The following is a 144,179-nucleotide window of genomic DNA, read 5'->3' on the forward strand; positions in this document are numbered from 1 at the left end:
CTGATCTCATTGCACAAGTCAGAGAAGATTTCTTTTCCTAACCCACTTCCATGCTTCTCTTCTTAAGCAGTAGAGTCCCACAGTAGAAGGGGTCTGGCCAATTCTGTTTTCAGGAATGTAATGATATAATCCCCAAACTGAGCTTTTGTACAGTCTATCAGTTCAATAAGGTACTTTTACATACAGTGTTATATATTCTTCTAAATAACTATATGAGTTAGGTAAGAGAGGTATAATTGTTATAACCATCTCTATTTTGCCAAAGAAGAAACTCAGGACCAGAAGTTAAGTATGAATGTGTCATAAAGCTAGTCTATTCAGTAAATCTCTGGCAAAGCCAGGATTAGAAACCAGTTCTTCCATGCCCCATCGAGCACTTTTTCTTACCACCCCAACAGGTATCTAACCAGGTAACCAAACTCTTTGCCAGATTAGAGTGCCAACTCAGCATCCTAAAAGGGAAATTTATTTTCAGTGATTTCTGACAATAGGATGAGAGAAAAGGGAAGTTGAGGCAGTAGGAACTAGGCCCAGCTAGGGTGTAGGATAGCTGGAGAGCTGGAGGTTCAAGGAGCAACTGGTGAATCATTTCCATTTTTATACAGAATGAATTTCTAAAGTTTAACAAGGGACTCAAGGCTTTTTATTCCTCCTTTCTTCTCAACTTCTCAAAGTCAGTCTGATTCAAATGGGCCCTACTCTGGGAAGAAATTCTTAATCACCCAGTCAGAATTTATTACCCCCTCTGTGTGCTCATTCACATCTCCTATTAAAGAACCACGTTAGACATGCATGTCTCCCTAACTATGATTGCCCTAAGGGTGACTGAGCGTTCTCTGTGCACTCATTTAACTGAGATTGCAAGCACCTGCTCTATTAGACAATGCTAAAATCCAGTGGGTATAGAGGTGAACTTCCTCATCTGGCCGGTGAAATATACACACTCAGTAATTACAACATGACAAATGCTACAATAAAAGCATGTATGAAGTGGAGAGCACAGAAAAAGGGGTACCTAAACTACCTGGGAAGCAATTAAGAAAGGTGATTTCCAGGTACTGTCCTGAAAGATAAAAATTTGTCAAGTGTACAAAAGAAAAAGGACATCCCAGTCCCAGGACATAGCATGTACAAAGGTAGATGGAATAACAGCATGGCCAGTGAGAGAATTAGTAGTTTTGTATGAGCTGGAGTGAAGTTGGAAATGTATTAAGATCATAATAAAAAGGGCCTTGGACACCAAGGGAAAGCGTTTCTACTTTATGCTTTAGGTTGGTCCTTCCCAACCTCCAGACCACAGAGCTGTTTCAGTGTTTGTAATGTAGACTGAATACACCTGGAAGGTGTGTGTGTGTGTGTGTGTGTGTGTGTGTGTGTGTGTGTGTGTGTGTGTGTGTGTGTGTGTGTGTGTGTGTGTGTGTGTGTGTGTGTGTGTGTGTGTGTGTGTGTGTGTGTGTGTGTGTGTGTGTGTGTGTGTGTGTGTGTGTGTGTGTGTAAATGTTTGTAGACACTTTAATTATATATTCAAAGCTATGTATAAGTGGTATAGAGTTAACAGTAGCTTTTCATCATTATTTTTATCAATCAATAAACACTAAATATATAATTGCTATTATATGAGGGTCCAGAAGATTTTACTAATATCAAAAGGGGTCCTTAGAGTTAGTCATGAGAAGTCAGTGAAAGATATTTGTTTAAGAAAAAAAACTTTCAATGCTTTTTTTTTCATAAAACATGATACACTTTAAAACTTCAGAAAATACAGATAAACAAAATAAAAAACACTCAATAGTCCTAGTATCCAGAAATACCTAATGTTCATTATTTGTTATATAAACTTCCAGCTATATATGTGTATAATATACATATACACAAATGTTTTAGATTCTATTCATATTTAATTATAATCTCTTTTCACTTACAAACATCTTTTTGACATTTATTACATATATGCATCTGCATCATCATTTTAAATAGCCACATAGTATTCAATTAGATATTCCCTAACTTATCTCCTACTGTTGGATATTTAGGTTGTTTCTAATTTTTCCATTACAAATAGTAAAGAGATGAATATCTCTCTATGTGTATATATATCCACACTTGTCCAATTACTTCATTAGGATCTACCTCTGGAAGGGAGTCAAAGTATGCAAGCATTTTGAGGCTCTGATGCATATTCCAAATTACCTTCAGAAAGTCTGCACCCACTTTTACACCTACCACTTGTGCATTTGAGTGTTCATTCCCACACCTTTGTCAGGGTATAATAATAATTATTATTATTTTAGTATCTGACAAGTAGAAAGCATTTTAAATTACTTTTCTACTACTGAGGTTGAACTTTTTTTTCCCCTGTAACTGCTTCAAGGGATAATTTACACATCATGTAATTCAATCAATGTAAGTGTACAATTCAGTGATTTTAGTAATTATATAGTTGTGCAACTGTTACCATACATAGTTCACTTATAGAACACTTCTATATCACCCTAGAAAATCTTCCCCCATATCCATTTACAGCTAACCCTTGCTCCCTCCTCCAGTCTTAGGCAACTACTATTTTGCTTTCTACTCCTATAAATTTGCCTTTTCTAGATATTTCATATAAATGGAACCATACAATATGTTGCCTTTTGCATTTTAGCTTCTTTCACTTTCATAATGTTTTTGAGGTTTATCCATTAACACAAATCAGTATTTTGACCTTGAACTTTTTTTCTCTTCATGTTTATTTGCAGTTGTTTCTCTGAGAGCTGACTGTTACAAAGTCCCTTGCCCATTTTTCTACTGGGGCATTGAAGGATTTAACAGAGGGACATAATCAGTGTCATATTACATAAAGACAATTCTGGCAGCACTGTGGATGACTCTACACTTGCATTTCCACATCTAGGACAATCAGTACGTTTACTGCATTGAATTAGGCTTTATCCACCTACAATAAAGAACTATAATATGAACTACAAAATATATATATATATATTACCAAGGAGTAATTATTTGAGTCAATTTTAGTTTCCTCTCCTTAAGAAGTGTCGCAAATTTCTAATTTACTCTCTGAAAGATCTTCAAATTAATCCTTCAAAGCTGATTTTACTTTATTGTAGTAGAAATAGGTCCTTTCTGGAACAAGGTGAAGTCTAAATAATTAAGTGTTGCCTTACTCTAATGTTGCACTTGGTAGCTTGTTGTCTGCATCAACAGCTCTTTAAATGTTCCTAATAATATTCATCAAATAGCTATTTGACAATTAAACAGTATCTTCGACTTCTTTTATTATTTCTGTGAAGTTAAAAAAAATCCCCAAAAAACCACCTTGCAAAACGCCTTCCCAAATAAAAACTCTCTAGTCTAAAAAAGAAAAATGTCCTACTGTGATTCCAAATTAACCATTACTGAATACAAACTCATGCTATTTTTTGCTAAATACAATTAGACTCTTCTAGAAGAGCTCAAATCTGGTAGCAGACGCATTCAAAGCTGGACATATCAGAGTGCTGAAACTTTTTTCATATCTCCTTCAGTCTTTTATATACTGTCTCCATTGTGGTTTGTGGATGATTTACCTTAAAGCTAAAAAAAGCTAAAGCAAGGGCTCCTCATTTATATGGGCTCCTTCCTAATTCTGTAGGTTTTTCCTCAGGAGGGAACTCCAAATCATATACGCTTTAGGCCCCACAAAACCTGGATCTGCCCATGTAACCAATGATCTCTCTCCCCCATTCCATAGGTTCTTTGTAAGTTGGTCCTTTACTTCATGGGTTGAGTGTAGATATATTTCTACACGCCTTCTTTTTCACGATTTATAACAGATATTCTTTTAGAAAGTTTGTCATGTAAGTAATAAATTTAATAACATATATGACTCACCTAGAATCTCATCACTTCAACAGGTCACCCACGTTCATTCTTCGGTGATGCCTTCCAGTTTTTGTCCACATGTCTACACAACTTCATGTGATTATAATTAAAGTTTTATCTTGAAAAACATGCTTCACTTTACAAAGTTTCATTTATTGCACCACTATTCTATATTCATCTCTTCAAAACACATGCATGATTTGGCTACATCAGAGCATTCACAGGAGACAGGGCAGCAGGAAAGGGAGAAAACGACCAGCTCCCAGAGCTCAGGAAGGTGGGCAAAGGACACTGTCAGGGCCACATCCAGCTTGTTCCCCACTGGGTGCTCTGTGCTTAGCACAGGGTCCAGCATCCAGCTAGTACTTAAATATTGACTGAGGGACTAGTTCTGAACTTGACTAACCCAATTTTGATTTTTTTTTTTTTTTTGGTATGGGACTCCAAGTAGAAACAAAAAACTCTTAAAAAATAGCAATTAAATAGCAATTATTGTTTTCCATTAAAGGGGACTCCTGCCCCATTAATTAACTGATTGATTAAACAAGTGTATATTAAGTGCCTGTTATGGCCAAACACAACTGGATTACTTGGGGTTAAGAGAGAGCCAAAGGAGGAAAAATCTATAGTGTGTGCTCTTTCTAATCCCCATTCCAGTCCTGTACTTTATGGCCCAAGATGAGTAAGGAGAATGGAGAAAATTTTAATCTTTTAAAAAGACACAGCCTTATTTTATCTTTGCAGAGGAGTTGAAAAATACAGAAAAATGACATTGGGAAAAAAAAGGAAATTTACTTAAGGCAGAAAATTAGAGCTCTGTATTGCCTTAATGGCTCTGGAAGATTATGATACTAAGCTCTTTGCCAGAAACTGGGCTACACTTTTCTGAAGTGCCACATTCATTCCTAAATGCTTGTAGGAGTAGAAGTCACAACAGTTTATTGTCCAAAAGGGGACAATCATTTTAGGTTTCGGTAAACACAAAGTAGCATATAGCTTTTCCAGGATCAGAACACGAGGGAGGACTCCTTGTGGCTTGCCCTGAGACATGCATCCGTCACTTGAGTGACTTGATGTGATACAGGCAAAGTCCCTTGAGCAGTCTGACCCTGTAAAAGACAGACTCCAGCTTCTTTCTGCTGCGGGGTCAGTGCTACTAGGCAACAGCACTTCCTGGCAGAATTCAATTAAACAAAATCCCAGAGTTGTTTTCCCTAAAAATAATTTTGATTTAATTTCTTCTTCTATATAAAAAGTCAACAAATTACATTTCAGAGAATACTGTTTAGGTTATGAGGTTCCCATCAGGGCTGTTTTGCAATACGTGTTTACATAATCTGAAGCGAAGCCGGCAGTCGACTGTGAAACTGGGGCCAGCCAGGCCGTCTTGTGCGCATTTCGTTTTGGACAACAAGCTCATGTAGAATTCTATTGTTTAGGTGTCAGCTGGATTTGGATTTTGTTTTGGACCTTCAAACTGGGATGAGAAAACAAACCACCACCACCACCGATTCTAAAAAGCAATAGGTCAGTGCTTTGTAGAGAAGACAAGCAGCATCAGTATCTTCTGACTCTGATCAATGAGCTCAAACATTTGACATTTTGAATACTGGCATTTAAATGAGTCAAGGTTTTGGAGAGAAAATGTTACAGAACCTTCCTGTTCGTACTGCCCAACGTGCTTCTCATTATTTCCCCTCTTGGTCAATTGTACTTTATTGTTCAAGAGTCACAGAAGTGAACAATGCAATGTTAAAAATGCAAAGAGAATAAACAGTACACAGAAGCAGTTAAGTATGTCTCATAAAACTTAACATAGAGGGCAATTTGCCAAAATAAAAGCAGTTACACTTTACCAGATCCCACTTGATGATGAATGTATCAAATATCTAAAATTTTGGACAGTTATTAGAAGACTGAAAAAGAATCCTTGCATTTTTACCACTCAGCTTCCTTCCCCTGCCTTCCCTGAGGATCCCAACTGGCAGGGATCTGTTTCTCCTTGTCTAGTAGGCTCCTGGATTATAGTAACTACAGGCATAGTTCCTTTACCAGACTAAAAATTTCTTTAGGATATGAATGTTATCTTATATATATTTGCCTCCTCCAAAGCACTGAACATTGCAGCGTTGGGGCTCAGGGCAGGCTACCCCAAGATATGCCATAGTGGCATATTGATTATTCTGAATTAAAGTTACTGGAGAAATAGCTGGTGGGAAAAAACTGTATAAAAAACACCCTGATTCCCCTCTTTCCCCTAAAAGCAAGAAATATATCTCCCAGGTGAAGGTATCCTCCCAATACCAGGAAGATAGAAAGCATCCTTATCACCAGAGTTAGAGAATCCAAGGCTTAAAAAGCCATATAAACAAACTTTTTAACTTCTTCATTAGTTTGCTACCCAAGCACAAGTTAAATCTTCACAAATGTTTCTTTGTCTAAAAGTGATATATAAACAGCCTGCTTTGGCCACTTCGGGGGTCTCATTTCTATGAGAATTCCATGTGTGTGAATGAAATTTGTTTTTCCTCCTGTTAATCTGTCTTGGGTCAATTTAATTATTAGACCAGCCAAAAGAACTCAAGAGGGATTGGGAGGAAACTTCCTCCTCCCTAACAGTAGTTTATTCAACTATTTATGGAAATGAAAAAGTCAAAATACAGATAAAAAATTATCCTAATGAACTCCAAGTAGAAACAAAAACTCTTCGACCTCTCCATTTAGTAGCTGTATTGTATTTGCAAAATATATTCAATGTAAATAAAATGAAAATTTCCCTTTAATACAGTCCCTTTTTGTGGATAAATTTATTGTTTACTCAAATACATTTTCTGGGTGTGATGATGAAACTGATTTTGGATGATCATTCACAGGTGTTGAATGTCAAAGCATATTTCTTTGCCTTTCTGGCTTAGTGTTATCATACCACATATTCATCCAGAGCCTTTCCAAGGAAGAGCTCTTTAAACAAACCATTTTAAATTTTGTCACATCCTCAGTTGTGCATTAAATAAACTAAATTCAAAGAAACTAAGATTAACCATGTCAGAGCAAAAAGTAAAAGAAATTTAATTAGAAAATTCAAAGAGATGACAGTAGAGAAAGTATAAAGTTAACTGTAATGTGATCGGAATGAATTCTTATCTCATCATTCTAACGTGTGAGCCAGGAAACACACATTCAGAGTTTTCCAACCAAGCAAAATAACAGGCCAAAGGAGTTAGTTCTGTGAGAAGAAACCTAAGAAGGCAAAGTCATCATAAGTCTAACAGAGGATTCTAGAAGTTCTGAATTATCAAGTCTTTTAAAGAAAACAAAAAGCAATTATCCATGTTGCTTTTTAGTTTAATAAATAATACATTCATTGTCATACTCACTTTGATCATTAAACGGGCAAAAATATATGAAATCATTTTTCCATGTGTTAAAATATTCAAGTATATCATTGAAAAAAGGCAATGAAAATTCTGTCTCTGAAGCTTTTAAAGACACGGGAGGCAACTAGGGATAAACAGGGATTAAGCCTATACCATCTCTCAAGGTCTAGCTTTCGATTCCTGTATCTCTAACTGAACAAAACTCTCAAGTCATAAAGATTCAGAGGCCCCCAAGCACAGAGACACACCTTCTCCATGCTTATACTCCTGTTCTGAGAGGTTAACCCAGGAATCTGGACACCAAATGCAGAATTTTATAATTAACCAGCCACTTCTGCTAACAACAACAAAGAACTTCCAAGACTGTCTCTCTCAATAAACATAACTAAGTTCAAGAGGCTATTAGTACATATTAAGATTTGTACAGATGAAATGACATAATGTCCAAGACTGACTTCAAAATATTTCAGTGGAAAAGAAAAAAAGGGGGATAGGTGAGCAATGTGGCAAAGTCTCATAATTACTAAATCTAGGGGATGAATATGGGGGGTTTATTATATTATTTTCTCTATTTTTGTGTACGCTTGAGAATCTTCCTAGTGAGATTTAAAAAAAAAGAGCTTTAGGTAATAGAGTTCATCAAAAATAGGTATGGGTTTATGGACTAGACAGAAAGCTCTGCTAAAAGAAATATCTGCTGGTCCTGAATCTGTGGCACTTTACTAGGTTTGAAAACCATTTCACCTATCTTTCTCAAAGGAAGGAAATAACGCAAATATACACACTATCTTGGGATGTGTATTAACACAAGACACTGTTTAACATTAGCAGAAAATTAGAGAAATCTAACTTTTCCAGCTGAGCATGGAAGCTGTATTACATGGAAGACATGGATTTGGATTTTGGTGTGGCTTTTGGTTTGAAAGAAAAAGAGGAGAGTCTTAATTCCAAAAATTCTGATTCCCTAATCCTCTTCTCAGACTCAAGTAGTTTTTTTAATGGAGATTTAATCCTCTACCCTGCCAGTTATAGCAGTAAGCTAAGAGGGGTGTCCTTCTGGACATCATACTTCAGACAGAGTTAATCCTTTCTTGTGTTAAAGAAATCACTGTCACCCCCCAAAGAAGACACTGTAAAGGAGGCTTCACTCTTTCTGGCCCCTCTCCATTACCTGTAGGGCCTCAAACATCCCTCTCTGCCATGCTTCCTACACTCTTCTCCATTGGCCTGTTATCATATCCTATGCAATCCTCAGGGATCCAAGAAGCAAAAGAGCCCCGTGGGTCTAGGGGGACAATCATAATTGTTCCTATGCAAAATCTGGCTGGGGGAACTGGTACTGGATTAGAAACAAAAGAGGAGCCAGATAGCAACAGACTCTCCTAGTTCCTTTATTTTGTATAAATTTCATGACCATGGGGCCTATACTGACATTGCTTTTTCTTCTCTCTTTTAAAAATAGAGATTAAGGACTCACGTAAGAATTCACTTCACTAACACTGATGTCATGGATACTTCTGTTTTAAAATGAGGTATTTGGTTTACTGTTCCAAACAGTAAAGGTTTGGGCAAGCAGCAGAAATGCTCTAATAAGTAATAAAATGAAAGTGAATCATTGAAACATAGAACACAAATGGGATCTGGCAATACAGTTGCTGTGACACCCTGAGAATCCTTATTGTAGCCAAAATAGACCCACCTACCTCACATCTCTAAAAGCAAAACCCAGCATGATTTTTCCCTAGGGGCACGTATTTCTACTCAGAAAAGACAGTAAAATGAAGAGATCAGTGAATATGAAAAAAGTAAAGAGATTAAGATCACTCTTCCTACCCTTTCCCCACTCTAATAATAATTACCTATTAATGGGCCACTATTTCCCTTGTTTTTAAACTACCTTAGGAAACATTTAGAATTACAGCAACAACAGCATTTACAAGTGAATTTATGTGGAACTGTTGTCAAAGTTCAAAATACCATGAAAGCTCTTGAGACGACAGTTGAGTATTTCACATAAAAAACTGAATAATCAGGTTAGCCAGGCCTAAAATGATGATAAAAACGTGAAAGATTAACTTAGGCCATGTTAGACGCTCTTCTTGGTAGAGGGAAATTATATAGATGAGAGATGGATATATAAATACAAAGGCCAGGCCACAAGCTGCTCCTGAATATCTGCAAAATAAAAGTTTTGAGTTAATATTCATCTTTCATTCTTCTGATTTACAATTGTGGTAAATACAGTACAATTTAAACCTTTCTCAGTCTGATATTGCAACACAATTATTTTTGATTCAGTTGTTGTTGACATAAAGCATTTGAATTTAAAACTTATTTTACTTGCTAAGTTAATATGAAATATTATTTCCTGTTCATCTTTATAGCATCTGCTTGACAAGGAGTTTTTATTCATCTCTCAAATCTCCATAGTTCTCTGTATCTCAGTGATCATGGCTACTTCCTCAGAAACATCTGGAGACAGGCTTCCTACCTTTGATCTTTTATAAACTTAATTATACATCTTGAGTTTCTGAAGGACTGCTAACATCTGCTTAAGACTGAGAACAGATGAGTGCCTCCTTGGCATTCAGCATAATTATCAAGGATAATAAAAATACCTAAACACATAACTGACTGAGGAACCTGCACAAACAGCTTAATAGGAACTTGTAAATCCACTATATTCAATAAGCATCAGGCTGAGAGTCTCCCCTTTTATTTCTTGCTCCTTTCTTAGGTAAGGGTCTTCAGGAAAGTAACTCAGCCCTGCTTTCTACAGGTTAAGGAAGAGAAAGCAGATCATTCTAAATCTCAGTCTTCCATGAGAATCTGAGGTCACAATTTTATCCTCAATCTTCTCAACCTATCACAGTGTATTTAGAGAAAGGATATTAAGGAAAGAGCCATCTGGGATCTAAACTCTTACTTTCTCACTACAATTGACACTGAAATATGTTCTTGAGTAGAAATGGATTAAAAAAGTTAGGATGTAGTCTTGACATATAAGAGAACTCCCAGGTACCCCAAGAAGTTATATATTAAAAATAACTTTATTTCTGGGGCAGGTATAGTTCAGTGATAGAGTGCATGCTTAGCATGGACAAGGTCCTGGGTTCAATCCCTAGGACCTCCACTAAAAAAAAAAGAAAAAAAAAACCAAACAACTTTATTTTGGATAAACAGGAATACAGTAGAAAATTATGAGAAAAAGAATAAGAGAAAGGGAAAGGTGCCTAAGGCTAAGGGTTAACAGGGCTTCTGGAGTCAGGAATAAGCAGAAATGGAAGATAATAAACATCTTAAGTGATACCAGGGAACTATATTTGAGTGTTAGCTGTTTTAAATACAGGAATTTCATATAATTAAATCAAAACAACAACAACAACAACAACAACAACAACAACAACAACAACAACAGGAAAAGCATAAAAATCAAGACCAATACATGAAGCGGCAAAGTTCTCTTACAGGCAGTACCTTATGATTCCTCCTATGTTTGGGTAGAAACAGGACATGATCACTCCAGCCCCCACAATAACTAGATTAAGAATCAGCACGTGGAAAATGCTAAAAGTTGAGAAGAGAGTTTGGAGGAAAGAAAAAGTGTAAAAACAGGCAGATTATAACAATTAATATGAGAATAAAATTCATTATTATCATCTTTAAAATAAGAATGTCTTAAACTTGACAATAAAATTACAGCATAAATAGAAAGCAACGATAGTACTCAACACTGGTGATGGGACAGTGATACTGGCCCTTTTGTGCAATTATATAAATAGGTTAAGTTTTGTAAGAGCAAACTGGTAGTGTGTATCAGGGTTCACATTCTTTGATCCATAATTCTTTTTGGATGGACTATCTTAAGAAAATAATTAGAAGAAAAAGTTATGAACAGATACTTGTGAAAAGACAGAAGCATCCTATATACAGCAGGGTAATAATTTACTTAATGGAATATATGAAAAAATTATTAAAAATAAATAATAACTGTTACCTGGATGGTAAAATCCATCTAGGCAACTTGGGGAAAAGCAAGCCAGATTTTTTACTACATAAGGAAATCTGAAAACATTTGAAAAAATATCAAAAGGAAATATACTGAGAAGGCAGTGATTGTGTTACAGTTTGGGATTTGGAGTAATTTTTCTTCTTTTCTATATTTAACAAATTTTATATGTTTTACAATATTTCTTTGTGAAGTGTTTGTTTTACTTTTACAATTAGAATAATAAATTATGTTAAAGAAAAGGTAAAATGGGCAGGTTTTTATTTTTCCAATTCAATTATTTAAAGCTATTTGGTGTTTACCATGAATAGACTATCTACTAAATACTTGAACTAGATGTTAACAATTCAAAGTTTGGGAATCAATTTTGGACGCAAATAAACTTAATGGAGATGGAATGTGATGCTCAAGAAATAATTCCATTTCCCAAAAAATGATTCTTAAAAGCCAAATCTTTACATCAAAGCAACCTTTTGAGCCCAAGTTATCAGAAGTTAATTAATCCCAGATAAAGATTACAGGAAGAATTAAAAATAAGGAAAATTCTTTACACAAATAAGTGGTTAGTAATATATCTCGATGAATTACAAAGATATTCAGGCTTCCAGATCTTACTATTTATCCAGAAACTCCAACCTTAAAATTGCTTCAGAGCTCTCAGACATTGGCTGGGCCTTTGTTATTTCTGTATTGTAAAAGGAAACAACTTTGTGCATTTTCCAAAGCAGTGGTTCTCAAAGTATAACCACAAAACCTGGGGAAGTTCCCAACACCCTTTCAGGAAGCCCTGAGGTAAGAATTATTTTCTAGTCAGACAAAACATTACTTGCTTTGCAAAAGCAATGGTGGGTAAACCGCTGCCTCTTGGCATGGATAGGGGCAGGTGCACCTATTTGCATTCTCTACTGTATTCTTTACTGTCAAACACTCTTAGAAAAATAAAAAAAGAGTTTTATTAAAAATTGTCCTTGATTAAGGAGTAAATCTCATACTTTGAATATGCATCTTTTTAATATTCTGTATGATCAAACAGGAAGTACACAGTGAAGTATATATGCTGCATACTGAAGTACAGTGGTTGTCTGGAGGAAAAGTACTTGTGCAACTGAGCTGGGGTGCAGCTGGGCTGTTGTTTCCAAAGACTATTTTTACTTGAAAGGCAAACAAACTACGGTTCTTCAGACTTGGGTATTTGACAGACATTTCCTTGCAAATGAATGATATGATCTTATCACTTCAAGGAAAACAACTGGTAGTATGTGTTGCCAATGATAAAATTTGAGCTTTCAAGTAAAATTAGAATTTTGGAGAGCTTGTATTTCCTACCATGAGAGCTGGACAGTTTTCTAATATTTAATGACTTTTATATTGAAATTGGTTGTGATATTAATGAATGTGGGTTTGACTTTATATAATGAAGTGTGTGAACATTGGAAGATATATAGAACTCAGTGAACCAGTATTTTCCAAATGACTAAACCTGATGTTACAAAATCATGCAGAGGTAAAAGAGCCAAAGTGTAAGGCAGGCCGGTGGGTTTTAATGTAACTTAGTTTTGGATTCAACTAACTTTGAACAAACTGTCACTTGTCAAGGTTTGGCATAATATCAAAGAAGAATATCCACAATTATCTGAAAAGGCTATTAATAGTACTCCTTCTTGTTCCAACTATGTGTCTATCGAAGGGTAGATTTTTTTCATATATTTAAATGAAAACAACATATTACAACAGAATGAATGCAGAAGACAGCGGAATCCAATTATCTACTAGTAAATTAGACATTGAAGAGTTTTGAAATGTAAATGTAAAAAAGTTTTTTGGAAACAGTTATTTTTCATAAATGTGTTATTTATGTTAACAAGTAATGGTTTTACTGCTTTTTAAAGAAATTAATAAATATTTCTAGAATTCTCAGTATTCATTCTTCATATGTTAAATATTGATGGATATAACCCACATGAACTAAAGTTCCTGGGGGTCCTCAATAAACTTTAAAAGTATAAAGGGGTCCTGAAACCAAAAAGTATGCTCCAAAGTATGCAGTCTGTATAGTACTTGTAACTGTAGGATAAATGATAATGTTCTTGGTAGTAGGGTAAGAAACGTAATGTGAACACAAAGAGAAATTCCAGACATTTTATAAGAAGAAAAAGCATTCGAATAGCCAACACTATGCAAAAAAGTGGTAGAAAACAGGAATAATGCATTTACCTAGAATTTTTTACATCTCTGCCTTCACTGTATATACTTTATTTTGGTGAATGTAAATACAGCATGGGGTATAAACACAAGAATCTTATTTTTACTGAAATCCAATGTGAGAATTGTAGCTGCTGCTGTTGTCAATGCTAGGGACCTGGTAACTCCTGATTTTTGCTTTTAAAAGTTTTTGTTTTTAAACCTACATATTTACAACCATTTATTTAATAAGGGGAAAGATTCTAAGTTCACTTCAAACAAACTGGTTAAGACCACTTGTTTAGCTGGTTACTGTAAATGTAATTTTTTTCAGATTTTATCCAAAAGTTTTATTTACTTAAAATCATTTATTCCTAATAAAATAAGTGACAAGGACTAGGTACTTTTAACTAGAATGAATCTATAATAAATTCAGTGTAAGAGTAGGAGTTAACCAGGTGTCCACAAGGAAGTTTCAGGGAAACCCTGAAGCCATATATGGAAACTTCTCTTGGATGAAGGTGGCTAGCTTTGAATAGATTTTCAAAAAGACTCACAACTCCTCCATCACCAACCAGAGTTCAAAAATTACAGCAATAGGTATAGAAGAAAATAAGAATTTTAAACTTGTTATGTATCTCACCTTCAATCCTAAACAATTATCTTTTATGTAAAACTGCATGAATGTTAATATACAAATAAATATTAATAACCAATAATTAAAATAGAAGAGCTGCTTCTTATTAGCCAGCACAGGTACTATATATAGTATTAACTTCTTGGTAAAGAGAAGATTAATAGCAACTAAATCATAAGATAAATATAACTGGTATCAGAGCCAACATAACTACACAGGAAGGAATTAACTTTAAATCATTCTGGACAGGGAGTGGCTTCTATTTTTAAAGCTCTTCTGAGAAAAGAGCACCAGCAATCTATCCTTAGTAACCATTTTCATTAGGCAAATTTTTATAGCAAAAGGATCAGTCACATTTTAAACTGACCTGTTTGCCCAGTCATTTGTTGCTTGGCACATCTTGCTGGTCAAGAGAAGAGCCCTTACCTAGGATAAACGTCACCGAAGATATGGCCCAATAGCTGAACACGAGCCAAGTAGCCTAGGAGTGGGTATACAGTCATCATCTGGAACAGCAGGAATATCCTTGCAATGAAGGACAGGATGTCACTGCTAGGGAAGTTGTCTAAAAAGTTCTAATCCAAGAAAGACAATAAAGTGATGTTACAAATCAAATTCAGTATCTACAAATTTATAAAATGGATTTTTTTGCTTATTTTGAACACAGGTGCCACTCAAATTGTGGTCTGTGGACTGTCCACAAACTGTTAAGAATTACTCTTCAATAAGTACAGAAATTGAACGTGTTTGGAAACTTACAGAAATCTGACATTGCTGTATTTTTATTCTATTTTACAAAAGTATCAGTCTGCAATTGATTTGACACTGAAATGACAATAAAGAGAAACTTGTCCTTCACCACCTGCTCTATAAGGTTCAAGAATAAATTTGTTTTAATATATTTAAATAGCTAATTCAATGCTATTTCACCTTCAATAGTTCTCTTGCTTTTCCTCCTCTTAAGAACTGCAGCACTTTCAAAGAAAAGATTACAGAACAAGGTGAGATTATATCTTATCACCTAGTATCATTATTATGTACAGCCTATTAATAAATAGAAAATGATTTATTTCTATTTCCTTTCATGACTCTTTTTTCCATTTTCATTTGGCATCTAAAAAAAAAACAACTATTCAACTCAGATTTTTTTCCTTTCAAATACAAATACCACAGATATTCTTATTCCCAAGGGAGTGGGCTTTCTATGAGATTGTTCACATCAGGGGAATTTTCAGCAAACATTTAGCTGCCAAAGAACTTCTGGAACCAAGGAAATCAAGAGAACATTTCAAGCTATCATAATAGCAGTAACTCAAACCTATTTCTCTTCTAAAGATGAGAATGTTATTAATGCTATTACGCTGAAATAGTCTTTATAACTCATCTGTAATAAATCACATTATAGACTCTACTACACTTTATTAGAGAAATTTCTTCTGACTAGAAAGAAAATCACCTGTGAATGTTATGTTTTGGGAAGAAATTCTTCAGTTACATTAAACTAGAGACTACACTATTCCTAAGTTTATGACAGGGCAAATCAAACAAAATGTTATTTATGGCAATCTTTTAGTAAAAGAATGTTTCTTTTATTCTTCCTGTCTCTCCCTCTGTCTTTTAAACAAATAGTCTTTCTTTGTTTTGCTGCCTGCCACACTGTACCAAAATGAGTGTCAGACTTATTATTAGGGACTGATGAACTAAGACACCAGTTTATTCAGGACACTTCCAGATCCAAATAAGAGAATTGACTATATTCTCTGTGGAGGGTTTATAAATTCAAGACTACAACTAATAAAAGTTCTCCACACATACAAAAATACTATGCATATAATAGGAATCATTTATTTGAGTACCTCAAGGTGCCAGAATGCAGTAGGTTTTCTCAGGAAGTCCATCTAAACATCTATGGAGTATGTATTATACTATTTAATGGAAGAGGAAACTGAAGTGCAGAGGGGAGAAGGAAGGTACCTAAATTCTCACATGTACAGTAAACAGTAGGGATGGTATTCAAATCCAGGCCGGTCTGGTATTATATTTTGCTACTGTATCGTATTTGCTTGCTCTGCAGATATGAAAGTATAAACAATCACAAAGAGAGGGTACTCAGTGCCTTACCTGCTCTATACAATCTTTGGATAATGGTGGCGAAGGAAATGAAGCAAAAACCAAGATTCCAATATAGAGATAAGTTAATGTCACCAGCATATAAGCAATGGACAAGTCCCTCACCTGCAAAAAGATAATAAAATTCCCACAATGTTGAAGAAATTTTTAGTAAGTATGCCTGAATAGGCTAACTAGTAAGACTGACCAAAAAAATAGAAGATATATCTTTTTGACCTTTATGTGTGTATGTGCCTGTGTAATACCTCTGAGGTATCCAGTCTGTTCAGGGAAAGCAGTTAAAACAAAATTCACATACTTTACAACTAGTCTGACCATTTTTTTTTAACACCTTTTGAAATTAAGTCAGAATTTCAATCATGTTCAATCACCGTTTATGTTAACTTCCTAAGTCTACCAACAGGTAGCTTAGTCTATGTACTCCAGGACAGTAAAAAAATAAACAAATACTAAATACTAAAATAATAAAGCTAAGGGACAACAAGAAAGCAAGAATAAGCCAATTTCTGTATGACCTACAGAATTAAAAATTTTCTTTTAGTAAATTAACTTGTTAAATCATCAAAGCATGCCTAGACCAAAAGAGACTGGTATAAATTAAAATATATTTAATTAAGAGGGAAAGTTAGTTAAAGACCAGACAGTAAGCAGGTATTAAAGACAAGCTTAATAAACCTAAATAGTAAACAAAAGGAAATCAAAAGGCAGCTGTTCAAACAGCTGCACAATGTTATGACTGGAACCAGTAAACAAATGCAGAACATTAAATAAAGTGGACTGCTTTCTTCACTGCTGTTCCCATCCTCCCAACCTCCCATCCTCCCATCCCCATGCAAAGGAAAAAGCTCCAAGATATTTAATGCAGCCAGCTGTCAGATCCAAACAGAACAGATCCCGCAACTCATAAATCTGGTCTCCATCACCACTAAAGTTATGGCCAAACAATTCAGCACAACTAAATTATGGGAATAACCCTATTCATTTTTCATTTTAAACACAAATTACTTTGAAAGCTAAGAAAACAGACAAGAAAAAAATTATACACATTTTGCTTTAGTTTGATACCACACACACACACACACACACACACAACAGACATTTGATATTAGGGAACATTTCTGATTTTGGGGAAAACACTTCTTCTTAAACAGGCTAAAGCAATAGTAGAGAGTTATAAACTTTAGTGTTGATAAATTGACTTAAAAAGCAAGTAACAAACTATGAGAAATTCAAAGGTCAGGTCTAAGTTGACAATCAGCTTGAAAACAAACCAGGGATTTCCATCCCTAAATTAGACAGTGGATATGCCTATGAAACTACAGGAACCTGGATTATGGAGATTGCACATTATTTTGGTTAGGCTTCCTGCAAAGATGTGTACCTCAGCAAACTCTGGGGAAAATCTGATGAAGACAAAAAGGCTAAGATGCAGGGCCTTCCCTATAAGAGAGTTTTCCCCTCTTGCTTCCCTGTTCTTATAGCACTGTATACATATCTGAAATATAGCATCTGTTACCCTATATTGTAATTGTCATTAATTTTTATTATAGAAGAATCTATATTCATGGTATGAGGATCTCAACTGGAGAGAAAATGTCCCTCAACACCCAAAACGTAGCCAAAGGTAGTAGTCCTCCTATCATGTTGATATTTTAATTTTTCTATATCTAATTTGGTCCATACTACTAGATTATGAGATCCCTGAGGACAAAGACTGTGTCTTCTCCATCTTTAAATCCTTCATACCCAGGACAATATCTGCCACATAGCAGGAACTTAGTAAATGTAGATAAAAATAACCATGTTGTCTACAAATATTAAGTGCTTCTAGGTACTAGGCTCTGTGCAAAGCACATTACATATATTATCTCACTTAATGTAAGTACAATAATTTTCTTCATTTTATATATGTTAGTTAGTATAGCAAGGTTACAAGACTTGCTCATGGTTACAAAGTGAATAGTTGGGGAAGTTAATATTCAAACCAAAGACTTTCTGGCTCCAAATTGTATGCCCCTAGATACTGCAATGGAGATCTAACCAGTTTCTAATATATATGTGTCATAGTTAATAAACAATAGCAAAGAAAATGAAAGAGAGGTTACAAGTTGTGAGTAACAGAGGATACAATAAAGCATACATATAGATGCAAGAAAAATACTAGAGAAATACTATAATCAGAAAAATTCTGTTTCATAGTAGCCCAAATGTACATTCAAAAGAACTAGGTCAAGAGTTGCATATCTGTTTTCATCAGAAAATAATGAACAGAAATGGTATTTTAATATAAAAGCAGCTGAGGTTTAGTATGGTCCTGGGAAACATGCCACCTATGAATAGCATGCACACATGTGGGTTTTGCTATTCTCTGGCTTGAATAAAAGCCACCACTATTCTAAGCCTAGAGATATAGCCACTTAAAAGCCTATTTAATGGAAACGGGTGGAAAAAAACTCTTTTAGAAAACGAAGCTCAAAGTAAAAAATGTTTAAAAACGGACACAAGTGACCATATGAGCTAGTAATGTGCCAAGTACCCTGTACACTAACGAGGTAACTTACTCTGCCTCACGGACAAGCAATGGCTGGCAGGGCTGGCAGTAGAGAACTAATGACAGGAAGAATGGCAACTCACAATGAGGACTGGGTTTACAGTGGGGCACAAGGTGATGTGGAGCACCTTCTGCTTCTCAAATATGATTTCTACTCTGTTCCACAGACTGCTGATAGTGAAAATACCATCCAGTGGTGCATTTACGAAAAAGATGACAGACCTACCCCAAACATTTACATAAAAACTTCTGCTGATGTATAGTTAAACAAACTACACAGATTCATAAGAAGCAAAAAGTAAATAAATTAATATATAAGGCATCTCAAATCATTTTTAAAGAACTAAGCAGGGTATAAAACTAAATAAAGATAGGCAAATCAAAACAAACAAACAAAAAACACTGTATAGGTTCTGATTCAAACATGACAAGGAAACACCAGGAGGTTAGTCCACATATCCAGGTTGGTTATAAGACTATATATTCTGATGATAAGGAATGAGTTGGATGATCTTCAACTCTACTTTTTTTTTTTTTGGTGAAGATATGCCTTACTGAAAAATAGAAATTATATCTCATTTAGTTATACATATAAAAATTATGTTTAGTGGGAAAAAAATCCATGAAATTAAGTGAAAATTGGAAAACCTGGAAAATTTGATTACCATATCTGTTTAGGATAGGAGCCTCCCTGTCCTTCACAAACATCTTTAGATCCAATTACACTTTTTATAAAAGAGAATGAAGTCCTTTCTATTCTTTCATCTTCTTTTCTATTTTCAAACTTTTTAAAAACTGATCTCTGAATGACTAACACAATATCAACATTAAGAATCAAGAGTTCCAGACAATCTTTACATTTTCTGACTTAAACATCAAAAAAAATTGTATCACAATATTAACAAGAACCTTATGAGTCAAATTAGTTACTGAAACCTGCTTGAAAGTATAATCATTAAACTAATCAAATGACAACGTTTTTCTCAGAATATAGTACCTATTTAGCTTAGTTTATGCAAATATATAAGCCAATTCAGTATAATCAAAAGGAAACTGTAAATATTTACAAGTATTTAAAGTGTTTAGAATTTTGATGACACATGGCGCATCATAAATGTTAGCTTATCGTTAATTATTAATATTTTAAGCAATTAACATGAAGTATAACTGAGTTTCTGAAAGCTGGGCTACACTTCATATACTAGTTTCAATTAAGACAGTAAGAAAACATCATCCATTTAAACTTTTAAGTCTTCTTAAAAAATATTTTCCGCAAGTGACAAAAGCTGAGTCAAATTTTATTAGCTGAATCTCACATACTAATTCTACAAAGTGCTAGTCCTAAAACTGAGTAGAAATGAGAACACATTTTATGGTATTTACATATGAAATACAGATTTCAAGGCCCACTGAATGTTCTAGGAAGAAAGGCAGGACTCTTCCTACGTCCTTGGGGGACCATGAAATTCTCAGCTCTCTATCCAGTCCTGAGCTTCTCACAATGAGGAATGCACACCTCCAGATAAACTGATGTGAATTTCCAGAAAAGCAATTCTACTTAAGAATTTTCAGAAGCAAAGTTAAGAATAGACAGCCCTCTCTTTTCATGAAGTATGAGACTGTGAAAGTGCCTGGACACCTTTTAGAGGAAAATGCCTTCACAGGTACAGCACAGCTGGGGATGACTTGTTCCTGCTCCTGCCGCACCACTGTTTGCTATCTCAGTAATAAGTCAGTCAGGAAGCTGCACTGCAGCCAAAGCTTGCAGGTACTGGGAAGACACCTGTGAAACCTCACTGAATGAGAATTACTAACCAGCCACAACATAAAATCCCTGGAGAAGGGCACACAGGAAAAGAATCTAAAAGTGAAAGGACCAGTTCAGATGCCAACCAAGACTCTGAGAGTCACTACAAGAAAAACTCCTTGAGGTGATGGTTTTCTAAGACTCTAAGATTTTCCAAGTTGGTTCTGGATTGAGGGTCCATAAGCGATTCATTGACTTGCACAGTCCTTCAGATGCTGTTAAGCAGCATTACTTCCATCAGTATTGAGCAGCTGAAGTCACCACTGCAGATGCTTTAATAAATTGATTATCAGTTGTTAAAAAAAAAAAGTGACCGTGCAGTGCAATCATAATAATCGATCGGAAAAGTTAAGATTGTTCCATGATGTTTGACAATTTTTGTCAAAACATTAAAAACCCTCTCACTGTCAGTTACAAATGTATAAGGCAATGAAAAAAATAGTAAAACTAATATTAATTTAGTATACTAATTTAAAACATCAGAAACATTGAGAATTAAAGTGTTTTATTTCTTTGTAAAAATTTATGAAGAGTAGTTTAAACAGTGCTTCCTCCTTCCACATATCTTTAAACTTCCTAAAACTTGTGGTAGGCAGCTTAGTTCAAGTGGCAATGAGTCAGGAAATTTGTGAAGAGAAAGGGATTTAAAAATAAAGGCCATAAAGTATATCTTCAATTTTCCCTCTACATAGTAAAGTTCCAAATGTTTATTTAGGATAAGTAAGATTTTTCTTTCTATTCCTTCAAAAGACTTAAATCTGTTTATGACAAAAGTATAACCACAATAAGACTAAACATTTCCAGGATAAAAATCAAATCTAAAGTGTGAGGGATACAGAGAAAGAAAAAAACTATGAAAATACATTTTGCCTAAGAAAAGTCACAGAAAATAAGAAAACCTAATCTTTAAGTTTTCCAAAAGTTATGGCAAAAACAGAAACAAGAATAGTTATATGATCCTTATTGCCAAATAATGAGTTCATTAAGAGAAATTTTCTTAGACTTGAACACAGAAAATTGTCTCACAATCTTTATATAAAGGATGTTGAACAATCTAACAAAGAATATCCCAATTACAGTTCTTACAAAACAATGAAGCAACACTGTACATGGCTTTCTTGTACTACCATGAACCCTTGGTAAAAAGCCACTTTTAACATTAAAATCCAGTGTAGTGATGAGAGAATGAAAGAAAGAATTGATGTGATTCAGTTATGTGTATTTCTGGGAATCTAATTTATTACTATCAAGGGAAGAAATTTTGGAGAAGAGTTAATATGTTTCATTTCAAAACAAGTTTAAAGGCACTAGAAAGAATCTGAAGGGGAGGATATCTTCTCCTGTTAACATAAAGATCCACAGTCTGTAAATGTCAGGAAAGCAAGGGTAAGAGAGGTAGAAGAGCTAAAAATTTCTAGCCCCTACTATACATCACAGCAGGTTAAACACTTCTCCTGTTTTATAATATTTAATTAGGATTAAAACCTTGAAAGGAAGGTACCAAATAATACTATTTTTACACATGAAGAGAATTAAATTAGAAGGTTACCAAGTTAGGAAGTTTGGAAAATCCAGGTTTACTCAATTGCAACACCATTCACAGGTAATATGCCAGGTGTGTGTTACCAGATAACAATAAAGATGAAAATGGGGTGGGAAGGGGATGGGAAGGAATAAGTTGGGAGTTTGAGATTTGCAGATACAAACATATATAAAATAGATAAACAACAAGTTCATACTGCATAGCACAGGGAACTATATTCAATATCTATAGTAACATATGGTGAAAAATATGAAAACAAATATATGTATGTTCATGTGTGACTGAAGTATTGTGCTGTACATCAGAAATTGACTATAAATTGCTCTTCTTTTTCCAGTATCTTAAGTTAGAAGGTTAGATTACTGATTTGAGGTTTCTTCTTTTTTAATGTAGGTGCTTACAGCTATAAATTTCCCTTTAAGCACTGTTTTAGCTACACCCCATATATTTTAGCATGTTGCATCTTCTTTCAGTAATCTCAAAGTGATTTCCAATTTTTCTTGTGATTTCTTCCTTGACTCATTATTTAGAAGTATTTTGTTTAGTTTCCACATATTTGTCAATTTCCCAAATTTCTTTCTGTTATTGATTTCTAACTTCACTGTGGTCAAAAAACATACTTGGTATGATTTTAGACCTTTTAAATTTATTGTGATTTGTTTAATGAATCAGAATATGATCTATCTTGCTAAATGCTTCTTGTGCATTTGAAAAGAATGTGCATTCTGCTGTTTGAGAGAAGACTTTTATAACTGCCAATTAGATCAAGTAGATTGACAGTGTTTTTCACGTCTTCTATATCCTTATTTTCTATTTCTTCTATCAGTTGTTAAGGGAGGGGTGATGAAATCTCTAATTATAATCATAGATTTGTCTACTTCTTGCAGTTTTGACAGCTGCTGTTTCATTTTCTTGGAAACTCTGTCATTGGGTGCACACGTTTTTAAGATTATTATGTCTTCTTGATGAATTGATCCCTAAAGATCATCATATAACATCCCTCTTTATCTATGGCTATACTCCTTGTTCTGAAGTCTACTTTGTCTGATATTAAAATAAACACTCTACCTTTCTTACGTTTAGTGTCTGCATGGTATATCCTTATATTTAAAGTAAGTTTCTTCCAGATAGCATATAGTTAGGTTTTGTTTTTTAATCAGACTGACAATCCCCATTTCCCGCCACCCTCCCCCCGCCATGGTTACTCTTTTTTTTCTTTTCTCTTTTTCTCCTATTTAAAAACATTTATAGTTTTATTTAAGCAACTATTTTATTTTTTGTTTTTTTTGGGGGGAGGTTGGTAATTAGGTTTACTTATTTATTTTTTAATGGCGGTTCTAGGGATTGAAACTAGGACCTCACGTGTGCAAAGCACATGCTCTACCACTGAGCTATACCCTCTCCCTGACAATCCCTATCTTTTAATTGTAGTACTTAGACCATTTATAATGTAATTATCAATATGATTGGGTTTAAATCTATTATCTTCCTATTTATTCTCTGTTTGTCCCATCTATTCTTTCTTTCCTTTTTCCTGTCTTCTTTTAGATCACTTTGGTATTTTTAAAGATTTTATTATCACTATTGGCTATTAGCTATACGTCTTTTTTTTTCTTTTGTAATTGCTCTACAGCAGGGGTTGGCAAACTCTGGCCCATGGGTGAAATCTGGCTCACTGTCTGTTTTTGTAAATAAGGTATTCCTGTAAAATAGCCATCATCCACTTGTTTACATACTGTCTGTGGTCACTTTTATGTACACAACAGGAGAGCTGGGTGGTTGTAACTGCATGGCCTGCAAGGTCTACAATATTTACCACCTAAACCTTTACAGAATAAGTTTGCTGATCACTGTTTTAATGGTTTAAATTTAAATATTAAGATCTAGTAACAAAAGTCTATTCTTCAGGTAATTACTCACATTGTTTTCTTGGTTCTTGTTGTTCTTTAAGAGTGTGATAATGCAATTATGAATAAAGAAAGCAAGGGTAAGCACTCCAGTCAGCTGTGGAAACTGAAATCTTATCTCTAGGAGAAAAAGAGAGGGGGAAGAAAGAAACACATTAAAAGTGACAACTAGAAAATGAATATTAGTAGTCAAAAGTTGTTTACTAAAATCAGTTGTCTCTGTTTTGTCTAGGGAATAAGAATATTAAAATGTCTTCACAAAGTTCCTCAAGGCTAGCACTATACTTGAGTAAATACTTGAAAAGGGAAAGAAAAGGAATCAAGAAATGACTACTCTGCAAGAGTACTTTATATCAGTTATTCCTGTTTGAGGTCATACAACTAGTATGTTGCAGAGCAAGATAAAAATTCATGGTCCATATGATTAAGAAATGGGCAGACCTGAATATACATTTTTTCCAAATTAGATATACAGATGGCCAAGAGGCACATGAAAAAATGATCCACATCACTAATCATCAGAGAAATGCAAATCAAAACCACAGTGAGATACCACCTCACATCTCACACAAAATAGCTACCATTAAAAATAAACAAATAACTAATGTTGGTGAGAATGTTGAGAAAAGGGAACCAGAGTACACTGTTGGGGAGGATGTAAATTGGTGCAGCCATTATGGGAGACTAAAAATAGAATTACCATATGATTCTACTGCTGGGCATGTATCTGAAGAAAATGAAAACATTAAGTCAAAAAAAGTAATGCATCCCAATGTTCACAGCAGCATTACTTATAATAGCCAAGATATGAAGCAACCTAAGTGTCCATCAACTAGATGAATGGATAAAGACGTTGTGGTATATATACACAGACACACACACAGAGACATACACACACACACACACACATATATATATATAATGGAATATTACTTGGTCATTGAAAATAATGAAATTCTGTCATTTGCAGTAATGTGGATGGACCTAGAGAGTACTATGCTTAGTGAAATAAGTCAAACAGAAAGACAAATAGTGTATGTTATCCCTTATATGTAGAATCTTAAAGATAACAAATGAAAACAGCAAAACAGAAACTGACTCACAGACACAAAGAATAAACTAGTAGTTACCAGTGGAAGTGGGAAAGAGGGAGGGGCAAGATAGGAGTATGGGATTAAGAGATACAAACTACTATGTATAAAATAGATAAGCACTGAGGATATATTATACAGCACAGGGAAATATAGCTGTTATTTTGTAGTAACTTTAAATGGAGTACAATCTGTAAAAATATTGAAGCACTACATTGTACACCTGAAATTAACACTATAAATCAACTATACTTCATTTTAAAAAATTAGGGTCTGTCTGACTCAATAAAGTTCTTCTTCTATTGCCTGAATTTGCCACAAAAATACCTTTAGAAAAGTAATCAGGGAAGGGAGAATTGGTCATTTAACATTCTTCAGTGGCTAATCTAAAAAGCACCACTTAAAAATATTGGAAATAACTGTCTACATAGAGGGGAATGGTTAAACTATGATACAGTTGCTCAGTGGTATACAGTATGTAAGAATTATGTACTAGAGAAATACTTTATGCTATGGCAAATGTTCATGATTCCAATAGCATGTATAGTATGATTTTACTTTTATTTTAAGAAGTGTGTGTGTGTGCGTAAAAAAAAAAAAAGACTGTAGAGATAGCCGCAAAGTGTAAACAGTGGTTATCTCTGGCTAATGGGACTTATTTTAAACTAACAGTCGACTTACCTATATTCTCTAAATTTTCTACAATAACACAAAATTACTTTGAAATAAGAATTAAAAAATAACATTTAAAAAGCACTGCCAATTTCTGTTTTTGAGGTCTGCTAATATAAAAATGAAAAAATTGCTTTTATGCAGAATAAGACCATGATTTACTCAAAACAGTGATGGATCTAGGCAACATAGGTGGCAAAGTGGAGAACAACCCATCTCAAGGGATTCCTTAGTGTAAAAAGTAGAAATGAGAAAAGAAAGTCCATCGACTTTTTGCTATAATAGTTTAGGGAAGGAAGTGAGAAAGATTAAGAATCAAGCATTAGCTCTAGAAGAAATCAATCAAGAAGTAAGATAGTAAAAAAATTATATACTTTTGTTTTCTATCAAGTTTATTGTCTATTAGCTTTCATCTGAGTTTTTACCTGTGGAAGCAATTCAAGTGTATTTTTCTTAGGAAAATTCTCCCTTTTTCTGTCTATAATCTTAAATTTTTTACATCTCAGCAATAAGATAAAATATGGGGGCAACTTCCCCTTTTGTTAAAAAACTCAGTAAAGTGGGAATAGAAGGATACTTTCTTCACAAGAAAAAGAATGATCACTTCAGATCAACAGTTAGCATCATACTTAAATAATTATAATAGAAGCCCCATTTCTTGGAAGATGATAAAATTATTATTTACACATGATTTATTATTTGGAGATAGTATTTGTAGAGAAACAAATAAAAAACTCTCAAGTAAGATTCAAAGTCATCAAATCACAAAGGAAGCGAGCAAGAAAGGAAGAAAGCAACAAAGGGATTACAAAACAACCAGAAATCAACTAAAAGGCAATAGTAAGTTCAGACATATCAGTAATTACTTTAAGTGTAAATGGACTAAATTCTCCAATCAAAAGACAAAGAGTGGCTAAATGGATAAAATAAACAAGACCCAACTAGATGCTACCTACAAGAGACCTGCTTCAGCTTTAAAGACACACATAAAAACATAACAAATATAGTAACAATAAGGTTTGAAAATTGTGAGAATTACCAAAATGTGACACAGAGACATGAAGTGAACAAACGCTGTTGGAAAAATGATGCCTAGAGACTTTTTTAATGCAGGGTTGCCACAAACCTTCAATCTGTAAAGAAAAAACAATACCTGGGAAGTGCAAATCAAAGCACAATAAAATGAGGTATGTGTACAGATTATTTTCCGGAGAAGACATACAAGCAGCCAAAAGGTACATGTAAAAGTGCTCAACATCATTAATCATCAGGGGAAGGCAAATCAAAAACACAATGATATATTGCCTCACACCTGTTAGAATGGCAATCATCAAAAAGACAAGATATAACAAGTATTTGTCAGGATATGGAGAAAAAGGAACTCGTGCATTGTTGGTAGGAATGTAAATTGGTGCAGCCACTATGGAGAATGGTATGATGGTTGCTCAAAAATCTTTAAATAAAACTACCATATGATCCAGCAACCCTACTTCTGGGTATATATCCAAAGGAAATGAAAACAGTTATTTTGAAGAGATTATCTGCACTATGTTCAATGCAGCATTATTTGTTAATAGCCAAGATTTAGAAAAAACCTAAGTCCATCAACAAATGAATCAATTAAGATGTGGTAAAATATATACAATGAAATAGTATTCAGCCATGAGAATAACCTTCAGCTGCAGCCTCTTTGGGATCTGCAGATTTAATCAAGCAGAAGTCACACTCTTGCTAGGCAGCCGCTAGCCAATGACCGTGCAAAGCAGGGTATTAGGGCCTGATCACTTTTGCCCAAACCTGGCCTCCTCTGCAGGCAGTCTTTGACAGAGCTCACATTGGGTTGGCTACAACATTCTGAATCTGTTCCTACCCAATTGTCCTTCCCTCCTTCTCTCCTTCCAGATCTGAGCTACAATGTGGTCTGATGTAGCAACTGACTCCTGCTCGCACTCTCCTTTTTATAAGTGCTCCATCAATTAATCTCTTGCACATCTAACTCCATTTTGATGTCTGCTTACTGGAGAACTCGAACTGACAGAGTTGGTATTGGAAGTGGTTTAAGATAGCAGGCAGTGAGATGGTATCTGAGCACAGGATCAGTCATCTCCCAGCTGAATGATCATCTCAGCAATATTTTGGCTTTATCCCATGGTTATGTCAGTGTTTTCACCAACATTGCTTTTCTACATATCCTGTTGATTCAGAGAGCGAATAATGATGCTATAGCACCTCTGACCTCAGCTTAACTTTTTGGGGCTTGTTTATTCTGGACTATAGCAGCTACATTATGAATTCTATTTTTAGGCAGGGAATTATAGGACTATTCTTCCATTACCCTACTGACCTAAAGACATAGAAGCCTATCTCTTAGTTCATCCAACCCCAAATAAAGGGAAGGAGAGTCTCATAGCCAACTAGAGTTATTTTTAGCTTGGAATAGAATGCTCTTCATGATCTGGCCTTTGCCGCTTTATCCTTATCTCTTATTACTTCCCCAACAAGTACTCTTTCACTTCGGCCATCCAAACTGTAATTTCCTAAATGGGTTCATGCATTCGCAGACCTTAATTGTTACTTAAACATGTTGACTCCTTGACCTGGTATAAGCCCCTTCCTCCAATTCTTCATTTAAATAACTCCTTTTGGCCTTAAACCATTCCCTATTTAGAATCCTTCTCTTGATTCCTAATTTACATGTAATTTCTCTATACTACTATACTATGTCTCTTGCATCTTTGTACTACAATCATTAATTCACAATGTGGTCTGACTGCTCAACTGTAAGCTCCCAAGAGGCAGCTGGCCATGTCTTTTTGGACAATGTATGACACATAATCAAAGGCATTCATTTATTTTCAGAATAAAGGACTCTCAGACCCAGAAGTGGTCAACATTCTATTTTAAACTGTTTAAATGATCTTGCTTTTTGCTAAGATTTATTAGTTTTCAATAAGCTCTCTTCAATTTAGCTGATCTCCCCTGTCTTTTAGAGCAATCAACATCTATTACCTCTCCAATGCCTCCTGAAGCAACTTGTTAGTTGATTATTTTCTAATTAAGGCAGTTGAAACCACTGTTGTTTCTAACTTGTCAAATTAATCACCCAGCTTTTTCCCATTAACCAACAAAAACTGTCTTTTTGAGTGAGTTTCTTGAAAACCTAAGATTATTTTTAACAGCTTTATTAGGATATAATTCACATATATTTCACCCATTTAAAGTGCACAATTAAAGAATTTTTAGTATATTCACAGAGTTGTGCAACCATCACAATACTTTACTCCTTTCTATTGCCAAATAATTTTCCATTGTATGGATATACCACATATATCTATTCATCAGTGATGGGTATTTGTACTGTTTCCACTTTTTGGCTATTATGAATATTGCTGCTATGAACATTCACGTACAAGTTTTTGTGTGGAAAATATGCCTTTTAAAGAACCCATTTACATCATGATCAATGTGTAGTAAATTAAAGAAGATGGATTCCTTCAAAAAGTGGTTTTAAAGAAACCCCAAACATTCAATCATTCTCAGACTGCTTATTTTATTATTAAGGAAGGAAGGAAGAAGAGAGGGAGAAAATAACTGAATACATTAATCTGACAAAGGACACGTATAGAATGTATAAACAACTCCTATAAATCAGTAAGAATAAAACAGACATAAAAGTGGGCAAAAGACTTGAAGAGGCACTTGACAAAAGAGGAAATTCAAATTGCAAATTCACATATAAAAAGGTGCTAACTTTATTAGCCATCTTGGAAATGCAAGTTAAAACCACATACCACTACATACCCACCAGGAAAGCTAGGTGAAACAGATGGAAAACGGAAGTGTTGGTGAAGACATGGAGCAATTAGAACTTTCAAACACTGCTGGTGGGAAAGAAAATTGGTACAACCATTCTGGAAAGCTGTTTGGCAATATCTACTAAAGCAGAATACATGCATACCCTTTGACCTAGCAATTCCAATTCCACTCCTAGGTTTATACTCAAGAGAAAGCAGCCATATGTTCACCAAAAGATACATATGAGAATGAAGAGTGCTACACTAAACATAACAGTCAAAAACTGGAGACTATTTCAATGTCCCTTAACAGTAAAAGACAAACTGTGGTATAGTTATACAATGAAATGCCAATGAGAATGAATAAACTATGAATACACACAAAAATACAGCTCAGTATCACAATATAATGGTGATTGAAGAAACCAGACACAAAAGAATACATACTGTATATTCCATTTATATTCAGTCAAAAAACAGACAAAATTAACTTCTGGCATTTGAAGTTAGAACAGTGGTTATCTCTGCAGGGAGACAGCATAGCGACTGGTAGTGAGAATGAGAGGGATTGCTGGAGTGCTAATAATTTCTGTTTTTGATCTGGGTGCTGGGTGTCTAGTGTGTTCAGTTTGTGAAAATTAATCAAGCTATACACTTATGAGTTGTGCATTTTTGTATACGCACATTTTACTTCAATAAAAAGTTCAAAAGCAAAAACAAAAAAAATGTGGGGCATACACATAAAAAGTAAAACAAGAGAAATTCCATTATATTTGGAGGCATTATAAAGTACTGAGTGAGGGGTAAAATGTAGTTTACTCTTAATGAAAAGCAAATAACAAAACTATTTAAGCTTTTTTTTGAGTGAGGGTAGGTAATTAAGTTTATTTATTTTTTAGTGGAGGTACTGGGGATTGAACCCAGGACTAAGATATACTCTCCCCCCAAAACTATTTAAAGTGTATGTGGTTAGAAAATTATTTTTTTCTGGTTGCAGAAACTTTTATATCACTACCACCCCTAAGTTTCCCATCTCCTATCCCAATACAACCATAATTTTGATTTTTCAGAATCAATATTCAATGTTTTATTTTTTATGATTATTATGTATTATTCATCATTAAGCCACAGAATATATTATTACATCTTTCTTTCTTATATAAATATACTTTTGTTGACCTGCTTTATTGGGGGTAATAATTGACTTTTTCCTTTTTGGTTGCCTAATTTTCCAGTTAACACTAATTCTTCCCAAACTCTCCAAAAGAATGGAAAAAATTTCATCCATACAACATATCAAATAATCTTTTCCATTTAATTTTTTTCTTGGAGGAAATGCCTCCTGGGGCCATCTGTCTACCTGCTGTTGTCTGGGCTGGTTGCTTGCTAGGCCTGCTATACAGCTGTATCCTAGGATTTCCCTTCACCATTATTCTGGGAATTTCTTGATTTACTGCTTCTTTTTGGTGGAGGCATTTTGTAGTTTTTTCCTGAGAAAGAGTGCATGGAAGGTAAAATTTTGTGAGACTTAACTTTCCGAAAGTTTCTTTATTGTACTCTAACACTTGAATGAGAGTATGGTGGGATTAAGAGTTTTAGGTTAAAGTAACTTATTCTGAGACCTTCGATGACACTTCTATTGTCTTCTAGTTTTCAGAGTTGTTAAAAAGTCTGATACTATTCTGATGCCAGACTTTTTGTACAGATTTGTCCTTCCCCCAGAAAGCTCTTTTCTTTTACCCTGGTGTTCTGACATTTTATGATGATATATTTTGGTGTGGGACTCATTCATGGCTGGGCACTTTGGGTCCTTATATCTAGAAATATATGTTCTTCAGTTCTGGGGAAATTTGATAATTTCCTCACCTTCATTTTCTTCTTTATGGAACTATTTTCAGCTGAATATTGGACCACCTCTATTAATTCTTTAATTTTCTTATCTTTCCTATTTTTCCTACCTCCTTCCCATCTTCTCTTCCTCCCTCCCTCCTTCTCTTTCTTCTTTCCAACCATCCATCCATCCGTCCATCTTTCCATCCATCCATCCATAATTTCAACTCTACTTTTTGGGAAGTTAGCTTTATCTTCCAAATTTTCTTTGAATTCCTAATTTCGATTACATTACATCCTAGACAAAACTCTCCCCTTCTTTCCTTTCTTCCTTTGCATCCAAATATCATTTCATGGATATATCACTACCTTTTGTCACTCTGAGGATGTAATGTCTAGAATTTTGCTTTTGTTCCCTCTTATTCTTTTCCCTTTAAGTTCCTTTTTAATCTCTCTTGTTTTATTTTTATATAAGAGGCTTTCCACAAATATCCACAAGTGATCTTTGTCTGTTTGTTTATATTTAAAAGTGAAGTACTAAAAAAAATGCATATTTAGTAGACATCAAAATGGTTGGATACAAGCAAGGTACCTGCCATTTCTTTGGTAGAATCCAAATATCCGAGACTTTGGGTCTTTCCTCTTGGGCTTATCAGTTTCTCCTGAGGAGAATCCTCTATTACCCTATGCTGTCAGCACTCCAGGAGCCAAGCAGTAAAGAAAAGAGAATTGGAGGGGCATAGGGTGGGCGTATGGTCTCATCATTCCACATATATGCTTCCACTTAACCCATTTTCAGACTAGAGCTTATTCCTACCCTTTTGTTGTGCTTGGCAAACCCAAGTCCAGAGCCTGTCTGATTTAGTTTCTTCTATTTCTCAGTAGGTTGAAGAGGAAAAGGGATGGCTTATATCTAATTATTTCTGATGTAAACTTTCAAGGAATTCTCCCATTTTAAGCCTTTCTCCTTACCCTTACTTTCCGAGTTACCCAAATGTCTCCAAATGCTGAGGCTTTCAAGGATTGTGTAGTTCAAACTGACCTCCTCTCTACAGAAACTTATATTTCAGCTTTCTCTGCTTTGCTGTCAGTTACCAACCATGTATCAGTTTTCTAGCTTCTAAAAATCTGCTGCTGTCTCTTTGCCATTGTCTCTTCTATAGATTCTTTGTGTTTTTTTACATTTCTTTCTATATTCTTGGTTTAATGGGATTTAGGAGGGAGGAGATATAAGCATTTATTCATTTAATAATTATTTATTGAGCACTCACTATATGCCAGAAGTTTTATAGGTCTTGGGGATACAATAGTAATAGAAAAGTATAAAAAAACAAAAACAAAGATTTATTTTCTCAGAATGCTAACATTCTAGTTAAGGGAGACAGACACATAGGTTAAAACAAACAAACAAAAAGATACAGGTATTCCTTACCATCTAAACTTTCACTATCTGAATTCAAGAACCAAATAGATTCAGAAACATTTTTAGATAAATCCTTTGTCGTCTTAACTTGTGCTACTTTATGTCTGAAATTCAGGAACCAAGTGGATTATAATAGATATGCCTCAATGTTTGAATTCATTGTCAGAAGCAGGAATTTAACAGGTTTAGAGGGATACTTGCACATGAGATATGGTAGTGATGAGAGCTCTAAAGAAAATAAGGCACAAGAAGAAGGGGTGAGGAAGGAAGGAAGTCAGGGAAGACCTCTCTAACAATACCAACCACGTAGATAACTGAGAAAAAGACAATGACATTTCCTCCACAGGAAATACTAAGTGCAAAGATTCTGAGATATGAGTGTGCTTGGCTTTTTTCTGGAACAGCAAGGAAGACAATGTGGCTGGAGTAGACTGAATAAATGGGAAAGTAATAGGGGATGAAATCAGAGAGGAAGCCAGGAATCAGATCATACAGGGCCTGTAATCTATGATAAAGACTTGCCTTAATTCCAAATGAGATGGGACCATTAGAGGCTTTTAAAGGTTATGTTTTAAAAACATCACTCCATCTGTTAGGTGTAGAACAGACCATGGATGGGGAGACAAAGTGGACACAGTGAGATTAGTTATGGAGCTACCACAATAATCCAGGTGAGATTAGGAGCTCGACATAGTGCTTTTTGGTGGAAATGGTAAGAAGTAGTCTGTCAATTCATTTTGAAAGTACAGCCACCATGCTTTGCAGATACACGAGGTGGAAAAAAAAAAAAAAAAAAAGAACAATCAAGTATGACTCCAAAGTGTTTGGCCTGAGCAAGTGGTAAATTGGAACTATCATTTTCTGAGATAGAGAAGCCTGGGAGAAGAATAGGTTAAGCTGGTTGATGGGATGGAGGTGAATGTGGAAGAAAACAAGTATTTGATTTTTGTAAATTTAAGTTTGAGATACCCAGTGGACATCCAAGTGGAGGTGTAGAAGGAGCAATGAGATATATGAGTATGAATTTCAGTGGCAAGATCTGGGCTAGAGATAAAAAATTGGGACTAGTCACCATATAGACAATATATAAGTGACATTATTTAGGGAATAAAGGTAGAGAGTTGTCTGAGTAAACCCCAGATGACTCTATCATTTACTGGTCAGAAGTAAGAGAAGGAACAGTTACATAGAAGAAACAAGAGAGAATGGGGTTTTAGAAGTTAAGTAAAAACTGTTTTAAGATGGAAGGAGTGACCAAATGTGCTCCATGTTGCTGATAGGTTGAGTAAGAAGAGGCATGAGATTTGGTCATTGAATTTAGCAAGATGGAGTAATTGGCCACCAGTGGAGTGATTAGGGCAAAAGCCTAACAGAAGTGAGTTCAAGACAAAATGGAGGAAGTGGAGACAGCGAACACAGACAACTCTTTTGGACAGTTTTTCTTTAAAAGGAAGCAAAAGCTAGAGGGGAACACAAGGGTCATACGAGTTTTTTGTTTTTAGATTAGGAGATAGGTTTGTATACTGGTAGAAATAATTCAGTAGGAAAAATTTGATCATACATGATTAAGGATAAAGAAAGGATAATTGCAAAAGTAAAGTCCTTGAGTAGGCAGGAAAAGATAAAGTGAAATACATGAGTAGATATTTTTCTCATTATTTTTCCAATTACCTGGGAGGAATGGTGATGGGATCTACCGAACTGAAAAATAAATTTTTAGAAACAAGAATGCATAAAGATACAATTAGAACTGCAAGTTTATGAGAATTTTTCATCAGGATTATAAGGATTCACACCCTCCAAAATTCACTGATTTTTAATTAGCCTTTACTGAAAAAGATTTATGACACATTTTCATTCTTGAGAAAGTCTTCAATCACAATAAAGTAATTAATTTCAGGACCATAAATATTTATACAAACCTCTTTTAGTCCTCATGATTCTCCCCTCATGTCATTTAGAAATGAAGTAAAGTGAAATAAATGGCTTGGTATCTATTTAAATATGTTCTCTTTTCCATCTCCTAAATAACTATTTATACTCTCCCTTTCCCTCATATTTATCTCTTAATGTCCTATGATTATCATAAACTTTTATCACTAAGACTCATTATAAATCAGTATAGATCTACTTTTAGAAAATAATATTCTAGACTATTTTTATTAATCAGTGGAAGAACTAGTTTAAAGTTGCCATTTTCATCAGTGTCTAATTTTAAATACAATCTGGGAAAGAAGTATGCCTTTCAAGCCCCAGTACTTCCTTTATCCTGAATTACACTGACTTTTTAGTCTTTGTGGGCTTCTAATAGAAATAAAAAAAAATCAAAGCTGATGCATCCAGATGATCTGAAAATAAGTAATCATGGTAATATAAACAACAACTTCCAATGATCACCGACTTAACACACCTGGAAAACTCAGGAATGTTGTAATGAAAAAAAACAAAAGGAGTGTAGACAACTATAATTACAGACTTTAGAGAGTATCATCAGATACTGAATAGAGACTTGAGATGCTAGACTGCCAGAATCAACAGTTGAAAAATGGAAAGAAAGCAGTTGTTCTAAACCAACAACAGAATTTTGTATTACTTTCCCCTTATTAGTTTTTAAGACACAAGCACAATAGTCATTTCATTTTCCAGTTTGTCTCCTCATTTAGCATTATCCATTCATTACTCCATGGTGCTTCTATCATGTCCAAAATCCCCTAAAACTAGGTGAAACTTAATATATTGCCAAGTTATAACAAAAAAAAAAGGAGGAAGGGAACACTTAATAATCACTATCTTAATTAGCCTGAAAACCAGCAATATTAAAAAAAAAAACCCACAAGGTGAATGATGATGTTAATTAGCTATATTCTCCACATATATTTATCACTATGTTCTAAGTCTATGAAATTCTAGAGGTATGTTTTCTCAGAAGTCTAGAGAATGAGTTCTTGATTTTTCAGCTGCATTGTAACTTCAATGAACTTCAACTCTCAAGTAGAAATGACAAAGGGCCCTGGTAATCCCTAACTGCAAAAAAATCAGTGTATTTTCAACTGTACTCCTGTTTTTAGCTTAACAGCATTAATAAAAATGCTTACCACAAAAAGTACCATTACTTGTTTTATAGTAACAAGAGTTAAGTTAAGATTGCATTATTGTAATTTATTAATTCTTTATTTGGCCAAAATAGCTCACCTGCGACAAAAAATTCTGTTGGCATAAACCAATGAAACTCCAAATGAAATCCCAAGCGAATAGCCTTCAAGGTAACAAGAAAAATCAAATAGAGAACGGACACTGTGCCTGTGAGGAAAAATTCAGAAACCATTTATCATCTTTGTATGCTTTACAGACTATTTTACAATCAAGCTTTGTTTCTCCATTCTCAGAGAAGTTTGATAAATTATTACCTTAATTGGCTATGCCCACTAAAACCCAAGTGAAATCTAAAAAACAGAAACAAGCTTTGCGAGTTACCAGAAATCAAAGCAAAACATTATGTAGTAGGCCTAAGAAGAACTAGATGAAAGTAGCTCATGTATTGCTGAATGCAAAACTGCCTGATTGATGAGCTAAGTTTCGTGGTGGATACATGTAGACAGTCCATTAAAAATTGTAAGGTTATATACGAGAGAAAAAACCCAACATGAAACTGTCTCTTATTCTTTGTATTGGAAGTATTAGAAATGGTCAGTAAGTTGGAAAAGTCTGTCACAACACTTAGTGTAAAAGGACAGAAAGAAAAGTAGTGAATGTGGATCATAAACTTACTTGAGAAAAGCAATAATAAGCCAAATAATCCATGAGCAATCTAATCTAGTACCCAGATGAGGTTTTGATTGGGTAGTACTATTTGCTAGATGGAAAGATTACAGATGCCATTCACAGGTATTTATACACAGGATAAAGTGTGCACTCAGAATTTCAGAGTTTTTTAGTAGTCTGGAAGTTAGAGGATTTAAGGAATTAAGTCCAGTCATTATGGAGTAGAGTCAAGGAATCCAGGAAGGTTTCTAGAGGAATTAGATGCTAATTTCTCTAAAGAAGCTGTAAGTAGTTTTAAAAGGGAAAGTATCAAGAAAAAAGGGGAAAGCAGAATATCCTCAAGGAGGCAGAGGATAATCAAGCTGGTTAGAAGTCTAGTGATTGTTCTGCCCAATTGAGCAAATTCTTCTGTAAGTTTACACGCTAACTTTTAAAAATCTGTTCCATAGGAAAGTTGGCAAGCAAATCAGGAAACCACAAATGAGCTTTATAAGCTCTACTGTGGGTTTGGAGGTTAGCTGATTCAGAAAGGATGAAAACAAGAGGCCAAAGCTTATATAATCACAATTCTTCATTTTCTGTGCGTGTCTGTGGTTGTCTTATAGTGAATTCTGTTGTGAGACATAGGTGCAGAGAAATACACTTACCTCTTCCTTTGGTCTTCTGAAAACCCAAAAGTCGTCTCCTTGATGTGATGAGTAACCCACTTATTTTGTACTCTAGGCTGCCTACCAGATCAGATCTATAGGGAGGAGGGGAAATCCTAAGGTCTATTTGGGGTTATCAATTCTTTATGAATGATATCCTTGTCTTTAGTTAACCAGATATGAGCTTTCGCTGGGGGTTCCTTTTGTCATCTTAAGGTTCAGTGTTATAAAAGAAGATAAAACATTCCTTTAGTGATTCAGCAATTTCTGAAATTTATTCTGTGATTTCAGAAATTTCTGAAAAATTGGTCTCACAAAAAGAAGTCTGTTCCTTTAAGGAGGCAACGGTGTTCCAAGAAAGAAAAAGCACTGAGGAAGAGAGCAAAAGCATAATAAGCCTAAAGAATCTGCACTAGAGAATGATATCTCAGATCGAAAGTCAAGTGATAATTCTGTGCTATACTCTTAAATACAAACTGTAGGGGAAAATATTCCATAACCTTTCTTATTAAGTTCAAATATTTCCAACCCTTAGAATTGGAAATATCCACTTTGGATCTCTCTTCCTGGAATCTTAGTCTACTTTTTTTAAGTTGTACTCTTAGAGGAAATGAGGAATAATTGTTCAGTAAGGGAAGAATGGGAATCCCAACAATTCATCGTAAGAAAGGGATTGGACTTGAAATAGTCATCTACATTTTTCTCTGTGCCAAACTCCATAAAGAAAACCAAAAAACAAGGTAATATATGAATGAATAAATTAAACATAGATGAACAGGCCTGGAAGGTAATTATTTCCCTAGTCAGATCATATTTCCACAGAATCCAGCACGTATTCTACTACATAGAGGTTCTATAACACAGTGCTTCAGCTTACCTAGGATATTAAATTTTGAAAAAAATGAAGGAGATTTGAAATTAAGCAGTGGCAGGAGGAGCCCTATGAGGTAAAAGGGCACTGTCTTGGATTTATTCCACCATTTTTCAAACTGGTGGATTTCTGTGTCATTGGCGTAGAAAATCATAGAGTCATTGTCAGGATGGTCACTATTCCTGGCACTTGGACAAATCACTGCAATAGGAAAGTATCAGATTAGAGTAGACCACAAAGAGCAGAAAATGACTACCCCTGAGACTGACACTTGCTCTACCAACCTCAGTTTTTACCATGAATACTAAGTTTCTCCTTTCTGGAAAAAAAATAGAGGGTTATATTTAGATATATTTGGAATCTTCTACCTATAAATAATTAATGGTAGGAGGATGCTGGAAAATTTTGAGGTATATCCTTAATCTCTACTGGAAACTATAGTTATCCCACCAAATATCCTTTGATTCCATTGCCAGAGAGAAAATACTGGGTTGGATGATATTTGATCTTATTTATACAATAATATGAAAAATATCATTCAGGGTAATTGTTGTGCTCATACAAAGGCCAAAGAAGAGGTTGCTCCTAATAATAAATAAAACCTATGGGTTTGGAATAAAAAGCGGACATCACTGAAATAACTGCCATGGTACTGCCAAAACCCAATTATTGCTTATAGTAAGCTTAAGAATCTTGAATTCTAGCAATCCAGAGTAATTCTCCTGGATTTTTATCATAGCTTATAGCAGCTCAAGAAATCAAGAGTCCAGACAACTGGGAAGTGAGTAAAATATATTTTTCTAAACACTGATCTACAAGTGGCAATTTCTTCTGTTAGCAGAAAGAATACAAATCATTCTCACTGTGTTTCTAGTTTGATAATGGTACTTTTGCTAGTAATCGGCTCTTTGTAAAGAATGCTTAATGCTAATGAAAAATGCTGAGCAACAATCACACTCATCACTAGTCAAAGAGAGAGTGATAGTCACTGTAAGTTCTGTTCTAAATTTTATTCTCTATCCATTATTTGGCATGCCACAAAGCCAAATAATTTTCTTTCTCTTTCTTTCTTGGTCAGCATTTTAACATGTACTTTTTTATTCTATGCTCCGAACAGAAGTAAATTAACTTGAATTTTTCTTGTGCTAATTATTACAGTGGTAAAGGACACAGGCTATGGAAGTAAACTGACTGAATAAAGAATCTCAGCTCTCTCACTGAATGTTTATGTAACCTTAGGTAAATCACTAACTTCCCTGTGCCTTGGTTTCTGTACCTAGAAAATGGAGAGAACAGTATCTACCATATTGAGCTGCTGTAAAACATTTAGAACAATGCCTGTACCCAGTAAGTATCCCAACAATGTCAGCTGTAATTTCTTATATTAACAAGGAAGGACTCACAGTGGGAAAAAAAAATGTGAAAATGAATATATGTATGTTCATGTATAACTGAAAAATTGTGCTCTACACTGGAATTTGACACAACATTGTAAAATGACTATAACTCAATAAAAAAAAAAAAGGAACACTTCATAGAATATTAGTGCTAAAAGTGACCTTAACAAACCCTAAAAAAAAACCCCAAAAAAACACAACAAGGAAGGACTGTTTCATACTCTATTTAACCCATTGTTCAAAATAAACAGAAGAATCAAGAAGTGCTAGTATCAACATAACACTATGCAAAGTAAACTGACTTTGCTGATGGTGCTCTCCAAGTTATCAGTGTGGCTGTGATATTCATGAACTCAACAATCAACTGACTCTCTACTGAAGAAATCCCATTAGATATTAATAAACTAGTTTCATCAACTGATATCATAACAGCAATAGTAAAGTGAATGTTTCTTTTAAGACAAGTATAAAACATTTTAGTATAATTATTCAAAGGTGTGTGTTCACAAAAATAAAAGCTAGTACTTCACTAATTTTCAAATGACAGGTTTATCAGTTCTATTAAGGGGTAAAGTAAGACACTGAATAGCAAATATTGGAATATATGCTTCATGAGAGGTGAGACTCTTTATCTATTTGTTGTATTCCAGAGCCTAGGACAGTTCCTGACACACAGTAGGCTTAATAAATACATACTGAATGAACTGTCCCCTTAGTGATCAATGTGTACCTCCATCAAAATGATATCAATTCAGTATCTCTGAAACATAAATACATAAAAGCTTTAGGTGATGTTCAAGGTTAACAGTATGACTGTTAAGGTTACATTAGCTCTTCCATCCACTTTTTCTGTGACTGCCATGTTGGATAAACCCATAGGCATGAAAGTTTATTTTTAACGAATTGATTAAAGGAAACTTTTCTAAGAAATTAAGACTGTTTTGGGTCATATTTTCAATTTATTTTTCCATGTTTAATAAGTTTGGTTCATTATTAGGAAATTTAGGACACAGATTTGTATATCTTAAATATTAGTAACTAAAACAATAAATGTCAAAAACTAAGTTAACAAACTAAGAACTATGCTTCTATACTTCCAAAACAATTAGCAGTGATAGAGGTCCTTGAAAATATGTACTGATCATTCATAGGCAAATATGGATACTATAGATGTGAGCTATAATTGTGAATTGTATAATATGAACTAAATATTGTTTAGCTCACATTAATACAAACTTTTGTGGAGTTTTGTTTTGTTTTTTACATACTGACTGCTAACAACTTAGTGGCTTAATGTAAAGATAATGATTTTGTGCTGGTTATTTACCTAAAATAAAATGATATTCTACCTTAAATCCTTTTTGAAGCAAGATGGTGAATAAAGAAACAAGCCAAACTTTCAATTCCAAACTACTTACCAGGGTTGCTATCATTGGTACTCAGTATAGCGTCTGTGTCATTAATGTGATGAATAAAATCTAAAAGTTAAGGGGAACATATAGTTTAATACTGAGTGAAAGATGCTAAATCAATCATCCTCTAAAGTCTTTTATCTATAAAAATCTTTTAAGACTAATGTGTGGTAACATTATCTAGTACACTGAACCAAGATTACTTCATTGTTAACATAGCTTTACCTTCTGCAGCTTTTTGACTTATAGGAATGATGTTACTGGTGTCACAGTCTCACTGTGAAAATTTTTACACAATTGAAGATAAAAAAAAAATCTACAAGGCTGAATTTAGTTAAAATCCCTGGGATAAAGATAATGTATATAACCCCCCCCCATACTCACACTAATTTATATAAATGTCTTACGTAGTACTGTTCTAAAGTCTGTAAAAGGGGGAAAGCCAACAATTATACCAGTTGAATTTATCTGGAAAATACTTAAAGTTTTCACAAAGTATAGGCCATGCTTTTATAAACTGAAGGCTACATAGTAATTATTGCTCACAAGCACCACTAAGTTACACTTATAGCAAAATAAAAAGTATATGCAGATACCTGAGCATTCATATTATTCTATAGTGAATAAGAGAATGGGTAAAGAATGTTTTCTTACTTGCCTGAGGGAATTTACTTTATTCTGTTTGATGTTAACCTTTTGTACCCTTAGTAAGCATTCATAACAGTGATGTAAAAGTTAAATAAGATAGTAAAAAATGTTGGATTAGATTTAAAGGTCATAAAGTAAGTTAAATATGTGAATCATTCACCTCCGTTGTATGTTTCTCAAGATAGAATTAAAGAAGTAGTCTAGTTCTCTAGGTTTTTACAGTATCTTCAAGGGTTATTAGTGATTTAAAATTGGAAGTTATGAATCTTTATATAATTCCTGATGCCAAAGACTTACATAAGGCTAGTAAAACCTTTACACCAAGTATAATGTGTTCTCCCCAAATCCATGTCCATCAGGAACCTTAGAATGTGGCCTTATTTGTAAACAGTCTTTGCAAATATAATCAGTTAAGATTAGATTATACTGGATTAGGGTAGGCCCTAAATTCAGTGAGTGGTGTCCTTAATAAGAACAGGAAAAAAAGACACTGAGAGGAGATGGCCAGTGAAGACACACACAGCTACAAGTCAAGGAATGCCAAAGATTGCCAGCCACCAGAAACTAGGAAGAGGCAAGGAAGGTTTCTTCCCTAAAGGCTTCAGAGGGAGCAGAGAGCTCCACAGACACTTTGATTTTGGACTTTGAGTTTCCAGGATTGTGGGAAAATAAATTTCTCTTGTTTTAAGCCAAACAGTTTACAGTAATTTGTTACAGCAGCCCTAATACACCAAGGCTCAACAAGGACAGTAGGAAAAGAAAAATTCTAGGTCAGTATCTCTTATGAAAAGACACAAAAGTTCTAAATAAAATATGAGCCCCACTCACCCACAGAGTAAACTGAATCCAGGAAGAAATTTTAAAATATGCATCATGACTTATAAATTAAGTTTATCCCAGAATATAAGAATGATTTAAACACTACAAAATGTATTCATTTAATTCACCATATTAACAATTTAAAGGAGAAAAGCTTTACAATTGTTTCAAGAGATGTAGATTAAATATTTGGTAAAATCCAGCATACATTAATAAAAACGCTTTAGAAAACAATAGGCTGGAACATCTTAAAATTATTAAAGGATACAACCAATAACCCACAACTAACATAAAATTTAATGGTAAAACATTAGATTTCCTTAGAAACAATGTAAGGATGTCTTCCAGCACTGTGTCTATACAACTTCAGTTTAAAAAAGATAAATATGTATATGTGCATATATAAACATATATATGGTGTATGTGTCTGTGTGAATATGTGTATGTATATACTAAATATGTGTGTATATACATATTATTATAAAAATAATAACTAGATAAAAAGAAATTTTCATTATTCATGGATGACATAACTATCTACATAGAAAATTCAAAGTGAATCTACATAATTATAATCAATGAGAGTTCAACATGTTTCCTAGATTCAAGATAAAGATGTTAAAAAATGAATTAGGTTTCTTTATAACAGCAACAAATAATCTGAATTTTTTATAATTAAAAAACGCATCACTACTTTCTGGGAAGATGGAAATGTTTCACGAAGTGGGTGGGGTGTGGGTTACATGGATGTATCCATCTGTCAAAATTGTATGGCCAGGATTTGTGTACTTCAATGAATATAAATTCAATCTAAAAAAGAGAACTGTATTTATTATTGTATAATAATATAATCTATATATTATTATATATAATAACCATATTAATTGGGGTGGGGAGTGGGTACATAAATCATGTTTTCTCAATGGATACTATATTACTTAAGGGGGAAAATTCACTCCTAAGGGATGAAAGAAAAACTTACTCTTTTTACATATAAAACACAGATACATATATAGTTTATAAATGCATATACAATATATCTGTGATATTAAAATTTCATGGGAAGGCAATTAGGAAATAAAAATGTCTAAAACAGCCTTCTTAAGGCAATACTGAAAAAACACTGGTATTTGAGAAACACTGGTATCATCTGATTCAAGAATGGGAGAATGTTGATAATGGTTGAAAATCGGTGAGAAGAACATGAGGATTTCTTATACTGTCCTGTTTATTTGTACATGTTTGAAATTTTCTATAATAAAAAGTAAGTGTGCTTGTATATTAAACTAAAACTGCTTTACCAAAAAGAAAAAAATTAAGGTACTGAGAATAAAATAACTCTAAAAAGAAGATATGCAAGAACTTTATCAATAAAAATTTAAAAGATATTTTAAAAGACCAAAATAAATGGAAAACTATTCCATGCCATGGATAGTAAGACTCAGTATCCTAATGATATTATTTTCTCCACACTCATAAGTCCAAAGCAATTCCAATCAAACCCTAAACTCAGTACCCTAATGACATCAAATATGGTAGTGTTTAATACATTATGGTACACTGATTGATAAATTCAATACAATTTCAGTCAAATTCTGATTGGCATTTTTCTGTGGAATTTGACAAGTTGACTCTAAAATATATATGGAAGAGTTATAAATTATAATGGAAAAGAATGAGCAATTGGAAAGTAAAAAAAAAAAAAGACTTCTGAACAACAGAGCTACCACATACAAAGTAAAGATAAGCCACTAACTAGAAGATATTTGCATGTAAAAATAAATAAAATATTAGTATCCAAAGTTTACAAAGAGCTCCAATAAATAAATAAGAAAAAGACCAACAATCCAATAGTTTGAAAATGGGTAAAGGATATGAAAAGGCTATCTAATGTTCAAATATAACTAAGAAAAGATGTCTAATGTCACTTCATGAAATGCAAAAACCATATCCCAATTGGTAAAATTTAAGTCTGATAATACCAAGTGTGGATGAGGGTGTGGAAAAAGGGGAATTTTCATAAACTGTTGGCAGGAGTGTAACTAGTATAAGAATCATAAAGAACAATTTGGTAATTTCTAGTAAAGTTGAAAATGCGGATATTTTGTTTCAGAAATTTGTATTATAGGTATACAGTTTGAAGAAACTCTCCCACACGAACCCAAGGAGACAAACAATGATGTTTAACAAAGTCTCGTTTGAACAGCAAAGTAACTGAAAACAAGTATCAGCAAGAGAATGGACAAAGTCATGGCACATTTATATTACGGAATAAAGCAGTTAAAATGAATGAGAACAATGTATTATTAAAGAAGATGACAGAAAAAAAGCAAGTTGCAAAAGCATTTATACAGATTAAAAGCATGCAAAATAATACTATATGTTGCTTATATGTTTATACAGTAAGAGAACAAAAGCCATGTATGTACCATATTTTGTACCAAATTTAGGGAAGAAGGAAAACGAAATTGAGGAGTACAACTGAGGCTTCAATTATGCCTATAAGAATAAAGAACTAATGTAAATTTGGCAAAATGTTAAGACGTGAAAACTCATTAGTGGGTACACTTGTATTTATATTAGCCTCTGCATTTTTTTGGTAGATTGAAATATTTCAAAATCTTTCATACAATAAAAATAGAATTTATTCCCCTCACTCATCTGCCCCTCAAAAGCTCTTAGGGAAATTAGCTATTGTAATTATGTTAGAATCTATTTTGAAATTTGGTTTTCATGCAAATCTAGATGTTTAAATATACAGGGCTTATTTAAACCCAGCTAAACATATATTAAACTTTAAGCCTATGAGTGGGAAAAAAAATGTGGACTCTTAATTTAATATAAAATAAACTTTCTCTATCCAATTTAAAAATATTATAAAAAGTATCTGGTATGAATTTCTAAGAACTTTCTGACTCCCTTTAGAATTCAAGTAGCTGATTTGGGCAAAGAACAATTCTGCGGTATGTAAGGAATATATTTACCACGTAAATTCCATTATTCTATTGTTTCCTAATTTTAGATCTTAATATTTTGAAAATAAGTGACTGAAATTTGTTTCCTTGAGATTCTACAGATCAAATTCTTTAGCAACAAATAACAATGAACTTCCTAAGTGTTTCCGTTAGACTAACATTTTGTGGTAAAGATTGAAAGAAATGCTTAAAACAATTAATTTTTGGAAATGAACATACACATTATATTTGAGATCATAATCACAGAAAACAAACTGAATCAAGTACATCTCCCAGAATTGCAAATATTACTTTCTACTTTATTAATCCCAAATCCAGGATTTAAGGCTGAAACCAAAACATTATTGTATCTGAAAGTAACTGTATTAAAGTATATGATGGATACTTACTAAAAATAAACTTTCCAGTATTAAAAAGAAAATTAGACATAAGAACCCAATAAACTATCATTGCTCCAATAAGAGATACCAAGGAGAAAAGGAGACTCGACCACTGCCCAAAGGAACCAAAATAGTATCTGCAGACATCTGGATATTCCCATGTAGTGGTATCCACTGATGCTAGATGAAAATGAAAGAGAAAGAATAAAATTAGATGCTAATCATATATTCCATATTCATAATTTGTGTTCTCCAAATTAACTCAAAATATTTAGCAAAAGATTATGGTTATCCCACCACCAAATATTAGACCATATTATGAAATAACAGTAAGTACAACATTATAGAACAAATACTTTAAAAAAATGTACATCAATGCAATAGTAGAGATAATATGAGAAGTAGATTTGTAGTATCACAAAATTTTGTAATTAATAAAAACAAGTGATTAACCAAGGCTAGACAAAATTATAAGGGACAGAAGACATTATCCAATAATATTTATTATACTTATAACAATATGAAGGAAATTTTCTTGAGTCATACTTCATATGAAATGCCAATTTCAATTTCAAATGAGTCAAGAATTTAAAAGTTAAATAACAGAAAATTGAGAAGACATGTAAAAACAGAACCTGAAAGGTTATCCTTTACAATCAACTGAAATTACAATGGAAAATACAGGCAGATACAAACAAACTAACATGATGTAAAATTCATTCAAACAGTGAATGGGAAAGAAATTGACAAGAAATAATAAAGTAAGGGCTAACTGCCTATATCATATATAGAATTTAGCAGATCTGTAAGAGCACCAAGGGACTTGTGGATAATGGGAAAGGGACATGAATAAATAGTACAATTAAGAGAAAATATACCATTTCTTAGTAGAGGCAGAAGAAAATTGGAGGCAAAGCTTGGTCTGTTGATTCATACTTGCTAAGATTTAATGAAATAATGTATGTCTATTTAGGTCATAAACCACTTTAAAAGAATCTAAAATGATCCAAAATTTATAGAGGTGAGTGGAAGAAATGTGTCGGTACAACTCTGAGAGTTCATGACAAAGGACATATTGCTCACATTTTCGTATTTACAATTTCTACTTTCAGGAGATTCCAACATTTAGATCTTTTGGGCAGGATAGGACAGAACAAGTTATCACTAACCGATAAGAATCATAGAATTATCAATTTAGTTCTGGCAAAGACCTTATTTTTAAAATATGAGTTTTAAAATTACTCTTAAGAGGAAATTAGCACTAAAATAAATGCATTCTGCAGAGAACTTCTAGCCTCTCAGAATATCAAAAGTAACCACTAACTAAATTTATTAACAGATCAGTTCAACCAAGTGCTATAAATTAGAGAAGTAAATCTTTAGGCACAAAATAGATAGTTAACACACTTGTGAAATGTACACATTAGTGATCTACTGCAACAGGAAATTCTACATAAACATATTATATATTAATATGAATATCACTAATGTATTTTTACTGTGGCAAATTCTTACATATCATAGCTCGTGATTTCACTACTCTGTAGCAGCAATAAAGTGTTAAAAGGCCCATCAGCATGATGACACATATTCCAGTAGTAAACCCAGCCTGTTTAAAAATAAAAATACAGAACAACATATATTGTCATGTTAGAATAAATTCATATGGTTCATAATACATTATCCTAAACAATTATGGCAAAACTCTGACAACTAATGTAAAATTAAATATAATCATATATTTTCTTTAATAAATTTTATATAGATTTATTAAAACCTCTACTGTAAAACTTATAATACAAAGAGAAAAAAATTCTGTCAAAAATTGTGCTGAAAATTATATTACCTGTTTTATGCCCCAAGGAATACTTAGTATAGATGTTCCCATCATGGTATTCCAAATCATAAAACTGAAAACACAGAGTAATAGGAGTAAAAATATGAAGTTTGACTTTTCAAACATTTTTTAAGGCAAAAATTTAAATAATTAATAATTTTCACTTACATAAAGTTTAAGTTATGCTCCAAAAAGTAGTTTTACTCACATGGTTACTAAACTGGTGTTTTTACCATATCCTTCAGTGTAACTTTGAAGTTTATAAGCAGAACCTAAAGGACTATATACATAACATTCTTCTGGAGCTGGAACTACATGATCTGGGGCAATCTGGTGAAAAAGAGAAAAAGTAGAGAAATGTTAGAACCAGTAAATGTTCAAAACAGGATATTTTCAATACATCAAAGTATCTGACTCTAAACGCATTTCCAAATATCATGAACAAATAAACTTTGTATTATACAACAAATAAACTTGTATTCCTGATTAATGAACATGAAAATTACTTTTCAAATATAGCAGATCTAAAATTAGAAGATCTAACGGAGAAAGAGTTTAAAGACTATCAATAAAAAATTGTTCATCTGAAATGAGAATGAATTCTCAGAATGTGCAAATGTCAAAATACTTTTATTTTCATTCATGAGCTAGAAGAAAGAAGAGCCAGAAAGACTGAGATTAAGTAATTCTAGATGAAGGAGAGTTGGGCCTTAAGTGAGGGGAAGAGTTGGGAAAAACTTCAAGGAAGTGATGGAACATTTGGCCTCAGTACATAGACTGGATATAAACTTGTGCAAAAAGAAAAAGTGTCAAATCCTTCTCTATTCATGTATATGACTGGTGCTGTCTTGTAGGCAAAGAACGTCTTGAATACTATGACTGGTGTGGCTTTGGAAACAACTATTTCCTAGGGATACAAAAGCATACATGGAAAGAGAACTGCTATCTTCTTTTTACCCCCAACCCTCATGGGTCTGAGTTCTGCTGTCTTCTACCATGGAGTAAAAAACTAAAAAGGGACCAGACCATATCTGCATCAGGCAGGAGATAAATCATGACATCTAACAAAGCAAGTTCAGGAAGAGTGAAAATTGAAAATTATAGGGAATAGGATTAGAGGCTGGAGGATAAATTCTTAGGAGATACAGAAAAATTGGAGGATTGGATCCTACAGTCTGTCAGTGGCCTGGGACAGTGCTTTTCAAACTTGAATGTTCTTCTGATTCATACAGAGAATGTGCCAAAATACAGATTTTGATTCAGTAGGTCTGGTATAAGGACTGAGTCTGCATTTCTAACATGCTCTCAGTGATGCTGATGCTGCTGGGCAGGCCACGCTTTTTACTGGTAAGAATCTAAGAGATGTTGACAGCCAAATAACATACTGTACTTCTTCAATTTAGAATTAAAAGATTAAGGTAAAAAGGGAAATTTTCAGAAATAAAAAGGTATAACTCTGCAAAGACCTGATACGTGGTTCATATTGTTCTTCCCTTAAAAATCTTTTAGGAAAAATAATTTTGAGATTCTCAGAAAATGAGTGTGGATATACACACACATTCATTAAAAATGGTCATATCACCTTGTTAATCATAGATCACTGTTTATATATTTTGATTAATTAGAGTCATCTCACTGGCAGTTAACAAAAGTGTAGAATGCTGACTCAATTTCCAGGCAAACAACGTACACTCAGGCCTAGACTGGCCCGCTGGGTATCTCCAAAGTTTGTTTCCACAAGTACAGCCTGTAGGATGTCTGAACTAGACCTGGAGATACTGGATTACTTCCACTCCCCAGGGGCTTAGGTAATTCTGTTATGGAACCAAGACTTTACCACAACTACTGATGTAAAGACGTAGGAGAGGAAAAAGTGAAAAAATTCGGGAAAAACAATTATCCCACCCAGAATATTTTGGAAGTCCCTATTTTGACTACACAAAAGGAGATTTTAATCATTCACAGGGCATAAAATGACTCATCTGTGTTCAAGTAACTAATCCAGTCCTTGCCCCTCAGTAAATATCTAAAGGATATTGAATCCCTTCTCCCTTTTTACTGTTACCTATTAAAAAAATCATTATTTTTTTCTCCCAGAATGTTTCATTTTTCTTTAAACTTTCAAATTTCTGAATTTCTCATACATGGTAATTCTCATAAGTAACAAAATTACTTACATATTTTTGATCTTAAGATAATAATACAGATTTTGTAAGATCAAGAGTGAAAAAACTATGGCTGATAGGCCAAATCTGACCTTCAACCTGATTTTTCACAACTCTTTTGCTAAGGATGGTTTTTATATTTTTAATGATTATAAAACAAAAGTGGAAAAGAATATATGATAGTATGTGGCCCACAAAACCTAAAATGTTTACTATCTGCCCTTTGACTCTTGTTTTTGATCTATAAAATGTCACTGCTAAATAAGGAAATATTATATATGTATATATATATATATTTCAGTTTCCCACTCCTGTAGAAAATTTCTAAAAACATTTTTCCCTTGTAGCTTCAAAATTAAAAGTTGAATGGACTAAGTAGAATCTGTTATTAATCAACAACCTAAACTACTTCAATAATTCTTTAGGATTGTGGATTAGAAGAATTTAATCCAAGAAATCTCTAGGCTGTTTCAACATAGATTGTTTCAAATCTCTCTATGCCAGGCTAATAGGAATGAACTAGCCTAAGATGTAGAACATGTACTAATTAATGTCTTTGACCTTCCACGATGCTGTCCTTGGAATATGGCCAGCAAAGAGTTCAACCACTGGGAATTGCCCTGGCTTATGTTGTTCATTGTTAGTTTCAACTTAACCTTAGACAATTAGCAATGCTTTGCCCCTTACCAGTGCCTTGTCTGCAGGAGCAGTGAGCCGGCTGTAGTAATGAATCCTCTTGTTCAAGGCAGAGGCATGGTCGCTAACTCTCTGAATGACATCATTCACATTGACGATGTTTGTGGGCTCTATATGGAAAGGCCTAGAGAAGGGAATATACGCTTGACAAAGAACGTTCAGCCAGAAATTCTGGAAGTCAGCCATTGAAGAAAATAACTTCTTGTCCTTCATTAGAAATGGGATGTACCAAGGCAAGGCATTCACTTCTCACTTTTGGTGGGAAAAGAAAATGTCACAAAAGAAGTATTATCTAATCCACAGAATAAAGCTTTTGTTTCATGATGCTATTACTTTAAACACTGTTTTAAACTTAAGGAATTTGGCAATAGAGGAGACATAATAACAGAAAAAGCTTTAATCAGTTATTAAAAAGAAATATAGCAGCTGTCAGTTTTCAACAATGAAATTTAGACAGACACAGCTTTGAATATTCTCTCAAAAAGCATCTGGCACTAAATCAGAGAAATTAGACAAAAACGTTCCTCTACTAAAGAGGCTCTACTTCTTTATGGGCCAATTCCTATTTCTTGGTTCATGTACTAAGGGTTAGTGATCTCAACCATATCTTTTGTGAAACTTATCCAAAGAACTATCAAATGGAACTTCAAGACACTAAATATATTTTGCCTTATTTTACTTTTCTCAAATTTCAGAAACATACCCTAAAATGCTACTATTTATTTGTATGCTTCCTTCTCATAACTGTGTCTCAATCAACTGCAGATTCTGGTTTTCTACCACATTTGCAGTCATTTACCCCTTCAGTTCCTTATTGAAACTCCTTCCATTTGTTTCCTTTCCAGTAATAAACCACCTCAAATGGAAAGATGAGACAGAGGTGCATGAAATGACTGCATTCCTCTGCTATTTCTCGCATCCCTTGAAGTCACAAATGACACTGTGTCCCACACTGTATATAATTTGCTATTTCAGATTATACATAGATCCAAATAATAAATGGAAGAAAAACCAGGAGATTTATCATTGAGTCCATATAAATCCTCTACATTTATGTTTCTGAAAGAAGCTTAAAATTTAAGTATGGTAACCGTTTTTGGAGACAATTAATCTAATCTTGTGGGAAGCACTTGAAAAACCAAGTGACTGGAATTTTACTTTCTGCTGTTTCTCCAAGTAACTCTGTGACATTAGCGAAATGGTAGTATAGATGTTAAATTTAGTCTAGTCCTAGTTAGCATACAGAATCTATTAATCTTTCTTTCATTATTTACTCTTCACCACAACACCTAAATATGGTGGGTACTTTCTAGTTCAACACAAGTATCGAAGAGCACTTACTACAGCAAACACGTGGACATAGAGATCAATGTGACATACTATCTATATTAAGCATATAACTGCTAAATGAATTCAGTGGCGTCAATAAATCTCAAGGGAATACAATGAAAACAAAAGGGTCAGAGACTGAATAAACTAACCCTACTTACAAATTGGATGGTCTGAGATAACTAACACTTCTCCCAAAGCATTAAGGTAGTCTATGTAACTTACATCTCTACTGTGACACTCACTAGTACTAAAAAGCAATGTAAAAAATATTTACTTCTGGGAAACAGTTTGAGGTCATACTCTACAGGGCAATTCTCTTCTTGTTTTGCAAGAATGATACCCCATAAAATTAAAAAAAAAAAAACCAAACCCACAGCTTTAATGCCAATATAAAGCAGAGATTTAAACTAATCAAGGATTACTAACAGAGACTAATAAGTACAATATTGATAGAAAGAGATATAGATGTTCTACTTGTAGCTTATTACTCTGAAAACTCAACGGTATTAATATCAACCACTAAGTTGGCTTGAAGGCCTGTTGAAAAGCAGTCCAGGAAGTGCTACATTTCTTGGCTCCTGGCCTCTTACAGAAGTGTTAACTGTACCAGTTTAGTTGGCCTGGGTACTCAAGAGAGCAGAATGACTCTGAAAATTTTTCTTTTCCAACAGTTTTCATCGAGATGCTGAGTGCCTGTTCAAACAAATATTTTGGAATCTTTTCAATACAGATTCTATTTAAAAATACACAACTCAGCATATTTTAACTGAATTATTAGAAACATATGCTTAAAGCTTCATCTGAGAAAGCAAAAAATATAAATTATATTTCTAAACTGAACTTTAGTTGGATCTTTTAAAATTAATACTATACAGAGAACAATATTCAGAATAAAAAAACTTTCTTTTGAACAGTTTCACATGACTGCTCCCTATCAATGTTACTTTCCATTTGAACTGTGCCACACTGAACTGTGCCACACTGAAAATAAATTATGGTATTTCATGTAGAAGTTATATTTGTCTTACCTTATGAATATTTATGGTCATGCTACAGAAAAAATGCTTTTAACATTCAGCAAAATTTTAAAAATATTCTAAAATGTGACTCAGAGCCCTATATTTTCATTTAATACTCTTATAAACAAAGAAACCTTATTTCTACCTAACACCTTTTCTAGGTTCCACTCCTTAAATTCCTTAAAAATTTTTGGCTTTTAAATCTGTCTCCACCCTTCAACTGACCAGTTATGCTTCTCTGAAATGTAATAACAATTTCAACTCTTAGGAAGGTTCATACTCAATGCAAAGACTCTTGATTTAAAACTATTCCTTTATTCACTTCTCTGTGAAAGGTGAAGCACTCAAACACCTGCCAGGTTTGGGTAGTTTGTTAGAAAACGAAAAGGGGATCAAGTATTCAAAAAATCTCATGCAAATAAACACTCGAAATAATGAACTCACTGTACTTGTTTCTACCTGCTTGGTAAAACACTATGTCTGCCAGGCAGTGTTTTCGTAAAGACAGAGAAGAAGTTAATCAAGTCATTGTACCTAGAAATTCCTTACTGCTACAAGAAAAATACTGGTAACTTCTGGCTTGCTGACTTTTTTTTTTTTTTTTTTTTTTGCTTCCTCTGATGCCTAAACAACATCCTCTTTCACAGAAACCGTGCTCTATACTTCAACTTTACTCACTGTCTCCAAAGGCTGGGCCTATATAAGGCTCTTCTCTTTTTATTATGGCTAATTAATTAATTGGTTCTCAAATTTATTAAATATTATTTAAGTACCAACCAAGTATTAAGCATTGTGCTAAATATTAAATGATTAATAGGACACAGAGCCTCAAGGATCATAATCTACTGGAGGAGGTAGGAAGTAAACAATTCCAATCCAGAGAGATAAATTGAAAAAGAGAGAAAGTGCTTATGAGCAACAGTGGGAGCAAGAAGGCTGTGTGATGCTGGGTACGTGCAGGGAACACAGAAAGGGAAGCTACATCATGTCTGGCAGACCACTGAGGAAACTGTAATAGAGGTGAAGCCTAAAATATACAAAGGAGTTAATCGGGGAAGGGGAAAAGGAGGAAAGAAGGAGTGCTTCAAAAGTTGGAAAAGCATGTAGAAAGAACCCAGAAAGAGAGCATGATATATTTTTTAAAACTATAAGAAGAGCAGTAGTAACAGACGAGGTAAATCTGGGCTAGGACCTGGAGAACCTCACGTGCCAACAAAGGACATAATCCTAAAGGGAAGAACTCTCAGTCTCAGTCTCCTTTGCTGTTTCCTCTCAAACCTCAAACCCTTAAATGTCAGAATAACCCAGAGTTTAATCCAGACATTTTCTCTTTTCTGTCTATACTCAATCTCTCGGTGGATACATCTAATCACATAACTTTAAATATAATGTATATGCTAATGGCACTCAAACTAGCATCTCCAGCCTGAATTCCTGATTCATATACCAAACTGCTCTCTGCCACCCCATCCCTACACCCTCTCTAGAACTTTATTGTCTACCACACTCACCACACTGGCCTTTCTCACCAGTCCTGAACACTGCAAGCATGTACCTACTTCAGGACCTTTGTTATCAACTTCAGGTAGCAACAAAGGCTCTGAAGGCCTTTCCCCTAAATATTTGCATGGCTTACTTCTTTAATTCTTTCAAGTCCTTCCTCAAGGTCTCCTTTCTCAATGAGGCATTTAGCTATCTTTGTCACCACTTAAAAAATTTTAACCCCTCTTCTCCATCGTTGTCATTTTCTGTCTACCATCTCTGCTTTTCTGCCTTACATTTTCTCTTTAGCATTTATACTATGTAACTTAATACATACTTTTAATTTATTTATTATTGATCACCTCCAATAAATAGAAGCTTTGTGAGGGCAGGGATTTTCGTCAATTTGATCACTACTACATTCCCAGGGCCTAGAATAGTACCTGGCATATCATAAAGGCTGAATAAATATGGTGAATAAATGTATTCTGAAATAATTTTAGACTCACACAGAAATTGGAAAAAATAGTACAAAGAGTTCCCCATATACACTTCACGCAGGTTCCCCCAATGGTGGTATCTTATATAATCATAGTATGATCATTAAAACTTATATTACTTTTATAATTAGAAAAAAAAGTAAGGGAAAATTATGAGGATAATGCTTTCAACTTTTCTGTAGGTTTAAAATTTTTTAAATAAATACTTGGGGGAGAAATGATGGAGGGAATAATCAAAGTATCAAATTCTCTATGAAATGAGAAGCAGTAACCCATAAGACAATCAATTTAGTGTGGTATCCTCAAGCCAGTTAAAGACTTCTCAGGGTTAGAGAATGACTGTCTCAAGTGCTTCTGCTAAGTCAAGTAAGCTGAAGACTGATCAATGAAATGACCACTGGTGACCTGCATGTGGGCAGTTTCGGTGGAGTGGTTAGAGCAAAAGCCTTTCTGAACTGGGTTCAAGAGAATTGGATATGGTGAGTACAAATAATCCTTGCAAGTTTTCTACAAAAAGGAATGAGAGCAATGAAGTGGTAGCTAAAGGAGTTAAGTGTAAATACTATTGGAAATACTTAAAAAGCATAAAAAATAGAAAAATCACCGATAATCCTACAACCAGCAACCAGTAATCATTAATAACATTCTATAAACCTCAATCTCTTGGAAAAAACATAATTCCACTATATGTTCATCAGAAGGCAAAAATTTAAAAACCTGACATATCAAGCACCAGTAGGAGGTAGAACAATACACACTCTTACACATTACAGTGGCAATGTAAGATGGTATAACCCCTGTGCAAAATAGCTGGGCATTACCCAGTCAAGTTGAATATATGCATACACTACCACCAAGCAAGTCCATGTGCAAGTATATATCCAGAAAAATTCTTGCATATGAATGGCAGGAGACACATATAATAATGCTTATGGAAGCATTCTTTTTAAGAGTCCCACACTGGAAACATCCCAAATGTTCAAAAGTAGAATGGATAAATAAACTGCAGATACTTATAGAATAAAATACTAGAAACCACTGTCAATGAAAGAGTTATATACATGTGGATGAAAATTACAGTGCTAAATAAAAGTCACAAAAGAATGCATACAGATTTCATTTACATGAGATGCAAAAACAGGTAAAAGTGAATTCAGTATTTAGGGATATGCAGACAATAAATTATAAAGAAAAGTAGGAAAATGATCGTATAAATGTCATGAGAATGGTTACCTATAGGGAGAAAGAGGGATGTGTTTGGTGAAGGACACATGGGGAATTTCTCAAATGTGGCTAATTTCTAGACTTTGCTGTTGGTTGGATGGGTGCTGCCTTTATAATTATATTTTAAACTATATAGATGTATTACGCACTCTTCTCTACATGATACAGCATGTGATAAAAGAACTTTAAAAACAGGTCTTTTGTTTTTGGTATTCTTGTTTGTTTAGGTTTGTGTGTTTGTTTGTTTGTTTTATTTTAATAGATGTACTGGGGATTGAACCCAGGACCTCTTGCATGCTAAGCATGTACTCTACCACTAAGCTATACCCTCCCCCAACTAAAAACAGATTTTAAAGTAACATATTCATTCAAAATTTAGTAATGATATCAAGAGGGACTGAAAAAAAATCTTTTGTACCACACAGAAATTTGCTGGTTATCTTGTGGCAAATATCTTAAAGATTCATCAAACGTAAAAATGGATTACCTACTTTTCTTCCATAAAAAGACAATTGTTCCAAATTTATTGACCTCTTCAATGATGGCATGTGGCTGTCAACAGTATACTACATAGGTACACAGCAGGTATCAAAAACCAAAAGCCCCCACATACCTAATCTGTCTCCCTTCAAAGTAAAGATATTTTAACAATGACTGAGAAAGAAGCTGCTATTAAAGACATACAGAGAATATTCTGATAATGGATGTTTAGAAATGTTTCCATTGTTGTATGATTTTATCGCTGAGAATAATGTCTGTTACCAATAAAAACTCACAACTGCAATCTTATAGACATGGATTAAAATTTTTCTAACATTTAAGAACTTTCAAATAAAGAGTGTAAATGGTCTTTGAACCTGTTATTAAACATAAAAACATAAAAGTAATAATTGTAATAATGAAGCAAATGATAATACTAGTATCTTGGTATTTATCCCATGTAAATACAAGTATTAGTACCAATATTTTCACTAAAAAGTCTTCAGAGTATAAAATGTTTCAAAATTAGCGAAATTAAACATTCAACTTATTTCAAAATATGGAAATTTATAAAGTATCAAAACATAAACATTAAAAAGTTATAACTCTAATGTAAATTATTAGATTTGACTGTATCTAATGATTCTTTCCCCTTTTATTCTGACCAGGGTACTTTCCAAATGGACACCCCTGAAATAATTGGTTGAGAAAAACAAGGACTTTCCTGAAGTGTTTAGCTCCCTTCCAATGGAGTTTTCAGACCAGCCAGGCAACTCCTCCAATTCTGGTCAGAAGCTACCAGGTTGTAGCAGTTTTAATTTTACTCCCAGTTAACCTGGAAAGGATAGTTCTGTCTATTAACTCCTCTTCTTCCTCCAGGGATTAGTCGCTTTCTGAAGGCTTTCTCGAAATCAGTGCTTTTTCTCTCCATTATCCTGGATGTGTGTGTGTAACTGCTAGAACTGAGTGGTGAAGGTACGAGAATGACAAGGTCGAAGGAGAGGAGAGATCAGAGGATAGACTGGAGAGACAGCCAAGAAAGGTGAACAAAGCTACTGGTTGTTTCCAAATTAACAGTATTTAAACCAACAAAAACAGGAGTATGTTAGACTTTAAAACAGCATGGGATACCAGAATATACAAAGTAGTGCAGCAATCACTAAATGCAAGAATTGGGTCATATCAGGGAGGATGAAAATTTACCAGGCAAATTTCAACGAAATTTTTTACATAATTATTAGATGAGACTGAAATGAATTTCAAATCAGTTTGAGTTACTATGTGCCAAGGTGTTGAAAGATTTTCAAAAATAATAAAGCATGTTCTCTTGTTATTGCTAACATTATAAAGTAAAAACAAAAATTTTAATGTACTGTTAATAAACTTTAAAGTTAATTTTATCAAGATGATTACATCTTATAATCTAAAAATTTATATTTTTATGTTTTATAATGTACATAATACATAAGTACAGAAGTATATGTATATAATTTGCAACTGAATGTACACATATAAATATATACAGTCCCAATTTTTTAGATTACTATTTTTTTTTTTAACTGATAGGGGTGATATGATGAAAAAAGTAAATATTAACAAACGCCTGGCTGAAGGTTACAGATTATTTATTTTAGAATTCTAAGCTGTTATTTAGCCACAAGTAGACATCTTCATCAACAACATATGGACCAAAAACTTGACCTGAAAATTAATTCTCAGGCCTACATATAACTTAATTAAATATAGATTCTGCTAAGAATGAATTTATAAATTATTTCAATGTAATTCATGCTTTCAAAATTTGGTTTTTAAAAAATCCATAAATTGTTTTAATTCTACTAACCTGAAAATAAATAATCTCTTCTTTTTTGGTTACAAAATGATCATTAACAGAAACGCAAGAGTTTTTTTGTTTGTTTGTTTCACTTTTAGTATCAGCACTGGTATGAGGCTAAAAGAATTATATAAACACCAGGAACATTTCAACCAAGTCAAGATGCTAGAAGCACCTACAAGTAAACACAAATATAATAGTTCTTCAGTTTTTCTTTAGGTTGATATAAATCACCACCATCATCACCCCTATCTTCCACCTAGAAAAAGCAGTTCCAATGGAACACAGTGTGTGAAATTTCATAAAGAAAGAGTAGGAATGTGGGAAAAAAATCCCAAGAGGGTAGTTCTTCAAGAAGCTCCTTCTTTTATCTACTTTATGAGAATGCCAAAATAAATCACAAATTGTCTGAATTTATTTAAGCGCAATAAAGTAAGAGTATTATTACCTTACTATTTTGAAGTAAACAGCTTGTCTTAATTATAAAATATAATTAAGATAAGCTTAATTACATACTTGGTTATAAATAATATAATTATTTATGTTAATTATAAATAAATACTAATATATTTATATATAAAGACATTGTAGGCTTCAACCTGCAATGTTATGCTAATTATTACTCTCCTTCTTACACAAAACTACCAAAAGAATTTCTGGAAAAGAAATGAAATTTCCAGCTTCAAAACCTAATTATTCCCCATTTTTAAAGGTGAGGGGCAGGGAAGAAGAAATTCCCAGGTCAGCATTTTAATTAAAATTTATTTTTCTCAAAAATGAGAAAGGTAATGAAAGTAAAGATTTCATTAAGTATATATATTGAGGTAAGTCTGATTTTTTAATATATAAATGTGATTCTTTAGCTGAATACTAAAATTGCTCTCTTCATTATCTTAGTTCTGTTACGTAGAAATTGAAAACACAAAAACCAAAACTCAACTACTCTTTAAACAGATCGCCAAAAATAAAAAAAAAGCCTCTTTCTTATTCCTCTCCCATAACTTAAAGGGATATTACTTATCAAGCCTTAGAAATCTTTATCATGTCTCTCAAGAAAGGCAGATGGGCTAAGAAAACTGCTTTGCCACTGGAAAGACACTAGCAACAAATGGTCTACACAAATTGATCTCTAAGGTGACGACGGCTGTATTTTCAACCCAGATGGCAAATACTGCAGTAGCCTGACTAGAATCCATTGCTGGTTGAATGGCATGTTACTCAGCAGACAAATCCCAGAATAACAGAATAGACTGTAAAGGCAAGGGTCCGACATGAAACCTGCTGCCAACTGACTCTTACCAACTAACTTTTACATATAGGAAAGTTTTATAAACAAAATATAAGAGATACTTTAGTGAAAAAGAAAAACGGCGAGAGAAAAGGGATTTTGAAACAGAAACTTCCACACATTGCTGGTAGAAGTATAAAGTGGCACAATCTTTCCAGAAAATAATTTGGCTGTAGGTATCAAGAGCCTTAACTGTGCTTACATCCTTCATTTTAATGATTGTATTTTTGAGACTCTATTAGAAGAAATAAAAATATGGTATAAATACAGTATGTAGAAAGCTGCTAATCAAAACATCATTTAGAATAATAAAAACGGTAAATAGCTTAATAATTAAACATTGTTAAATTACTATACATTTAAATAATACATATTTATATCAAATGATATTTAGAAAGAATTCTTAAGATGGAAAAATTCTTATAATGTAGCTTTTTGGCACATTTCAGTGATTCTTAAGGATAATTTTTACTGTAAAACTTTTTACTATTCCTTGAAACCCGGTACTTTCCCCTTATTTACCATTCTTAGACTCAGTCACTATCCCTAGCATTTACAGCAGTTAAAATCCTTGGATGACCTTGCCAAAGAACTCTAGGTATGCTGCAGGGGCATGAGGTTCAGGGAAAGACAAGATTGTTTTGTTAGCCAAAAGGCCATTTTGATTAGAACAATATTAGAAGCAACTCCGAGGTAGAATGAAATTAAGGTCAGTGGGCCTTATTTTTTTAACTTTTCCAGAAGCAAGACAAGAGGTATCTCTAGGGGCCACAGCAGCAGGATTTACCAGTTCCTGTGGTTGCTGACACCTGAATCACCAGTCCCTGCAGACCAGAAGCTGGTTACAGCCAGATGGGACAAATCTAATCCATGGTCTGTTTTGACAAATAAAATTTCATTGGAACACAGCCAGGCTCATGCAATTATGTATTGTCTATGGCTGCTTTCATGTCACAATGGCAAAACAGAGTCTATATGCCCACAAAGCCTAAAATACTTACTATCTGGCCCTTCACAGAAAAAAGTTTGCTAATTCCTGCCCTAGACCACTGAATGTTCTTACACAGAGCAATGCCTGAACAGAAACCTCCAAAGCACCTAGCCATCAGTACCACAAATGACCTCATTCTACTCCTGGCTGGGTTTAGCCAGACCTTACAGCATAATTACTCATAGGGATATGATCCCCTGGGTTCTTGGTAATGCTGGATCAGGATGGGATAAATCAGTAATTTCTTTCCTAATGAAAAATGAGTACTGAGTTAAAAAGAAAAAAATATGTATATATAAATCAAATATTTATAACCCCTCATCATAGTGCTTTTTTCTTTTTAACCTGAGTATCTATCTCCCTCCCCAAAGTGTCTGGCACCAACAGGAGCTTAGTGAATGTTTACTGACAAAAGGAAGAAACAGAAGAAGGAAAGAAAGGGAGGGAGGGAGTAGAGAGGAAGGGACAGAAGCAGAGAAGAGAAACGGGCAGGGAGATAACTAGGGAATAACTTGGATAAGTAACAACAGCATGTAACAGAAATTTAAATTGAAAAAGCAGCACATTAAATCGTATATAGCATGTAATCTCACATTAAAAAATCATAGAAAAGGATAGGAGAAAATATACCAAAATGTTTTAACAACACTTGCCTTTATGTGATAGGATTATATTTCTTTATGCTTCTTTTTTTTCCAGAACCTTCTTTATACATCAAAAACAAAACAAAATAAAACCTTCCTTAAGTAGAGAAAAAAGATAATTTGTGTCTTTAATTTGTATTTCTAGAAGCACAGGTGATTTAAACAATGTTTGTAAGAAAATGGGTTTTTCATATACTATTTTTATCCTAAATTGCAGGAATGCTATATTTTCTGAATAGCTTTTTTCTTTTTATAAAAGTAGTACATCATTTATATTGAGGATAATATAGAAGTTATAGAAGAAAGTAAAAAATCACCCATTAGAACCAATCAGTTGACATTTTAATACATTTCCAAATGAGTGCAGACCCACATACATGCACGTAGGTACAGACGAAACTAGTTTTACTGAATTTTGAACTTTATGTAAAGTGGAATCACACAATATGTATTTTTCCATCCAGCTTCTTTTGTCAACATTATCTTTCTGAGATTCATCCATATTTTTGGTTGCAGCTGTAGACTGTTCACTTTCATAGCTGTATAATATTCCATTACATGAAAACACAATTTATTTAAACATTCCTATTGGTGGGTATCTGGGTTGTTTCCAGTCTGGCACTGTTATGAGTAAGTTGTAATCTATAGTTTTGTATATATCTCTTGTTGAAATGCACACACGCTCTATTGATTACAAACAGTGTATACTCAACGTTAGTAGACAATTACAAACTCTTTTCCAAAGCAGTTGTGCTAATTTACACCTACTCTAGTACTGCATGATCATTCCCATTGTCCTACATCCTTGCCAACATTTGTTTTCCTCATTGGCTGATTTTTTACCTTAGCTTACTGGGTTTTTTGTTTGTTTTTCAGTTTTAGTTCTTAGTTCCAGAATTTCCATCTGGGTCTTTCTTTATTCAACAAACATTTTTCATAAATCTGGTTCTTTTTTATATTTCTAGCCAGTGCCAAAATTCTCAGCCTTATTTCAAGTTCCTTGAACATATTAAACATAGTCTTTAAATCTGTTTCTGATAACTCCATTATCTGGATCACCTGTCAGTCTCTATTGTGTATCAGGTCTCAATTTCCAGTCATGGTGTCTTGTCTTCTCTTATGCCTAGCTATTTTTGATTAAGAACTTGGCATTGTACTTACTGGAATTCTAGTATATGGAAAACAGTACAAATAAGTTCAAGCCTAAAGTAACATTATTTTCTTTAGAAAGGGTTTACATTTGCTTTTGAGAGCCAATCTGAGACACTTAGCAATCCTAGATCACCTTAATCCAGTTTTAGGAATTGGATGAGTTAAAGTTGAGCTACAGTCTCTGCAAGAAGGCCATTCTATTTCCAGTTCACTCATATTTCTAGGCTTATAGGTCTCAGGGCTTCCAACAGAAAGTTACCATGGGGCCTACCTACTCTCAGTGAACGCTGGATTTCAATGTTTCTCCCTCTAGCTGTCAAAAGCTCTATCAATTTATTGGCCTCTCAGCTAGTAAAATGGAACTGGCAGATATTCTTGAGGAAATGCTGGACTCCCCTTTCTTGGTTTCCTCCTTCTCCTTGATCCAGATCTCATTATTCTTCATTATCTTATTAGTGCTCCAAGGTCTTTACATAGATTAAAAAAATTTTTTTGTCAGCTTTTCTAGTTATTCTCAGCAAGTTGGTTGATCCAAATTCTTCAATCTGCCCTTGTCATAAGCAGAAATCCCCATGGCCTCTTTTCTTTTTTTTAAATAATAGTTATTAAGATATTAATTCACATACCATAAAATTTACTCTTTGAAGTGTAACATTCAATAGTTTTTAATTAATAGTTTGGAATTGTGCCTCCATCATCATAATCAATTAGAACATTTTCATCACTCCTCAGAGCAATCCCAGATTTTACTCTTCCCTCTCGTCAGCTCTTGGCAACTGTTAATCTGCTTTCTCTCTATGACTTTACCTAATTTAGACAGTTCATATAAACTGAATCATACAATATGTGTCCTTTTTCCTGTGGCTTTTTACACAGCATGTTTCACGGTTCATACACATTGTAGCATATATTGATACTTTAACCCTTTTTTATGGTCAAATAATATTCAATTGTATGAATATATCACATTTGGTTTATCCGTACATCAACTGATGGAAATTTGGATTGTTTCCACTTTTGGCTATTACTAATGTTATGACCATTTGTTTATAAGTATTTGTGTAGACATGTTTTCAATTCTCTTGGGTATATATGTAGGAGTGGAACTGTTAGGTCATGATGGTAACTCTATATTTAACAATTCTAGTTGTCAAACTGGTTTTTAAAAGTGGTTATACCAGTTGCAAAAGGAGCCATGGGTTAAGAAATGAATAGTATGGGAAATACAGTCAATAACATAGTATCTTTGCATGGTGACAGACCATAACCAAACTTATCATGATGATCATTTTCAAATGCATAGAAATATCAAATTACTATGTTGTGTAACAGGAACTAACACAGGGCTATAGGTAAGTTATACTTCAAAAACAAACAAATTCACAGAAAGACAGATTGGATTTGCAGTTACAAGAGGCTGGCAGGACAGTGGCAGGGGAATGGATGAAGGCAGTCAAAAGATACAAACTTCCAGTTGTAAGATAAATAAGTTCTTGGGATGTAATGTACAACATGATAATACAATTAACACTGCTGTATATTATATCTGAAAGTTGTTAAGAGAGTAAATCCTAGGAGTTCTCATCACAAGAAAATTTTTTTTTCTATTTTAAAAATTTTTATCTATAAGAGATAATGGATGTTCAATAAACTTATTGTGATAAACATTTCATGATTTATTAAGTCAAATCATTATGGTGTACACCTTAAACTTACACAATGCTGGATGTCAATTATTCTCAGTAAGACTGGAAGGAAAAAGAAGTGGCCATACCATGCTTCAATCTCACTAGCAATGTTTAAAGACCATGCCCTCTTTTTAAGGAATTAACATCCAAATTTAGTAAATTAAAATAGATCAATTTTACCTCAATAAAGTTGAAATAAATAAAGTAGAAAATATGTATCTATATAAAAATAAAAATAATTCTCTAACTATAATGAAGGAGAAACAAAATAAAATAACAAAATAAATTAATGTAAATTTTAATATGCAAGTGCTTGGGCACAACTACACTTAAAGATATGAAGACCAGTGCCTGTATCAATTTATAATAAACAAGCCAGAATTTAAGAGAAGATTAGAAACTCTTCTACAGATGAAATATAAGAAAATAAAAAATCAGAGGTATTGGAAGACATAAAAACTAGTGTTGGAATAAATAATAACAAATCAGATATAAATTTGATGAAAGAGAGAAATAATCTTAACTGAAGTAGTGATAACATGCCAAGACAAAGTTCAATTACAAACTAATTGAAATAGAAAAAATGAGGAAGTATGATGCTGCAAACAAGTCGGGCCTTTTTTTTTTTTTAATAAATATAGCACCAAAGTAATTTCCTATGTTACTTTACAAGAAAGCATATTTCCTAACTTGAAATGTTGAGGCATTCATTTTTCTAATATTTAAAAGATCTTGGAAACCGTATCTTGTGAGAAAGGAATAGAGAATAGATTGCAAGAATAAATCTTAAAACAAGAAGCCATAGAAAAATTATGTAGTAGACTTTTGGAGTCAATTTCAGACTAAGACTAAAAAATAACAAGCAAGCCAAAGACACATAATTTCAATATATCAATATGTTATTGTTACAACATCAATTCCTTATTTTCAGGCTACAGTCATCCACTGGGCTTTTAACAAGATCCCTGAATTTCATGTGCCTTTATAATTTAAAAATATTTGGGTTTAAGTCTGTTTTTCAAAAGGAGTTTCAATTCCCTTGTTGTACACTTGCAATTAGTTTCATTGTTTTTGCAGTAATTATACTATTGCATCTGTGAAAAGAAAATCAAAATGGAGTTGGTATTACTAAGAGAACTCTCCAAAGTGGTGCTGGGAAGCCATTAAAGAAATATGGCCTATGCATGTCTCAGCCTGGATGGAGTCTGACCTTTGACATGGTAGGCAAGTCATCCAGAACATCTGCCAGAAACTCAAGATCCTTACTGGACCCTTACTCTAAAATAACTAGTGACAGTCTATCTACTTATAGGACTCCTATCCTAAATCAACTTGTGATTCCTTAAGGACAAATCACAATTCTTTCCAGGCAACTTTTAACAACAATGGCTTTCTGTCTTTATAAGCCCCTGATTCTTTCTCTTCCTCAGAACACTCTTTCGGGGTTATCTGAACTTGTGTCTCCCGAATTGCAATTTTTAAGACCCCCAAATAAACTCTTTTCTTATTTGCATCCTTCTGCATTATTTTTTTGGTTGACACACTAAAACTTTTTTTGACTATATACTTAGAGACATTAAAATACTAAGTAGAACTGAGTAGACAGAAAAAGATGTTAGCCCAATTCTTTACAGCCTTTCCTCCCAACAAAATACACCTGATTGGCCCTAATGAGCACCAGTCAAACCCCATTAGGCTCCTTCATTATTTAGGCTTCTACAAATAATCTTAATGAGGGAGAAAGAAAGGGAAGAAAACAAAGCACAGCTAGTTTATAGGCAATGAAAGAAACAGCAAAACCAAATAGAACAGACAGATCTAAGGAAAGAAAATGGAAACAACTTAGACAAGCAGATATTGGTACAAGAGGATAGTTAAGCAAAGAAAGATATTTGGAAAGGGAGGTAGAAGTAAAAGAACCTATGAATTTGAGAGAATAAAAAGATTCTGATGAGATTAGAAATAAGATCTCATTCTAACAAAGTCCATATTTAGATTTAAAGCATCTCTAACTCTATGGCCAGGATTGTCCTCTTTAAGCACTTAGCAAAAAGAGTCCCCCTGGGGAAAAATAATGGTGGGGAGATGAGAAGTGAATGAAGTGGACTAAAAAGGGAGAGAAAAATGGTGAGAGAAGAGAGTAGGAAGAAAAGGAAGGAAGAGAGGGAAGGGTACAGAAGTAGTCATACTATCAGCAGCTTGCCCATCAGCTCCAGGGCACTGATAAATGGTCAAGGCCCTGGTCCCATCTATTTAACATGGATGGCGAGCTCCTCAAAATGTAATTTATGCAGCTCTGGAAACCAACACTCCTGGGAAAACTACTTTTCTATCTTTTGTTGTCTATCTGTATATGAAACTATGAAACTACCAAGCCTCAATAAACTTCCAATCACTGTTACTGGTCCAGGACACATTAATAAATAAATTCTTCACTTTGTTAGCCCTCTCTCTCCTAGGACTACAAGTACCAAAAAGAGTCACTTTGGGCTGCTGTTCAGTGATAATATTATTGACAGATGAAAGTGAGAGAGGTCAGTTACAGATGTGCAGACAAGTAGACATTCTAAAAAGCCAGGGTCCATAAGCATGCTTAGTACATTTGAAGGGCACCAGGAAAGCTGCCTGTTTTAAATGTGTTTACCTCTACCCCACTGGCTAACCAGAGCTCTTGAAATGTTATCAATTAGAAAAATCTAACCTTTAGGTTAGGCTTTTATATTTCTAGAATTCTCCATATTAAAATGCAAATAGCCAAGGAAAAGTAATAGACTAGGTCTTTGATACCTCAGATTGTTTGCCATTATAACACTAAACAGACAACAGAGCCCTACAAGAATAGGAGAGATAAGCGCTGGTGAATAAGGGGAAGAAGAGAAAGTATGGTTTACAAAGCACTATCTACAGGGAACTTTTGAGTGAATTCCCTTAGGAAGAGCACAGAGAGAGGGGCATAAAAGACGTAGGTCCTGGGAAAATGGAAGAGGAAACAGAGTTTGAGAAAACTGAAAATGGGAATTTCAAAACCAAATAAACCACTTCATAATTTGGTTTCAGGCTGGCTGGAATGGTCAACTCCCAAAGGGCATAATCCCAGAGCAGCAGCAGAGCATGATGCAATCATGAATACCAGGTCTAATCTTTGGTTACCAGAAAGTCTGGAAACAGCAGAAAAACAATCTCTAAGACCAGTAATTGCCAGTGGAATATATCAAATACAGTACAGCAGATTTTTAAACCTTTCTGTCCCTCCACCCACATTCTTCACTCCACCCCAAACCAGGTGGAAAACAAATGTGGGAGGGGAGGGGAGGTACGCAGAGAGAAAAGTAGATTTGTGTAGTCTGCAAAAGTTCCCCAAATGATCCAAATGATTATGACATGCATCCTTACTCTACAGTGACAAGTTCCTTCCTTTGCCTAAGTCTAATTAGACTCCAGTCCCATGAAAATGATAAGCAGATCCAACACACTATCTTTTCAGTCCAGAGTAGTTCTTAAAATTCTTGTATCTGAACTGATACATGATTTTGATTGCCACCTAGTGGAAGAGACAGAATTAACCACAAGCTAAACAGGATAAGCAATCTAAAAGTATTAAATATTGTTTTCTATACTCTGACAGCTGAAGATAGTTTCTGAAAGTGTGGTTATTTGTAAGAAGATTTTAGGTAGCAAAAGGATGAACGCTATTTTCACTACTTAGTATTTATTGCAATATATATGAGAAAAAAGTGTAAATAATACTTCAAATCCATTATTTCACAAAAATGTGAAGTAAAGGTTAAACTAACCCTAATTTTTAAAAGTTAATAAATTTTAAAAACATATATTAAATTACAATAATATACAGGTGGTAATGGGATATTACCAAAGTTACAGGGTGACTCTAAAATGGCTGAGGTTTGGGAAATAGTTGTCTAAGCTGGCTCTTCTAATCAAAGACACCTTTCCCTCAATGTGTCTGAGTTTTATTTGTGTATATAAAGTGAAATAACCCACATTTTAGTAGAAATAACAATGTTTTAAGGTAATCCTATTGTTTTCTCATCAAATACTTGCTAAAATTTATTTCGCAAACAAATTAGCATTCAATACTGCTAAATCCCTGTAAATATTTGCCTTGCTTAAACATGCTTACCTAGATAGTAATCCCATGACTGTAAATAGTTGATTCCCTCTTATTTTGACAAGTTTCATTACAGAAAATACATTTCCATTTAATCTACACAGTTAAACAAATTTTCAGAGAACTGTTTGAGCTCCTGCCAATTGATTGCAATGGAATGCACTTTACTGACCTATGTTCTATTGTCACAGTGGTCAATTATTTATCATAGAATTTAGAGGGTTCAGGAAAACCCTGAGCATTTGATCAGCATTCATTAGTTCTTGTATTCACTGATGTTGGAATAAACAAGTGAAAATTACAAGATTCATTTCATTATCTTCTCTGATGCCCACTTTAAATGACAGTGATAAATTTCTCATGTGATAAATTTCACATCGCCACCTCTAGCTGAAAAATAGACTAAAAAATTAAGTATCTGGAAAATGGAAACAGGATTATCAAGACTAGCTTAAAGCAACACTCCTTTATCTCCTGAACCAGAAACTACTTCGAACTCTTAACAAAATTAGGATGTTGCTGGCAACAAATAGGTGGGGTTGTTGACTATATGGTTATTTACCTAACAGTATCTGCCACACCTCTCAATTCAAGCACTCAGTTTCCTTCTGAGGAGGCAATCACTCTTACAGTTTATTTATTCCCTCAGAGTCATTTATACATATTTATATTTTATATATAACTTGTTGATTTTTTTTAATCAAAATGGTGGTACACTATACACACTGCTCTGCACTTCAGTTTTTTCAGTTAACAAAATTAGCTGAGACTTGCTCCATTTTGATTAAGCATTGTATATTATTTTTTACCGTGTTACTTTTACTGTTCTATCCCCAGCACTTTCCATATTACCTTGCACAAAGCAGATGATCAATATATATTTGTTAAATGGATTATATGAATGCATCTTACTTCACAAAACTTGCCCCAACCACCCGTGACAGAGATGTTTAGTCAAAGAAGTCAACAATAAACGAAGAAATATTCATATTTATTCCCTCCCACATACAAATATACAGATCCCATAAGAAACTGGATATTTTATAATCAAATCTATGTATGTTTAGTTATAATTAGTTCTATCTTAAAAACCTTAATTATGAAGTATTTTATTTTAAACACTTACCTTTTGGATCTTAGATCTGATGAATCAAACTGGATATTCATAGGTCCAGGGTTTATTTCATGATTTACCTCAGGGATGAGAAGATGCCTAGAATCACCATCCATATTTGCCATTTTTCTCAGACTCTAAGCACTGAAGTCAGTCCTATAATAAATCAGAAAAGAGAAATAATTTAAAGATTACTTTAAAAATTATTTTTCTATTAATAGGTAATACATTTGCATGCATAAGAAATTGAAAAAATATAAGAATTTGCTGAAGATATCTTAATGAGATATATGCCTAAAATATCTTTTTCCCATTTTTTAAACTTGAAGTACATAGTTGATTTACAATGTTATATTAGTTTCTGGTATATAGCATAGTGATTCAGTTATACAAATATATACATATTCTTTTTCACAGGTTACTACAAGCCATTGAATATAGTTGGCTGTTCTATACAGTAGGACTTTGTTGTTTATCTTTTCTGTACATAGTACATAACATAGTAATTTGTATCTGCCAATCCCAAACTCCCAATTTATCCCTCCCTCCCACCTTTCCCCTCTGGTAACCATAAGTTTGTTTTCTATGTGAGTCTCTTTCTGTTTTGTAAATAAGTTCATTTATATTACTTTTTTAGATTCCACATATAAGTGATATCATATGATATTTGTCTTTCCCTGACTGACTTCCCTCAGTATAATAATCTCTCAGTCTATCCATGTTGCTGCAAAATGACATCATTTTGTTCCCTTTTTATGGCTGAGTAGTATTCCACTGTACATATATACACCATAACTTCTTTAACCATTCATCTGTCAATGGACATATAGGTTGCTTCCATGTCTTGGCTATCGTAAATGGTGTTATGAACACTGGGGTGATGCATCTTCTTAAATTAGAGTTTCTCAGATATATGCCCAGGAGTAGGATTGCTGGGACAAATGGTAAGTCTATTTTTTGGTTTTTTAAGGACCCTCCATACTATTCTTCATTATGGCTACATCAATTTGCATTACCACCAACAGTGTAGGAGAGTTCCTTTTTCTAAATACCCTCTCCAACATTCATTATTTGTAGGCTTTTTGATGATGGGAGACATTCCGACTGCTGGGAAATGATACTTCATTATAGTTTTGATTTTATGCCTAAAATATTTATATTATGACAAACTTGCTAAGTTGAAATGGAGTTACTACTTATTTTTCAGCTGAATAAAAAAGAAATAGAGCAGTTCATTTCCAATAATATAAACAGATTAGGCTATTTGGATCCACTTATCTGCAGAAAACAATTAAAAATACTGGATAAAATATAAAAAATATCTTTTTGAAAAGTATCTTTAAAAAATATATTTTTATGAAAAATACCTTTTTGAAAACAGTAAGGAAAATCAGGCCATTTGTAGGTGAAGTTGAGGAGCCTACAAAGTAAATAGCTCAAGGAAGTTGCTTCTGCTCTAAGGGTATTTGCTGTGCTAGGAGCAACTGGGCTGAGATTTTCAAGGCCTTGTGAAGTATTAGGGAAATAGAAGACAACCCAGGACTCACCCAAAATAAGGAATGATTGTAGGAAGAAATCATCCCCTCTCCCTGCTTCCCATAACACAGCTGGGAGTACAAAGAGCTTTACCATAAGATTAGGAGTTCACAGGTAAAAGTGCCTCATCCCTCACAAGGGAACGACAAACAAGTTTTCTTGACACTGACCACAGCCTCTGTATGTGTGTGTGTATGTAGGAGGAAATATTATATACCACAAACTGCACCTCATGTGGATGCAAGGTGGTCAAAGAACACTTAAAGTTGTAAATGTAATTTCAGGTTAACTTGCTTGGTAGAGCTTCCAGGAAAGTGACAGAAGCAAATATAAATCTTATCAATGAGGACACAGAAAAGTTTCATCCTAAGCCTCAAAAAAAGACTTGCTAACAATCTTTCAAGAATAAGGAACAGTACACAAAAATAACCTAGCATATAAAGAAATAAAGTACTATCAGAACTAAAAGAAACAGTAGAAATAGATCCCCAAAGGCTTCAACTATAGGCATTATCAGAATGAAATCACAAAACAATAATGCTTCCTATGTTTAAATAAAGGAAAAGGTGGACATTTTTAAAAAATAACTTAGCACGTTTGAAAAGGACCAGAGGGAATGTTTACACCAAAATAAATAAAACAAAATACAATAACCAAAATGGAAAACTCAATGGATGTGTTTAAAGTTGAAGAGAGGACGTTAGCAACATGGTGGAGTGAAAAGCTACCTTTATCTCTCCCCTTCAATCTACAACCTGTAAAACATCCTCAACACAACAAAGGTGCCCCTGCCCAGTACATTAGGATGCTGGAGAATTCCACACATCTGTACATCTAAGAGTGGGTGGACTGGAATACATAGAGGGGGCAGTGAAGGAGGGGGAACCAAGGCAACAGCAAAGGTGGTGCCTGTAATCCTAGCCCTCTGGCTGCAGCAGCTGAGACCACAGTGCCAGAGAACCTAGTAGCAACAGGGGAGGTAGGGCACATGACTTCTACTGCAGCAGTCTCTGTGGCCACAGAGGCAGAACCGGAGAAACTTACAATACAGCAGAAGAACCAGCAAAATACCAGCTCCTCCCAGATCTCTGCTCCCTCCCCTTGAAGAACAAGGGACACTGGATGCAAAGGAAGAGCCCATCTCAGTAAACCAGGTGGTGATGCCAGTGACAGTGGTAGAAACAAGGCACCAACAACCAAGGCACCTGGAGGCACAAGAAGCAATAATGAGGGCCCAGGACAACTTCTCTAACAGAGGCGATGGAGGGTGGAAAGTTTAGACTCTCAAATATAAGCAGTGGCAGCTCAGATAAGAGAAACTAAAAGCCTGTGCTATAGTGCCACCTAGTGGAAAACAAAAGGCCTCAAAATTTTAATCTGTTGAACATGTTAGAATCAAACAAAAAGATGGTTGTCACTTCAAATGGGCCTGCAGAGGAATAACTCATCAAGCACCATGAAAAGCCACAGTAACACTGCACTACAAAAAGAAAATGACAAGTCTCCAGAAACCAAACTTAAAGTCTAGGAATATTGTTAACCAATTGATAGAGAATTCAAAATAGCTCACATGAAGAAACTTGACAAGCTGCAAGAAAAACTCAGAAAGGCAGTTTCAAGGAGCTAAGGAATAAAATTAACGAACAGAAGGAATATTTTAACAAAGAGAATGAAACCCTACAAAAAGAACAAAACAAATTCTAGAGTTGAAGAACTCAAAAAATGAGATGAATAATAAATTAGAAAGCACCAGAAATAGAGCAGATCAAACAGAAGAATTAGCAAGCTCAAAGCTAGAAATCTCAAAATAATACAAGTAGAAGAGGAAAGAGACAAAAGATATTTTAAAAATGAGGAAATCCTACAAGAGCTATCTGATTCTTTCAGGAAGGGCAACATTAGGGTAATGGGTATCCTAGGAGAGAGAAAGAAGGGAACAGAAAGTTTATTTAAAGAAACAATAGCTGCAAAATTCCCAAGCTTGGTCCATAAAGCTGAGAACATCTAATTACCTCAATGCAAAAATAACTTCTCCAAGACACATTACATTAAAATGCCATGGTAACCACAAAATATAAATCAAGAGCAGACACATGACACATAAAACATGATGAAACTGAGAAGAACATCATAGAATACCACCAAAACAGAATGGCAGACAGAAACACAAGGAAAAAAGAAACAATAGAGATATAGAACAACCAGAAAACAAAAGATAAATGGCAGTACTAAGTCCTCATCTATCAATAATAACCTAAATATAAACTGACTGAATTCACCAATCAAAAGACTCAATGTGGCTGGATGGGACAATTTGTCAAGAAGACATTACAGTTATTAATACATATGTACCTAACATAGGAGCATCAAAATATGTAAAGCAATGATTAACTGACCTAAAGGGAGAAATTGAGAGCAACACAATGACAATAAGGACTTTAACACTACACTTACAACAGGGGATAGATCATTCAGACAGAAAGTCAAGAGGGAAACAGTGGCTTCAAATGAAACATTAGACCAGATGGATTTGATAGATTTGTAAAGAACATTCCATCCAAATGCTGCAGAATATACATTCTTCTCAAGTGCACATGGAACTTTCTCAATGATAGAACTTACGGTGGGACACAAAATAAGTCTCAATAAATCTAAGATTGAAATTATGTCAATCATGTTTTCCAGTCATCATGGTATGAAACTAGAAATCAACTATATAAAGAAAGATGAAAAAATACAAATTTGTGGAGACTGAACAACATGCTACTGAACAACTACTGGGTCAAAGAGGAAATCAAAGGAGAAATCAAAAATCTGAAGACAAATGAAAATGAAAATATATTATACCAAAATCTTTGGGATGCAGCAAATGTGGTACTAAGAGGGAAGTTTATAGCAATATAGAGCTATCTCAAGAAATAAGAAAAATCCAACTAAACAATCTAACTTTACACCTAAAGGAACTAGAAAAAAAGGAACAAACAAAACCCAAAGTCAGTAGAAGGAAATAATAAAGATCAGAGCAGAAATAAGTGAAATAGACTAAAAAAAAAAGCAATAGAAAAGATTAGTGAAGCTAAGAGCTGGTTCTTTGAAAACATGAAATAGACAAACTTTTAGTTAGACTTGGTGAGAAAAAAAGGTTCTGAAAAATAAAATTACAAATGAAAGAGGAGAAATAACAACACACACCATAAAAATAAAAACAATTATAAGAGAATATTATGAAAAGCCATACACCAACAAATTGGTCAACCTAGAAGGGATCAATTCTTAGAAGAAGCACACAATATTCCAAGACTGAATCATGAAGAAATAGAAAATTTGGAAAAACCAGTCACTAGTACAGAGATTGAAACAGTGTCAAAAAGCTTCCAAAAAAAAGAAAAAAAGTCCAGGACCAGATGGCTTTACAGGTGAATTCTATCAAACATTCAAAGATTTAATACCTATCCTTCTCAAATTCTTTCAAAATACTGAAGACAAGGAAATGCTTCCTAACTCATTTTACAGGGCCAATATCACTCTGATACCAAAACTAGACGAAGACAACATAAAAAAAAAAAAAAAAATTACAAGCCAGAATCTCTGATGACCATGGATGCAAAAGGCCTCAACAAAATATTAGCAAACCAAACACAATAATACATGAAAAGGAACATACACCATGATCAGGTGGGATTTATTCCAAGGATGCAAGGATGGTTTAATACTGGCAAATCAATCAATGTGATATACCACATTAACAAAATGAAGGATAAAATCCATATGGTCATCTCAACAAATGCAGAAAAAGCATTTGATAGATTCAATACCCATTTATGATAAAAACCCTCAATAAAGTGGGTACAGAAGGAATGTACCTCAATATAATAAAGGCTACATATGACAAACCCAGCAGCTAACATCATACTCAGCGGTGAAAAACTGAAAGCTATCCTGTAAAATCAAGAGCAAGACAAGGATGCCCACTCTCACCATTCTTATTCAACATAGTATTGGAAGTTCTATCCAGAGCAATTAGCAAGAAAAAGAAATAAAAAGAATCCGAACTGGAAAGGAAGAAGTAAAACTGTAATGGTTTGCAGATGATGTGATTTTATATAGAGAAAATCCTAAAGACACCACCAAAAACTATTAGAACTCATCAATGCATTCAGTAAAGTCACAAGATAAAAAATTAATACACAGAAATCTGCTGTCTTTCCATACACTAACTACCGGAAAGAGAAATTAAGCAAACAATTCCATTTATAATTGCTACAGAAAGAATAAAATATCTAGCAATAAATTTAACCAAGGAGTTGAAAGACCTGAACACTGAAAACTATAAGACATCACTTAAAAAATTAAAGAAGACACAAATAAATGGAAAGATATCCTGTGATCATAGATTGGAAGAATTAACATTATTAAAATGTTCATAATACCTAAAGCAATCTGCAAATTCAATGCAATCCCTATCAAAATCCCAAGGACACTTCTCACAAAAATATAATAAAACAATAACAACAAAAATCTAAAATTCATATGGAAGCACAAAGGACTCCAACAGCCAAAGAAATCCTAAGAAAAAAGAACAAAGGTGGAGGTATCACACTCTCTGATTTCAAACTATATTACAAAGTCATAGTAATCAAAAACAGCATGGTGTTGGTAGAAAAATGCATAGATCAATGGAACAGAATTGAAAGCCCAGAAATAAACCCACATTTATATATACGGACAATATGCGACAAAGGAGCAAAGAACATACAGTGAAGAAAGACAGTTTCTTCAATAAATGGTGTTGGAAAACTGGACAACCACTAGAAACAAACAAACAAATTAATAAATAAAACAAACTAGGTTACTATTTCACACCATACACAAAAATCAAGTCAAAATGGATTAGACTGAATGTAAGACCTGAAAGCATAAAACTCCTAGAAGAAAACATAGGCAGTACACTTTTTGACAACAGGCTTAGCAGATATGTCCCTGCAGGTAAGGGAAACAAATGGGACTACATCAAACTAAAAAGCTTCTGTACAACAAAGAAAACCATCAACAAGTTGAAAAGACAACATACCAAATGAAAGAAGATATTTGCATATCATATGTCTGATAAGGGGTTAATATGCAAAATATATAAAGAACTCTTATAACTCAACAATAACAACAAAACAACACAATTAAAAGTGGGCTGAGGAGCTGAACATTGTAAAAAGAATACATATAGGTGGCCAAAAGACACATAAAAAGATGTTCAAAATCACTAATTATTAGGGAAATTCAAGTCAAACCCAAAATGAGATATCACTGTATGTCCATTAGAATGGTTATTATCAAAAAGGCAAGAAATAATAAGCATTGGTGAGGCTGTGGATATAAGTAAACTCTCATACACTGTTGGTGGTAATATAAATTGGTGCAGCCACTATGGAAAACAGTAAGAGTCCTCAAAAAGTTAAGAATGGAAGTACCATATGATCCAGCTATCCCACTACTTGGCATTTATCCAAAGAAAACAAAAACACAAATTAAAAAAGATATAAGCACCCCAATGTTCATAGCAGCATTATTTACAAAAGCCAAGATACAGAAACAACCTAACTGCACATCAATAGATGAATGGTTAAAGAAGATGTGGCATATACATACAATGGAACACTACTCAGCCATAAAAAAGATGAAATATTGCCATCTGTGACAATCTGCAGATTCAAGAAGTTTAATGAATTCAAGCAGAATTAATAAACAATATATCACAGAATTGGGGAAAAGAAGAACTAAAATTCCAAAGCAAAGGGGAAAAAAAGTCAACTGAAGTTCTGTGGATTAGAAATCTAAAGTTTTTGTATCGTCCAGATCAACTTTATACTTTGCAACATTGCAAATCAACTTAATTTTCAACTTAATTTCTACTTAATTGTCAATAAAAAATGAAAAAAAAAAACCCTGTACACCAGAAACTAACAAATTATAAATCAACTATATGTCAATAAAATTTTTTTTAAAACATTAAACTTTGATATGATGTATATTATAATTTTATAGGTAACTACCTTAACAGTTAACAGAAAACAGTGTATAACTTAAAATCTAGGAGATGAAGAAAAGAAAATGTTAAAAAATAATTTACCCAAAACAAGGCAAGTAAGGAGAAAAAAAAAGGTAGGACAAATAGAAAGCATAAAATAGATAAGATCCTCCCACTCTTTCTTAAACTCATGCTAATCAGGCTATCTTCCTAATCACTACACAAATACTGCTCTTATTAGACCACCAAAGACCTCCACATTGGTAAACTCAGTTACTCGATCTTTAACTTACCTGCCCTTTCAGAAATATTTGTGACCACACTCCTTCTTAATAAACTAAATTCAATAGGGCTCCAGGTTTTCTCAGTATCTCTCTGGTCCATCCTCCTTCTCTGTTGCATTTATTTACTGTTTGCTCCTTGTTTCCAGATGTCTTAAACTTGTAGCATCTCAAGGGTCAGTCTTGGTACTCTTCTCTACACCCAATGGCTAGGTAACGATCTCGTGGTTTTAATATCATTATTTGTGATATACAATACAGTAGCCACTAGTGAATACTTAAATTAAATTTTAAAAAATTCAGTACCCGAGTCACTCTAGCCACATGTGACTATTGGCCACTGTATTGTAAAGTATAGATGTAAAACATTTCCATCATTGTAGAAAATTCTACTGATCTAGATAATAACAAATTCCACATTGTATTTCTAGCCAAAACTCCTCTCTTGAATTTCAGACTTGCATATCCAACTGCCTACTTAATGCCTTTTAAAAAATTGATATACAACTGACATATAACATATTAGTTTTAGATGTACAACATGATTTGATATATGTATATATCGTACTTAACGTCTTTACTTGGATTTAATAGACAGCTCAAACCTGTCTAAACTTTTGATTTTTTCTAAAAAAAACTATGCCATGCATTGTTTTCCTTATTTCAACTAACAGTATTGCCATCTTTCTTGTTGCTCTGGCTGAAATCTTTGGAATCACCCACGACTTCTTTTTCTCAGTCTATGTTCAACCTATTAGGAAATCTTGCTGGCTTTCCTTCAGATATCCTTCAGATACATCTAGAATCTGACCACTATCATTTCTTACCAAGATTTCTACAAGAGTTTGCTAGTGGAGCTCTCTGCTTGTACCCTTACCGTCTACTCTCTACACAAGCAGGTAGAGTTATAGAGGGGTATAGTTAGGAATTTGGTCTCACCAATTGGTTGTTGTAACTGAGGGAAGTGCTATTATAATGCACTCAGTGAGTAGAGACTAGGGATGCTGCTAAACATTCTACAATGCACGAGACAGCTTCCTACAACAAAGAATTATCCAGACCAAAATGTCAATAGTTCTGAGGTTTAGAAATCTGCTCTAGGTATAGGAAGCTGTGTTAGGGAAGGATAGGACGGGACCCAATGTAGTAATGGCAGTGTTCTATTTCTTCAACTTGATTGTGGTTATATGGCCATTTGCTTTATAATTATTCAATATACACATGTTGTATGCACTTTTCTGCATAGATGTTATATTTCACAATTTTTTTAAAAAGGGAACTCCATAAAATGAAGTAAATAGATTTTAACACTTAAAGCCAAGTGCTTTATCTTTTATCCTTAACTGTAAGTTACATATTATTGTCCTCATTTTATAGTTAAGGATACAAAGCACAAAGATGTTAAGTAACTGATTACAAAGTTAGTAAAATGCAAAACTGAAATTCAAAACTAAGCAGTTAAAGTCCAGAGCCTGTATTCTTTGCCGCTATGCTGTGCTGTCTTTCCTATTCTTTGCCCTATCTTCCTCTCTTTTATCTTTCACCTTTTCTTCTGCTTCTTGTTACAGTCCAGACTACTTTATAAGTATTGTATTATTGCTGTATTTGTTTAATGGAGTCTTATGTCCACTGTTCTTATTTTCTAAGCGCATCATTAATGGCAGAGTAGGAAGAAAATGAGGTTTCTGAAGAGAAATCCTGAATCTGCCACTTACTACCTGTGTAATTTAAGACTAACCATCTAACCTCCATAAGATTATTTTCCCGCTTGCAAAATGGAAACAATAACATCCTCTTCACTGGGGTGTTTGAGAATTAGACAATATGATGCATATTATACTTAGTACTTTGTAACGCAAAAAGGAATGTTCAAATGTACTACCATTCCTTTCAAAAACCAAATGAAAATACTTATATTTTTAACATATGCAGTCTCATGAGGTTTTTCCTATTTTTTTAAAGAAAAAATTTTTAGTAACAAAGAGCTAGGCAAATATTGTCAACATGCCACTGTCATGTGACAGAGATGTTGGTAACATGTTCTATTCCCCAAATACATGTGTTTCCTTTTCTGTTTCTTTCCTTTCCATTTCCCTCTTCTGCTCTTCTGTTTGACATTTAAGCCAAAGCTTTCATTAACTTAGTTCTACTGAAGATGAATAAATAATGTTAAAAAAAATAAAAGTATTACCTTATGATAGTAAGTTAAAAAAAAAAGCCAAACCAAAATACATTTGACCCCTGAATAACATGGGGGTGGGAGGTGTTAAGAGTGCCTTACTGTGTGCACGGTTGAAAATCAATGTCTAATTTTACAATTGGCCCTTGTATCTGCAGTTCATGGATTCAACCAGGCGCAGATGATGTAGTACCGTAATACATTCATTGAAAAAATCCACATATAAGTAGACCTGTGCATTCAAACCTATGTTGTTCAAAGTCAATTGTACTACCATTTTCAGTCAAGAAGGGCCTTATTAAGAGTATGAACATAAAAATAATTATCCATTTTAAGATGAGACAACTAAAATACTGAATAATAGTAAACTTCCAAGAATATATTTATTCTACAAGTTCTCAATGAGCTGAGATACTGAGAAAAATAGGAAAAAAAAATCTTAAAAACTCATGGTCTCTATCTTCAACAAACTTAAAAAATATAATTTATGAAGCCCAGAAGTCAGGTAACTTGTCCTAAATCACTTAAATAATAAAACCTAGTAGGATGCTAATAACCAATTCTGATTTTCAGTTTATCATTTCACTTTTAGCTCTAATCTACACCAACTGCTGGTTCTAGCTCCCAAATTAGCTCTGTAATAGATTAGTGCAAGATTTATTATTTTAAGGTAAAAAGTGTAGTTGATCTTTTGAAACATAGATTCATATAATGTATTGTATATATTCAAACATAGAACATCAGAAGTGGTCTTGAATATTAAGTGTACACTGTTCATTAAGATGAAGGAACTGAGATTGAGTAATTTCATCATTGTGGTTGATATGAAAAAACAGAAGCCTGAGCTTTCAGTTCCTTTCTTTATGTAATAAAATTGATTATTATTTCAGTTGACTTCTTTGGTCTTACATTCTAAAACTAAAGGCAGGATTTTTCAAGATTACTTTGACCCACTAATTTATAAAACTAGAATTGATAATCCTATTAAATGTCCTTAGTTTAAGACTGTCAATTTGACTAAATAACTTGAAAAAAGTATCCCTTGTATGTAATGAGTAAAAACATTCTATATAAAATATCAGTGAGAAACACATTTTAAATTAAAGTGGACATCTAAGATCAGTTAAAAGACAAGATGCCCACTCCTGCCACTTTTATTCAAAATAGTATTAAAAGTCCTACCTTCATCAATCAGACAAGAAAAAGAAACAAAAGGAACTGAAATTGAAAAGGAAGAAGTAAAACTGTCATTGTTTGCAGATGACATGACACTATACATAGAAAATCCTAAAAATACCACCAAAAACTATTAGAGCTCATCAATGAATTTGGTAAAGTTGCAGGATACAAAATTAATACACAGAAACCTGTCCCATTTCTAGACAATAACAACAAACTATCAGAAAAAGAAATTAAGGAAACAGTATCATTTACTAATGCAGCAAAAAAGAACAAAGTATCTAGGAATAAATCCACCTAAGGAGGTAAAAGACCCATACTTGGAAAACTGTAAGACACTGATGAAAGAAACTGAAGATGACACAAACAGATAGAAAGATATACTGTTCATTAATTGGAAGAATTAATATTATTAAAAATCACCATACTACCCAAAGTAATATACAGATTCAATGCAATCCCTAACAAAATACCAAAGGCATTTTTCACAGAACTAGAACAAATAATTTTAGAATTTGTATGAAAATACAAAAGACCTTGAAAAGCCAAAACAATCTTGAGAAAGAAGAACAGAGCTGGAGAAATCATGTTCCCTGACTTCAGACTATACTAGAAAGCTACTGTAATCAAAAACAGTATGGTACTGGCACAAAAACAGACACATAGATCAATGAAACAGAACAGAAAACCCAGAAATAAACCCACACACTTACGGTCAATTAATCTACAACAAAGGAGGTAAGAATATACAATGGAGAAAACATAGTCTTTTCAATAAGTGGTGCTGGAAAAACTGGACAGCTACATGTAGAGAATGAAATTAGAACACTGTCTCACACCATGTACAAAAACAAACTCAAAATGGATTAAAGATCTAAATGTAAGACCAGAAACTATAAAACTCCTTGAATAAAACATAGGCAGAACTCTCTTTGACATGTATTGTAGCAACATTTTTTTTGGATCTGTCTCCTAAAGCAAAGGAAATAAAAACAAAAATAAACAAATGGGACCTAATTAAACTTAAAAGCTTTTGTATAGCAAAGGAAACCATCGACAAAATGAAAAGACAATCTACTGAATGGGAAGAAATATTTGCTAATGATATGACCAATAAGGGATTAATGTCCAAAATATATAAACAGCTCATACAACTCAACAACAACAACAACAACAACAACAACAACAAACAAAACAAACAACCTGATTTAAAAATGAGCAGAAGACCTGAACAGACATTTTTCCAAAGAAGACATACGTATGGCCAAGAAGCACATGAAAACATGTTCAACACTGTTAATCAGGGAAATACAAATTAAAACCACAATGAGATATCACCTCACACTTGTCAGAATGGCTATCAACAAAAAGGCCACAAATAATAATGTTGGCAAGGATATGGAAAAAAGGGAACCTTTGAACACTGTTGGTGGGAATGTAAACTGGAGCAACGACTATGGAAACCAATACAGAGGTTTCTCAAAAATACTAAAAATAGACCTGTCATATCACCTAACAATTCCACTCCTTTGTATAGATCTGAAAAAAACAAAAAGATACAGGCAACCCAGCATTCACGTTAGCATTATTTGCAAGATATGGAAGCTTCCAAGAGTCCATCAATAGATGAGTGGATAAAGATATGGTATATATTTATAATGGAATGTTACTCAGCCTTAAAAAAGAATGAAATTTTGCCATCTGCAACAACATGGATCGACTTGGAGGGTATTAAGCTAAGCGAAGTAAGTCAGACAGAGAAAGGCAAATACTATAAGATACCATTTATAAGTGAAATCTAAAAACTGAAACCAACTAGTGAATACAACAAAAAAGAAACAGACTCACAGATATAGAGAACAAACTAGTGGAGAGAACAAACTTCCCAATGGAGAGGGAATTGGGGAGGGGCAAGATATGGGCAGGGGATTAAGGGATACAAACCATTATGTATGAAATAAATAAGCAACAAGTGTACAATACAGCAAATATAGCCAATAATTTATAACAACTATAAATGGAGTATAACTTTTAAAAATTGTGAATCACTATGTTGTATATCTGTAACTTATATAATATTGCATATCAACTATATCTCAATTTTTTTAAAAAGTAAAGAAAAATTAATAAGGTGAATACAGCATAGGAATTAAAAGCTTGGAAAAGAAATAAACATATTATAGAGAAGTTATTAGCTTTATAGAGTTTTTAAAACATTCTCTCAATTAAAAAAATAAAATACCTTAGAAATTGAAAATATGACTGTCAGAAAGCTAGTATTCTTTCATCAAGAAGAGTAACATACAGAATTTGGGGGAAATTTATTCAAGAAAATCTAAAGCACATAATATAAATCTATAAGTTAGTATGTGTAAGCATTTAAAACCATTCCAAGCTTTACATAGGAATGTGCTATTTTTTGTGTGTGTGAACTTAATAAAATTAATAAAATGTGCTTAATGAAACTTATATTGTGGAAGGAAAACGTTATCAACAGAAATGCTACAGAAAAAATTTTTAATAGCTTTTTATTTTTTATTTATTTTTAATTTTTATTTTTCGGGAGGTGGTAATTAGGTTTATTTATTTATTTTTTTGTTCAATTTAACAAAAGTACTGGGGACTGAACCTAGGACCACATGCATGCTAAGCATACATTCTACCACTGAGCTATACCCTCTCCTCTAGAGAAAATTTTTAATATCAGTAAGTAGGCAGAACCTTATTGCTTCTAAATCTCCAAAAACTGATGAAAACACCTTCAGAATGTATCCTTTTTTTGAATTACACGCAATGGTTAATTTGGGATATGGCCTATTCTGGCTCTATTAAGTAGAATGTGGTGGTTGATAGCTCATGTGTAAGACTGCTTGGATTTGAAGCATGGATTTAATGTGTGACTTTGGGCAACTTAATTTTTATTTTATTCTTATTTTTATTGAACTGCAGTTGATTTACAATTCTGTGTTAGTTTCAGGCGTACAGCAGTGTTTTGGTTATACTTTGGGAAACTTAAGTTCCCTAAGATTCACGAGTTTTAGGGATAATAAAAGTACTAGTTTTACAGGGTTTAAGATTTAAATGAGATAATGCACATAAAAATGTACCTGGCCCACAGTGAGCGCTCAAAAAACACATAGCTAAAATTTTTACTATGAATTTGGCTCTTAGAAGTAACGAGCAAAAATATATCTTAGTTTAATTTAGTGGCCTGAATAAAATCAGCTGATATACCTACATGTCTTTAGCATAAAGTGAGTAAACTTGGTGAGGTAAAAAAGATAAAGAAGTTGAGCATCATAGAATTACTGAACTGTCACAAAAAGAAAAGACTGAAAGGGAAATAATTCATTTCTGAAGAAGAAAATGGGGTGTCACTTTGGAGAAAAACTCAGAGAAAAAGGTAAGTCAATAGAAAGGTAGTGGCTGATGCAACTAACATTTATTAAACACCTACTTCTGGCCTAATGTTTCACATGTTGTTTAATTTCAATTAATCCTTTAGAGTTTGGGAAATAGGTATTACCTTCAAATTATAAAAAAAAAAAGAAATTGAAGCCCAGAAGTAACTTGTCCTAAACTACTTAGCTGATAAAGCCACAGTTGGGAATGAAACCAGGTCACTTTGATTCCAAATGCTGTTTCCACTATACTGTGATGTCTGCCTTAAAGAAGGAGGCAGGCTATTGGGAAGACAGAAGAAGCATCAGAAAAATCAGGTCTTGTTGAGATTTATAAGCAAAAAAGCAATAATACCTAGAGTGCCAAATGGCCTTAAACTCTTTAAAACAAACCTAGGACTAGAAAGAGTGAAAATGTGCACCCAAGCATCTGGATTACAAATTTAACACATGTTCTTCTTGAAGCAAAGTAGCTTACATAAATTTGTTTCTCTTGATGAAACTGCTTTGTCTCAAGGCTAGATATTTCTTTAGCCAGCAATAATCCTTCCAGAGGCGTGAAACAGAGGAAAGGTCAACAGCCAAGTCAGAGTAGGAAAAAATATCTGTTTAAACAAAGGCATCAATATATGGCTACACTTCCTGACTTACTTTCCTGACTGACTTTGTTAACCAATACCCTCCACTATAAAGTTCCTAAACTAAACTGAGAATATGGCTAAGTTTAGAAACTCAGGATTCTTTTAACTCCTAGAGATTAACTGTCACTCAATATTGAATGTTAGGAAACCAGTGTGGATGAAAATTACTGCCGGCCGTATCAGTAAACAAAGGCTATGGCCATCAATTCATCAGCCGCTACCACAGTCAACAGTGGCAGCCAACAGTGAGCGACGGGAACTCAGGATGCAGACAAGGAGGCAGCCTGGCCTCTGCTGCCACCCCCAAAAGTGCACCCTGAGGGAACTCAAGATGGGAAAGAACAGGATTGGCCCTAGAAAGCTATGTGCATATCAAAGGAATGATTTCAGTAAGCCCAGGGTTTTGTACCCTCCCATACTTAGAAAAGTGCTAAATTCCTTAACTTGAGATGTCTGGCTTTCTTTAATCAACAGTAATCTTTCGAGTTCGGAGTTCCGACCACCTGGTCTTTGTGACAAAACTCCCATATATCCTGGCTCCTCACCTGCCTCTTTGGAGCAGTCTCTTAGAGTGATCTGAGAGGCCTCCCAGGCTTGAGCCTTCAGAAAGTCAGCCGAATAAAACATAACCCTCTAGTTTTAGGTTGTGCATATTTTTTTCAGTAGACACCAGAAAAGAGGAAAATCTAGAAAGGCCCTCGGAATTTGGTCAGCCTTAACAAAAAGTGATAATCAATGTTGGGGAAAATATGAGGAACATTCACTTATTGATATAAAGTTTCCACTTTAATCACATACCTGTATTTGTTCCAAACAAACATGAAATTCTGTGGCATTGTCAAATTAGCTATTTATTCCAAACAAGCAGAAAATTGATAGTTCAATGATTTAAAATAAATTGTAAATGAGTCCAAAGTTTCTACTGCCTTTCAATCAAAGATTTAATATTCAAGTAAATATGAATAAATGTAAGGAAATTGGTAATTTTTCAGTTACCTCAATTAGTCAACTAGCCTGAACTTCAAATTCTTCAAGAATGCTGTTTCAAAGGAAATTTAATACCTCTTTGAAAGTCTTGATGAGAACTATAAGATATCCTGAAGTTTGATGAAGTAGGTTGAGAGGTGAATTGGAATTCCATCTAATATTATAAAAGTGATAACACAAAAGAGCGCTATCAATGACTAAAATGTTAAATATTCCTATGGCATTAATTTGCCATAGACATGACACTAACTTAGGGAGCTAAATAAACAAGATGATATAAACAGATATATTCACTTCCAACATCTCATTCAATCCTCCGACCTTTAAAACAAAGTCCCAAATGCAAGACGTCAAAAGATAAGTCATTTAATAATGCATCCCTAAATCATTTACTTGAAGATTGGTTTTAGTATGGGGTCTCAATATGAAAACAGCTTATTGACTTGCTTGCTGGTACCTATGCTGAAGCACTCATCGCCATAAAAAGAAAACAGAGAATAACCAAAGGAAGCTTGTATAATGTTATGTTTAAAAGGTATTAACTGTGAATATCAATATATCTCAAAGAATGTCAGCCCTTTTCACACTAGGTTCAGAAACTTTCTTTGCAAAAGCAAATCTATAGTATCTATGCCAAGATGCCAGCATCAATCTGCAATAGGAGGCACTACCTTTTGGCCAAAGAAATGTATTATGGACCCACCATACAAGTTTTTTATGAGTAAAAATTACTATTACTTAATACTTCTGCATATGGTAGCACTTTAGATACTATATTTACATTCAGTTTACTAGGCCAGGGATTGACTTTTTTTTTCTGTAAAGGACCTGATAGTAAATATTTTAGGCTTTGCTAGCCACATGGTCTCTGCAACTACTCCACTCTGCCTTGCAGCACAAAAGACAATAAATAAATGAGTGAGCATGGCTGTGTTCCAATAAAACTATATAAAAAGTAAATACATTTGGCAGCAGGTCAAATTTGGACATAGTTTACCCACCTCTGTAGTATGCCAATGCTATACATATAAAAGCAAATGGAACCATATTGTTAAACGGTAGTCTGGTGAAAGCAGTTATGTTATGTACATGTATGTTCTTCTGTGTAAGTCTGCATCTGCTATGAAGTCCAGTAACACATCTAAACCTCTTCCTTACGAGGTGCTTAATGGTCAGCCAAGAGGAGCTGTAATGCCCAAATTCTCATGTGACAGTTGGAACATGCTTCCAATTTGATCAATAAATCTTCAAAAGGTGCTAAATTTGACAGTGCTGGAGGATAATGTGATCTAATGAAGAAATTACTAGTCAAAACAATGCAATGGCACCAAAGAACCTCTCCTCCGAAACTAGGAACACTCTCAAGTGCTCTCTCAAGTGAAGTTTAGACAGTAGAAAGAAAATACTGACAGAGAACTGAAACTTAGGTGTATTATAAAATTCAGGCCTGGAAGAAATGTTTAACCTCTTAATGATTTTTCTTTTTAACTTTTATGCCCGTATCTCCTTTTTTAAAAAATATTATAAATTATAATTTTAATTTGTAGTTCACATTGGTATTCTCATCCTCCTATGCTGTTTACCCTTTATTGTAAATATTTAGGGTATTATAAAAATCACAATAAACAGCATACTATTTTTATGTATGTAACTGAGAATATGCAGCACTTAAGATTGAGAGAAGAAACCTAAGGCTAACTGTTCTCAGAGCTCTAAGTAGGCAAACACTGGGAAAGAAAAGGTGAAGTTTATTTTCTTCAAGGCAAAGAAACTATAGGTGACATCTTAGTTTGTGATCAACCTTTCGTCTTAATATGAAGTTCGTAGTTGTTCGTGAGGCAAGGAGATCTTTGCTCAAGTTAAGACAAGGGTTTCCCTGACCTGTAGAAAAGTTTATCCTGCGTATGACAGCAGTAAAAAGATAAAAAGGAGGGGGAACCGGTTAGTTTGCTAATCTACTGATCTCATCAATGAAGTAACGTGTTGCTTGAGAAACATGAAAAAAGTTTTAGTCAAGCTGGCCATTAACTGGTTGTCTGGTGGTGAACGAGCCAGTTTCTTCAATTCAGTAGACCTCAGTTTTCTCATTTGTAAAGTGAGAGAATTCGCTTGACTTGCTGCTGTCAAAGGCCCTTTCCAGCTTTATTATTCTAAGATAGGAAGATGTCAAGCAATCTACTATCGGGACACTGGCTTTCACAATTGAAAGGGGAAGAGCGTGGCGAGGACTCGTCTCGGCCCTCACTCCATCTGTGGTCCAAGCTTAAGGCACCATGGGGGTCCCTCCCCATCTCCCCTCTCTAGGTCTTTCCTACTCTGGACAGAGAAGAGCGCTCCCATTCCCGCAATTCCCCCAATTCTCCTCCTCCGTCCTTCTCTCATTCCAGTGTTCACCTACGGCAAACCTGCCTTTTCCCTAAGGCTCCAGCAGACATCGACCCCACAGCCCCTCGAGCTTACTGAGCCCCGGAAGGAGACCCTGACTTGCTAGCACGCTCGCCGTGTGAGGAGCGCGCGCCGCCTCTCCAGAGGGGTCTCCGCGGGCCCCGGCTTTGGCCTCACCGCTCCCGCAATAAGCTGCTATTCCGACGCATTTCACCGAAGAACTTCCGTTCTTCCCGCTCCGCCGCTTCCCCTCTGTTCCCTAGGCTCCCCGCACCTCCCCACTCCCGAGAGGTGAATTTGCAAACCCCGGAACGTGCTCTACCTGAGCAGGCCAAGCCCTCACTCTCAGAGAACTCGGCGGGAAGGCGAACACCCCTTCCCCAATCTTCTCAACTTGCTGCAGCGAGGCTCCTCGTCTCCTGAACAGGAAAAGGGAACGGCCTAGGTCGCGGGGGCCGGCGGGGGATGGAGTTCCGAGAGCGCTAAGCCGGCCTCCGCCGTCAAACCTCCCGCCGCCGTGGACTACAACTCCCAGAGGGCTCTGCGACAGCCAGCGCACCTCCCGCCGCAGAGCCCAGCCCTCCGGCCTTGGAAGGGAGGACAGCCAAGTGGGTAGACCGCATCTCATCTGCCTCCTGACATTTGCGACAGAGTCGGTTCCCCGCCTGCTGCCCTTAAGATACCTAGGAGGAGAGACGCGATCTCCTGCCGTCCTTACAGCCCTGGAGGCCACATGAGAAAGGGCTGATGTGACATCTCCATCTAGGGCTAATTTCCCATTATCTGTCTCTCTTATGAGGCTCTTCTGGCTGGTGCTCTGTACTCTCGTCACGTGCTTGAAGCCTGCAAATACCAAGTGATGCTGGCTTGAAAAAAAAAGGAAGTGTTGTATTGACATTTTTCCTCCCTTGTCTAGACACTTAGATTGTTTGTTTTTATTTTTTACGTGTTGACAATTAGTCATTAGGCTAAAGGAGGGGCTTTGGGAGGGCTTTAGCACTTTCTCCCCATCCCTAACAATTTCTCCCAAATCCACCCCAAATAAACATACAATCTAAGTAGAATTAGTGTGCTTGTTATAAAAAGTCAGCTCAAGGTAAGTCTCCTGAAAAGCGTATGACAATACCTAAGCCCCTCTTAGGTAGGAAGCCAGTGGCTTTTTTTTTTTTTTTTTTTTTGACAAAACAACCAGGAAGAAACTGACAATGTACTGTAATGTGTTAAGAACCCCAAATTAAACAACCCAAGTTTAACATGTAGCTAATATTGAGTGCCAAGCATTTTACATACACTATTTCTTTAAGTCGTTACTGTGATTTTCAAAGTATGTATTATCCCTATTTTACAGAAAAGGAAACAGCTCTAGAGAATTTAAGTGAGTCACTCAAGGCCAAGCAACTATCAAGTGGCAGTAGAGCTGAAACTGAGGTCTAATTCAAACTGAGGTCTTATTCCAAAGCCTGTGCTCTCAAACACCATCAAACACTACCTCTATTATTGAAGGTTTGACAAATGCAAGGCAGGGGATATGATGAACATTGCCTTTAAGGCAGATAAAAGTTATTTCGCTAGTGGTATCCTTGTTAAAAAGCTTTTGCAACTGCTCTTTAGCCTGCCTTCAAATCAGCAGTACATTCTTTTGATAGTGCCAGTGATAGCAAAAATTTCTTCTTTCTCCACTTTACAAGCTGAGAAAATATTTTTAGGCAAGGCTGAGAAACACAAAAGTAAATGGTATGGAATGACATCAGCAAAAATGGCAGAATAGGGAACTTGAAAACCGTTCCTTTATAAAAGCAACAAATAAGCTGGTGAAACTGTCAGAATAAACTTTTTTTTTTTTTTTTGAGCTCTGGAATGTAATAAAAACCAACAACCAGGGGAACACTTAAGAAAGACTGCTGAATTTTGACAAGAGAGCTCAGTGATCATCTCCAGCTTGGCAGTGGCATTGAAGACAACAGCCCACATTCTTGGTGTAGATTGCTGGTAGCAGAGGGGGCAATATGGACCTTATTCTAAAGGAATTCTAATTGTGTGTTTTGACCTGTCTGGTGGTTCCCTGAAGGTTTGGTTCAAGGGCTTACCTTTATTTTGCCTGCTTTGGAGCTTCCCCTGGGCAGAGGCAGCTTCCTAGGCAGTATTGGTCAAAAGAATATAAAGCAAATGTATTAGCCACTGCCACCAGGACAAGGTATTACAGTTGGTGCAAGCAATAAACAGACCAAACAGCCTAGGAAGGAAGAGGTTGGGGAAGAAGATACTTGGGGAATAAGGGTTTTGAAAAGCTTCCTCTTATTCTGGGAAATCTAGAACGCCACATGCATGCCTTGGTCTGAACACATGGTCAGAAAAGACCTGAGAATACTCTAAGCTTTCATTTCTGGCTGACCTTCAGAGTCTGTGCAAGCAGAACGTGAAGGCTAATGCAAAACAGTAAAGCATCTTGCTAAGCGATGAAGGAATGCCCCAACAACACACAGCTAATTGGCAAAGACAGAAAGGTTTTTTTGCATTTTGGCTGTTTTTTAAATTTTTGTTTCTAGTCATTAAATTAAGACATCTCTGTTAAATCAATAGCTGACCACTAAGCTAATGGAATAGAGTGGTCACACAACAAAGAATATAGGCTTTATAGGATTAGTAGACTGGTAATTAAGTCTAGAAGCTTGATCATACTTGAACTTGATTTTTTAAATCAAGCCTTTATAGGTGGTGTTTTATACTTCCCATCACATCAGGAAGCATATGATTTCTGGAGGTCTTTCATTTGTGATATTAAGACTATTCAGTGGGCTCAGATATCATCTCTTCCAAAATTCCCCTTCAGCTCTGCACCAGTCATTGATGATCGGTAGCTATTGATGATCATCTGCTAGAGCAAAGGTGCATGTCACCTTTAGTGTCTGAGTAAATTTTTCTCAGTGTCCTTAGTTTCTGTTTACTAAGTAGTTAGGTCTAAACAAATTAATGCATGTTTATACCCTAACAACTTAGTAGCCATTTAAATATGTGTATAAATTGAAAGAAAAATATTTTATTCATAAATGAGCACAGTTGCTTACTAATTAGATGTGTACACCTATTGGGCACTGCATAATTTCTCAAACCTTAGTATCAGATGGGACATCACGATCTTCACTTCCTGTTCCACACTGGATTTTGTATACTTGCTTGAGATCATAGCAACTGCTGAAAACTCAGCTTTGCAAAGATATGATGTTATCCAAAAAAATAACTTGATCTAGTGTTGAAACTGTGCAGTATTTCAAGCTGGCTCACATGGTATCTAACAGATGTTGCTATGTCTTCCTCAAAAATTTAAAATGCTCTGTGATGTCCCTGTGTTCTCTGTAGTGACCTCATAGTTTAGGAACTACAAGTCACTAGCAATTATTTTCTTGGTCTACAGCAAGATTTGACAAACTTTCTGTGTAAAGCACCCAGTAGCAAATATTTTAGGCTTTGTGGCCATATAGTCTCTTTTAGCAGTTACCCAGCTCCGCCTTTATAGTGTAAATGCAGCCAACACAGGCAATATGTAAACCAATGGGGTGGCTATATTCTTATTTATTTATAGAAACAGGTTTTGGACTGGATTTATTCCTAGGACTGTGGTTTCCTGACCCCTGGCCTAGAGAGTACGGAGTGGAGATTTTCATTTTTTAACTGAAATTCTTCCAAGGAAAGGACTTTTCCCTTTTTCTCCCCCATGCAAGCTCACTCCCTTTTTTACATTTGAAGCTTTCCTGACTTTATTCAGGATCTATTTAAAGGTTTCATCTTTCTAGTTATGGCCTTGTTCTGAGTACTTGTTAGGCACTTTGGTCTGATCTGAAGATCAGAATGTTTCAACTGAAGCTGGCTGAAAATTACTTTGGCCCAGTTCCTTTGGGAAGGGGCTGCTTCAAATGAACCTCTGCTGTTTTAACCTCTCCTGGAGACTGACAAAAATTAAAAAATTAAAAAACCTTTGTCCTGGCTCCTCAGAGACCAAGCTGTTTCCTTAAGACAGGCTGGGATTGCTTTGCAAGCTGTTTGAATTAAACCACTTGTGCTGTAAGTTGTTTAAACCGTTCAAAAATTGTTCTTTACTACAGAGGAAAGACTAGGAAACAGGATCCCAGTTATCTAAGTATTTTGAAGGTGCTCCCACGATGGGAACTTTATGTTTTCAGCATTATCTTCACATTATTCAAATAATCATTTTTGATTGATGTGGTCTGTGCCTAGCACCATGTCAAGGCTATGAAAAAGTTGTTTTAATCTACTAGTAGTCCAAAAATGGATTACCTTAAATAGGTAACGTTCATTCTTAAGTATTATAAATATTTGAGAATCTCCTACTATGCACATAACCATACAAAATATTAAGAAATTAAATACTGTAGCTTGGAGCCCTGTGAATCAACACAAAAAGAAGGGGGGTGGTGGATTATAATGTCTCCAAGATACTATTGTGCTAGTAAAACATCTGAGGAAGAAAGTAACCAGAAAGGGTTTTCAGCATACCAAGTAGGGTTCTGAGAGCTAAAAAATACCCATATTTTTCCAGTAATGGCTAAGGCAATATTGATCAAAGTGTGGTACATATACCACTAATTTTAGGCAATTCATGCACAATTTTTATTTTGATAATCATTTTAGTGTTTATATTTAATATTTATTTTAATGTATTAGAAATCATAAAACTTATGATTTCAGAAGTATAATTGCTTAGATGAGGCTAATATTCAAGTTTAAACAGTTTATTCGATTAGAGAAACACTAAGTATTAATAGTATGCAACCAATGGCAAGTATCATGAATGTGGTATTCAAATGACTCAAGTGTGGGAAACTGGTACAAATGGAGAAGACTGGGTCTGGGCACTGGTGACTAGAGAGGTTTTCTCTATTGTGAAGTAAAGATATTTCATCAACACTTGTTCTGATTCCATGCTCACTTAGCAACTTCCTGATTAATAATTCAAATACTCCCAGTGTTTTGATACTGAGAAAGGAGGTGCAGTGAATAAGACATACAAGCCTTACTTGCTCCCCATTATGAATACATACATTGAGATTCTGGTTTAGAAATCAGTCTTGAGTGTAACTAGCATTCCTGAGAGAGATCCTGCTTGTAATCAACCAGACCTCCTAGATGACATAATGCATTCAGCAGCCCTGAAGCACTCTTACGAGTAAATTTAATGAGAACTTAAAGTGAAGGATAAGAAGTCAAATACTGTGTTAGGGAATCTTGGACAATTCTTTCTAAGACTAAGGTGTCTTCTTGGCCCTTTGCTGCAAAACAATGTATCATCAGTGAATCATGGGGAATTTGATAAACAGTCACTAGGAAAGCATAGTGTACCAATGTCTAACCCTTTACATTTCCACTAGATGTTAGCTATACCTAGCAAAGAAAGCTGATTTCTCGTGTCCCAAATGGCAAAAGAAAAGTGATTTGTGGATGTCACTGCTGTCAGTCATCCTAGGTATGAAAAAGGAAGTATTTCACCTCAAGAGTAGTAGTAACCAGGTCCTGTCCATGAATCTAGATGAAGAATGAATCTCTTCTTTTCTACCCCTCCTGAGACTGAAGGGTTGGTGCTTTCAAAAAGTTAGAGGGAGAAACCTTAGCAATTGGCTGAGAAGTCAGCGTTGGTAATCTCAGGTTGTCCACTTATTAATAATGTGAACTTGGGCAAGTTATTTCATCTTTCTCTCTCTGTAAAATGGGGTTAGCCAGGGCCACCAGATACAGCTCTGGAGGCTGGCTCCGCACAAAGGGGCCTAGCCAAAAGGCAAGAAGAAGCTAAACTCAGCCTGCACTCCACTTACCAAGTCAAATGTTCACCATTTTAATAGGTGAAAAAGTGCATTTTAATATAGTTTTAATTTGCACTGCTCATAAAATGAATAAAATCGAATATTTCTTCATGTATTTAATGGCTGTTTGTTTTCCTTTTTCTGTGACTTGTTATATTTATATCTTCTGCTATTTTTCTTTAGATTTGTTGATCTTTTCTTTTTTTTGTTTGTAGATGCTCTCTATATTACAGATGTTAACCCTTTTTCTGGATTATGTTGGAAATATTTTTCCCAGTTTGTCATTTGTCTTTGTTATATTTTTTTGTCATGAAATTCTTATATTTTAATCTGTACATAGTCACACTATACAAAATTGTTGTCTAAAATATCAGTTTTCACAACCTAAATGTCCATTGACAGATGACTGGATAAAGAAGTTGTGATATATATATATACATACATACACATACAATGGACTACAACTCAGCCATAGGAAAGAATAAAATAATGCCATTTGCAGCAACATAGATAGACCTGAAGATCATCACACTAAGTTAAGTAAGTCAGAAAGAGAAATAAAAATACCATATGATATCACTTATATGTGGATTCTAAAAAAATGACACAAATGAACTTAGTTACAAAACAGAAACAGACTGACAGACATAGAAAACAAACTTATGGTTACCAGGGGGGAAAGGAGGGGGAAGGGATAAATTGGGAGTTTGAGTTTTGCAGGTACTGACTATTATATATAAAATAGATAAACAACAAGTTTCTACTGTATAGCATAGGAAACTATATTCAATATCTTATAGTAACCTATAATGAAAAAGAATATGAAAAGGAATATATGTATGTATATATATATGACTGAAACATTATTCTGTACATCAGAAGTTGATACAACATTGTAAAATGACTATACTTCAATTAAAAAAAATCAGTTCTCTGGGGGGGGTGGGAAGGGACAGACTGGGATTTTAAAATGCAGAATAAATGGACAGGATTGTACTATACAGCACAGGGAAGTGTATACAGGATCTTGTGGTAGCTCATAGCGAAAAAAAGTGACAATGAATATATATATGTTCATGTGTGACTAAAGAGTTGTGCTCAACACTGGAATTTGACACAACATTGTAAAATGACTATTACTCAATAAAAAAATGTAAAAAAAAATCAGTTCTCTTTATCTGCATTACTTTGAACTTAACTACAAACATTGATTCCAACTGAGAGCCATCTTTGAGGAAACTCTTGTCCTACCTGATTACAAGGGATTTAGAGAATTTGGAGAAACTCTATAAACTTTCCAGAAAAACTTCTGAGACAGGAATTTTAAAGTTTTAAATTTCATTAGCCACTGCCATTGTTTTTACTAGATTGCTCCTTGAGAGATAGACTAATTTTACTTGTAGCACTTAGCATAGCACCTGGCATACAGTAGATGCTCACTTAAAGCCTATTTAACAACTTAATGAATTCCTGCTTTTCCCCTATGTTGTGATTTATTTCCACTATTAATTTAAAATCTGTTAGAGGGAACCAGAGAATAGAATATAGTGGCTTTACTTTCTTGGGACACATTAAGGAGCAAGTATTTACTGAATTGCTGTCCTTTTTCACTGTTTATGTTGAATTATTGAATTATATTATTTTCATCCATTGTTCATCCTTTCCTCAGTATTGGCCTTCAGTTCTCATCAGAGTTCACTTTTTCTTAACTACGGTTAGCTCTCGAAAATTATGTCATTGAATGTTTCTCAAAGAATCATTTCATTGCAATACCTGAAATAAACAAAAATCTGTTCTTCCCAAAGGTGAATAGCAGAGAATATTTGCTAAGTGTTTTTTTTTTGGGGGGGGGTGGTAATTAGGTTTATTTATTTATTTAGTTATTTTAATGGAGATACTGGGGATTGAACTCAGGACCTTGTGCAAGCTAGGCTTTACTCTACCTCTGAGCTATACCCTCCTCCTTTGCTAAGTGTCTTAAAATATATGTCCATTTTAGAAAATACCTTCAAATTTTCCATACTTAAAAAAATCTAGCGGGTTATCATTCTATCTACACAATTTCATATTTTGCTCTTTTCACTTAGTACATATTCTCCCATGACATAAAAATTTTTGAAAGAACAACATTCAATTCAAAGTGAATTTTTCAGAGAATCCTATATACAAATTCAAATACAAAGGAGTATTGGTGGTCTCCCCCCACCCCACGTATACAGTGATTGAAGGTATTAGCCCCTCAAGGGTATGATATAAAAATGTTTAAGAATAGAAATTATTAAAAATGACAATTATTTAAAAGTATATTCTGGATTGACCATTGTTTAATAAAATCTTTCAAAAACAATTCACCTTGACAAGAGTCTGACAAAGTTTGGTGCTAAATAAATAAATCCTGACATATTCTTTATTTTCAATTTTTTAATTGAAGTATAGTTGATTTACAATATTGTCTTAGTTTCTGGCGTACAGCATAGTGATTCAGTTATACATATTATATATATATATTCCTTTTAATATTCTTTTTCTATGTAGGTTATTACAAGATATCGAATATAGTGCCTTGTGCTATGCAGTAAGATCTTGTTGTTTATCTGTTTTACATATAGGAGTTTGTACCTGCTAATTCCAATCTCCTAATTTATCCCTCCTACCCACTTTCCCCGCTGGTAACGAGAAGTTTGTTTTCTATGTCCTGACATATTCTTGATGGAAGAGACAGACCAATAATGGTGGTTCTAGAGCTGAAAATTATGAGGTGAGTTTATACAGTGCTTCAACCTCTGTACCTGAGTGCCAGATTGAATGAAATATTCAAGAATTTATTCAAAGATCTAAAGAACGGAAAATATTGGTAATAAAACCAAAAACGAAAACTACACATTTTAAGTTGTCCGTTGTTATGCTTTTTGGAGGGATGGGAAAATATGGAGGGTTTCCCTGACTTTTTGCGGGGCAGAAAAAGGATACCTGATTAATGAGGGCGTAAGTAATAATATAACCTTATATCACCCTTAGGTTTGGCCAGTACCCCTAGGGATATAGAAAACAGTTGGATCACAAATCCAATCCTTGATAAAAGACCTATGCCAGCACAATTTCCTTCTTCTGGATCATGGGGCATTTCCTTCCCAAAGTTGGATCCCCAAATGTATGAGTAAGCTAATTTCTTTACAGCTTCCTGGAGCATCAGTGCGACAGAGTCTCATCCCCGCCCTCATTAAGAGGAAAAGAGAAATGCAACACCTCCACTGGCCTCAGCCATTCGTTGAGGCACCCGGGAATCCCCCAGAAATGAAGAGCCGGAGCGGCCAACTGCCAGGGACTGCAGTAAGAAACGAGAGAAAGTTAAGGAGGTAGTAGGTGGGAGGGCATTTTACCCCTCTACTCTTATGTTTTCCTTTGGCTTGCAGTGCTTGCACAGGGAAAAATCTATCGCCTTTTCAGAGTGAGGACCCCACCCAAAAGTCCAGAGACAAGAGGCCCACAGCCAGCCTCGTACCTCCAGGTTTAACGGACCACTCTGTGAGTAAACTAGTGGTTCTGGCCACTGCAGCCTTGCGAGCAAACAGGGTAGGAGTGGCTGGAGATGAGGGCGGGACGACGCGGGTTGCCTGAGCGCTGATTGGCTGATGGCGCTACTCGCCAGGTGCCATTTGTTGTTGGAGCTGCGCACATGACGCAGCCTGTGTCGTGCACGTGCAGCCGTTTAAGCGGCGTCGGCGCCTGCGAGGACCCCAGCAGAGGAAACAGTGAAGAGGTGAGTGGGCTGGGGGCTCTCTTCACCGCTCCGGTCTCCTCCTAACCTTGGGGGATTCCCAATAGCTGGACTTTGGGCCAAGCGAAGAATGGACGGTGTGTGCAGAGGTGTGAAGCCATCCTTTGGGGTCTTTCTGACTCCTGCCTGAGGGTCCAGAAGAACCGTGGGTGCCTGAATTCTGGGGTCGAGGCCTGCAGATGAGGCGGAGGAACCTTTCTGAGCAGCCCCTGCGCGGCTTCTTCTCTGAACAAGGATGGTTGTAGTACCATTTGTGTATAAACGCTCCTTGGCAAAACTAGTCCCTTGTTGGAGGCATTCGGGCCACCTAACCCCGCTCCAGTCCCAGCCACATTTCAAGGCCTTGGGCTCCCGGGCCCCTGGGCCCCCCTGCCCCCCGGCCCCCCTTACCAAGAAACTATATCGAAAACGCCAAACCAAATCTCTTACCTACTTTTGAAGGTAGGTGTGTGAAGGGAGAAACTTTGAGTAATATCTGAAAAAAAAATTTCCCCTGCTTTTAATATCCACTAAGAGGTTTGGGAACCCTTCGATGGAGAACAGATTTGGGGGGAAAGCCTAAGCGTCAGTGGGGACATGGCGATTGCTAATGATTAGGTAAGTGGTTCAACTAATTTTTAATGAAAAAAATGGATGGATGTAAATGCTGTCTCTAGGTAAGAAACAAAGCTTAATTGCCCCTTTTGCAAAAACTTTTGGGGAGGATCAACACCTAATTGAGTAGTTTCAAGGAGTGTATGTGAAATGATGAGGGTGTATACTTTTAAAGATACGATTCTGATCTAATTAAGGCCAAATACGTGTGTTTGTATTTTTATAAAATTAGAACTTGAAGCCACCATGGGAGATGAAGATTGGGAAGCAGAAATAATCAAACCTCGTATGTCTTACTATGTTCCTGTGTTTGAGAAGGTAGTAAAATTTAAAGTTTGCAGTTATTAAATGCTACAGATTTTATCGAGTTGAAAATCACTGTTGGGAAAGTTCTAAATTACACAATCTATTTCATTATGCTGTGCTTATCTCCATGTGGTTGTTATTAACTATCTTATGGGGAATGATGAAGAAGCATGGTAAGCCTCAAATAGAATACAGTATTCTGAGGTAATTTGCTAATTAAAAATATATGTAATATTATTAACAACCTAATTTAAATCTCAGTGATTTGGGACTTAACTATGGGTGAAAGCAAGCCTATGCTAATGTTGAATGTCTCTGAGACTTATATAGAAAATTGAAAAATATAATTTGGTTTTGGGTGACATTTTGAATTCTGAAAATTGATTTTATACGAGGAAGAGTCTCAGGATAAAAACATTAAGGTGATTGAGATGGTAACATCAGCTTGATCTTCAAATGTACAAATCATCAGATATTTTTCTTCAATGACCTTTGAAGAGTTACACTATTAATTCAGAAGAAGGAATCATGAAGTGGGTTCTTGGGTTTCAGTTTTGATTTGAAAAATTGACTTAAAAATGAAATTGACTTAAGAGATTTTTTCAAAAACAGAATTACTTGATCAAAGGATATTTTATGGCTCTTTTTCCCCCTGGTTTTCAATAGATTTGTTCTAATACAAAGCCTGATTCACAGGTACAGACTTTCTTCCACTTGGATTTTAATAGTCACCTAATTTTAATTTTTTCTTAGTCTGAGATTTTGTCTTCATTAAGTGTTCTTCAGACAGTATAGTGCACTGTAGCATGTGCATATTTATTGTATAGAGTGTCTGAAATTGGGGATAGTTGACTGTCAGTCTTTCAAATTTATCTTTTCAGAATCTTTCTGCTACTCAGTAGCATATCTTGTTTCTTGATATTGAGCATACTAAATTGAATATTAATTTATGTTAACAATTCTACCTTATGATTCTTAGTACATATTTGTGTGGGGCCAATTTGTAGTATACTTTTGTATTAGTCTGAAAACTTAACACCTGGTACTGGTTGTGCAATTAGTTATTTGGCCTAGTTGACTTGACGGAATGTGACGCAATCAGTGGCTTTATTTCACTGCCGTGGTTGAATAAGAACTGTAGAAACTAAGGATGAATACAATGACATTTTCATGTAGGAGAAATCTGAGGTCTTTTCTATAGCCTATTTTCTTTTTAAGTCACTATTCTGATTGGTTGTTCTAACTGAATTTCTATTTCAAGAGACAGTTAGACTTCCCTTTTGTTAAATTTATATTGGTTCTGACACCATCTTGGATTGGTAGCAATATCTGTGATCATACTTTTCTCAGTATTTATCAGGATCTTTATTTGGAATTTAATGTTGACACAAGCTTATATAATTTTGAACTAATAGGCTACTATTCTGGTAGCTCTTAGAACTTCCCAATTCTGGTTTTTGAAGTGAGTGTACCACCTGGGGATAGAACAGTAAAAGATGTGAGGTTAAGAGAAATTTGATAATCTAGCAGTTAGATAGTGCATAAATCTCAGTGGTTAGACATTTGTGCATTGCATGCAAACTTGTTGGGATGAGTGTTGAAATGGATGAGTATGGTGACTGTAATAGGATATTGGGTTTGCTTGTTAGCTGTAATGCTTTTTGTTAGATGATCATGGGAGTGAGTTTACCCAGTGATCACTTCTGTCTAATCTATTTGCCTCTTTTTGTGGCACATTTCACAATGTGATAGAGGGAACAGCTTGAGATAATTAATCCATCTACAATTATAATTTTATTAAGCAATAATAGCAGATTTTCTAATAATTGTTTAGATAAGAAAATTTGTGGAATCTTTGTTCACATTCATACAGTAGTTTCTGAAAAAGGGGAAAATGGCTTGGACGTCGTTGGGTTGGCATATCTAAGGAAGTTGAAGTGCTGGAGCATGAGAAAAATTTCCAGCAATTTCTGCTGCTAGACATAAAGGAGATGTAGGAAGATACTGTGTTTCTTACTTGAGAGCATGTTAAATCGTATGTACTGAATAGGAGCAAGTTGTGAGAGATGGACAATTTGTTCATCCAAAAAAAAGCCCAGGGAAGTGCTCTGACTCATCTTCGGAATCTAAATGATGGTGTCAAGGGCACAGTGACAAAAAGATGCGAGAAGGCTAAAGAGATTGCAGAGATGGCAGACATGTTGGTCATGCTAGCCCAGAGGATAGAGAAAAATGAATCCTTTTGAGGGAGGATCTGCAGTTATGGCTGAAGGATTCTAATCAACTGATGGAGATTGGCAGGAGGAGCTAAAACCAGAGAGCCTTTTGTTTTCTCCTTTTTTCCTCTGTATATACCCTGTCCTGAGAGTAGGTTTCTGGTATAGTCTGCACTTGATAACTTCAATATGAGTTTGGATTGTTAAATGTTCTTGTTTGGGGAAGTAACTTTTATTTGGAAAATTCCCTCACATACAGGAATTAGGGCTTAGATTATAAGTGCTTGCCACAGACACATTTGTTCCTGGGCTTTGATGGTTGAAAATTTTGAGGTGTTTTGCTCTTTCTTGTGTGACCTGGTAGGTCACTGAAACTTTAGGTCTGTGTGTGGTACGTGTCACTCAGAATTGGAGTTTTCTAGCTCTGGAGGTGCCGAAGAAGCTGCATTAATTCTTGAAGATGACTCCAGGCAACTGTTGCTGGATAAACTGAGGAAGGGACCAGACTTCACCTGGGAGTGTGAATGGGCTGATCTGGCTTAGACTTATGAATCAGAAAAAGGGATGGAAGATGGTATTGTCTGTATTTTGGGACTTTAATTTTTGTTTTAGATCAAAGGAGAAGAGATGTATTTTGTTCAAAATTTAAATATTAGGTGGCGCTATCTGATGTAATCAATCTGGTCAGTTTACTTGGACAGTTTGTCTCAGTTTTATTTGAAATCATTTATTTGAAACTAAAATAGGAAATGAGATCATTGTATTCTATACAAGTTGATGTAATACTCTGATGCAGTTCAGGGGATTCTGGGCATAAAATGGAAGATATTTGCAAAGGCCCTTAAAGTACTGGGGAAGGAACACATGGAACTGTCTGCTTAGGACCCTAAACTGGACAGGAAAGAAGCATCTGCAGAGTTCATAAGTTATCCTGATAAAAGTTCATTTGAGTAGCAAACTGACAAGTATTTGAGATCAGAACTCTACCATATTTAACAACAACAGCAACAACCACAACTTACCATGTTAATAGAAGTATTCATTTTTTAAATAGATGAAAGGCCTAAAAAATAAAAGTATGGTGTTCCAGAATTGAAAAATAATAAGTGTACATACAAGATAAAAAGAAATGTGTTCACCAGAATGCAAACAGGTTATTTGTAGTTGTATATGAGAACCTTTATGTTTAAAATATTTGAAATGTCTAAATTGATTCATTTGGGTGGGTAGAGGTTATAAATTGTTTATAGCTAAGTGTTCTAAAAATAACTAATGTGATGACTTGTGATTCATTCAGTAAATTTTTATTGAGCCTTACCAGGTGCTGGAGATAGTAGTGTACATGATTGATAGGGGCTTGTGATCATGGAAGTTGTATTTTACTGGGGGAGACAGAATAAGCACATCGAGAATAAAATATAAATAGAAGTACTGTGGAAAAAAAATCAGGAAAGTGTGTTGGGATTTAGATCAGGTGGAGAGGAAAAGCTTACCTGAGACAAATGACTCATGAGCTGGAGACCTAAAGGAGTCCCAGAAGGATATCATGTGCAAAGATTCTGAGGAGGGAGCAAACTTAGGGTATCAGGGCAACAGGGAGAAGTACAGTGTATTAGTTTCCTATGACTGCTTTAACAATTTACCACAAACTAGGTGGCTTAAAGCAACAGAAAATTTTCTCTTCGGTTCTGAAGGCCAGAAGCTACAATCAAGGTGTCAGCAGTGCTTCCTCCTTCTGTAGGCTCTAGGAGGGAATCTATGCCTCTTCCAGCTTCTGGTGGTTATAGGAGTCCTTGATTCAGTTACACACATGTATATTCTTTTTCATTATAGGTTATTACAAGGTGTTAAATATACTTCCCTGTGCTATATAATAGGACCTTGTTTATCTATTCTGGATATAGAAGCTTATAGCTGCTAATCCTGAACTCCTTATTTATCTCTTCCCCCTTCCCCTTGGGTAACCATAAGTTTGTTTGTTTTGTGTGTCTGTGGGTCTATTTCTGTTTTGTAAGTTCATTTGTGTCATTTTAGATTCCACATTTTTATAAATGATATAGTATGATTTTTGCCTTTCTCTGACTTACTTCACTTAGCATGGTCATATCTAGGTCCAACCAGGTTGCTGCAAATGGCATTATTTCATTCTTTTTTATGGATGAGTAATATTCTTTTGTATACATATATATCACAACTTCTTTATCCATTCATTTGTTGATTGACATTTAGGTTGCTTCCATGTCTTGGCTACTGTAAATAGTGCTATGAACACTGGGGTGTATGTATCTTTTTGAATTGGAGTTTTCTCCAGGTTTATGGCCAGGAGTGGGATTGCTGGATCATATGACAACTATTTTTAGTTTTTTAAAGAAATCTCCATACTAGATTCTTCAAAAGACTAGGAATAGACTTACCATTTGGCCCAGTAGTCCCACTCCTGGACATGTATCCAAAAGGAACCCTCCTTCAAAAAGACAAAAGCAGCAATAGATGTACCTAGATAAATGAGAGCGGCTGTGTTCCAATAAAACTTTATTTGGTGGCCCGCCAAATTTGGCTTGTGGCTGAAGTTTGTTGACCACTGTTTTAAGTGATACATTACTATGCTTTACATATAATGTTCCAAGTGAAGATGTTTTGGAGTAATTAATAAAGGAACATTCAGTGACTCAGAAAAATCTTACATTCTATAATTGTTCTGAACAAAGTCCAGTTAAAATTTTCTAGTATTTGTGAAATACATGGTGCATTTTTACTATTCAAAGTAGAAAACTAGTCTTTTCTTCCTTCTTGCAGGATAGGTATTCTTCTGGACCAAATGGAGACTCTTTTAACAAGACTCCAGCTTCATCATCAGGTATGTGTTAAGGCAAAAAGGTGAAAGGGCTTCCCACTGGATGAGGAACAGACTAGTAGACATCTTGTAGAGGATATTTTAAAAATTTCCTAGTGGGAATTCATTCTGATTTGAGTATTTTAGGATGGGGGCCACCTCAGGCTAGAGGAAGGGAGAATGGAGAGTGAGTAGTGCTATAGACTGTGTCATTAGATCTAGTGATTTTTCTGTAAAACCTTTGCCCAGACTGGAAGTTGCATGTTTGGTTTTCAGGCTGCTAGGGAATTCTCAGGGTTCCTGACATAGACAGTAGGAAATCGGACTGTAAGTTTGCAGCGGTGGTAACTCAACCTGCCATAGCCTCAAGATATGAGTTTCTTTGGGATTTGGAAACTAATTTAGGAGAAGTCCTAGGCAAATAAGAGAAATAAATCAAGATAAAGGAGCTGCTGTTTTTCCCCATCACTTGTTTTTATCTGAGTTGCCTAAGTATTTTATAGAGTTGATGAGAATGAGTGTAAGTGATAGGACTTGGGCTAGGAAGTTAAACTCATGGCAGTAGTCTTTCATTTTGTTGAAGTCCAAAGCAGGCTGAAATACTATTTCTACAATGTTTTCATTGTGGTAAAACAGCTAACACAAAATTTACCATTTTAACCATTTTTAAGTGTACAGTTCAGTGACATTAAGTATATTCACATTGCTGTGCAGCCATTACCACCATCTACTTCTAGAATTTTTTCATCTTCCCAAACTGAAACTTCATATCCATTAAATAACTCCCCGACAGCACCTCTCTGCAGCTCTTGGCAACCACCATGTACTTTCCATAAATTTGAGTTCCTGTGATTTTACTATTAGTCTCTATGAATTTGAGTAACTACTACTTTTGTAAAGTCTTACTCTAGTGCAAGAAGAGAAGGCCTGGTGACATCAGGTAGTTTCATCATTTCTGTCATCAAAAATCAGTGGATGAGGTAAAACTCTGTAGTCAAGAGAGCTACTGGCTCACTGAAGCCTATCCCAAAGTGGAAAAAAAACCTATGGAGATGTAGTTTCTAAAATGTGAAGGGAAGTTTGAGAGTGAGAGTTCATCATGTTGAAACAAATTTAATTCCCATGTTCACCTTAAGTTCAGAGTAATTCTCTTGATAGAAAGAAGTTAAGTTTAGAAGAGATGCTTTTGCTATTGTCAAGATGCATTTACCTTTAGTAAACATGTAAATGCAGTGGTTACATGTTGAATATTCAGATTCTCAAAAGTTTATGAAATTGCTGCCTGCTGAAACCCCCACAAAAGGCTAACCACATGCATGTGTGTACTTGAAATATTCAAAAAGAAAAGTAGGTAAAAGGAATTCATACTTCTAACACATCTATATGCATAGATCATTTTTTTTCAGCTTTGTTCTGTGAGGTGTCAAAGACAATTTTTATAAAGGAATGGAAGTTTGGTATATTAAGGTATAACATTACCTTTAGATGAAATCTTAAAGAAGCTAGATTGAAATAACCACCAACTAAAAGCCAGAATTTTCTTATCATTAGATCTTGAATATTCAGACTAATGAAATAAAATCAAGTAATGAAAAATATAGATTGCCTACTTACTTCCTGAGTAACAAATACTGTGGTAACCCTTTTTTTAGGTAAATTTTTTTCATGAAAATGGATTTTCTTATTGCAGAAATACAAACTACGCCAATGAATGCTCTGCTAAGCCAATACCTAAGTATTGTTACGGCAAAAAACCAAAAAAAGTAAAAACCTTTAAGACAGAGGTAGAAAGAAAGAAAATTATCTGAAATCTTGGCTCCCAGGTTCAGCCACCATTGACAGTTTGACTGATTTTTTGGATTTCTGCAGGTATTGCCATATATATAGTTGTATTTCACTGGCATACTTATACATGGTCCTTTTCACATAGGTATTTATATATATACAAGTATTCATAAATACCTGTCTTGCTTTTCCTTTCCTTACCTGCCCTTGTCTTCCACACTCTTCCTATGATCTTATGATTGTATTTAGAGATACTCCTTTTCATCATCTGTTCACGGAAATGGAACCCTGGAATACTACATCTTTTAATGACAGCTGTGGAAACCATTCTAAATCAATTGGTATAACGTAATTCTTTCCAAAATTCAGTGTAGAGAATTGACATTACCTGGTTTTAAAATGTAAAGTGATAACTTCATTCCTTATAATTGAAGACATTTAATCCCCCTTTCTTATTCATTTAACTTCTTAGCATGGTACTTAGCATGAGTACCCATATTCACGAGTTCCACATCTGTGGAATCAACCAACTCTGGATAAAAAATACTTGGGAAAAAAAATTCCAGAAAGTTCCAAAAAGCAAAACTTGTATTTGCCCTTCACTGGCAACTATTTACATAGCATTTACATTGTTTTAGGTGTTATGTGTGATTAGAGATGATTTTAAAAGTATGCGGAGGATGTTAGGTTATATGCAAAGACTACCCCATATTATGTAAGGGAACTGTGAATCCAGAGATTTTGGTATCCTGGGGGTAGCAGTAAGTGGAAGGGATTAGGGGTTTGGTGGGTCCTGGATCCAATCCCACTCCAATTCCAATATTTAGCTCCTCCCCTTCCCCCTGTATACACCACTCACACATCTTCCCTTCCCATTCTCCTATAGTTATCACACTTTTTGCATAAAAATCTGTATTCAGTTTTTATATCATGGTTTTGTATAACTCACATAAGAACTATATAATATATTATGGTTACATTTCCGTTATTATTCAGTCTTCTGTTTTGTTTTTTACTAGGGTTAATCATTACTTTGTTTTGTTTAATTGATCTGTGTTTCTATTGCTAATTCACTTCCAAACCCTCTGCCAGATACACAGCTATCCATTCGTAACTATTTATGTTTATGATTTTTGACACATCTTTCTAAGCATGGATATCCATCAAACTACCTTCATAGTTAGTTTTTATCACATACGCAGTGATCAGTTTCATTTTCTTTGATTCCTCCATCCTCTCCAGTAGAGGCTTGCTGCTTTCTAGGGTCTCATCTTAAGAATTATCCTTCACATCATTCCTGTGTCACATTCCATTTTCCTTGAATCCCATGTCTCTATCTTGATTCCTCCACCTCCCCACTGAAGGAACCCATTTTTCTACAGCATCTTGAGAAGGGAAGCATAGGAAGTAAATTTAAGAGATTGCAAATGTCTTTACCTTCATACTTAATTCATAGTTAAGAGTAAAACTAGGTTGGAAATAGTTCTCTCCCCAAACTATAACTGCTTCATTGTACATGAAATTCTGGTGATGCTGCTGAGTTCAATTATCTGAATCCTGGCCCATTGTATGTTACTGTTTTTCTAAACTCTTCTAAAGATTTTGGGACCTTATTTTGTCTTACGTATTTTGAAAATTTTATGATTATGTACCTTGATATGGGACTTTCTATATTTATTGTAGAAGACACTCAGATGAGAAATTTTCTTATTTTTTCCTCTGAGGATTATTATAATTTAATTTGAATGTTGTCTCTGTTCCCTTTATTGCTTCTTAGACTTTTTTTCCTGTATATGTTTTGTATAGATGACTTTCGTGAAAAGTCTGGTGATCCTTGCCTGCCTTTTTGTATTCAAGAGTGGAACATTAAATTGCTGACAGGAAACTAACTCTCTGCCTGGACACAGCTTGTTGACTAATGGGTTCTACTATTAAGTGATTGAGCCAGACTAGGCTGTTTTGTTGGGGAGAGCAGTTTCCTTAGAGAGGAATCATCTAGTTCTTTTCTAGAGGATTTAAATTTTTTGAACTGCTTTCTGTTTCATTTCATGTTTCATCCTTCCCTCTCTCTTTCCTCATTGTATTGTACGGATCCTGTGCTGCCTGTGCTGATTTCTTTCTTACCCATTTTTGAATGATTTGAATTCTTCCTAGACTAGCTATTTGTGAGAGAGAACTGTCAGGGAATTCTTACTCCTCTGCTTCCCTGAAGGAGCCATTCTTCTTGTGTGTTTTAAAAGATATGTTGTTATGTGTGTGTATTTTTTGTGTGCTTATATTTTTAATTTGAAAAATGTTGCTTTGCTAAAGATCTCATTCTTGTTTCTTGCCTCCTACTATGTTTAAGATATATTACTAACTGATAATTGATTGCATTATTTCTAACTACTGCATGTAGTACCACCAAGTTTTGTCTACCTCCTTATCCTCATGATGAACATTGTGATTATATTTCCTGTTCCCCTCCACCACCACAAGAATGAGCAGTCTTGCACATATCACTTTATGGGTCTGAATGAGAATTTCTTTGGGTAATGGATTCAGTAGAGGAATTACAGGGTCATCAGGTGTATATGTACTTAATTTGACTAAATATTTAATAATTGTTTTCCAGAATAGCTTTATCAATCTATATGCCCATCAGTAGAACATGAGAGTTCTTATAGTCCCACTGACAATTGATATTGTTGCCGAAAGATCAGCCCCTGTCCCTGATGAGCCAAACTGAAACTCAGAGACAGGGTCTTAGAGCATAGAAGAAAAGAGACAGCTTTATTGCTTTGCCAGGCAAAGAGGACTCACAGCAGGCTAGTGCCTTCAAAACTGTGAACCCACCTTGGGGATGGGGTAGGGTGATTATATAGCCATAGCTCAAACAATAAAACATTGATAACAATCAACAGAATCATTTTCTTGTCATAAGACTTAGAGTGGTGTCATGATGTCTCCAGGCGACCAATTCTATAGAGGCTAGCGGTTGTCACTTTTTCAATCTTTTTATCTTGGAATTATCCACGGCGTGGTCTTTTTGGTAATTTGATATATTTTGTAAGGTTATAGTTCCATGACCTTCTCCTTGGAAAACAGCTCAGAAACTAAGCATGATTATTACTTTCGATTACTGGAATAAAGTAGAAACATTAAAATTAATACCTTTAGTTTTAACAGTGGGCCTGGAGCTGTGAGTAGTCAGTCCGGTTAGTTGACTGTTTCAAGGGCAAGCATTAAAGTAAGCAATCTGTTAGCCTAAGTGAGGCCATTTTAATTCTTCTTCAAAAATATTATTCAATCTTTTACTTTTAGCCACTCTGTTGAGTATATAGTAAAATCTCATTGTTTCAGTATGCATTTATTGGATTACTTATGAGCTGAACTGTCTTTTCATATGCTTGTTACCCTTTTGGGTTTCCACTTATGTATGTTGCTTATTCATCTTTTTGACCATTTTTTCTGTTGGGCTTGCTTTCTTTCTCTTGTTGGTTGGTAGGCATTCTTCTGATGTTCTAGATTTTACACTTTTTTCTGATTTAGATTTTGTGAATATTTCCTTCCATTTATTATCTCTTAACTTGGCCCATAACATTCCTTACTGATCAAAAATTTTAATTTGATATTCCTTATTGAATTTTTAGTTTGAAGCCTTTAAACTAAACTAATTTTTTTGCTTTCTGATTTGCTTTTACAGTTTCAGTTAAGAAGCTCTTCCCTACTTCTGTGTCAAAAAAGTAACCACCTAAGTTATCTTTAGTTTCACCTTTCATATTTAGCTTTTATTCTTCTGAACTTGTCTTTTTTTTTTTTAATTCATGGTGGCCATATTTATTTGAGTTCAAGATCAGGACATAATGTATGCAGTATGAGTGTACATACAGGGCTCCCCGAAAAGATTCTTTGACATTAGTGTTTTTCTGGTCCACCTGGCCTATAGGTCTTCAATTATAGTGGAGAGGTGGTTTTTTGTTTTTTGGGGTTTTTTTGAATTGTGGTAAAAATAAACATAAAATTTACCGTCTTAATCATTTTTTAAAATAAAAAAATACTGAATATTTTTAGAGAAATTTTAGGTTCACAGCAACATTGAAAGGAAGGTATAGAGATTTCCCATAAACTCCCTGCCCCCAACATGCTCAGCTTCCCCTTCTATCAACATCTAGCACCAGAGTAGTACATTTGTTACAATTGATGAACCTACATTGATACATGGTGGTGTATATTCTGTGGGTTTGGACAAATGTGTAATGACATGTATCCATCATTATAGTATCATACAGAATATTTTCAATGCCTTGAAAAATCCTCTGTGCTCTCAGCTCATTCTTCCATTCTTTCTCCTGAACTCTAGGAACTATTGATCTTTTTACTGTCTCTGTATTTTTTGCCTTTTCCAGATTGTTATATAGTTAGAATCATATGGTGTGTAGCCTTTTAAGATTGGCTTCTTTGACTTAGTAATATGCATTTAAGATTCCTCCAAGTCTTTTCATGGCTTTGATAGCCCTTTTTTTGGTAATGGATAATGTTCCATTGTCTGAATGTACTACAGTTTTTTAAAAAGTTCATTCATACTGATGGACATCTTGATTGTACCCCAGTTTTGGCAATTAGGAATTAAACTACTGTAAACATCCCATGTTCAGTTTTTGTGTGGATATGTTTTCAACTCATTTGGGTGGATACCAGGGAGCGCAGGATAGTATGGTTAAGAGTATGTTTAATTTTGTAAGAAACAACCAGACTGTCATCCAAAGTGTGTCTGTACCGTTTTGCATTTACACCAACAATAAATGAGAGTTCTTATTGCTGCACATCCTCACCAGCATTTGATGTTGTTAGTGTTACGAATTTTGGCCATTTTCATAGGTATATAGTGATATCTCATTGTTTGAATTTACATTTCTCTGACAAGTCATATGGAGCATCTTTCCATATGCTTATTTACTCTATATCTTTGGTGAGGTGTCTCTTAGGTCTTTGGCTCATTTTTCAATTGGATTTTCCTATTGTTGAGTTTTAAGAGTTGTTTATTTTGGATAACAGTCTTTTATCAGATGTGTCTTTTGCAAATATTTTTCTCCCGGTGTTTGGCTTGTTCTCTCATTCTCTTGACATTGTCTTTCACAGAGAAGTTTTTAATTTTAGTGAAATTCAGCTTATCTGTTTCTTTCATGGATTATGCCTTTGGTGTTGTATCTAAAAGTCATTAGCATATTCAAGGTCATCTAGGTTTTCTCATGTGTTATCTTCTAGAAGTTATCTAGTTCTGCATTTACATTTAGGTCTGTGATCCATTTTGAGTTAATTTTTGTGAAGGATATAAGGACTGTCTATTCTAGATTCAATTTTTTTTATCATGTGGATGTTTAGTTATTCCAGCACCATTTGTTGAAAAGGCTTTCTTTGCCCCATTGTATTGCCTTTGCTTTTTGTCAAAGATCAATTGACAATATTTGTATGGGTCTATTTCTAGGCGATTCTATACTGTTGATCTGTTTGTTCTTTTGCCAACACAACTGTCTTGATTACTACAGCTTTATAGTAAGTCTTGAAGTTGAATAGTGTCAGTCCTCCAACTTTGTTCTTCTTCACTATTGTGTTGGTTATTCTGGGGCTTTTGTCACTCCACATAAACTTTAGAATCAATTTATTGATAATCCACAAAATATATAACTTGCTGAAATTTTGTTTGGATCCTGTGGGATCTATAGATCAAGTTGGGAAGAACTTAACACCTTGACAATTTTGAGTCTTCCTGTCTATGAATGTTTAATTATTTCTCAATTTATTTAGTTCTTTGATTTTATTCACTAGAGTTTTCAAGTTTCCCTCATATAGATCTATATATTTTGTTAAATATTTATACCTAATAATTCCATTTTTGGTGTGTAATGTAAATGGTAATGTGTTTTAAATTTCAGTTCTACTTGTTCATTGATGGTGTATAGGAATGCGGTTAACTTTGGATATTAACCTTGTATCCTGCTAAAATTACGTATTAATTCCAGGAGGGTTTTTTTTGTTAGTTCTTTTGGATTTTCTACATAGATGATCATGTCATTTGTGAAAAGAGACAGTTTTATGTCTTATGTCTTCCTTCCCAATATGTATACCTTCTATTTTCTTCTATTGCCTTATTACATTAACTAGAATTTCCAGTATGATGTTGAAAATGAGTGATGAGATGGCACATCTTTGCTTTATACCTGATCTTAGTGAGAAAACTTTGAGTTTCTCCCTACTAAGTATGATGTTAGTTGTAGGGTTTTTGTAGCTATTCTTTATGAAGTTCAGTAAGTTCCCTCATCTTAACAATTTTTAAATGTAAAGCTGAATCTATCCTTTTGAATATGGTGTGAAATAGAGACTTTTTTCTGCAGATAGTAACCCAATTTTCCCAGCACCATCTGTTAAGCAGTATCTTTTCCTTCTTGATGTGTGATGTGGATTTCATCTCTTACACAATTTTGTTCTTTTTTTTTTTTTTGTCTTAAAGCACTGGATAAATCTACCATTCATTGAATAGTAGTGGAAATAACCAGCAGTATAGGCTTTTCCTCATTTCAGTGGGAATAATCCACAATTTTTATAATTAAAGGATGATGTTTGCTTTAGGTTTCTGTTAATTGTGGGCTTTTGTTTTTTGTTTGTTTGTTTGTTTTTACCATGCTAAGAGTTTCTTTTCATTTCTGCTTGGATATTAGTTTTGTACCAGAATGGCAGTTGAAGGTTAGCCAGTGCTTTTTTTGGAATTACTGATTTCTGTTATCTCTCTTCTTTAAACTTGTTAATGTAGGGAAATAATTTTTTTTTTTTAGACTTGAACTAACTTTGTATTCCTAGGATAAGTTTGTTCCTAGGATGAACATAGCTATTTTATTGCAATATTGGATGAAATTAGGTGTTAGCACTTTTTCAATGATGCAGTAAGATTGTTGTTTTCTTTTCTCATGTTGTTCTCATTTGATTTTGTTTTCAAGCATTTCATCTTTTTAAAAGATAAACTCTGGAATATGAAAATTACCTACTTATTGCAAGTTCAGTAGAATTTGTCCACAGAAATGTCTAGGCCAGGCCAGGTTCTTCTTTTTAAATTTTTTTTTTTTATTGAAGCATAGTGTATACACAGATTCAGTATTTTTAATTGAGTAATTACACATCATAAACATACATAGCTCTGGATTTTCATGAGTTGAACACTCCTTTACCAGTACCCAGATCAATAAACAGTACATTGAAGCAGAAACCTACAAGCTCTCCTGTCTCTCCCTTCAAGGCACCAATCCTCTATTCAGGAGTATTCTGATTTCTAACAGAGACAGGAAATCTTGGGAAGAGTATACAGAAACTTCAGTTTGTTGAGTAAAGGATATGTTAGTCTGTTTCTTGAGCTTAAAACAATTGCTGTTGATTCTAAGATCTTGCCTTTATTTTATTGAAGTATAGTTGATTTACAATGTTATATTAGTTTCAGGTGTACAGCAAAGTGATTCAGTTATACATATATATATTCTTTTCAGATTCTTTTCCATTATGGATTATTATAAGATGCTGAATATAGTTCTCTGTGCTATACAGTAGATCTTTGTTGTTTCTGTTTTTGTTGTTTATCTATTTTGTGTATAGTAGTGTGTATCTGTTAATCTCAAACTCCTTAATTTATCCTTCTTTTTTTCCCCTTTGGTAACCATAAGTTTATTTTCTATTTCTGTGAATCTATTTGTTTTGTAAATAAGGTCATTTGTGTCATTTTTTAAGAAACCACATGTAAGTGATATCATATGATAACTGTCTTTGTCTGACTGACTTCACTTAGTATGATACTCTCTAGATCCATCCATGTTGCTGCAGGTGGCATTATTTCATTTTTTATGGCTGAGTAATATTCCAGTGTGTGTATTTATATATATAATATATAAATAAATTATGTAAATAAATATGATAAATAATATATAAGTAAATATATAATATATATATAGATAGATACCACATCTTCTTTACCCATTCATTCTGTCTGTGTCTTCACTATTGTAAATAGTGCTGCTATGACCATTGGGGTGCATGTATCTTTTCAAATTAGAGTTTTCATTTTTTTCCAGATATATGCCCAGGAATGGAATTGCTGGATGATATGGTACCTCTATTTTTAGTTTTTTTTAAGGAACCTCCATACTATTCTACATAGTGACTACACCAATTTACATTCCCACCAACAGTGAAGGAGGGTTCTGTTTTCTCCACACTTTCCATAGTATTTATTATTTGTAGAATTTTTGATATGGCTATTCTCACCAGTGTTAGGAGATACCTAGTAGTTTTGATTTGTATTTCTCTAATAATTAACAATGTTGAGCATCTTTTCATGTGCCTGTTGGCCAATTATGTCTTCTTTGGAGAAATGTTTGTTTAGGTCTTCTGTCCATTTTTTGATTGGGTTGTTTGCTTTTTGATATTGAACTGTATGAGCTGTTTGTATATTTTGAAAATTAAGCCCTTGTCAGTCACATCATTTGCAATATTTTCTCCCATTCCATAGATTGTCTTTTTGTTTTGTTTATGGTTTCCTTGACTGTGCGAAAGCTTTTAATTTTAATTAGGTCCCATTTGTTGTTTTTGTTTTTATTTCCATTACTCTAGGAGATGAATCCAAAAAAATATTGCTGTGATAAATGTCAAAGAATGCTTTGGATATATTTTCCTCTAATAAGAGTTTTATAGTATCCTGTCTTACATTTAGACCTTTAATACATTTTGAGTTTTTTTTTTGTATATGGTATTAGAGAATGTTCTAATTTCATTCTTTTACATGTAGCCGACTGGTTTTCCTAGGACCACTTATTGAAGGTACCATCTTTTCTCCGCTGTATAGTCTTGACTTCTTTGTTGTAGATTAATTGACCATAAGTGTGTAGGTTTATTTCTGGGCTCTCTATCCTGTTGCATTGACCTATATGTCTGTTTTTGTACCAGTACCACACTGTTTTGGTTACTCTAGCTTTGTAGTATAGTCTGAAGTCAGGGAGTGTGATTCCTCCAGCTCTGTTATTCTTTCTCAAGATTGTTTTGGCTCTTTGGGATCTTTTGTTTTTCCATACAAATTTTAAAATTCTTTGTTTTTGTTCTGTGAAAAATGCCCTTGATATTTTGTTAGATTTTTCATTGAGTCTGTAGATTGCCTTGGGTAGTATGGTCATTTTAACAATATTGATTTCTTTCAGTCCAGCAGCATGATATATCTTTCCATCTGTTTTTGTAGACTCCAGTTTCATTGGTCCTGTGGAATGAGTTAGGGAATAATTTCTCTTCCTATTTCCTGGTAGAAATTTATGACATTGGAATGATTTGTTCTATGAGAGTGTGGTAAAACTCACCTGTGAAACTGTATTTACATATGATCCAGAGATGTAAGTAGTGGTTCAGTTTCTATAGGACAGTTTGGTTTGTTTTTATTGTTTCTTGAATCAGTTTTGGTAAGTTAATTTTCTTGGAACTTTTCTGTTTAAGTTTTGAATGTAGTAGTACAAGGTAGTTTGTGATGATTTTTTTTTTTATAAAAAGCTCAGCGCATGAGAGTTATTCTCAAACTTTTAAGTGTACAGTACAGTGTTGTTATTAAATACAACCACAATGTTGTACAGCAGAACTCTAGAAACTTTTTTTTATCTTAGGTAACCAAAACTTTCTACCCACAGAACAGCAACTCCCATTGTTTTGTTTTGTTTTGTTTCTTTCTCTTCCTTCCTCCCACCCCCATCAGACTTCTAGTGATTTGTCACTCTGGCAAGTCTTTATTGATATCTTAAAGGACTAGATTTTGGCTTTGTTGAGCCACTATTATATATTTGTTTCCTGTTTTATTAATTTCTGCTCTTAACCATTTTTTTCCATCTTTACTCTTGTGTGATTTATTTTGTTGTTTTTCTAACATTCTTACTAGTTGAGATGGCTGCTTATTAGCTCATTAATTTTGAGTTCTTTCTTACATAGAAATTTAAGTTCTGATGTAGAACATTTTTATTATTGAATTCTAGGTATTTCTAAAGTTCCACTGCAGTTTTTTTCTTTGAGCTTTGTTATAGATAAGTGTTTTAAAAGTGTATTTCCAGATATAAGAGGGTTTTAAACAAGTTTTTTTGGTATTTAATAATTTCTAATTTTTTAAAAGTTGAAGCATAGTTGGCTTACAATGTTAGTTTCAGGTTCATAACAGCAATTTGATGTTTTTATAGATTACAAACCATACTAAGTTAGTATAAAATATTGACTCTATTCCCTATGATGTAAGTTACATCTCTGTAACTTATTTATTTTATAACTTGTAGTTTGTATCTTTTAATCCCCTTCACATATTTCATAACTATCCCCTCCCGTCTCCCATCTGGAAACCACTAGTTTGTTTTCTGTAGCTGACTGTTCTCAGTATTAGCAAACTGTTTTCCAGTAAGTCGTGGTTGAGAAAAGTTATATCCTTCTTTTGATTTCCAATTTCTTTAATTGTAAGTGAGGTTTAGTCACTTTTTCTTTTGGAGAACTACCTATTTTTATTCATAGCCCATTTTTCTGGTAGGATGTTTATTTTCCTTACTGCTATATAAAATCCCTCCTTTGCCATATGGATGGCACATTGAAAAGGCTTAAAGTTTGCATACCACCAAGATATTTTTTGTTATTTTGACTTGCTTCAGATGTTATTTATTTTAGAAATGGATGACGGATCTTCTCGAAGAGATCATTTCATGAGAAGTGGGTTTGCCTCTGGAAGGAGTTTGGGAAACAGAGGTAATTATCTTTCCTTAATCTTCTGTCAAATAGTTGAATAGTAGAATGAATAGAGGCATTTATGGTTATTTAGTGCAAAGCTTAAACTATTATAACTTTGTGTACAATAGACTTTGGGAATAATGAATTCATTTTTTTAAAAATATCAGTCTTTTTGCTGTTTTACTTTTTTGGGACAATAAGAAATAGTTAAATTGATTAGATAGATTGATTATAGATAGTTGCTTCACAGAGCTACTTCTTAATGTGTTGATTATTGATTTCCAATAGTTGGCATGGGAGAATGTTTGTAAAAGCTTCAGATATTAGGGTGCAAAGGACCTCTTTCCTAATTTTATGTTTCTCAAGAAAAGGCAATATGAGAAGCAGTTCTGTTAGCTCATTTGTATTAAGAGGTCATTTCCCAAACTTGGAATTTCTTATTGTTATTTTTAGAACAACCAGCACTAGATTTGGCAGATAATGACACAGCAGAATACCTTCCTACAGTCCATTTTTAGATTTGATATTAAAATGCTGAAACTGTTCTGTACTATGTTTTATTATAGTGCAACAGAATAATTATTATTAGAACCTCATATTAAATTTATTTAAAAATCCATTTATTTCTTACATGGGATGCCATAAACTAGGGTTAATTGGTAGTTTTAAATATACATGATATTTATTCTTGAATTTAATAACTTATTTTTTTAACTTTATTGACATTTTCTCAGTTTTTTATTCATTGGAAAAAAGTTGCTGTGTGGTATTTCATTTGATATTTGGAAAACTTAATTTTTTAGATACAATTAACACAAATGTGAATTTTATATTTTAACATGTTCCTACTACTAATGGAAATAATTTATTCTTTAAATATGCATATATATTTTGTTTTTTAAGCTGCTTATTAAGTAAGAGGCATTGATTATTTGGACCGTAGAGTTGTGCTAAGAGATTCAAGTATGGATTTTGTTTGCTACAACTAATGTTAGAAATAATAAATATCTTAATATTATATTCAGGGAACTCATTAATATTTAGATATATTTTAAAATCTTATTTTAGAATGGGTTATGTGATACTTTTTGATGTAGACTTGTAAACATTGTTGAATAAAACCTTTTTAAATGAGAAAACCATCACTGAGACAGATTTTACTACAGATTGTTAATTCCATATGTTGTAGGTTGAATTACATTAAACTTCTGATCAAAGCTCTTTGTTGAATATTAGTACTTTAAAAATGTTAGTACTTTATGTATAATCCAGGAAATTCATAAACTCATGAATATTTTTCCTGTATAATTCATCTAACAGTTTCAATATCTACGATATTTTTTTCTCAGAACTTGCCGTATCAAGTAATGTGGTTTTAAAATTGATTCTAGATTGTTTAACATTGATTAGCTTTTCATGTTCTATGAAGTATTACCTAAAAAGCATTAACTTCTTGAATCACACACTTCTTTAGAATCTGATGAAAATACTGATAGTTGCTTATACACATTTTTTGCACATGGCTTTAGCAGTTTTACAGATTTTTTAACTTCTCTGTGTTATAGGTAAGACAATTCATGAGGATTATAAGACAGTGTTTTAATTTTTCTCAGTGATAGTTTAAAGGAGCAGTTTATGATGTTTTGGATGTCTTTTCTAATTTTTTGTTTTAAATTAACCATGCTCTTTGCTGTAGTGTCTGCTCTCAAAGTTCTTAATTTAATGCTATAGAAACACATAGAAATATTCGTAAAAAGGGGAAATACATAGTGTGCTGTCAGAATGTGGCTGAAGGATTGATAATGGCTGGAGGACAGAAGTAGGACTTCACAAAGGAGGTGACTTTTGAACTGGGCTTTGGAAGAGTGAAAAGAATTTTGCTAGGAAAAATATAAAAGTAGGGAATGTCAGTCTGAAGGAACAGCATGTAGGAAGGTAGAAAATACTGTAAGTTCACAATGTATGGGAAGTTGTTTGGTATGAATTAAAATGTTGGGTGTTCAGAGTTGTGTAGTGGAAGCTAAAGCTAAGAAGGCTAATGTGGGGAAATACTGTGAGGGGTGGGAGGTGAAGGGGAATGGTATTCATAGCCTTTTTCCCTTTATTATGTAGTCCCTTCCTAATTTTAATTTGATAAGTGGAAAGATTGAGAGCAGTTTATTGGAAAAATGAATAAATAATAAATAGAATAATTTTAAAAATAGTACAAGAGTATAACATTTTCAATAGCTGTGACTTTCACACAGGGGTGTAATGTAAATAATTGATTCTATCAGGGTAAAGTTTCAGAATACAGAAAATCAGAGAGTTAAATTTCTTGATTAAAGGTCACTAGAAAAATAACTAGTAGATGGCTGCATTTCACCAATAGTCAATTTGTTTTTACCTTGATATTATAATTTTATAATTTTTGAAAAGAAGTTGCAGGTATATTATATCTTAATAAGTTCCTTTACTACTCTCTCTCCATCCTTGGAAGTCCCCTTACTCCAAAGATTCATTTAATTCCTAATTTTTGTAGTTTTTGATGATACACTTAATTTTATATGTAAAAGAGTTTTAACTCTTTCTGAACTTTTTCAGATCCTGGCGAGTCTAATAAAAGAGAAAACACGTCTACAGTGGGGGGTTTTGGAATTGGAAAGAGTTTTGGAAACAGAGGTAATCTGCTTATGATATCTTACAGTCAAAAATTGAATGACCTCAAGTTTTATAGTGTTTGAATTCTATGTCCCTTGAATGTACATAGAAAGTGTGTGCCTTTCCTGAGAATTTATACGGATCACAAGGGAATGCTTTCACTTTCCTTGTCATAGTTTAGAGCAGTAGTTTATGCTACTTTGGGCCTATTTGCTATTCTGTTTAGCTTTTTTTCCTCTTTTTAAATAGCCATGCTACTTGCTGCAGCATCTCTTCAAACTGATTTACCCCGCAGGTGACCCCCAGTTCTTTTCTTGTGTACTCATGACTTCCTTCCCTTGCCTGCCACCCAAACAAGAGATCTGTCTTATAATTGCAAGGGTGCATTTGAGTCTTCATCTTCCCTTGAACAAAGAACCAGTAGATGCTTTGAAATTACTTTTTTTTCCATAAAAACTTTAAAAATTGTAGATTAGAACTTAAACAGAGTTTAAGATCAAGACCAATAGTGTGTAAGTGGAAGATTTTCCCAAGCATTTTGGAAACCTGGCACTTACCTTTTTTAGGAGAGATGTATGGAGGGGAAGAGGCAATTGTAGGGGGCAGTAGAATATAATCCTTTTCTGAACCAACTTGAAAGACTGCAAATTAAATGGATAAAATAACTCAAAACCTAGGTTTTGTGATACATACTCTTTCTGTAGGGAATATCTTTATTTTGAAATTAGTATCTGCTCAAGGGAAAAATTGTCATCCAATCATATATTGAGGCTATAGGATACTTTTTATATGCTAATTGTGTATTAAATTTCTATAGAGTTTAATGCTGGAAGGGACATTAGGTTTTGTTGAACCTGAGATGTTAAGTGACTTGATATGTAGATATTTGCATATAAATCAAACATCTGTCAAACAGTAATTGATTAGTCTCTATAGTACTGAAAGCCAATATTTAATATTATTTAGATTAGATACTAATTGATAGGCATTGTATATTGACATTTAATTTTAAGTTATATTATTCCCTGAATATCTCTCCAGTAAAGATCATTTTATTAACTCTCAACATTTAAAAATTTTATGAAATATTACTAATGGATACTTTTAATTTTAGAGACATATCTGTATGCCCAGAGATGCATAAATCTAGATACAGGCTTTTATTAAATGAGAAATTTGAAAGCAGAGCCTGATGAGAGGTTTTTTTTTTGTTTGTTTGTTTTGTTTTTTTGTAACTAGAAGTAGGAAGAATATCCTTGTTACTGAGATGGGAAAAACTACTGAACATTGAATTACAATTTAGTTGTATTATCCTCTAGCAGATGAAGAGACTGCAAGTTAATTTATAAAATTTTTAAAAATTTTGGTATTTTGAATAGAAAGTACATAGGGGTTATAGTGATATTTATACCCATGTTTTACCCATGTACATATAGAGGAATATACAACACTTGAGGTAATATAACATTGGCTGAGATTTTAACCTGAATGAACTGACATAAGGCAGAAATTTTAATACAACTTTTGTGAGTTCTAATTCAGTATTTTTATATAAAATTGTATGTGGTTTATCCTATTGTAAAGGGGCATTGTGACTAGAAGTCCCTGTAAGGTGTTCTCTCCCTCTCTGCCTCCCTCCTTCCTTCTCTTCCTCCCTCCCTCCCTTCCTTTCTTCCTTCCACTGCAGAAGTACAGGTAATTGTTGTTTTGAGAAATTTGCAAGTTTAATTTTATATTTTATATAGGTTTTCCAAATAACAAGTTTGAAGAAGGTGATAGCTCTGGTTCCTGGAGAGGTAAGTTCAGTGTTTTTTGTAGTGACTTAAAAATTTAATGTCCAGAGTACATGTTAAAGAGAAACTAAGATTAAGTATCTTAATCTGTTCCAATTCTAATTTGTTTAAAACTAGTTTTATAAAGAAGCTATAGCCAGAGCCTTAGTGAAGAATTCAGGCATCCTAATTTTTGGCCTTTTTTCACCTGCCTTAGTTAATCTATGAAGTGCAGCTTTTGAATGCTGTGCTACCTTGAGAAGAAGGGGACTGTAGAAAGAGCAAGTCAAAAATCAAAGCTCCACTTCCATATACACAGTTTGGGACATGTAGGTCCTTATTCAGATTCAATTAAGTATTGATGGTAGAAAAAGATTCATGAGAATGTGAATCACTGCTGAAATCAAAGGTATTTCTGTGAAAGTTACTGACACTCTGGTTTGGAGGAATACCAAGAAGAATGAGACTAGAGTAGTGTTACCAGAAGATAGAATACAATAATTGACAGTGCTTTCCCAGGAGACCCTGGTTGAGTAGATTTGGGTAAGGCTCTGGAACATGTATTTAAAAAGCATCCCTGGTGATTCAGATGCTGCTTTTGTTTGGTAACCACTAATCTATGCAGTCTTTATAACATAATATACTTTGGAATTACAGACATTGTTTCATGTCTCTGCTCTGCTGTCTGCTAGTTGAAAGACTTAAACAAGTTGCTTAATTTCTCAGAGCCACATTTTCCTATTGTGTAGAATGGAGGCCATCCATTTTATATACTGTTAGGCACACTGAATGAGTATGGGGATTAAAGCATGAAGCTTAGTACCAGTAAGCTTTATTCATAATAAACAATATACATCATCTATCTTCATTAAATATTTAGGACTTGATCTTAACAGTGACTCTCAAAATCAAAACCAAACCTAGACTTGATCAAATTAAAACCCTTTTGGAAAAAGGTGGAGTTTTAATATATCAATTAGGACTGTTTCCCCAAACTATTGCCAGTCTCATTCTCCCTGCTTCTGTCTGTTTTTTTCTCCTGTCCGATTCAAATGGAACATACTTGACATAGAAATAATATTTGAGGGAAGAAAAACATCATTATGTTCATTCTTTCCCATTTCTCCTTATTGTAATTATCTCACTTTTATTTAATATTCAAGATCATTTCTAGTCATCAAAGACATTCCTCCCCACATGACTTTTCACTGGTGGGCCAGAGTGCTTTTGAGCGCTAATTCCAGTTCTCACAGCACCTAAGAGAACTTCTTTCCTCGAAAATGGGTCTACTTTTCCCCCTTTAATCTGCTTTCTTCTGTTCTCATTTTTAGTTCCCCTAAACTACAAATTTGTGTATGTGTATATATGTATGGATTAAATTCTTTCACTCTCACAGTTATTACTGGCAAGCCCCAGAGCAGATTTTGATGTCATGATAGAAGCTTCTTCTCTGCACACCAGTGTATGGCGTATTTTGTGGTTATTTTCCCTGCCGTCTATGTCCCCTAGCTGATATAGAATAGCAATAAGGAGCTCAGATTTTGGAGTTGTACCCCCTGAGCTTGAGACCTGTATCATCATCTTCCTCTCAGTTGTATATCTTGGAAAATGTGTTAACTTCTCTGTGTTTTTCTCTATTTATAAAATGAGGATAATACCCACCTCATAAGTTTTTTGGAGGATTTAAAAAGTTAAAGTATAATTCATTTAGAATAGTGCCAGACACATACTAAGTTGTACATGTGTTGTTATTACTATTATTTTAATATAATTAAGAGGCGATAAGTAATCGTGGGATCATCTTTTTGTTTGTGCTTGGCTTTATTTGTTAGCTCTACAGAGGTTATTTTTTTAAATAACTTTATTTTTAAATAATTTATGACTCAAAAGAAGTTTCAAAAATAGTGCAGAGGGTTTCCTTCACCCTTCTTTTCCTAATGTAATTGTACCCTTCACCCACATCCTCCTAATGTTGCGTGTTTTAATTCCTGTTGTGGTCAAAACAACTCTGAATTTGCTTTAGGGAAATAATCGGCCAAAGGTCATGTGAGACCTCTTTCTCCTTGCCAGGTCCCAAATTAATTTATAGATTTTTTTTTCCTATAAAGCAATAAATGTTAGCTATCACTGTCGTTGTTCCAGGGCAAACCTTCTTTCCAAGAAAAGAAAGTTATCTTGATGTTAGATGGCTCTTTAGGAATATTTGTCTGTTGTTGACATCAGCTCAGATGGAGCCTGCAACAAGAGCTCTGGGTCATTGTTTGTTATAAAACAATGTTAATTAAGTAGGTTAGTACTTTTACGTGGAAAGTTAACTGATAGCTTCTGTTTAGCCACTTGATATCATCACTGGGACCTAAAGTTCTCACATATTAAATAATATCATGCTCAAAGATCCCTTGAAACATCTCTCTATTTCCCCAAACATGGCTTTGTTGGAATCTTCTAGAAAGCTTAACGTTACTATTAAAAGTCATATTAATAATACGTAGTTTTTTAATTCAGAAAAATTACTCATTTCTTGCTGTTACTCTACACATTCAAAATAAACATCTTTGCGGGTGCGTTCTGGGAATTTATTTTTAACCAACTTTCCAGATAATTCTTAGGCAGCCTTCAGTGTAGTGATCTTCATATTACTATTTAGAAACCCTGGTAATGTTACTTGATAAAGTCACTAAAAACAGAAAATCAGTATATTCCCAAATTCTCCCATTAGGATGAATGAGGAAAAGTTTGCGTATATTAAAAAACACAGTAATATCTCAGGTTTATTAAGAAAGGCAAGTTACAGACATAACGATGACATTGTAAAAAGAAGTCATGCGTTTGTGGTGGTTTGTGGACCACATCTGAGAACACTTTGACTACTTAATTCTGAAACCATTTTTAGTTAAACTGACATTTATGAAATTCTTGTTTTTTGGCTTGTGCTCAGTATTTGGCAAGTTATACACTTAACATTTAATACTTAGATATATTAGGTGATTTATATAGAGAAATGAGTGAATAAATAATCTATATTTCTGTTATAATTATTTCAAGAATTAAAATGTTTATAATTTAACATAAAGTTAATTTCTTTTGTGACAGTGCTATTCTTTAGATACTACATTAATCTAAGTTTTAAAGTAGTTATTTAGATGCTATTCACATGTTAAATTTTTATTCAAGAGTCTAATAATGACTGTGAAGATAATCAAACACGGAACAGAAGGTTTTCCAAGAGAGGCGGTAAGGACCACGTTTTGCAGCAATTTGTACTTGACAGAGATACTAACCTGACAAAACTGATTTTGGAAGAACTAAAAGAAAAATTTTGGTGGTGAAAACCTTTAAAGCAGAATACTTTGGCATATGTTTTATGCTATTAATATTTGAGTTAATATTCAGTAGCTATCCCTTCTTCTACTTTCTAATGTCACTGGATTTTTTTTCTAAGACTTCCAGAGTGTGCTATGAAGTACAAAAGAGAGACTGTGAATCTTGGTCAGTCACAATATAGATGAACTAGAATGTCTTTCTCTGAATAGGATTATTGAAGATATGGGGGAGGGAAGAAATTGTAGGTTACTTTTTATTCAGGTCTATCAGTACTCTGCAATACTCTTCTAATCCTGCCTCTAATGAATTTGAGATGAGGTGGTATAAAAATTATGCCCAATTTTTGATTGTTTATAGGCAGACATGTTAAAATAGCAACAACAAAAAACCCACAAAAAACCACAGTGAACTAATAAAATTGCTACAAATGTACAAATCTGTTTATGATAAGTTTATTGTTTGGAACTGCATAGTAATTAGATACATCAGTGTTATGAGCAAATCTATTTCTGAGAAGAGTTTATTGTTCAGAACTGCATAATAGGTACCTCATTGCTTTTGCTGCAACTTGGGAATATCCTTTTCCCTTGTGCGTTAGGTGGTCAGCTCATTGAATAGCAGGCCCTCCTTCATGAAGCTGAGACTTGCTGTGGATTTCAGTGTAGGCTTGGCTGGGCTGTGAGGTAGGGAGGAATTTGGTGGTGAATGGGGGGATGGCTTATTAACCTCACAGGTTGAAAAATGTTATGACAATTGCAGGGGGCCATGCAATGGTGGGGAGGAAATTTAGCTAAGAAAGACTCCTTTTTAGCATTGTTCCCCTCACCCCCCTTACTCAGTTTTCACACTAATGTTCCTAAAACATAGCTCGTATTTGAAAATGTTTGGTTGTTTTCTGCAGAACAGTTAATGTCTTCCTTACTATTAAATTTTCTTTAAATCAGTTTAATTCATATTTAAATAAGGCAGTCAAAAGCCAGTTGTAGCTCTGTGTTCTTGATCCTGGTTTATTGACTAGTGTAGGGTGACTAGCAGGAACAGTCATTTTTTCAGGGTATACCTGATTGCTATTCTCTTTAGATATATACATTTGAGGTTGGAAATTTGCACATGGTGGTCACTCAGTAAATATAAATATGTATGTGAAAATATAAGTATATCTGAGTATATATTGAAGCATGGCATGATACAGCAACAGATAGGTGCATATATCATAAATGTATATAGCTGAACACTAGTAGATCACTAACTGAACACATCTGGGTTCTGTGTGTTCACAAGCATCCAGATCAAGGAATAGAAATCACTAGCACCTCAGAAGCCCCTTTCGTGCTCATTTTCAATCACTAGCATCCCCTCCCCCAGTTAATCTCTATTCTGACTTCTAGCAGCATAGGTTTTTTGGTCTGTTTTGTACTTAATATAAATGGAATCATATAGTATGTACTCTTTTGTGTCTGGCTTTTTCTTCATGTAATTGTGAGATTCATTCTTGTTGGTTGTAGCTGTAGATCATTATCATTGCTCTATAGTGTTCTTTTGTTTTACTGTTCTGCTAATGATGGGTATTATAGATTTCTTGTTTTGAAACTGCTGCTCTGAACATTCTAGTATATTTGTTTCTGTGACATTGGTATATAGTCCAAAGTAGAATTGCTGGGTCATAGATTCTGTTTATTTTTGGCTTTTGTAGCTGTTGTCAAATGTTTTCAAAGTAGATACAGTAAGATACACTCCCACATTCCTACCAACACTTACTATTTTCTTTTTCTTTCATTTTAACCATTTTTTGAGTGGGTAGTGGTGAATCCCATTGTGGTTTTAGCTTGCATTTCATTGATGGACTAATGAAATGTGCAGGCTTCATATGTTTATCAGCCATTTGGACATCTTTTGTGTCATGCCTGTTTAAGTCTTTAGCTTACTCTTCTGTGAGTGTATTTATTTTTATTTTTTATTTATAAATAATGTGAAACTTACAGAAAATTTGCAAGAATAGTACAGATTGCTTCTTTATGACATTTATATTTGGAGTCTTTTGATGAAATGAAGTTGTTCATTTTAATCAAGTTCAATTTACCAGTCTTTTATAATTAGTGCTTGCTTTTTTGTCCTGTTCAAGAGCTATTTGCTTCTTCTAAAGTCATGGAGATATTCTCTTCTGTTTTCCTTTTAAAACTTTATCTTTTTAGCTTCCACATTCAGATTGTAATTCACCCAGATGAATTGTTACAATTTATTTTTGTATATGGTTTAAGGTAGGGGTGAAAGTACATTTTTTCCCCATAACGATATCTAGTTGATCCAGTATCACTTATTGAAAAGATTGTCCCTACCACTCTACACTGCAAGGCTGCCTTTGTCCTAAAGTAGGTGGCAGTAGACTTATGGAACTGTTTCTGGACTTGGTTCCATTTCATTGGTCAGTTACTCTATTTTTGCACCATTGCCATATAGTCCAGTTACTGTAGTTACATAATAGTCCAGATATCTGATAGTTTTAGTCCTCCAAGTTTGTTCTTCAAGATTACCTGGGTTATTCTTAGTCCTTTGCAGTTTCCATGTGATTTTTAGAGTCAGTTTAACAGTTTTCAAGGAAAAACCTAATGGGATTTTTATTGGGATTGCATTGAATTTGTAGATTATTGTGGGGAGAATGAATACCTTTACAATATTGAGTCTTCCAATCCATGAATATCCCCATTTATTTAGGCCTTTAATTTTTCTTAGCTATGTTTTGTATCTATCAGTAGAGTCCTTATACGTCTTTCTGTACTTGAGTGTTTGATATTTGTGATGTGTATTTTTTTTATTGAGCTAATACTTCATATAATGTAAACTCCACTGTTTTAAAGTATGCTCTTCAGTGGTTTAAAATATAGTCAGTGTTGTGTGATCATCACCAGTATCTAATTTGAGAACATTTCCTTTTCCCTAAAAAGAAACCCTGTGCCTATTAGCAGTTGGTCTCATTTTTTCCTCCTCTCCCCATCCTCTGGCAATTAGTAATCTACTTTCTGTAGCTATGGATTTGCTGATTCTGATATCTCATATAAATGAAATTATATAATATGTGGTCTTTTGTGTCTGACTTCTTTCACTTAGCATGATGTTTTCAAGGTTTGTTCATGTTGTAGCATGTGATAGTACTTTATTCGTGTTCATTGCTGTTTTGTGTTTGGTTTACTTCACTTAGCCTAACATTTTCAATGTTCATCTATTTTTTTTCACGTGTATCAGAGCTACATTCCTTTTTATGGTGGAATACTATTCCATTGTATGTATACATTTTAAAAAATCTGTTCATCTGTTGATGTACACTTGGGGTTTTTACTCCTTTTGGCTGTTGTGAATAATGCTCCAATGGAATTCATATACCTGTTTGAGTCACTGGTTTTGCATCTTTTGGGTTTATGTCTAGAGTGGAATTATCAGGATATGGGACTGGGGTAAATTAAAATGTGCCACAAAGTCACTGTTCTTACTGAGAATCAGCCTCTTTAAAAAAAAAAATCTTCTTTGGGTTGCTGCAAGTCCTTGATTAATTTTCAGTTTAGAAAATGTTAATACTGACAGTTTGTCAGTTTTTTTCTTTTCCTTTTTGGAGTAGCAGAATTTGGAGTCCCTTATTTTGCCATTTTCACTGATGTCAGTGATACATACCATTTAAAAATTTTCGTTTTGTTTGCTAGTATGTAGAAATACAGTTGACTTTTGTATATTGACGTTTCGGTGACCTCACTAAACTTATGGTAAGTACTTTTTTAATGAAAAAAAGTTGCTCGTGTTTCTTTTACCAAAGTTTAAATGATTTATAAACTTATTTCTTTCTGAAGATTGTCACTAGACATGTTTAAGAACTGCAAGAAATTGTCAACTCTTCCTTATGGAATGCAGAATATATCTCATAGAAGGACTTATGTCACCTTTAAAAATGTATTCCTGTTATATTATGAAAAGTTACATTTTAAGTGGTGAATTTTGAAATATTTCAATAACTCAGAAAAGCACAAAATAACTCTATAATAGAAACACATATATTACTAACTGGGTTTAACAGGATCATTTTGTCATATTTACTTCAATACAGAAAAAAAAATTTACAGTTGTTGGAGACCCATTCTCCCTTTATATTTTACATCTTCCCCTTCCCAGAGGTAAACATTTTTTAAGACCATGTAGGTTAGGTGAAGTTTCTGCCCCTACCTTCAAACAGGAAGGTTGCACAATCTTTTCATTCTACGTAACATCCATATTCTTTTCATCTCTAGTTATTATACTCCTTATATAACTTGCAGTTGGTATCAACTATGAGAAAAAAAGCTTGATCATTTAAATGTTTGAGTTTCTGTTATGTATGGAATCATTAAGCTATAGATACGAGACGTACTGAGGCATTATTGCAACTGTTGTTTCATTAGGGAAGGTAGATTTGAAAAGGAACCAAATTGAATTTATAGAAAAGAAGAGTGATTAAAAACATGATGGATTAAACAGATTAAACACAAATGAATAGAATAAATGAATCCAAAGATAGATCTGAAGAAGTTCTCTAAAATCTGGAAATGGAAGGCATGAAAACTGTTAACAGATACAAAAAATAGAATAAGAAGCCCTGTTACTCCAACATATGTCTAAATGTCTCTTGAGGAAAGAACAGAAAAAAAATGGGAGGAGGCAAAGGAGACTACTCAAAGATAATAGATCAGACTTTTCCAGAGTAAAAGAGGTACAGGAGTCCTGAGCAAACTAAATAAAAGCAGATTCGCTCCCATTTGCATGTACTGAAACTAGAGTATTACAAAGATTAGAAAAAAGCAAAAATCCTGTATAACCACCAGAGGAAGAAAGGCAGATCCACCTGGAAAAGAACAATAGATTAATAGCAGGAACATTTTTTTTCAGTAAGGGTAGAGGTCAAAGTATAGTAGAATTCAGAATGCTGAGGAAGAATAGCTCTGAACCCAAACTGCTATAGTCAGATAATTTAGATGTCAGAAATAATACCATTCAGATAAAGATGATGTTTAATACTTTCAGATCATTGAGGAAAGAACTATTAAATCATATGTATTACTAAGAAGAAAACTGAATTCAGAAAGAAAGGAGTAGGAAGCAATGATGAGCTAAAATAATACAAATTTTATAATTGGTAAACATTGATAAACTAAGTATTGACTGTACAGGCTAGTAATAATAATGACTAATTTAGGGGTTTTGGAAATAAAATACTAGCAAATGAAAACATTTAAGTTCTTTGTCAGCTTTGTAGATTGAAACTAATTTAGAGATTTCTTAAATATGGTAAAATTGAAGGGTAATCATAAAAATGATAACATGGATAACTTTCTAGTGGAAGAAATACAGTAGAAGGAGGAGAGCACTTCATAGGAAGGAGACTAGGTTGAAAATAAGTATTTCTTAAATATCTATGGTAAAATTGAAGAACATCAATAAAAGCATAAAATATAGCCTTTGGAGAAATCTAATAGATGGTCAGAAAGGAGAACAAAAAGCATTGAAAAAACTCAGAGAAAACACAAAGTAAGATGGTAGGAATAAAAATCTGTGTATCAGTAACTACAATATATGTAAACGTACTTCAATGCAGTATTGAAAATAAAGAGAAAAGATGTCAGTACAGTATTAACCAAACAAAACTGATATAGAAATAGACAAAAATAGACTGAGGCAGACATATTAGGGATAAAGAAATAGTTACTTAATGATAAAATGTGTGTTCACTGGGAAGACATTACAGTTTGGAACATAGTTTGAGTCTAACAACATATTCTTATATATAAAGCAAAAATAGACATAAGGAGAAATTTGCAGATCCTAGTTAAACCATTAATCTTAGGTTTTTAAACCATTTTCCCCTAGAAACTGTTAGATTGAGCAGCCTAGAAATGAGTAAGACTATAGAGGATTTGAATACAAGTTACTAAGCCTGATTTAATAGTTCTGTTTGCAATAATACACCCCCAAGTTACAAATTACACGTTCTTTTCTGGCACATGGGAAATAAACACCATTTGACCATCTTTTAGCTCCAAAGGAATTCCCAAAATACACTATAGTATTTGTATCATAGACCAGGTCCTCTTGTTAAAGTACAATAAAAGTAGAAATCAATAACAAGTCTAACTCATGTGGTTTGGAAACAGAATTTCTCAGTTTATGAATAGTAATTTATATGGAAATAATGAAATATTTAGAACTGAATGACAATAAAAACAGAATGTATCAAAATTTATGGGTTACACGTCTGTCGTGGCTACAGCCTACCTCACGGGGTGTGCACCACCTCCCAGCCATTCAATGGAGGCCACTCCCATTGGTTGAGGGCAGTTCTCCAAAGCAGTATGCAAAATATGAGCCACCAGCAGCTGGGGACAATGCACTGGCCCAATGAAGGGGGTCCAAAAAGGGCATCATCAGTGCCTGCTACGTCTGCCATCTCCATTTCTGCTTAACATGGTGTGGAAGACTATTGTAATTAGATAGGAAAAAGGAGTTAAAGACATAAGAACTTGAAAAGAAGTTACAACATATGATTTGATTATATATTTGTAAACCCCAAAGAATTCATGGATTTTCAACCACAGAAAATAATTGCAATAAAGTGTCAGGCTGTGAAATCAGCATACAGAAATTAACAGCTTCCCATAACACACACATTTAGAGAACATATGGAAGAGATTACATTTGTAAAATAAAATAATGGTAAAATAATACAAAACAGTAGAATAAAGTAAAATAAATTAAGACCTAATAAAATTATTTCATTAGAAAATAATAATCTAAGTGTTCAGCTTAAAAAAAGAACAGAGAAAACTTACAGAAAAAAGTAAAAGATACACACAAATGAAATAGAAACAGATACAATGGAGTGCTTATTCAGCACTAAAAGTGAATAAAATGCAATCTCACACATCAACAAAAAGGTAAATAAAAGAAGCAAGAGGAAGAATACGTATCATGTATGATTCCATGACATAAAGCTCAAAACCAAAATATGTTGCATAAAGATATGTGCATAGTTAGTAAAATTAAAATAAGAGCAAAGAGATGAAAATTCAGGATATTGGGGGTAGTTTCCTCTGGGAAGAAAGGAAAGGAAACACGATAGGACAGAAAGACACAGGCTGCAGAGGTACTGTATTGGGAACATTGTAGTTTTCAGCTGGGTGATGGGTCCATAGATTTTCAGTTCACTATATTTTAAACTTATGTGTATATATTTTATATATTTTATTTGCACACATACAAAAGTAACTTTACACTAAAAAAAAAAAATCAAAAAGTAAACTTTCTTGAAAAGAGAGAAACCCTGACAAGGTTTCTTAAAAGATAAAGAGGCACAAATAATTTAGAATACAAAAGTGGATGTAAGTATGTAAGTACTGACAAATAGATTATTGCCAGATTGAAGAGTGCTCTGGAAGGTTTACATATTAGATGCATACATATGAGTCTACTTTGAATTAGTTCTGCCACATTTTATATAAAGCTTTCAAAAGTATATATAATCTGATATCAAGAAATACCGTATGTAGACTTTTTACCTTTATTAATCAATTTATTTAGGTGTAATAGTTACAAGTTCATAAAGTAAATAATCATAGTTTTTTAATTTCCTCCCCAGTTGGCACTTTTGTTTTGAATTGATCTTATTCTGCTCTAGGTGAGATCAAATATTACCTGAACTGTATACTGATTTTTTGGTATTCAATTGAATTAAAAACGCATTGTTTATAACAGGAACAGACATTGTATGCACTTCCACGTCTGTGTTTTGAGTAAAATGTTTGCATTTCCTACAGGGAACAAATGTAAGCCTGGATTTATTTAATTTTTCTGTGGCTTGTGGAAATCCTATTAATGATTCAGTTGTGACAGCTTTTAGTGTTTTTTTTACAAGTGTCACTTTTTCCTTTTAGTCATTTTTAGTTTTTATTCCCAAATCAATGAGTTTTTTTAAAATTGTAGCTATATCTATTTATACTAGTAAAGTTGAACATTTGTAGGTTTGTGGTGTTCTTTTATAACTGTTAATGCCTTACAATATTTAAATACAGTCATTGAATTATGCAAGGCTTAAATTAACTTGGTCACCTAATCCCCAAGATTTCTTTGTTGTTTTGTGTTGTTCTTGTGTGTGTATTTTACTGTTATAGGCTATCAAGATGGCAATGATTCAGAAGCCTCAGGGTCATCTAGAAGAGGTGGAAGAGGTAGTTTCCGAGGTTGCCGTGGAGGATTTGGTCTAGGAAGTTCAAGTTAGTAGTGGATTGCAAATGGTGTGCTTAATCTATTAAGAAAGAAATGATAAAAAATATCTATCACATAAGGTTGTTATGATGCTTATATGAGGATAGCTTAGCATAATGGCTGGTACATAATCACTTATATTATGTAAAATATTATTTTTAGGCGCACGTGTAATTGCATACTGGTTCAGTTGGAATATATAAATCTTTCTAGAAGTTTGTGTGACTCAGTTCTTTAATGTTATATACTGTGGTGAAGTGTTTGAGCTTTGATAATGATGGCTGACCTTATAAATAGATAGCCTTCTCTATGGCTCTACCTCCCAGTATACCTTCTTTCAGCAATGTGGCTTTCTACCTAAAGTCTTCCACTCATAATTCTTTGGTGAAGGTCTTCTGAAGTCACTCTTCAATTGCATGTGTCTCAACAGATGAGGACAGATTAGTGGAAGCTAAAAAAAATAAATTTATGATAATGATTCAATAGATGTGTAGCAGATTAGTGAATTGTCACTTTTTAAAAAGTGAAGGAATCTGGAGGGTTGCTGTTCAGGCTGATAAAGTTTGATTTGGCAGCAGTGGGAACAAGGGGTGCTCTTCTGGAGAATAAGCAGTGAGATGGTGTAATGTGAAGTTCCTGGGAGCAGTAACAGTACTACTTTTCAGAGGTGGTTTAACTTTTGCCTGTATCATATTTTGGCATAGCATTGACCCTAACTACTTTTATAAAATAATTTTAATAAAATTAAAAAATTTGAAAAAAAATTTGAGGAAGTAATTAGTAATTACTGAAAATAATTTGTGGAGAAATCCTTCAGTGTGATACTTAGAAAAATACTGTGATTCCAGTTAAATTATTTTATCCCACATTTTTAAACTTCTGATGCCATAACTTGATTTTTTTCCTCTTTATTGCATGATTTAAAATCTTCCTAAAAGTAACATAATCTAATTTCATTATCTATAAATCTAGATAGTGAATATGAACAGGATGAGGGGACCCAGCGCCCTGGTGGCCTTTTTGGTTCTAGAAGATCAGCATTGAGTGGTACAGGTGAGAAATAGAATTTATTACTGAATATTAATCATTCACGTATGCTTTTAGCTCTGGGATTAGTAAACCTAATAGATATGTTTAAATATATTAGATTGGCTCATGATTTTATCTGCTTTTTAGATTTTTAAGCAAAAATACGAGGACAATTTTACCTTTCTTATAAAATTTGTGCACCGTGAATTATTTCTTCTCTTATCTACCAGTTAATTTGAGAGATAAATTATACTTTCAGTTGGAGGAAGGAAAATGAAGTTTGCATTGGTTTCAGAGAAAGGATTCTGAATTAGGGAATTTGAGGAGAAAGTGAAAAAAAATTGTTGATGGAAAAATGTTCAAATGTGGATAAATAAGCTGTGGTACTAAAAAGAAATGAGCTATCAAGCCATGAAAAGACATGGAGGAATCTTAAATGCATATTTCTAAGTGAAAGAAGCCAATCTGAAATGGCAACATACTGTGTGACATTCTGGAAAAGGCAAAACTATATGGAGAAGGGTTAAAAAAAATCAGTGGTTGTTAGGGGTTGGAGGCAGGGATGAATAGGAAGAGCATGGAGGATTTCTAGAGCAGTGTAGTTACTTTGTATGATGCTGTAATGGTGGATACATCTCATACATTTGTTCAAATGTAATGAATGTGCAACATGGAGAGTGAACTATAATGTAAACTGTGGACTTTGGGTGGTTATGATGTGTCAGTGTAGGATCATTAGGGATTATTAATAATGGGGGGAGACTCTGCAAGTATGGGGACAAGGAGGTATATGGGAAATTTCTGAACTTTCCCCTTAATTTTGCTGTGGACCTAAAACTGCTCTAAAAAAATGAAGTCTTTAAACAAAATATTCAAATAAGAGAATGGTTTAAGCTAAGTGCAGAATTAAGAGATGGGTAGAATAAGGGACTAGAAATCCTAATTACTCAATATTTGAATAGAAATAGCTGTATGATTTATGTACTTGAGGAGGAGCTGTGTTTGCTCTAAATATTCTGCAAAACAATGCCTTACAGGTAATGGTGATACTTATCAAAGTAGAAGTGGTAGTGGAAGTGGACGAGGTGAGTTCTTGTTTGACTTATCTATCAGTGGTTAAAATGATTGTAATCTACATTTGATTTTTGAAGTTAAATGTAACAGTTGCTGCTTTTAACACTTTGAGGAGTATACATTGCATAGCCAGTTTGGGGGAGTTACTTAATACTCTTTAATCCAGTACTTCTATTATAGGAATTACATATTGTAGATGTATTTGCTCAATACTTGTACAAGGATGTCCACTAAAGAAAACTTTATGTATAATAAGTAAAAACTGAAAATTATATAAAATTCATCAATAAAGAATAAATAATATAAGCATAAATTGGGAGATACCATGAAGGTGTTAAAGTTGAGATACATCTATATGTACAAATCCTTATTATGTTAAAATATGTTTTTTCTTATGAGAAAATTATTTGGTTTCATATAGGGAATACAGTTTAGTATAGATGACTTTTTACGATGAACATCTTTTTCAGAGTTATAAATACTTAAATGCCATATAAAAGTTAGAATGTTTTCCAAACTAGTAAAACAGTGAAGATTGTTTGATGTCTCTGAAAAAATTCTCAGTTATCATTATTATTCTGAGAGCATTCAAAGTGGCAACTCCCTTGGAGTGCTTTCTCCCCTCACCTCCCTCAGATTCTTGGATTCCTCATTATAGAAAGAGATTATTAAAGGTGAAACCATATCTTCTATAAATGTTCATATCTCATTTGAAAAAAAGATTTCAAGACCTGTGGACCTGAAGGAGGAAAAAATCAGAGAGCTCACATGTAAAAATGCTGTATCTAGTTAGCTTTTCAAATCCTATGTGGTCCTATTCTTTTTTGTAATAGTACCCGAAAGTGACAACAATAGATGACCACTTGTCTAAAAATCACAAAGATAGTGTATAGTAAAGAGTTTACATGACAGGCTATTCTTTGAAAGTCCTGCTTATAAGGTTGGTCCTTGCCTGGCATCTGGGAACTTGGATTTGGGGAGGGTTCTCACCACTCTAAGTGATATGAGTGGCTCACTGTGCCTGAACTGTTTGTATAACAATGCGGATTATGCTGAATTCCTGCTTTTCTTCTGGGAGTCTGGAATTTTGGTATATGCCAAGCAGAAGGTGCCTACATTATCAACCCCTCATAAAAACTTTGGGTACTGAATCTTCTCGGGTAAACAGCATTTCCAAAGTGTTGCCACAGCTTGATATAGGGGAAATTAAGCTTGTCCTATGTGACACCATGGGAGAGACTCTTGGAAGTTTATGCCTGGTTTTCTGTGGACTTTTCCCCATACACCTTTTTCCTTTGCTGATTTTGCTCCCTCTCCTTTCTGTGTAGTAAGTCATAGCCGTGATTATGATTATATTCTGAGTCCTAGCAAATCATAAAACCTATGGGTTGTACTGAGGACATCCCAATACAAATAGATTTTCAGTTCCTTTTAGAAAATATATTCCTTTGCTGAGGAATATAGGAATTAGGAAAGAGACATAATAGCTTAAACAAAAAAAAAAAACAATGTATTGTAACAGTGTAATCTTCATAAAATCAGCATTTTGAATGCTGAGGAAGCTTAAAAATGTTCAGGGTTCTATTTGTCTTAATTGCCTCAAGTATCATTTGTACAAAGGGACTTTACAGATATGTCTCCATTTTTAGAACTTGTTCTCTTTGAAGACAAGCAATAAAAATAAAAATGTGCACAACTTTGTATCTTGACTGACTTTCACTGTGGATTTCTTTAATAGGTGGTTACAAAGGTTTAAATGAAGAAGTAATTACAGGCTCTGGAAAGAGTAAGTTTTACTTTAGATAGGATATTTGATTTTTATATTGAGAGTTCTTTTACCCTTCAGTTTTTAAAAATATTTATCTCTTTTTTGGATTTGATTCCTTTTAAGATTCTTGGAAGTCAGAAGCTGAAGGAGGAGAAAGTGGTGACACTCAAGGTATATTAATTTTTGTGTGATCCACATGAATGTATATTGCATTTTAATACAAATGCAGAATATTTAAAAACAGTTAACTTTTTAAAAATTTCAAATGAAAACTTTAATGGTAGACATTGGGAATTTCTACAGTATTTAAAATTTGAGTTTATCAGTTTTTGTTTGTTTTCCTTTTTATTTTTATTCTAGTACTTGTAGAATATAATTTTCTGTTTTATTTAAATTCTAAGGTCCAAAAGTGACCTACATACCACCTCCTCCACCTGAGGATGAGGACTCCATCTTTGCTCATTATCAGACAGGCATAAACTTTGACAAATATGATACTATTCTTGTAGAAGTATCTGGACATGATGCACCACCAGCAATTCTGGTCAGTATAATAATTATTCCTATAATAACCATGTAGCGAACTTTGGTTTAAAAAAATTTAGTACTCTTTTAAAGTTGATATTAAAAACTACAAACATTTCATATTGAATATCTAATATCTTAGGTTGGAAATTTAGAACCCTGTCTACCATCTACGTTAGGATTAATTGCTATGTTGAAAGGAAGGATATTATATTTCTTCTCCACCTCCCCCAACCAGAATGAGAACTTTATTTAAATTTACTAAAAAGGATACTTTTCTTAGAAATTCAAGATTTCTGTTTCCTAAGTATGTAAGAAAGTGTGTCTTAGGGGATTGATTTTCTAAGGAGTGGGGGAACCCTGAGTCCCCTGTTGATAATGAGCAGTTGTTACTGATCAGAGTTGTTTGTATCTCACAGGTTTTAAGGGGTGGAAAAAGTTTTTAGAACCACTGTCTATAAGGAATACTTCTTATTTCTATCAAGTAATAACAAAGTTTCTGGATATTACTTTTGAGTGGGGGCATATTTGTAAAGTTAACTTCAGTATATAAAGTGGAATTAACAACTTGAAACTAATTCAAATGGAATATGTTTATGGAATGATTTGCATATGATATGTGGAATTTAATCACTACCTCCTGCTTTTTTTTTTTTTCTAAGACTTTTGAAGAAGCTAATCTCTGTCAGACACTAAATAGTAACATTGCTAAAGCTGGTTATACTAAGCTTACTCCTGTGCAAAAATACAGTATTCCTATTATACTAGGAGGACGAGATTTGATGGCTTGTGCTCAAACAGGGTCTGGAAAGACTGTAAGTCGTTTTCCTACATGTATTTTGTCCCATATTCAAACTGTTACTTTTTGAACTTTGGTTCTCCCCAAGTAGATGACTTCAGTGAACTGTCATAAACATTCGTGTTTTTGCTTCTGATTTCTGGCTTTACTGGGGTTTGTGTACTTTGGAAGAAAGAATTTTCAACTATTTCTGGAGTAGTGTTGCAGTTCATAGATGTTTAATCTCTTTCTGTGTTCAGCTCCTTCTGTGGAACATGGTAATATCTAAAACAAAATGATTGAGGGTCAAAGCACCAGAGGTTATAAGAAACAGAGAAAGGGATAAAATAATTTGTGTAATATAGCTGATACAAGTTTGGAGTCAAAAGAATGAGAAATAGCTATATGCTGTACCTGGTCCTTAGTATGAAGTGACCTCAGATTATACTAATTCTAAAACAACTCGGGTGAGACCAGGTTGGTTTTAGGACTAGACTGTGAGTTTAGTCTGTTAAATAGGGTTTCATGAGATGAGTCTTAAAGACTGTCATTTTCAGGATCATAGAGTCTTGGTTCATACTATTTTAGTCTTAATAATTAGCCTCCAAAGTAGAGTAGAAGGGAAAATAGGTGATTTGTATAATACAGCAGCTGGTGTGTGACTTAAATATGGTTTTGGAGGTAGATTTTAGTGTCTTACTTGCTTAATGAGAAAACTATAGCACAAAATTACCTTGCCACATGTAACTTTAATAAGGGTGATATGTTTAGTAATCCAAATAAATGGTTTTTCAATATTTGCTCTGCTTGTGGGCCACATTTGTCATGAATTCTGATTGATAATTTTATTACTACCTCCAATAGAATAACTACTAAATGCTACATTCACCTTTATAAGTTAATGTTTATTTAGAATCTGTGACTGTGCTTTTTAAAAAAAGAACTAAAAAATATTTTGATAGGGTAGATTAACTTTATCACACATTTTATATTGTATATTTTGAGCATAAAGACCTAAATGTTAAAAACTAATTGAAATAAAAACTGTTTTCCTTTCTCATATTTACCAAAAAGGTGAAAGAAGTATCTAAAAGGTATAAGGACATGAGCAATAGGTTGCCATAGGGAGAAGGATGATGTTTTATAAATTAAGCAATTTAACTTTTAGGCAGCTTTTCTCTTGCCAATTTTGGCTCATCTGATGCGTGAAGGAATAACTGCCAGTCGCTTTAAAGAGCTACAGGAACCAGAGTGTATTATTGTAGCACCAACTCGAGAATTGATCAATCAGATCTATTTGGAAGCCAGAAAATTTTCTTTTGGGTAAGTGCATCTGGAATACCACTCACAAATAAGTTTTACTTAAGAGATTTTTCTTACTTATTTTGGGAATAACTCAGTGCATGAGTAATAAGGCACTCGTGTAATTTAATGTTACTTGATTGAAATTTACTTTTTCATAATCTTGTTTATAGAAGCTGTTTATTTTTTAAAAGAAACGTGCTTATTAAAAATTGGATTTTTGTTTGTTTTTTGAGGGGGATGAACTCTGTGTTTTCTGCTCAATTCTGCTGTGAACCTGAAACTGCTCTAAAAAAAATGAAGTCTATTAATAAAAAAACCAAACACATAAAAATATGAAATGATAATAGAAGTAGAAATATAAGACAATAGTGAACATATTGGTTTTTTGGATAGTTTTTAATGCATGTTTAAAAAATGAGCTTAGGGTGTTCATTATAATTTTTTGTTCTTTTATATATAACTTCATAAAATGGACAATTGTTTATTTGACAATTAGACCTAATTTTTAGTGACTTTATGATTGCACGTATGTATGTATTTTATTTCTCTGTTTTGGGATTTAGGTTGTTTCTAAATTGGAACTACTGTAAATAAAAATAATTCTTACTGTAATGAACAGCCTGCTATATAAACTTTTTCTATTTTTATGTTTTGAGTATTTTCTTAGAGTAGATTTTTATAAATTTAATGTTAGACTATGGACTTACTTTAAAGCTTTCATTCTACCAACAATATACAAGAATGCCACTTTCAATATACACTTTGCCAATATTTGATATTGTATGAGTTATCTGTTGCTGCCTACCCTAAAATCTGGTTGCTCAGAACAATAAATATTATCTTATAGTTTCTGAGGGTTAGAAATTGGGGAACAGTTTAGCTGGGTGCTTCTGGCTTAAGGGGACTCTTATGAAGTTGCAAACAGAATATCAACTAGGATTGCAGTCATCTGAAGGCTTGACTGGATCTCTGTAAGGATACTTAGTTGTCCTTAGGAAATGGCAGCTGACTTCTTTAGATTGATCAATGAGAAAGGGCAGGGGGGAGGTTGCAGTGGCTTTTAAAAAATAGCTGTAGTCACTTTTGCCGTATTCTGTGTTACTAAATAAGCAAGTCGCTAAGCCTGACCTGTAGTCAGGACTGGCTGTGTAATTTGCCAGGACTAATGCAAAATGAAAATGCAGCGTCCTTTTTAGAAAAATTATTATAAATTTTAAGGAAGCAAATGGAGCATAAAACCAAGTTCAAGGCTCTTCTAGGCTTGGGGGACCCTGTCTGACTGCACAGGTTGCACACCTATGAAGCCACCTTGCACACACTTAGAGGGAAGGGATTTAGGATCTATATTTAAAAGAAGAAAGGAGTATCTAAGAATTTGTGTACACATTTTAAAACTACCACAGGTATCTTCATTTTTTTTCATTTATTTGATTGAGAGTTTGAACTACTTTTTGAATGCTTAGTAAGTTTTCCCTTGTGAATTATCCATTTGTTATCTACCAGTTTATCTATTGGGATATTAGTGTTTTTTCCTCTACAGTTTTTTTTAGAACCTTCTGTGTAGAAGCTTAACCTTTCCTTTTGTATGTCAGTTTATTTAAAATGAGAGGAAAAAAACCCTAAAACTACTAAAATCCCTTTAATGTCAAGCTTGATAGGTCTTTTGGAAAAAACAGATAAATATTGCTTTTAACAGTGTTTACTTCTTGCTGATCCCTGTGTATTATGTTGCTCTTCAGGCTTTTAAATCTAAAAGTCAAAAGATGACAACTTTATTTTTCAAAAAACAAAAATATGTACATGGGAAATTCAGATAATATATATGCACAAAATGAATATTTGTACATGGATATCTGTTGCAAAATTGTTGTGGCAAAAGACTGAAAAGTATCTAAATGTCAGTCCAGGACTGGTTAAATTATGGTACATTTAGAATAATAATGATCATAACTAAGTTATTGAATATGCTAAGTTATAAGTGTTTTATATATGTGAACTCATTTAGTCCTCACAATAGTGGAAAACAATCCATTTAAAGCAATGAATTTATTTAATGAAACATAAAATTTTCTTAAACCCTTGGCTCCCTGTTCTTTAATTCTCTTCTTCAGAGTTACCCTCCATTAACAGTTTTGTATGAATTATTGTAGAAATAGCTGGTGCACATATATGCACTTAAATCATCCTCTCAACAAATGGTGGCATACTAGGCCTGTTGTCACCCAATTTTTAAGAAATAGTGTATGTTGGAGCTAACACTTACTCCAGAACTGTATTCCTTATGAATGCACAATATTCCTTTGTATGGGTGGACTGTAATTTTAAGTCTTCTATTGTTAGACAGATAGTTTATAATCTTTTGATACTAAAAATAATATTGGCAGTGACTGTTACTGTATAGTCATATTTATCCATTTGTGGGGACATAACTGAAGGGTAAGTTCCTAGATGTGAATTTACTGGGAAAAAGATAAGTTTTCAAATTTTTATAGAGACTAAAATTGTGAAAGGGGTTGTATCAGTTTATCATCCTGAGTGCCAATTTTTCTACACGCTGGCTAACATGGTATTATTATACTTGAGGGAAAATGTCTTTAGTCATATGTTTAGCTTTTAAAAATAATATTGAACTTACAGTGTTTAAAAGCCATTTGTATTTTTTATGAGCCATTTGTTAATGTTTTTGGCCTATTCTTGTGTGGATGCCGGTCATGTTTATCATTGTTGTTTGAAGAGACCTTTATCAGACAAGTTGTAAATTTTTTTCCCCTACAGTTTTTCAACTTTCTGGGAAGAATTTAATTTTTTTAAAGATGGTTAAATGTGTTAGCTTTTTCATTATGGATTTTCTTTTACATCTTGTTAGAAAAAATGGCTAATTTTCAAGTAACTAGAAAATGATATTTTTTCTTGTCAATAGGACTTGTGTAAGAGCTGTTGTTACGTATGGGGGAACCCAGTTCGGGCATTCAATTCGACAAATAGTGCAAGGCTGTAATATATTATGTGCTACTCCTGGGAGACTGATGGATATCATAAGTAAAGAAAAGGTAGGCTCTAGAGGGATAACAAAATTGTGGGATTGATTAATAATTTATTTTGTATGGGAAAGAGAATGGTATAAATATACATACAATTATTAGAGCACAATTTATGTATTAGGCCCTCATCAGATTCTTTGAATACGTTTTCATATAAATCTTAATCCCAATGGGAGGTAAATAGTATTTTCCATTTTATACTTGGGAAGACAAACTTAGTGAGATTACGTAATTTACTTAAAACCCATCAGATAGCTCTAGTAAATGTAGAGCTAGGGTTAGAATCTGGATTTGATTCTGGAATCTATATCCTATACCCCACTACTCTGGGAGAAAAATGCAATAAGTGCTTTTATCTAGTTTCATATATATCTTGAAGAAATAATTTTTTACCTGGAAAAAAGCCTTTGTGGCATCAGTAATTTTGTCTCCTATTTAAGTCTGGGAGTGATGTTACCCAGGGTTGTTAATTTTCTGTCTTTAGAAAGAGATTTTAGGGGTATGTGTTTATTTTTTGTATTCACATTACTACATTATTACATCTGTATCAGTATTTTTAATTCCTTTTATGACCCTGATTTTGCTTTTCTAGGCTCTTCTCTAAAAGGGTTATTCAAAACGTGCTCTTTCTGCATAAAGGAACTTTTCTTAGGATACTTATTAAGAGTATCTAGAGAAATCCACCTTGATTTACCGCTAAACATCTTTTGTGGGGTACCAAAGTCACTTGGTATTTTTTGCAAATGTGTGCTTCTATTTTTAGCACTAAGTGTTCGTGGTAGGTAAGAAAAATTTCCTAGTTGTTCCCGAGTTATTAGAGAGTGGAGGATATATTAAGGGTTTAAAGGAGTTAGAAATAAATTTACCAGTTATAAGACATTGGAATATGTCATGCTGTTAGGAAATTTTGTTTCTTACATTAAAGAGTCTGACCATGTCAGATAACACAGTCTAGTCTAGTCACTAACCACATGTGACTATTTAAGTTTAAAAATAATACAAAATTAAAGGTTATTTCTTCAAGCATGCTAGCCACATTTCAAGTTCTTAATAGCTGCATGTAGCCAGTGGCTAACAGTGAAGACAGAGAATTTTTTACGTACTAGCAGAAAGGTCTGTTGTGTAGTACTAACCCAGGTGTTTTAGTTTTAATCTTATAAAATGTTTTATAACATAAGAGAAAATTCAGAACTGAAATAAACAGTAGCATTACATGCATAATGACTCATCATTTTATGCATTGATTTCTAATCATCATTAAGAACATATGAATAGTTGGCATTGTGGATAATATTTTGGTTTAATATATTAACTAGAATGCATTTTCTGCTTAAAGATTGGTCTAAGACAGGTCAAATATTTAGTTTTGGATGAAGCTGATCGCATGCTGGATATGGGTTTTGGACCAGAAATGAAGAAGTTAATTTCCTGCCCAGGAATGCCATCAAAAGAACAACGTCAAACCCTTATGTTCAGTGCAACTTTTCCAGAGGAAATTCAGAGGTAAATTTCTTTCTTTTTAAAAGTAATTGCTATGTAGATAGATTCTTTTATGGAAGGAGAAACAATGTGAATTCATTTTTGAGTGATTTACTTTTTAAAAGATTTAAGATTGTAACATAAGTAGTTTAAAAAGTATAAATGTTTCTAAAAAGTTTGCCATATTTTTCTGTATCTTACCTGACTTCCCAGCTTCACATTAGCGTCACATTTTATTTAAGTAGTGTGTGTGTGCGTGCGCTGCACTCGCACTCGCACTCGCACATGAGCGAGAGTGTGAGAGAAAGCACAAGTGAGCTATACATTACATCCTTGTAATTTAATTTATTTTATATCTAGTAGTTCATAACTCTTAATCCTTTTGACCTATTTTACTCCTCCCTCAACTTCCTCCCTTCTATTAACCACTGTTTTGTCTTCAGTATGTATGAGTCTGTTTCTGTTTCATTGTGTTTGTGAAAACATACAGAATTTGTTTTTTTGTGACTTATTTCCTAAGCATAATACCCTCCAGGTCCGTCTTTGTTGTTACAAATGGCAAAATTTCATTCTTTTATGGCCAAGTAATATTCCATTGTAGGTATGTATCTATGTGTGTGTGTGTGTGTATGTATATATACACATCTTCTTTATCCATTCATCTGTTGATGGAAACTTAGGTTGTTTTCTTATCTTGGCTATTGTTAATAATGCTACTATGAACATTAGAGTACATGTATCTTTTCAAATTAGTGTTTTCATTTTCTTTGGGTATATACCTGGAGTGGAATTGCTCTGTATGGTAGTTAATTTTTAATTTTTTGAGGAACCTCTGTACTGTTTTCCATAGTGGCTGTACCAATTTACATTCTCACCAGCAGTGCACAAGGGTAACTTTTCCCCACATCCTCGCCAATCCTTGTTGTTTTTTGTCTTTTTGAAAATAGCCATTTTGACCAATGTGAAGTGATATCTCAGTGTGGCTTTGATTTGCATTTCCCTGATGGTCAGTGATACTGATCTTTTCATGTGCCTGTTGGCCATCTGTATGTTATCTTTGGAAAAATATCTATTCTGGTCCTCAGCTCATTTTTTAATTGCATTGTTTGTTTTGCACTCTGAAGGAAACCAACAAAACAAAACAGACAGCCTACTGACTAGGAGAAGATATTTGCAA

At 34.1% G+C, this 144,179-nt stretch overlaps 2 protein-coding genes and 1 long non-coding RNA gene across 9 annotated transcripts in view; 2 read left to right on the forward strand and 1 right to left on the reverse strand.

Annotated features, from left to right (window-relative positions):
• The first annotated feature begins 1,340 nt into the window (after window positions 1-1,340).
• LOC116661107 lies at window positions 1,341-20,824 on the forward strand. Its single transcript, XR_004316851.1, has 3 exons — window positions 1,341-1,351; window positions 4,931-4,939; window positions 20,590-20,824. It is a non-coding gene; the product is annotated as an uncharacterized LOC116661107 (long non-coding RNA).
• SLC38A9 (solute carrier family 38 member 9) lies at window positions 5,565-88,410 on the reverse strand. 5 transcript variants are annotated; one of them, XM_006187357.3, is made up of 15 exons: window positions 88,236-88,404; window positions 69,315-69,458; window positions 50,417-50,549; window positions 47,773-47,894; window positions 47,574-47,637; window positions 47,243-47,336; window positions 45,737-45,907; window positions 40,912-40,971; window positions 38,103-38,297; window positions 36,009-36,116; window positions 24,020-24,126; window positions 16,190-16,303; window positions 14,495-14,643; window positions 10,719-10,808; window positions 5,565-9,416 (listed from the first exon to the last, which is right to left on the reverse strand). In XM_006187357.3, the coding sequence occupies exons 2-15, from the start codon at window positions 69,425-69,427 to the stop codon at window positions 9,251-9,253; spliced, it is 1,686 nt and encodes a 561-aa protein (XP_006187419.1). In that variant the 5' UTR covers window positions 69,428-69,458; window positions 88,236-88,404; the 3' UTR covers window positions 5,565-9,250. The 5 variants fall into 5 exon arrangements, 4 of the variants coding, with proteins under 4 accessions (XP_006187419.1, XP_032328229.1, XP_014416958.1 ...); XR_004316848.1 differs by having other exon boundaries at window positions 9,370-9,416; window positions 14,436-14,643; window positions 88,236-88,410; XM_032472338.1 differs by lacking the exon at window positions 38,103-38,297 and having other exon boundaries at window positions 88,236-88,399.
• A 9,864-nt stretch (window positions 88,411-98,274) lies between these two features.
• The window catches only part of DDX4 (DEAD-box helicase 4), a 58,132-nt gene continuing 12,227 nt past the window's right edge, over window positions 98,275-144,179 (forward strand). Inside the window, exons 1-16 of one of the 3 annotated variants that reach the window (XM_032472358.1) lie at window positions 98,275-98,416; window positions 103,417-103,477; window positions 115,934-116,011; window positions 118,577-118,654; window positions 120,379-120,429; window positions 123,580-123,639; window positions 131,910-132,011; window positions 132,976-133,056; window positions 134,070-134,117; window positions 135,845-135,892; window positions 135,998-136,045; window positions 136,276-136,418; window positions 137,062-137,214; window positions 138,346-138,500; window positions 141,403-141,532; window positions 142,860-143,026. In XM_032472358.1, the coding sequence (XP_032328249.1) occupies window positions 98,345-98,416; window positions 103,417-103,477; window positions 115,934-116,011; window positions 118,577-118,654; window positions 120,379-120,429; window positions 123,580-123,639; window positions 131,910-132,011; window positions 132,976-133,056; window positions 134,070-134,117; window positions 135,845-135,892; window positions 135,998-136,045; window positions 136,276-136,418; window positions 137,062-137,214; window positions 138,346-138,500; window positions 141,403-141,532; window positions 142,860-143,026 (1,475 nt within the window). In that variant the 5' untranslated portion in view covers window positions 98,275-98,344. The remainder of the gene's footprint in view (window positions 98,417-103,416; window positions 103,478-115,933; window positions 116,012-118,576; window positions 118,655-120,378; window positions 120,430-123,579; window positions 123,640-131,909; window positions 132,012-132,975; window positions 133,057-134,069; window positions 134,118-135,844; window positions 135,893-135,997; window positions 136,046-136,275; window positions 136,419-137,061; window positions 137,215-138,345; window positions 138,501-141,402; window positions 141,533-142,859; window positions 143,027-144,179) is intronic. The other 2 variants (XM_032472374.1, XM_032472366.1) reach the window with 2 other exon arrangements.

This window comes from Camelus ferus, chromosome 3, assembly GCF_009834535.1.
Source record: "Camelus ferus isolate YT-003-E chromosome 3, BCGSAC_Cfer_1.0, whole genome shotgun sequence".
NCBI classification, from domain to species: domain Eukaryota; kingdom Metazoa; phylum Chordata; class Mammalia; order Artiodactyla; family Camelidae; genus Camelus; species Camelus ferus.

Coding starts and splice junctions, on each gene's coding strand:
- SLC38A9 (XM_006187357.3), bottom strand. CDS start 69,427: ATGGCAAATATGGATGGTGATTCTAGGCATCTTCTCATCCCTGAGGTA. Junction 47,638..47,772: donor AACACCAGTTTAGTAACCAT/GTGAGTAAAACT, acceptor CTGTGTTTTCAG/TTTTATGATTTGGAATACCA. Junction 10,809..14,494: donor TTCGGTGACGTTTATCCTAG/GTAAGGGCTCTT, acceptor CTCAACTTTTAG/CATTTTCCACGTGCTGATTC.